The following is a 144,179-nucleotide window of genomic DNA, read 5'->3' as shown; positions in this document are numbered from 1 at the left end:
CGATTAGCTTAATTTGATTTTATTTTGTACTAGCAAGGCACGAACATAAAAAAAAACCAGCCCTTACCAGATCTAGAGCTGTGAAATTAGAAAACTTTGCCCTTTAAGGTATGCAATAAGAAGTCCAAGTAATTACTTTTACCTATAAAAATAAATTTTGAAATATTATGTGGATAAAATATAATCGTCAATGCAATTAATGTTTATAGATAATTTTCAAGTAAAAAGCTATAAATTTGTCAAAAGACCAAGAATACTTAAATAGGCAATGTTCCCCATTTCTGAGCACTAGATCCGGTTGTGAAATGGTCCAGATTTATGAGCTATCACTGTAAGAATTTTAAAATTCATTTAAATACTTGGAGTGACAATATTGTTTATGATATTTACTCTGCCCAGCGCATCAACAAATCACTTCTTGCTTCTCCAATTTAACTAGAAAAATGCCTTTACATAATTTTCTACGCTTAAATTTTGTAATTTTTGATTCATATTTTAACTTTTTGTTTTAATATTTTCTTCTTTAGATATTTTCTCATATAAAAACCTTTGTTTCGCATTATTTCTAGTAGAAATTTCTTATTGACAAAAAAAAGAAACAGAAATAATTTATATCAGTGACGAATAAGCCAAATATGTATAATAGGACCAATAAATCTTAGGAGCCAAGGAGATCAAAAACCTTTTTCAAGTCGTAAAATTTTCATTTTGATTCAAAACATTTGCACATATGTATATGTATTATTGCAGAAGTTAAGTTTTCTTCAGCGTATTATATTAAATACTGCAATTCGAAACCCATCTCCAATTACTAGGTATTCGCTGAGTTGTCTTTTTTTATAATATATGCATGTATGTATATACATATATGCCTCATAATCATATTGTTATACTTTACAGACACATTTGTATATTCAGTATATAGGGAAATGCAGAAACGTGATCTATTCCATGTGGGTCGTCTGTTTAGCCATAGCAAGTTTTCGTGGCTATCAGGCAAACAGTGTATGTCCCATATTGTTGTTGTTGTTATTATTATTATTGTTATTGTTATTTGTTTTTTTAGACATATTATTTATGGCAGCAAAAAAAAAAAAAACACACCAAAGCCAACCCCCCAAAAAAAAACCCTTCAAAAGAGTAAAAGTCAAAAACACAGGAACAATAAAATAGGTGTTGGTATTTAATTTATGCCCCATCAACTATAATATACAAATGTATCTATGTATATACATATATGTGTGATTATATGACATGTATACCATATATGAGTATATCTATCATTCAGTTAAATTCATTTATTTTTTTCCTTTTCATTAAAAGATCTTAACCCAAATTGCCTTCAATAAAATTGTATGGCAAGCAATTCCTCTTTAGACACAGCTCCAGTTCAAAGCGAGTAGTTGCCATTAATTGAGCTCACTTTCTGTCTGTCTGTGTGTCAGTCTGTCGCATGAGTCTGTGCAGGCCGGTTCTGAGCAGTTTCTACCGATTGTTCCGATTCGTAAAATTGGTTTGCGACCATCACATCACAATTGGGGCTTGTTAAGCGTTTAGAATCAGTCGCACTTTCATTGTCATTCCCTTACATCATCTTCATTATGAATGACCATGATCTTGTAAGCGAATATTGTAGGCAACTGTACTTCAGTGAGCTGACGAGCAACTGTTCGATAACACCAACCCTGATTACGTGTAGCAATCGATTAGCCAGATTTATGTATGATCTTCAATGCATTGGAGGCAACTGTACTCAGTTTATTGAACTGACGAGCGTTTGATCGATAACACACCAACTGGCTTCAAGAAAAATCGATAGTGTACGATTCATTATCGATCATTAGCCAAATGAATGGGAATCTCTAGATATTACCTTTAGATCATTGGCAAAAACATCGTAATATCTAACTATTACCTTTAGATTTATGTAATATTTATTTATATAAGATTGACATAGATAAATTGATATATCTATAAAGGGATCCAATCAAATATCGTTTTATTCTATATACATACTAAATAAAACCTTCAAACAGAATATGTTTTATATGCTAAAACTTGAAACAACTTTTGAAAGGAAGACGATATCAATAAACTAGCCGAATCCGAGTCTGTTTAAGTACTCTAATTACTAGGACTAGAGCGGGCGCCAAAATATATTATAAGTATTTTAATCGACTTTGTGACTTATGAATGGCTGAAGTCCGTTTTGTTTTGCTGTCTAAAGCACGGACGTAATTCATTATCAGGGCTAAAAGAAAACATATACATATATTGGCTAATTATTGTGTTCGTATATATATATTGATTAACCCATAATGATTGATAATAATGAATATGATGTGATAAACAAACAAAACAAACTATCTCATACTTAAAACACATTTTAGTAAAAATAATTCAAAAGATTACAATATTTTGCTATCTAGAAAAAAAAGTGAAAGAGAATGAGATTAAAACAAAATGAAGTAAGTAAGTCGTCTCGCCGACTTAGCTATACCATACACCAGTAAAGCAAATATTTCAAATTTATTAAACAAATGCATTTTCACATGAGCATATCTTAGTATCTCGCTCATATGAGCACACTAGCGCCCCCACCAGCCAACGGCCAACTCCGGCCTTGTGAAAAACGTTTATATGCATAACTCGACTGTTTTTTGTCCGATTTTGATTAAATTTGGTATTTTGCTGGATATTAGTGTCAAATTTAAGTGTGGGAGAGTGGGAGATAATCGAGTTTTTTCAATTGACGGGGGCTAAAAAGGGCGTGGCAAAATCATTACATTAACAAAATATGCGCATTTACTAAGCAAATATACATTCCAAATATGGTGTCTCTACCTAGAATAGTTTTTGAGATAAAAGCTTTTTTGCGGAGGCGGAAAGGGCGTGGTGAAAATTTGAAATAAACTTGATCAATTTACATACTACACGAGTCTACATACCAAATTTGGTGGCTCTAGGTCTTATAGTCTTCGAGATCTGCGTGTTCATACGGACAGACGGACAAACGGACGGACAGACAGACGGACAAGGCTAGATCGACTCGGCGGTTGATCCTGATCAAGAATATATATACTTTATGGGGTCGGAGAAGCTTCCTTTTGTTTGTTACATACATTTTGGCGACTTTAATATACGATTTCACCCTATGGGTGTATGGTATAAATAGTTTATTATAGTAAACGAAGGAAAAGGAAAGTTAAAACCAATCAGCTGACTTTATACGACGCAAAAAGGAGTCTTATGGAAAAATCATTCTTTCTCTCTCTCTCTCCCTCTAGAGGACCTTATTTTAAATAGTGAAATTCTACAATTTTAACAAATTAAACATCTTCTTTTTGCGAAGAAAAATTTCACCAATTCCACAAAAATTCATTTATTAAAAGCTAAAAAATCGTAAACTATATTAATTAGAGAATTGAGTATACTTTTTCAATTCAGTCTAATGGGGGGTTACCCAATTCTAGATTAAAAAAACAATATACATACGATCGCATGTTATTGTTTATATATATTATACATAATTATTTACTTTTTTTTTTAATTGTTCAAAATTAATTTTTCACATGACTAATTACAGTTAACTAACAAATGAATTATTATTATAGCAATTTGAGGAAAAAAACAAAAAAAGAAAAAAATACATTTGTTTTTATTACGACACCGAAAACAACAACAACACAAACAAACAAAAAGGGGAGAAAAAAAAAGCAACAAGTCAAGAATCCAATTTGTCAATAAAAAAAAAGAAACAGAGAGAGAGGGACAGACAAAGAGGGTTGAGCTACAGAGGGGGAGGAGAGGGGGAGACAGAAAAAAACTATAATATAATAATAACGGCAATCAAACGTTCAAAAATAAAGCAACAATACTAAACAAGTTTGGACGAGGAAACACAACCGAAACGACAAAAATAACAACGATCTGTAAGATTGTTTTAATTCACTTTTGCAGTAATTTTTTATTGTTTGTATACCCTGCAATTTGTGTGGAATAGAACGAGTATATACGGATTAGCACGAGGTTAGAAAATAATTCAAATAATAAATCAGTTTTTCCCCCATTGAAACGATCGATTGGAAAACTCGTTTAAGTTTAACAAGTTTTGGATTTTTTGTTATAAACAACTGTATGAAATTCCATCAATTTCTATATAGAGACTATATGGAGATATATAGCAACAACTAATTCTTGTTTGTTTGTTTTACTTTGATACACTTGAAAACAATCTTGAAAACTATTGTAAAGTTAAAACATTGTCAAGATGTGTAATTAAAATTAATTAGTATTTGATTATAAGCTTAACTAAGTAATTATTCTATGTAATTGTTTTTCCCATTTGCCAAATAATAATGTCTAACTGATAGATGCATGTAAATGGGTTAACTTTGCCCTCTAAAGTATGCAATGGTCAAAAAATTCATTGTTTTCAATAAATTTCAAATTTTTTCGTGAATCTTTTAACCTAAAATTTGTCTATAAGCAATGTTTGCTTCGACATCTTCAAATGATTCAAAATGATTCAGTTGGGCTGTCTATTACATACTTTAGGGGGCAAAGTTCCTTCATTTCACATACCTAGACCCGCCATTGCCATTCAAAAAGTCAGGATTATAGAATGCAAATTGTGAAGAATTCCACAAAAGTCAAAACCATTTGAAAATCTAAGATTGAAATCTTTGGGGCATGTTGAAAGAGAAAGGTTAACAAATTCACAATTGTTTAAAAACCGAGTTAAAATGAAAGGAGGGATAGATTTACAGGGTATCTTATGTGTGACTTTTCGATGTAATGTGAATGAAATTTTTCTTTTTGGCAAACCTAATGGAAAATTTACTATAATATTGTTGAGATGATTGTGTGATTTGTAGTCATGCTCCAATTTTCTTGGTGCTTTTCAATTTCAGAATGCATTTTCTTTTGTTTTAAGCGCTTTTTGCGCATTTAGCTTAGGAAATCAGCTCAGATCCCATGACCGCAACGTTCAATCTGTCTATCTATCGTCTTTCCCATCTCCCTCTCTCTGATCATAAGCATTTTGTATCTACGTCGTCGTAAAATCTCTAGTAAATTGTATGCCAGGTAGCCAGACCAGCTACATACAACGAGTAGCTAGTTAGTTAGTTAGTTAGTTAGTCAGTTGGAAAGAAATATATACATATACAGATATATGTATATGTAGTTTAGTTGTTCGGTTTTATTGTTTATTGATGGGGTCCAAACTTGGCTACTGGAAAAGAACAAAAGTTATATCACAAACTTGTTGATTAGATTTGATATCAGAGATTGCCCCTTGGCATACCAATAATATGGCTCTCATATCAGAGATTGTGATCGTTATCAAAACAAAAACAAAACAAAAAAAATTGCTTAACTTTTCCATGGAAATTTCTAAATAGGATCAAGTTATTATTTTTACTCAATTCTATGTACTCAGATAACGTCCAAGATGGTATTAAATATCTTTATAATCCTCAAAAGGGTCAATGTACAGTTGGACACTTGTGTTTATATCATAAATACAGTTATCAAATTGCATTTCTAATTACTATATATTGCTATAAATCACTTGAGTTCTGTCTTAAAAGTTTTTCATGGGTATAAAATCATTTGAATAGATCATGCGCCATTTTGCATATCGCCATTTTGATTGTCGCCATATTGACGATCGCTTATAAAGTTAGTTAGTGTCAAATTTGTCATTTGGTTCACTAAAGTATCTAGCTCAATTTTTTCGAGAATTTTATGGGGTAATTTGCCCCTCATTTTGTGCCCCTCCTGAGGATACGCCACTGTTTGGTCTGTACTTAACTGAAACCGAATTCAAACCAGATGTCTCTTTAACTTCTTCCTGTAAATTTTTGCTGTACAATTTACTTTTTTTTTGCAATTAACCAGAAATATTTGCAAATATTTTGTAATATTGTAAACAAGTTTGCTGCCGACTAGACATATATACATACATACATGCAAAGATTTATATATAGGTATGTTTGTGTGTGTTTCTTTCCGACCGATAACTAGTATTTAGAGTCGTCATTATTGCCACAGAGAAATCATAGACACAGCTGTTGAGGCACCTTTTTGGGTTTCTTTGTCAATTCCGCCAAGTTGTCTGACATTACAGAATTCAAACAAATGGCAACAGAAACTTGTTGGTTCTTTTGTGTGAGATCCAAATAAGAGTTACAGGGGCTTAGCTTTCAATAGGAGGGGAAAATTTAAAATGGGTGAATATCTTCACCCATCAGAATTAGTTAAAAAACTTGGCGATATTTTTTGAAAATTCACGTTAGTGTTTTTGCATTTCCGTGCGTGACACGTGACGATCGTCGCATTGATCCCTTTTTTAGAATTTGTCAATTCTTCTGGTACGCTTCTGTTTCAAGTAGAGAAGTTGTTTTTGCTTTTGTTAGTTTTCATGGCACACTCACATGATTTGCTTTTCGTTTTTGCCTTTTCTTTCTGTTTTTCTGTTTTTCTTGCCTTGCATTTCCACATTTCACACTTTCGAAAGTTGCAATTGCCGTTTAGCATTTGCATAACAACAAGAATGAGCAGATAAAAAGAGCGAGAGAGAGAGAGAGAGAGAGTGTAAGAAAGAGAACGACAAAGAGAAAGAGAGAGAGAGAAACAATTTGTTAACTGTCAACTGTCAAATTACAACGACAAGTTTATGAGTGGGTGTTCTAGGGGCTTCAGTTGTGGGTGGCAAAGCCATGGATGTAGGCAGGATTTTGTTTTAGAGGATTTGTTATACTTTTTCTAGATTCCATTTGGATCTCTCGTACATGTCTAAGCTCACATATTTATTATATTGCTCAGTTAAATTCCAAGTGATTCACTTAAGAATGCTTTCACTGGCTCACTTGTCGTATACGTTATTTGCATTACGCATACGACAGCTGCTACTTTAATTAAAAACGGTCAAACTGTGGAAATTTAGTAGGCAGAAAGAAGTAAACTTAATCTATTATAGAATTCCAAAACATTCAAAATATAGCTTAGATTTATCACATTTAGTTTCATCTTTTTTGTCTGGCTTTCTCTTTGACAATTCAGCCGTTTTTTTTGTTTCTAGCCTTTTCCGCTGATTTCTTTGGGATCACTAAGCATCCATTTAAAAGGGGGCTGTCGCTTTGTCGCCCTTCAAAGAGATGACGCGCTCTCTCTAACTGAGTTGCACTCTCTCTCAGCCTCTCTCTCTTTCTCGTTCAATCAACAACATCTACCTAACGCCCTCCCACCCACACAATTTCTCTTGATTTTAGTTTGGCAAATTTTTTTATTGCGTATTTTGTTTTCAATAACAACAATAAAAATAAAACTATTTTCTGTGTTTTTTTTTCGCTTTGGTCTTCATTTCATTTATTTTGTGTTTTTTGGTTTAGTATTTATGTTAAATTTAGATATTTATTTCGGCAACAACAACAAAAGCATATTTGTAAAATTGCCGCAAAATTAACGCAAAAATTCGGCATAAAAAATGTCAAAGCTCGACAAATGTTAAAAAGTATTTATTTTTATTTATTTCAGTGCTAGTGGCAAAAGGGGAAGAGAGAGAAGTGCTCTGGGGGCAGGATTAACAATAACAACCACTAAACACAAAAAGAAAAGAGAAAATAGTGTCATTTTCGTGGGTCTGACGCAGGTGGCCATCGCAGGAAAAAAAAAAAACATTATCATACGCCGTGTGGGCGATTTCTTGAATGGGACCAAAAAATATTAAGATTAATGGGATATTCGTTTAAAATTATGTGTAGCATTTAAGAAGAAGATGACTCTATGACTCTCTAATGGCATTAATCTTTACATTAATCTCGACTTTTTGATATTGGACCCCGACAAGAAAGGAAGAGTGGGCAAGGCGACAAATAGCAAGATGAATAAGAAATTCAGATCAGATTCCCAGATCTTTTAGCAGATGCTAATGCAACTCTATGTAGAATCCTCTTGCTTCAAGGGCATAGGTGTGGCGGATGGGAGGAATATTACACATTTTTTTGGGGATTCATTCAATTTAAGATAAAATTTTGTTAAATTTTTTGCACGAATAATTCATTTAAAGCTAAAGTTCTATTTGGCTTTTCTTTTGAAACTTAAATCATAGTTTTTTTTAACAAAAATTAAGTTTAAGAATTTCTGCACCTCCCCTGAATTGAATTTTTGGCTACGCCTTTGTAGGCTTTGTATCCTTTTTTACTACAAATTTCTCAATCCAATTAAATGCGATAACATTTATAGACATCTATCTATTCTTAATAGCTATGACAACATGCTTTTGAGGTACTTAAATAGTCTTTTAATCATTAAGTTTTCAACTTCTTTATCCTTGTATTTAGTTCCTTGGGTTTTTCTTTTTTTGGCTTGCAAAGTGTCGTAAATTATATAAACAAAAACATAAAAAGCTCATGAAGTATGCATATTAAGCCAGAACAAAAGATTCAATATGATTAAGCGGTAATTTTATAAAATCATTTAACAAATTGGGTGATCATTTTTTGAGAAATTCCCAGGCAATTTGTGTGAAGGGAGCTGAAATAAGAGTTTGGGTTTTGCCAAAAAAATTTGGAAAAGCCTTGAAATGAATTTCCAAATGATGTACATGCATAATATACATATGTACTTATACAGATAAAACGGGCAAAAGTTATACCCCTTACACTTTTATGATATACTTTACAGAAAATTTATTTGAGGTGAAATCAAATGTGTCATTTTTGATCAAAGGGTATTGAAAAGTCGAATTAGAGCTGAATGAAACTAAATAAAAAGGGGGTAAACCTTATGACTAAGTGACTGAGTGACTGATTGTCTGATGATGATGATGATGCAATTATCATAATCTAAAATCGTCCAACTTGACTTGAATTAATTTTTTATTTTCCCCCATTAAAGTTTGGTCAGTTTTATTATTATTATTATTTTTTTTTTTTTTGTGTGTACTTAGGGTAGGGATTTTTTTTTTCTGTGCTTTGTCCATTTGCATTTTATTGCATTTGATATTCAAATTGTTTGTCTGTCTCAATGGAAACGTGATCGGGCCATTTTGTATAAATTTATATATAGTATATAATGCATTCTATTTGTATAAACACAGACTTATACAATAACAACAACAACAACAATCAGCCGAAAGCCACAAAACGAGAATGAGAATGGGAATTTACATGTGGCCTGGCCTGGCTTTAGTATGAAATTCTAAAAACAACTTTCGCGGAACTTAAATCTCTCTCCCGATCGTTCCCCGATTCAAAACCCGATCGCCGTTTGATTGACTTTGCCATCTCAATTTTACTCGAACGTCTGCCGTGCAGTCTGTCCGACTGTCTGACAGTCTGTCTCTATGTCTAAATGAAACTTAATGGAAAAACAAATATCAATAAACTTTTTTTTTTGTTCAGCAGACAAATGCACGAGCGACAATTTAGTCCCCTTCCCCTTTTCCTCCCTTCCTTTCATATAATATCGTCTCTATAGAGAGTATGTATGTATATATATGTATGTATATAGCTCAATCAACAAATGATTCAATTTAAATAAATGGATGATTGCGATTGAGGAAGGGAGGGTAGGGTGGTGGAACAGGAAGGGGGGGATGAAGACACACACAAATTTCGATTGTATAGCTTTCATATAGGGAAAGAAAATTTAGTCTATAACAATTGATTGTCATTCGATTTTGAACTTTTCTTCACGAAAATAACTCAACGAAATTAATATGCCCTTACAATTTTAAGTTAATTAACCAATAAGTGAATATATAGAGGAAGATTTTAAAGATAAACTTTAATACTGAAATATTATTTTCAAAGTGAATTGAATTCCCCCCGTCGAACGATATGCATTAAAATCGGATAAATGAACTTCAGCTTCAGTATGTAATAATCAGGGACGGATCGAGAACCCCCTGAAACCATCCACCGGTAATGGTATATTTTTTTTAACGATCAAGCAGAAATTTTTAAAGACTTGTCGAATCCAAATCGGATCTAAGGATAAGAAAAATGTCTAGGAATATTTCACCCAAATGAAATTCAAAATTTTAAGAAGCTAATTAATTACAAATCTAGTTTGAGGTCGTATAGATATATAGAATCTATATAACATTTGCCATAGATTTCGGTATCGAACTCAGTAGTAACGGTAATTTTAGTTTAGAGTGTTCATATTTTATTTTACGTCTCATTTTAGGGTTACCAACATCTAGAAATAGTAGTAAGTAACGGTAATTTGGCTTTAGAGTGTTCCTTTTTTATTCAACGACTCATTTTAGGGTTACCAACATCTAGAAATAGATTCATAGATTTCTAAAAAAAGGAGAACTGTTCATTTCGGTATACCGAAACCAAAATACTTACCATAATGGTTAACCGTTATTAAAGTAAAGAGCCTTCCCATTAACTTTTTTTTCAGAAATATCTAACGAAAAACAAATGAACGCATACCAAAGTTTGAAATTTTTAGTTCTGCTTTTTTTTTGTCATTTTTATTTGTGGATTTCCTTTGACTAAATTCCATTTCATTATTCAGTTAGGTGTTTGTTTTTATTTTGTTTTCATTTGATTTTCATATCATTTCGTTTTTTTTTCTTTTTGATAACCAGAGTTTTCTTCATTTTGTTTTTTTTTTTCTTTATAGTAGTTGTTGTAACATTTTCTTTGAAAAATAGAAACACTTTTTTCGTCTTTTTTTGTTTGCTTTAAATATTTGTTTACTCTTTTTTTTCATAGGCTTTTGTTGGCTAAAAAATCGTTAATTTCTTTTTCGCTTTTTATATGCTTTGGGCCCGCCAAAAAAACTGCAATAAAATAATCGATAATAGTTGAAAAAAAAACTAAATAATTTCAGTTCAAATACAATCGAACGCTTTTTTTTTGTTTTGTATTTTTTTTTATAATGATCAATTAAGAACAAATTTTATTTGCTTTGATTTTGGGTTTCTTTCTTCTTCTTTCTCTTATACTCTCTTGTCTCTCTTTTTCGTGTCGTTTTTAAACAATAAGTAAGGTTTTTTTGTTGTTGTTTTTTATCTTCGTATAATTAAAAGGGAGGAGGGTAAGTTTTTTAACACATTTTCATTCTTATTTTTTGTTTTTTTCTCTTTTTCTGTGTTTTTTCATCTTAATTTTTTGTTTTTAGAAACTACAATAAAAACTAAACTCTATAAACTAGGCAAATATACAAATACATAAATAATAGCTCTTGGCCAGCTTAAATGTTAATAACAAAAAAAAATAATAATAATAATAATTAGAAGAAACTAATAAAAAGACATTAAAGAGCCAAAAATAAATGTGGGTGGGGTGGGACACAGGGGAAAAGGGGAATACAAAGGAAAATAAAAATAATTAGGCAAATATATTTATCATACATGTATGTGTATATATATATATATATAACTATAAACATTTACAATTACAAAAAAAAAGTGTATATATCCTGGCTGGTTTGCGCGCAGAATTATCCTAAAGTATATATATATATATATATAGGATTCTCTTTTTTGCTTTAACAATGTGTGCGATTTCCTGATGATATTGGAGGGTCGGGAACGGGTTTTTGGGGGGAGGCTGGGGAGGGACATTTTTTTGCTTGTAGCACAGTTTTTTTTTTTCTTCTTTCTTTCTTTCCTTTCCATTTCTTTTTTAGCAGTAGTAGTAGTAGTAGTAGTATAACAGTTTCTCTCCCTAGTGCGCTCTCTCAAAAAACGCAAAAAAAAAATTTATTTATACATATTTATATATATGTGAAAAATTAAATTACAAGAACCGAACAAAAAAAAATTTGTCTTAAATTTTGGTTTTTCTTTGTTTTTTTTTTTTGTTTTGTTTAATTTTCCTACATAATTTTGATATAGTGAGAGAGAGAGAGAGATTTGTATGTGTTTGTGTATATGTGTGTGTGTGTATGATATAACAAAATAGATAATTAAGAAATACTAAGAAGCGGGCGTAACATTTTGGAAACAATGCTTTCCATTCCATTCATTCCATTTTTCATACATTATTATGTTATCTCTCCATCATCATCATCATCATCATTAACATTCATTCATTCATCACTTCTTTCTTTCTATTTGCTATTGACTACATCCTCTCGACAGGCAACAGCGGCCACCAAGGCCGCCCCACGTCCGGAACCATCCTCTGATAACATCAGATCGAACGTAATGCCGGGCTTAATCAATTGCGTTATCTTCTCAACCATCAGATTATGGAATTTTGGATGAAAACGATATACACTACCATCTACACCGACTGTTGTATGGGGCTCATCCATTTTGTTGATCAATGTGGCGATGCCAGCTGATACCAAATGTGCGGCACGTTTCGATACGCATTCGCATATATAACGGACATTGGCACAATCACCATCGGTGGCATTATTGAGTCCCAGCTCCTCTAATACCAAACGGCAATTGGTAAAATTACCGGGCTCATCGGCCTCAATTTCGCTAACGTATTTGGTGAAGAACAGTCCGCGGGTGTTTAGGACTTCCGAATCCTGGCCATTGAACAGAATGCCGGCTTTTGTCATTTTAACAAGAACTAGACGTACCAATTCACCCATATACATGCCGGATATCATCTTCTCGAATGTCTGCTTGCCCGGATTGATGCTATGCATATCGATATCACGATCAAATTCGGTCCGTACAAAATCCAATGCTCCATTATCACCGAAAGCACCCCATTCCGTATTGATGAGAACATGGGGCTTATGATTATCTTGGACATCAAACAGTTCGGCATCCTCGACACGTTCAACGTAGCAGGCATTCGAACCGGTACCAACAATTAGACCAATTTTACAATTGTGATTCTTCCAGGCGCAACTCATTAGGGTTCCAGTGGTATCATTCAATATGGCGCACACATCGATTTGGACATCACCGCGTCGGGCAATGGCATCCTTTAGCAATTGGACAACATCCTCATTGACAACGCCGGCACAATTGAAGCCCTTGGTCCATGTTTCCAGTAGACCCTTGGTCAGGCCCAGCTGACGCAATGGAAACGAAAAGGTGAAACCCAATGGCAAACGTTCGGCATACACATTATGCTCGGCCATGAAATTCGATAGACATTCGGCAATATGATCGAATAGCTGTATACCCGATCCAATCATTATATGTTGCGGTATGGCATAGATGCGTGATTCCATTTGAAAATCATTGTTCTCTTGCAAATGGATAAGGAGCACCCGGAAATTGGTGCCACCCAAATCCAAGGCCAAAAATTTACCCCTCTCATTGCCATTGGGTAAATCCTGTACATACGTGACAAAGCATTTCACATTCGCCTTGGGATGCGTATCCTTGGCCAGGCCGCGTCTCACTTCATGCAATATGCGATAACAGAGCTCTTGGATCTGCTCATCCGTTAATAACAGCTGCTGACATAACTCGTAGACCATTTTCTTTTTCTCCGCTGCACTGGCTGATGATGTTTGGATGACTGTAGTTGATGCAGGAGATGCATTTGTCGTCGTCGGCGCTGTTGTCGTTGTAGCTTTACGTCGCACATTGTCCGTTTCGTCTTTACTGTTGTTGCTGCTGCTGTTGTTGTTGGTGCTAGTGCTAGTGTTGGTGTTGTTGTGGCCATTCAGATGTGGTTTTGTGGCTAGTCCATTGCTATTTATAGAGACACTGCTCATGGCGCCGTTCAGCTCCTGGTCCATGTCTATGTGTCTAGTCTTGAGTGGTTCTTCAATAGTTTCAAATGTGTTGAGTTTTTAGCGGTTCTTTTCTTTTCTTTTCGTTTCTTTCTTTCTTTCTTTTTCTTTTGATATTGTTTTTGGCAGTTAGTCCACAGCAAAAAAAAACAAAAACGTATAAGGAATAGATAACGTAGACGGCGGTTGCAGTATGAATGTGCTTGTAGTAGTATTTATTTTGTATGTGGATTTTTTTTTAGTCTCACTCGCGATTTCGGTATTTTTATTTTATTTTATATTATTGCACGCGTTTCGCTTTCCGTTTTGTATTTCTCTGTTTCTGTTTTCGGTTTCTGTTTTATTTTTGTCCGCTACGCGTCCGTCTCTGTGAAAAGTTTGTAACGGAATTATTTCCACTCACTGCGAAACGCTCGCTCGTTGACGTCGTCGCTTTGGAGAACGCTGGCGTTGGCGTTGTTTCATGTTAACGCTGGCGTCGCTCTGCTCTGCGCTGCTCTGGCCGTGTACTTTGAAGGAACCTTGAAGGTCAAAATTGACAATTAAATTTGGGGGGCTGGCTGGCTGGCTTTTGGTTCTGTATATTGCCGTTATGGCGCAAAGAGAGTCAAACCGGAGGGAGAAAAAGAGAGTGCAAAAAACCCAAAACCAAGAGAGACTGATAGAGAGAGAACCTATGCCATGAATGAGTTAAGTCCATGAACTTGTTTATGCGTAGTGGCTTATCGTAATTTTTTGTCTGTGTGTGCTGTGCTGAGAAATGTCACGAAAACTTTAACACAACGATAAACAATCAGTTAGACTTTGGCCTATGTACCATTGAATTTTATTTAATATGCACTATCATCCCAAAAAAACTAATCAAATGACATCTCTAACTTTACTAACAATTTTTTAGTTTTCTTTATCTTAAATTGTTCCCGCATAAACTCAACTGGAGTAGGCATAGCAGGCGTCATACACATACAGCTCTCTTGAGAGCGCAGGTGTGTGTGTGCGCGCCTTTGAATTTTGTTGTCGTCAGCAAAATTCATATTGTGCTTATACCCTTTATTAGAAGGTTCCCATGGAAATGTCAATGCTTGGCACACCAAAACTTAAAAAGATGCTAGAATTGTTTGTGCAATGCTAGTTAAAATAGTTAATAAATGTTTAAACAACAACAAATCATAGTGTCAACACTTTATTTTATATTGTTTTCCAATTGGATGAAGAGCATCTGTATGTCGGTTATAATAATGTTATTACACACATAATTTGCCTTTGGACTGTTTGGTTAGCCCAGCAGCTTCCTCTCTTTCTATTTCTCAATGCGTGTGTGTGCGTGTGTTGCTTCCATAGTTGGTAAAACGTATAACAGTTGTGAATACAGCTGTGTATGTATGTATGTATGCGCTGGCTTAGTTTACATAGAAACCACCCCCCGCCCCAACACAACACACCATTCCATTACTAAAAAGTCAGCTTCAATCTCTTTACCTCACCCGCTCTTTTGTTCCCTCTCTCTCTCTCTCTCTCTCTCTGACTTTTGTCTCTCTCTAAAGTCCTCGCCTTGGCGTTCGTGGGGCTCGTCTTGCCAACCGTTTTCAGGCCTCAATTTTTTGGCCTGCTACGTGCGACGTCGACGTGACGCTCTTTGCCTCTTCTTATATTTGTCTCTCACCCCGCCCGACACCAGGCCCCCCAATCCCCTCTATCACACGCGCTCAATTTGGTTCGTTCGTTCACCATTGCCCAGTTCAATGGAATTTTGTTTTTGTATAGGTGTTTATTGGATTTTTTTTTGTTCATTTCATTTCAGTTTTGAATTATTTCACAAAAGTTGTGGCAAAATTGGAATGCAGTTGTTTTTCTTCTGTTTAATGCATGTACATGTAGGGGCGAGCCTCTTGGAAAATGGATTTTGAAAATACTATACACAATACATATTCAAGAAACTATAAATTTTTAAATTATAATTTTCTCTCTCTCTCTCTCTCTTAAACATTAGCTATTTCTATTCACAGCGGAAATTGCTGAACAGTTTGTGTGTTTAAGTACATATGTATTGGTTTGTGGGCGTGGGCGGGCTCGTCTAGTCGTACAATATTAGTAAGAAGGGGGTGGAAAAGTCTTATCAATGTGATTAGGCCAGCAAGCGAGAGGGAGAGGGGATTCGATTTTTTTTTTTCGTAATTCGATTTCTGTAGTAGGTAGTTGCAATCGTATGATGAGTCAGCTTATACTGAATTTCAAGTGCATTACGGCAAATTTCAAATGAATGATGAAAAGAAAATGTATTTACAAATTACTAGCAATGGAGGGAAGAGCAAAACTGGTTCAGAACCACGCCTTTCATTTGCACACTCACACACACACATACACAGAGAGAAAACTGTGCTACCTTGAAGGCTTATCCTGTGTCACCTTCAACTGTTATACCAAAAACGGCACTTTTTCTCTTTTTTTTTCTTTTAGCTTGGCGCGTGTTTTTTTCTGCCTCCTCTACTTCTTCTTCTTCGTTTTGGGAAGCCAGTTTTGGGGGCTCGCCCCTGGTTTATATGTACATACATATGTATGTATGTATGTTGTTGTGAATGTATAGGTTAAGAGTGTCTACATACAAAATAATTGATTTTGTTTTGAGCTTTTATTGCACGTGTATGTTTGCGTGTGTGTGTACTTTTGTGTGTGGGTGTTCTTTGAGTGGGTGTTGCCACCTGGTGACGCTGTGACGTCAATAATGATGACGTCGAATGGTACCAAAACTTGTGAAACTCAGTCCAAGTCCAAGGGGTCAATAAAATATATAAGCAGCAGGAGCAGCAGCAGCAACAACGCAACAGCAATACCAGCACCACCGACGCCACCGACTAAATGGAAAATTTGTGGAAATTTCTCTTGTTTCCTATACGTTTTTAAATACATTTTTTTACCCCGATTTTTGGTTATTAGCGTGGGCAGGGGAAAAAAGCAAAGACCTTCAGCAGCTAAAGCCATTAATTATAATCATCATTTTGGCAACTGTGAATAACTTCACGTGATTCGTTGGCAAAGCAGAATTTCACACACACACATTTTTTGTTTAACAAAAAACGCAAAATAGAGAAAATATCATCAGAGAAATAAAATAAAAATAAAAACAAAGAAACGTGGTTCAGCCTTGACTGGTTGGTTAATTCGTTAGATTGGCTAGGAAGTGCTAATTTCCAAGGTCAAAAAGTTGGGGCGGCGTAAAGAGTATAACAGTTAAAAGATTGTATTGAGAGGCGAAACAAGTTTTATCTTTAAGTTTCTTCGGATACCCTATATATGTATATACATATATAAAGTATATAAGAATAGGCATTAACACTAATATTTTAATAAATAATTTAATAATATTTTAATAAAGGACCCTATGTAGATATATTAAAAGGGTACGACTATGTCGGTTATCAATTTTTGGTTTTGTTTTGCTGTATGTTTTTGGTTTTTTCCTATTTCTTCTGTTAAATTGTGAACTGGTTTGGTTTGACATTTCCCTTGCTCAATTTACTGATAAAAGCAACGTCTAGATACAGACATACATACATATACATATGTATATGTATGTATGTTGTTAAAATCTCGTCTGGTTTTTTTTTGCCTTGGAATTATTTCACGTTTCACAAACATGTGTTTGTGTTTGTATGCATGTCGGATTTAGGGCCCTGAACTCATACTCATCATAATTATTAAGTGAGATTAAAACCGATCACCCGACTTTACAAAGAAATCCCAAATTATGCTGATTAACTTGATCAATAGACGGCGAAGCTAATGAAGCATGCTTAGCACGTGTTTAATGTCCCATAATCAACAAGTCCGATTACTAAGCAGAATGATGTACATCAGTCGGGGCAATCGCTATACTTTACATATGTACATGCACATATCCATATACATATGTATGTATATAAGGGCAACAAACTATTTGTGACGCATGCATCTGCGTCTGACGTAGACAACTTTGAACTTGGCGCCTTGGAATGTAAAATTGATCGCACTGTTATCGATAACATAATGCATTTGACATTTGTATGTAGATAGCTGTTTTTGTATCATGAACCCAGTAACTGCGAGGGCGTATTATTTTTAAATATGTAGCAAAATACTAACTAAAGAATTACGCTGAGTAAGACAATTTCGAAAATAATGATAATTATTTTCAATAATACATGAGTTGTAAATGTTTTTGCATCGCACGAGACTATTTATTCGAATCCTAAAGGGTATCCGGTTGTCTTTATCTCTATTTCGTGTGCGTTATATTTACTATTTTGCTACTTTCTGGCAACACTGTGATACTTTTGTTGTTTGTTTGTTGTTTCTGCAAAAAGTTATTATGTTGGATCTCTGTTTGATTAAACCAAAACAGAATATTTTTTTTAGATGCAGCCAATAAGCAATGGTCGAAAGGCTGCTAACAGAGCTTCGCCGTGTTACCAATTATTGGTTTCAGGCCAAAAGTCAAGAGTGCTTCGAGCTGCTAGTACAAATTTGCACACAGATTCTCGAACATGGCCTGGTGAGTCTAATAAATTGGAATTCAATCCATTCCATATATAGAACACTATAATAGATATATGTATATGTATTTATGTAGGCGGAAAAAAACGAGGAAACGGATACGGACCATCTGATCAATGACTTTGAGTTTCTGTTGGCCTCACAGCTAAAAGTTTCCACTGGCCCCACCCTCGTCCATGGGAAATGTCAAAGTAGGCGAGACTTCTTCCACAGTTGGATCACACGTTGCCTTCAGGCACGCTGCCTGGTTGAATGTTTGCAGAATCTAGTGGCTGACAATGAACTAATGGAATGCTATTATCAAAGGGCAAATGCCTTCCTCCATCAGACAGGACCTAGCACGACTCTTTTTGTCTGTTTACTGGCCATTCAATTGAACCAGAAAAATCTTCTCAGCCAATTGGAGAGGAACAAACAATTGCGCCATCGACGCACAAGCTCACAACCGAATTTTAGCATATCGCCAAGATTGAAAGTGGTCTTTGAAGAAGAGCACCAACAGCCACAAGCAGTGCCAGAGCAGGCTCCAGTTCGTAATCAAAGATTTCTAAGACGTCTGAAAAGTTTGCCCAATCTGCTGCATGATGAAGAGGATCACAGGGCCAAATGTCGACGTTCTCAGACATTTAGTATAGCGCGAACAAAAGATACCATTGATAGCATCAAACCCTCAACATCAGCGGGTAGCTATCAGAGTAGCTCCACCACAAGATCCACTAGTTCCAGAGCCAGCTCCAGCAGCAGCTCGCCAACACGAATTGAGATAATCGATTGTGATGATATTAAAATATGGACAGATCAATCTACCACTCCACCCGCAGATATACCAGTTGAGGGCGAAAAAGATGCTATTTCATTGAAGCATTCATCGCCATTGAATAATTTTCTATCAAATCTCTTTGGGACACATAATAAATATACCACCTGGTTTCAACGTGGCCTTGGTGAGGATAATATTCAGCATCAAGGTTTGTATATAAAGAGTTGAACAAAGTTTGTGGTTTAATTACTCATTAGACAAAATGAATCGCCTCATTTGCATATATGTACTTGGATTAGAGATTTTGTGTGACTAATTCCTCTATTTATATGTGGTTTTTCCCCCTCAGGTGCAGGCGACAGTGTATTGGATACGTTTTTACCTGTAAATGGCAGAAAATTACATATGAAGCAAACACTTTTCGAGGGAGTTAGTATGCTTCATGAAGCCGCCGCCGCCGCCGCTGCTGCATCTCCTATCAGGCTCACAACAACAACTGCTACAAGTGAACCCTTGGATATATTGGGTCAGCCAAATCTTGTCCATTGTAGTGAAAGCAATTCCAGTTCTTATTGTAGTATGGCCAGTGGTAGTAATAATTCCAAAATGGATGAACAATCCTTGGCCACATTTCTACAATTCTCACAATATGCGCACAATAATACCGAATTGGAGAAAGAGAATAATCATTTTCGCATATCAGAAGCCTGCATTCAAGCCATTGAGCAAATGAAATGGACAAAAACATCAATTCCATTCGGTCATGGTATGGAGCCAAGGGCAACATCATCATTAGCATCATCATCATATTCCAATATCCGACAAAGCAGTGCCGAAGCTGTGGGCCTGCAGCTAATATCTCGTTTCAATGATCAGCATTTACCCAAAGTGGGTCATCTTAAATGGCTGGTATTGGATCAGGATACACCACAGCAATTGCTTCCGATGCCCGAGATCTCTAGTTGTAGTGGTGGTGCTAGCCTTCAACGAGGCACCAAAACCTGGGCACCGCCCCGTCAACAAATTATCTTCACCGAACATCCGCCCCTGAGTCGTAGCGAATTGCTGCAACTTCAGCACTATCGCTGTGCCGGATGTGGGATGAATGTGGAGCGACAATATCAACATCATTTCCGCTACTGCACCTATCTGGGCAAATATTTATGCACGGGCTGTCATCGCCAACAGATATCGGCAATTCCATCGAAAATTCTACAATCCTGGGACTTTCGTTGTTATCCAGTTTCAACATTTGCCTATCGTTTAATTGAGCAAATGTATACATTTCCCTTATTTAATGTTAGAGATCTAAATCCTCAATTATATGGGCATAGCCAATTGAGTTTAGCATTTCGTCGACGCGTTGAACTGAGACAAGTTAATGAATTTATAAAACAATGCCGTTTTGCAACCAGGTAAGAGTGTGACATAGAGCGAGATAGAAATAGAAAATTGTAACTTTGTTGGTTTTGTTTTATTTTGTTATCCACAGAGAGCAAACCTTTTTCAATGTGATACCAGAACATCTTACCCAAAATTGTGTCGATTTGTGGTCAATGTGCGATTTGGTTGATGTTCAAAATGGCAGTATGGCAAGATCTATTGAAGAACTGATCGAACTAAGCGAAAAGCATGTCTACAATTGTGTGGTAAGTAAGAGAAAAGAAAGAAAGAAAGAAGAATGAATTCGATATTTTTTTTACCTGAATTCAATCCTTATTCCTACTTTCAGCTCTGCACTGGTCGTGCTTTTGTCTGCGAGCATTGTAGAAGCAACAATCTCATTTATCCTTGGCATCGTAAAATTCGTCGATGCGGTGAATGTGGAATTTATTGGCATCAAAGTTGCTGGAAACTTCACAAACGACTACATCCGGATGTCCCTTGTACGCGTTGTTCTCGATGGGAATCCAAACACATGACATATATAGAATCTGTTTAGATTTTATTATGCAAAACCATGTAAATTACCAAAAACAAGAAAAAAAAGGAATCAAAAACTGTTATGAAATATTATCTTATGTACCTCTCAGGCTCATAATCAATGTGCATTGAGCAAAACTAACAAAAACGAGCAAAATAATGTTGATTTTATATTATTATTAATCAAATAAGACAAATATTTATTATCCATCTACATATACATCTACATATTTTACTATTGATAAATAAAACAATTTATTTTTTATATAAAAAAGAATGCAAAAGGCTTCAAAATTTCAATTTAAAAATTGGAAGACGCTTATTACTGAAACGGAGAAAAATAAATATCTTTATTCCTTTATATTCAATCAGAACAATGGAAATTCGAAAAAAATGGCAAAACTGTATAAAGTCACTTTGCATTTTAATGCTTGCCCTTACATTTCGCAATTTTTGTAATATCCGCTGAAGCGAACAAACCAGTTTCGCTATAATTTTTAAACTGTGCGTTTTTTGTTTTGTTGTTTGCAATGTTTGATGAAATTGCAATTGTGTAATGTTGCATCAGATTGCGTCAGCTGTTGCTGGTTGTTTGGCTATTGTTCATTTACTGTGGGTGGATGTTTATTTTGATATGTGTATTTAAGTGTTTTCTGCCATTTCACTATATATATACATATATCTACGGTGTGTTTAACACGGTCACAGAAACAATTTTGATGTGGCGGGCGCGCCAAGAAAAGCCCAGTAAACAAATTTTAATTGTTTTCATTTGATTGAGCGAGTTTGTTTTTTGTTTTTCTTCTTATCAAATTGTGTCCTTGCTAACTTGGTCTAAACACGTATTTAAGGTTCGTGTCTGCACTTACTGCATATCTCTAAAAATCCCTTTATTTTACTCGCACCCTTAGGACTATTACTCGCACCTTTAGAACTATTACTCGCACCCCTAGGACTATTACTCGCACCCTTAGCACTATTACTCGCACCTTTAGAACTATTACTCTCACCCTTAGGACTTTTACTCGCACCCTTAGCATTTTTTTTTAGTATTTTTTAGAGATCTTGATCTTGATCCTTTATAATAATGTATAGCAATTGGACTATTAGGATAATTCTTTGTATGTTATATTTTGTGTTTCTTTTTAGCAACTTTCTTGAACATTAAGATGAATGGAAAATGAATATATATAAATGAATATAATAAGCACAAAGTAATAAATTAAGCTTAAACCTACAAACGCTAGGTGGCGCCAACGTTTCGTTTGCAGTGCTCTCTGTCTGCAGGCTGATCCAAAGCTCTCTGTTAACTCATTAGAAGTTCACCGTTAACATCAGTATTAAAAATAATCTTTGTTGCTTTTAGCCGGCAATTCTAAAGGATAATTTTAATTTGACCAAATTGAAGAGTTTAGTTTAGTATATACGCTAGTCGATTTGAAGTACTGCGAACAGATACATACCTATCTAAGTATTGTGCCTTCTTCTGTCTACATAAAGTTGACCAGAAATTAAAATTAATTCTGATTAATTAATCTGTCGGGGAATGAGAAAATATTGGGCAATTACCATACCCTGGATTAAATTCTTCAATATTTCTGGCCCATTTTACTTTCATAATTTAGGAGGCAGTACTTAGGAAGGTATTAGTTAAAACTACAACTAAATATTTTATTGCAGTTAAAATATGCTACATAATATTTTAATGTTCCATTTTTCATACTAATTTTTTATAATAATTATTGGTTTGCCATCGATGCAAGTTTATTTGCCATAACCCAAATTATAATGTGGCAACTATCATCCACAATCGATTGTTGATAAAAAAAACTATCGCGGACTATCGATAGTTTGCCACGCGTATGGTGAATGTAAATAACTACAGCCACACTGGTTTTTTCGTATTTTGTGTTGCTTCATCCAGCATGTGCCCTTTGCATTTTAGTCACTCATTTACTTGACTCAGCAGCGTTAACATCTATTTTTCTGCTTCAAATTTCCCTCATCGAATTGAAATTTCAATTTAAAGCGCTTTATATTTTAAAGCGCTTTATATTTCAAATGCTTTATATTTTAAAGCGCTTTATATTTTAAAACGCTTTATATTCCAAATGCACAATTCGAAATCATTTAAACGGAATTTGTTTCTACGAATGGAAGTTCCCCGATTTAAAACGGGAAACCGGGAAAAATATTTAAAACGGGAGACCGGGAAAAATATTTAAGACGGGAAACCGGGAAAAATATTTAAATAGAGAAGTATTTCGTAAGCTTGCCGGTAAAGATATTTTAAAGATGGGCAACGGAAATAACATGCCGAAAATTTTATTTGTTATATCTTGAGAGTTTTAATAGAAGAAATCGAACTGCCATCAATGAGATGCAAAAGAGGATGATGATCCACATGGATTATATTGGGCGTTGTGCCGTGCACGTTAAGATTATTGGGCAGTAATCTTTGCACTTTTGTTTGGTATTGGTATTGATTTTGGATATTTGGACAGGTCACAGATAATAGTAACTGCGTATTCATTACCATTTATTGTTTTCGCATTATTTTTATTGTGCAAGCGCAAAAATCGCCTCTTGCCACAAAAGTGTCTGTATTAGCTTCCTGAAGCGGACCTGGTGGCCGCCTCGGCGCTTTGGCCTTAGAACTAGGGGCATGGCCGTTAGCGCTTCCTCCTCTCGCCACCTCCTTGCAAGATTGCTCGTTATTTTTGGTTATTTTTTTCATTATTTGGCCTCTTTTTATGGCAAGGATTTATTTATTTGTTATGCCTATTTAATTTTTGCCGATAGAAAAAAGCCGCTTTCTAGTCGTATGGCTAGTGTCCTTAACGGTACTTAGTTTTCCGATTTATAATGCGAAACCAATTAATCGGGGGTTTATGGAATCTGATGATAGTTTCTCGATTTATGCTGGGAAACCGTTTAAACGCTTGAACTTAACACTTGAGCAAATGCAAGTTTTCAGTTGTCAATTGATTTTCAACATAAAAGTGACCAGGTTAAATATGCGAATCAGGCATGCATTTTTTTTGGTCTGTCGTTTTTCGAACAACTACAGCCACACTTTTTTTACTTATTCATCGTTTTGGCTTTAACCCACGGGTGTATAAGGAGATCTTTTGCCTTTGTCTCATTCGTGTGCTTGGCTCAGCAGCGTTAACATCTATTTTTCTCCTTCAAATTTTCCTCATCGAATTAAAATTTTATTTTAAAACGCTTTATATTTTAAAGCGCTTTATATTTCAAATGCACATTTCGAAATCATTCAAACGGAATTTGTTTCTACGAATGGAACTTCCCCGTTTTAAAACGGGAATATTTTAAACGGGAGACCGGGAAAAATATTTTAGACGGGAAACCGGGAAAAATATTTAAATAGAGAAGTATTTCGTAAGCTTGCCGGTAAAGATATTTTAAAGATGGGCAACGGAAATAACATGCCGAAAATTTTATTTGTTATATCTTGAGAGTTTTAATAGAAGAAATCGAACTGCCATCAATGAAATGCAAAAGAGGATGATGATCCACATGGATTATATTGGGCGTTGTGCCGTGCACGTTAAGGTTATTGGGCAGTAATCTTTGCACTTTTGTTTGGTATTGGTATTGATTTTGGATATTTGGACAGGTCACAGATAATAGTAACTGCGTATTCATTACCATTTATTGTTTTCGCATTATTTTTATTGTGCAAGCGCAAAAATCGCCTCTTGCCACAAAAGTGTCTGTATTAGCTTCCTGAAGCGGACCTGGTGGCCGCCTCGGCGCTTTGGCCTTAGAACTAGGGGCATGGCCGTTAGCGCTTCCTCCTCTCGCCACCTCCTTGCAAGATTGCTCGTTATTTTTGGTTATTTTTTTCATTATTTGGCCTCTTTTTATGGCAAGGATTTATTTATTTGTTATGCCTATTTAATTTTTACCGATAGAAAAAAGCCGCTTTCTAGTCTTATGGCTAGTGTCCTTAACGGTACTTAGTTTTCCGATTTATAATGCGAAACCAATTAATCGGGGGTTTATGGAATCTGATGATAGTTTCTCGATTTATGCTGGGAAACCGTTTAAACGCTTGAACTTAACACTTGAGCAAATGCAAGTTTTCAGTTGTCAATTGATTTTCAACATAAAAGTGACCAGGTTAAATATGCGAATCAGGCATGCATTTTTTTTGGTCTGTCGTTTTTCGAACAACTACAGCCACACTTTTTTTACTTATTCATCGTTTTGGCTTTAACCCACGGGTGTATAAGGAGATCTTTTGCCTTTGTCTCATTCGTGTGCTTGGCTCAGCAGCGTTAACATCTATTTTTCTCCTTCAAATTTTCCTCATCGAATTAAAATTTTATTTTAAAGCGCTTTATATTTCAAATGCACATTTCGAAATCATTTAAACGGAATTTGTTTCTACGAATGGATGTATCACATACATATGTATATGCCTACAGCATACATACATAGGCTTCAGAGCCTAATTCCGGGAATTCTGGCTCACGCCAGCTTCTACCCGTTCCCACTTGCCCAAATAAAATTTGTACACTCATATGTATTTATTTTTATATATGTACTAGCTGACCCGGCAAACGTTGTTTTGCCTTTTTCAAATATCTAATATCTAAGTTACTATAAGTGTATGGGGATGAAGTTATAGTCGAAAACGTTATAAACAACTGAAGTACGATTTATTTATTGTTAAAAATGACAGTTAATAAAAATACAGATTATTCGCTAAGCGCAATAGAGTGCACAATATTTTTTGTTAGGCCATCTTTAGCCAATATAAACAAACTTGATGGTTTCCCGACGCGAGAACATGCCACATATAGTTGTCCGTGGGAAAAGCATGGTGTTTCCAAATCTAAACCACATACAGACAACGTTTGGCCTTGCGACTTATTGATTGTCATCGCGAATGCCAATCTAATTGGGAATTGAATGCGTTTGAATTCAATTGGCACATCTGTAGGAATCATGGGGATTCGTGGCAACAATATATTTTCACCTTGAAACTTGCCATTTAAAATGGTGGCCTCAATCACGTTCTTCATTAATTTTTTAATAACCAATCGTGTGCCATTGCACAGCCGTGGTGGGTTCAAGTTACGGAGCAAAATCACCGGAGATCCTACTTTCAATTGTAAGTGGTGCGGTGGCATGCCTGGCAAATCCAAGGAATTTAAAAATTCTACTGGGTAATTTACAGTATTGCAAACTGTATCAACAGATTTGTATGACACAGAGTCTGTTGGCAACAATTGTTGTATCTTGAAATTTAATCCATGAACGTCCACATTTTTCGCTGCTAAAATGGCTCTTTCTGCCAGCCACTCAAGATTTATATATTGTGTGTGTACATCGCGAAATATACAGTCGATGAGAACATCTTGCGAGTGGACGATTGTGCAAAAACCGGTTGGTAATTTTATTGATCCAGTATTTTCATGTACGGCAACTTTCCCATTGCCAATATCTAATAGCTGTTTCGAAAAAGTTTCGGCGGATGGATCCTGAAGCGTTTGAACGCGCACGTTCACCGTCAGTTGTATTCGTTCAACATTACGCCACAGTCGGGACGATTTGAGGCAAGCATTAATTTCATCAGCGTATGTTGATCGTGGAATAACGGGAAGTGTTTGTCTGAAATCACCTGAAGCATAATTACATGTGATTTCCAATAGTTTTGCGCCATACTTGTCGAAGTTCGCCTTGGTCACGTGCGGAATGGAGCACATGTCCTGCTCGGTGAGGGGCAATTGCTCGGACATGGCCTTGAGAGCCTGCATATTCATGATACTGGCCATGGTGACGTTTCGTTGGGCAGCAATGGTACGGCAAAGATCCAGAAGATCTGTGTAACAGCGCTCATGGACTTCACTCAACTGCGATTTGCCATCATTCTTGCCAGATAATGCGCCATCCGAAACGGTGGCCAGAGCCTTTGGACCGCTCTGCTTCTTCATTAGCGCAAATCGATATTTAGGAGTTCCCTCCATAAGCCCTCAAACAAAGTGCCTCCAAATAGTTTGTCGTTGTTTTTTATATCTTTTATTGTCCTATCCAATGCCTCCAGCGAATGCTTATGTGCCATGGTGCATTCATCCCAGATAATAATTTTACACTGTTTCAGCACAGTGGCCATGGATGATTGTTTTTTAATGTTACAAACTGCATCTGGGTTATTTTGAATATTCAGTGGCAGCTTAAATGCCGAATGAGCTGTTCTGCCTCCATCTAATAAAGTAGCTGCAATGCCAGATGATGCAACAGCTAATGCGATGCCTTTTTTTGCTCGTATCTTGGCAAGAAGTAACGAAATAAGGAATGTTCTGGTGCATCCAAAAAAAAGAGTCCCCCTTGTCCTGCCGAAACTCCCTCCATAATGCGGTCGTAAATTACTTTTTGTGCATCATTTAATAGTGGAACATTGCGAGTAACAATCGCTGCCATTTCAATAGAATTGTACTGCAGTTCACGATTCATATCTGTGTCAATTAAATGAGATGCACTTCGATTTGGTGAGCTCATACCGAAATGACTGATTGGTAAATTCGCAATGACAATGCAAAGATCCTCAATAGCAATCAATGCTTCATTGTACATTTCGTCACTGAATGATATCGTAAGGTCGTTCCGTCTTGTACGATGTTGATACAATATATCATCAGTCATTGAATCTTTGTGATTATCCCACAAAATTTGTTTCGGTCTGCCTTGGATGGACTGTATATACACGACCCAAATTATTTGACTTAAATAAGCCGGGGCACGCCTCAACTGGTGTGCCTTGCTTGCGGGGCATCCATTTTTTCGATTGAGCCCATGTAAAATATTGAGGTATTTCTGAATACTTCAGTGTTTGTGCGAAGGCACCAAAAGCATCTGCACGATTACACAATGCAAAAAATTCGGTGAGCGTAGTTTTTGGTGGATAAAAAAATACGCGCTGACCGTTTTCAAGATGGACAGCTAAATGCATAACTGCTGGATCTCGTTCATGAATCGGGAAACCGAAGATACGCCAGACAGCTTCATTGGAGCTGATATACCGGCCAGTTTGGTAATTCGTTATTTCGTCATTTTGATTTAACGGAGGAGCACTGTTATAAGTATTTTCAATTCTAAATACAGCCATATCACGTCCTTTATTTACATACTTGCAAATATACTTAATGCTCTTCACCGAACTGCAGAACTCAACATTTATATGAGCACTGTATGTTTTGCTCAGTAGAGGTGAATATGGCACCACCCACCGATTATCAATATCAATATCTACGTTGTTGATAGTTTTAATGAATGATTGTCCGCCATTTTCGGTACTCCTTCGACGATATATTGGATATCCGTCTACATTTGTAACCGTATCGTTGATGAAATCTTTAGGAAAACGCTTTGTACATTTTCCGTCTACCATGCAAGGCGATGAACGATTCAGATCTCCGCAAGGGCCATGAATCATGTTTGCAGTAACAATATCAAACAGTATTTGATCAGTGGATGGATCTGGAATCTCTGCAGAAATTAAACTATCGATGTCATCAGGGCGTATTTTATGGATAAACCAAATCAAGATGTGAGCATGAGGTAATCCTCGCTTTTGCAACTCAACCGAATACATCCAACAACGTGTAGGGCCAAATACATGCAATTTTGTAATGAAGCTTATTAGAGACTTTAATTTTTGTTTGAACACACGTGCTGTAATGTCATGACGATGTATTGCACTTTGTCCAGGTAATAGTAACGATGTAATTTCCTGCCATTTTGGATTACATGTAAAAGTAATAAAAAAGCACGGTCGTCCATATTCACGTACGAAGGTCATAGCATCCTGTATGTATTCTTGTGACGTGGACTACCTATGTACGATGATGGTAGGATGACAGAGTTAACGATTTCGGCAGTATCAGCGTTGCTGGCAATAGCATCTCGCAAGTGAATGTATTCTTCCGCACGCAGCTTCTGTTGGTTAAATCGCAAGTATCGTAGTCGTTCACTCTCTATCTTGACGTACATATCGACCATAAATTGTTGGCAAAGCTCACGACATCGTAGAATGATATTATCCTGACCACGTATAATCATCAACCGAAACGAATAGAAATCCTTTGAGCTAATATTCTTGTTTGTTTCGGTTCCTATAATAGTATATCCATGTATTAATTGAAGAGTTTTCATATTCTTAATGAATGAATTACCTGTTACCGGATCTCGTTGCTTAAGGTTTATGCAATATCCGTCTTGTCCCTTCCAAAAAATGAGTGGATATTGGAGAGCATCATATAAACGATGGGTATCAGGAATGGACTGAAGAGAATTATTTCTTCTTCGAATCACGATTTGTCGCGTAGCTGTATGGTCGCCAACCATGATTCCAGCCACGTCGTCAACAACAGGTGCGTTGAATCGACGTATATGCCCTCCAGCTGGTGTTCTATCAGGATTGATGAAAATAGCGTGATTGTCACTTTGTAGCTTATGCATATGTGATTTGAATAATTTCAACAATTCGTTGTGCTCATTTAACAGAGCGTCCAGCTCGCTGACAGTGCGCGTTGCAAATGGTGAATTGAGGTGATTATAGTTGCAACGTGTATTCACGCGATTGGCGAGTGCCCGTTCGGAGTCCTCGCCACCCATAAAGTAAATTTGTAAAAATTTATAAGGTTCGTTTGGCATTGGTAGTAATGAGCCGACTTTGTGGTAAATTTGGCCTTTGATTTTGAATGTGGAATTAAATTGTTGACCATTTGCAGCAGTATTTTTAACTATTTCCGTTGCTCCGAACGATGTCATTTGAAAACATGAATTGAATTGCCGAATTGAACGCAAGAACAGCGAAGAATTTGGATCAGTACCAATAAGGAGGCCGTGCAATGGTTCCGGCGGTGTTTCAATTTCTGGAAGTTTCACTTTTCCTGATGAGCAACACATCCCAATTGGCTCATTTTTAAATTTAAGGGCTTGACAGTGCGGGCATTCCTTGTCCAATGTACCAATTACCACTTTGGAATGAGCGTAATATTCAACATCAGGCTCATACTGAAATGCTAGTCGAAGAAATGAATGTGATGTAAATGCTCGAAGTACTTGTTGATGTTGGTCAATCCCTCTACGTCTGTTGGCTACGAATCTGCGCGCTTCTCTTCGTTCCAATTGTCTTTGTTGGTTTCGCTCATCTCGTACCTCTTGTAATTGTGATGCACGTAACTGCGCCATTCTTACACGGACATCTGCATTACTTTGTTGCTGTTGGTGTTTAGATTATATAAAATAAGCTAACATTAAGCCAATTATAATATAGAACGAATGGAAATGTATGTCAATGTTAAGTATGTAACCCGATTATAGATATCGATGGCTCATCAGTCATAAGTAGATCTGATATGGTCAGCAGTAAACAATAAAGACCTAGTTAATCAATAAAAACGTACTTTGCTGACCTAACACTATGCACTGGTGAGCTCGCTATTTTGTACTATAAAAGAAATGCATTATTCTTAGTAAGATCAGATACCAATTGTAGCTACATCGGGTGTGCATCGCTGTGTCTTTGGCCCCCATCTCTACCTTTGTAATCTCACTCCGAGGTCCACCCAATTTATGTGTTGGTTGCGACAACCTTTAGTCACTGGTTTATGTGCTAGTGCCTAGATATATATATAAATAAATAAACATTTAATAACTTCAAGAAACACTAACGTCTTTCATTGAACATTTTGGTGACCCCGACATTGGCGGCTCCAAGTTAAAAGAATAACAGACTTGGTGAAACCGTCATCAAGCGAGAACATTTGGTCAACTCAGGCGACCAATCTCTCAACAAAAAGGAAACTGGTCAACTAGGCGACTACTTTCTTTGCACGCTTTGGACACGACAATCCTAAGCGAGGGCACAAATTGATGAACATCTCACATCAATCTGGGGTCCCGACTAAAAACATCGCAATTGATTAACTTGGCAATCATTGCGTAGCCACCTTGGCGAATAAAAAAGATTTATTGGAAAACTAGGAGTTGGTTTTCCGCAACGGGGTAGCAGTGCATACCCATTGAATAAAAGTTGATCAACTAGGCGATCACTTTATAAAAAACATTTAACAACGATTTGTGTCAACGAGGCGACCAAATCATAAAAAGTTATTTTTATATAAAAAATAAAGTTTGATCAACTCAACTCTGTTGCATTCCCTGGCGTCAGCAATATCTGACCTAGTTAACTCGGTCAGTAACCCAGGTAGTACGCACGAGTATAGATTTTGGCATTGATCAGCAATTTTTTAAACAAAGAAAAGAAACTCAAAAAATTGGTTTCACTGTCGTGGCAGTTATCAGTGTAAAAGAATAGGTATATTGGAAATAAAAATAAAACTATTGTTAAAACACTAATCAAAAGGCAACTTCGATTTATTTCTTATTCTTATTTGTGCTACACTTGACCAATTTTAGGAACGAGTCGGAGCGTTCCCTGTCTTTGACAAAATAAATAAACTCCCATCGGGTCAAGTACTAGTACAGATAAGCAATTACATAAGAATATAAAAGAACATGGAGGAGTTTTATAAACAGCAGACAGAACGAGGAGAGGCAATCCAGGCCTTTATTCGGAATACCAAAAAAGATTCTTTCGCCAGGAAAACGAAGCCATCTTATTTCGAGGAGAAACTTGAGCTCCTGGAATACATGTGGGAGAACTTCGAGAAAAGTCATCAGGAGTTGATGGACAAATTAAATAACGTGCCAACTGAAGATGACTACTTTGTAACGGACTATTTCAGCAAAATGAAGACGGTTGTATCTAATATAGTGGAAGATTGGAAGGACCATTTGGCAAAAATAAAGCTAGAGAGGCAAGCTCGCCAACGAGAGGAAGAGCGAGTCATGATCAAACCACTGGTTCGTAAGCAAAGTGCTCTGCTGGAGTCATTGTCCAGGACATTAAGACAAATTGTGCCTGAAGATAAAATGACTTACAAATCGGTAGTCGACAAATTATGGATACAAATTGAAGAAATCCATTATGAGATTCATCGGCTAGCTGAAAATCCAGCCGAAGCCGGATACAATATAGCTACTTTTGTGGCCGCAGAAAATACAATGCTGAAATTCTGTGTGGCACCAGCAGAAAATGTAGTGATACAATCACCACCTGTATTGCAATCGATACAATCATTGCAACTACCCAAAATTCCCATTCCAAAATTTGATGGGGATTATCTGAAATGGCAACAATTTCATGACATCTATAAAAAGGTGGTTCATGAGTCAAATGCATCCACGATAGAGAAAATGTGGTACTTAAAATCAAACCTTTCTGGAGAAGCAGAAAGATTGATACGGCACCTGGAATTAACAGAAGCCAATTACAACACTGCTTGGTCAGTGTTGCAGGAACGTTTTAATAACAAACGAGTTCTAGTAACAGCCATACTGGCAAAGCTGTTTGATCACCCAAATGTGGGAAATGACGCAGCTTCTATAAAGAATTTGCATGATAACATTTTTGAATCATTGCAAGCCTTAAAAAATGTAGGCGTCAATTTGGAATCGTCAGATGCTGTCATAATGTTTCATATGACAAGAAAATTGGATAGATTCAACCACGCACTATATGAGCAATCTCTTTCCAACACAAGGGATCTGCAGGAAGTAAAGGACTTCCTATCCTTCTTGGAACAGCGCTTCCTAACATTAGAGGCGATTGGGAAACCAAGAAACGAAAATCGCAGCATTGAAAAACCAAGTCCAAGGAAGACATGCGCAACAGCATCTGGGACAAACAGTACCCTGTGTGCTTTCTGCGAAAGAGCAAAGCACAAACTCTTCCAATGTGAAAAGTTCAAAATCAAATCCGCAGCAGAGCGGCTTAATTGGGTGCAGAGACACAAATTGTGTGTCAATTGCTTCAAGCCGGACCATATGGCAAAAAATTGCTCTTGGAGGGGATGCTTTAAATGCGATAAAAAACATAACACAATGTTGCATTTAGAAACAGGCAACCAAATTGCTACATCTGCTTCTGCAGCTTCTGCGTATGGAATTGGCAGAAAATACACCCTGTTGGCAACGGCCAAGATAGTGGTAAAAGGGATCAATGAAAGGAAAGGAGAATTTCGAGCACTCCTGGATAGCGGCTCTCAAGTAAATCTCGTCTCAGAGAGACTGGTAAAGAAGTTATCGTTAAAAATTAGCGAGACTCATGTGCATATAAATGGAGTGGGTGGTCAACCACAGATAAGCAAGCCGCGAGTAAGCTTGGTTGTAAGGTCAAGATACAACAAGTTCGCAATGCTAGTTGAGGCATTTGTATTGCCACACATAATAGGTGACCAACCCACAGAACAAATAACGCAGAAAGTCACATTACCAGACAACATTCAATTAGCGGACCCAACATTTGATAAACCCGGAAAAATTGATATGCTGTTGGGAGCTGATGATCACTATGCTATACTGCTACCAGAAAGGAGACGGGGCAATCGAAACCGTCCAACATTACAAAACTCAGAGTTTGGATGGATTGTTGCTGGCAGAATTAATATGTCAACGTCAGCTTCAATCACATGTATGGTAGGCATGACGAATCCAGAGGAATCACTGGAAAGATTCTGGCAGCTAGACACACTAGAGCCAATAAAAAGGTACAGGAGTCCGGAGGAAGAGTATTGTGAAAAATTCTTCCTCGATAACCTACACACGGCGGCGGACAATCGACTAATTGTAAAGCTTCCATTTGCTGAAGAGGCGTCATCTCTTGGAGAATCTCGGGAAGTAGCCATAAGAAGATTCATGTCATTAGAGAGGCGAATGAACCCTGACATAAAAAAGGAGTATGTAAAATTTATGTCAGAATATGAACAGCTTGGACATATGAAGCAAGTAATGGTAGAACAAATTCCCAAGAACCATTACTTTATACCGCATCATTGTGTACTAAAACCAGAAAGTACCACCACCAAGCTTAGAGTGGTATTTGATGCATCATGCAAAACGTCATCAGGAAAATCACTGAACGACATTTTATATCCTGGACCAGTACAGAGTCAACTCTTCTCAATTCTTCTGCGGTTCAGGACCCACAAATATGTGTTTACGGCAGATATTGAAAAAATGTATCGTCAAGTTTGGATAAACCCTGCCGATCAATTCAATCAGATGATTGTGTGGAGAGAGGATCCAAGTCAAGAACTAAAGTTTTATCGTTTAAAAACGGTGACTTATGGAACCACGTCAGCCCCATATTTAGCGACGAAGTGTCTGGAATATTTGGCACTGAAAAACATTGAAAAATTGTCGTCTGGAGCATCAGCATTAAAAAATGACTTTTATGTTGATGATTGTCTCACAGGAGCAGACAGTTTACCAGAAGCCCTGCAAATAAGACAAGAGCTTCTAGAAATCTTGAAACCTAAGGGTTTCAACTTACGAAAATGGTGTTCAAATAGCAGTCAACTTCTAAAGGAAGTTCCAAAGGAAGATACGATTGCTGACATCAATCTCGGTGACACACTGGAACAAACAAGTGTCAAAACATTGGGAATCATATGGGCACCCAAAGAAGACCAATTATGTGGAAAGGCTCAAAGACATACAAAAGGAATAACCAGACGAGTGGTGCTATCCGAAGTCGGTCAAATCTTTGATCCTCTAGGACTGTTTGCACCGGTAGTGGTAAGAGCGAAAATGTTTCTTCAACATGTTGCTACCGAACGAATTGAGATGGATGGTGACCTACCGCCGTATTTGGAGAAGCAATGGGAAGCTTACCGAGAGGATGTACAGGCACTAAACCACATGAAAATTCCAAGGCATATTTTTGATGGCAAGGTCCCCACTACAAAGGAATTGCATACATTTGTTGATGCATCAGAAAAGGCGTATGGTGCGGCAGTTTATGTCCGATCAACCTATAAAAATGGCCAAATTTCGGTCAGATTGTTGTGCGCCAAGTCGAGAGTGGCTCCCCTGGAAAAACAGACACTGCCCCGGCTGGAACTATGTGCAGCTGTACTTGGAGCTGAACTCACGGATAGAGTTCGACAGGATCTCCAATTCGGATCAGAAAGTGTGGAATCATTCCTCTGGTCAGATTCAACAGTAGTACTCTCGTGGATTAATTCACGGGCATCACATTTCCACACGTTTGTGGCTAATCGGTTGACAAAAATACACGCAGTATCACATCCAAGGCAATGGCGGCATGTGTCATCAGCGCTCAACGCAGCTGATGTTCTGTCTCGAGGCATATCAGCAGCTCAGCTTAGCACACATACATTATGGTTGTATGGACCACTATTTCTGCATGGACCACAACGTGGCTGGCCAGCACCATTTAAGCCTACAGAGCACACGATGGATACCGCTGAGAAGAAAACCAAGGTATTCAGCATGGTGACTGCCACGGCAAACAAGAAGAGTGAATGGATATATACGGTAAATCACAGAAATTCGTTTTACCGGCTACAGCGAATAGTGGCGTATGTGCTACGGTTTTGTCACAAGCAGAACAGGAAACCAACGGCTCAGTTAGAGTTGGAAGAGTTGGACCAAGCACGGAGAGTGATCATTAAGCAAATTCAAGAAACAGGATTTACATATGAATTACGGCACTTAAAGAAACGACCTGATCAACCGCTAGATCGCAAAAGCACGGTGGCAACGTTGCCACTAATACTGGATGAAGATTCAATCATACGAGTAGCAACTAGGCTACAACAAGCACCAGTATCAACGGAAACAAGGAATCCATATCTCTTGCCGTATAATGATCCGGTGGTAAAAATGATGCTACGGAAACTTCATGAAGAGAATCTTCATTGTGGACATGAGGCACTACGCGGAATAGCTCGGCAACAGTACCACATCATTAAGGTGAAACCGATGGTCCGGAATGTGATCCAGGGCTGCGTAGTATGCACCAAGTACCGGCCGCAGTTCTTTAAACAAGTCATGGGTGACTTACCTGAGCATCGGGTATCTCAGAATAGACCCTTTCTCAATGCCGGAGTAGACTATTGTGGACCATTCTGGATCCACCATAAGGTTCGAGGAAAACGTCCCGACAAAGCCTACATTGCAGTATTTGTATGCTTTGCAACCAAGGCAGTACACTTGGAGTTGGTCGGAGACCTGTCCACCTCCTCATTTGTGGGCGCGCTTTAGCGCTTTATTGGGCGCAGAGGAAGATGCCAGACATTATACTGCGATAATGCAACAAACTTTGTTGGAGCAAACAACCAACTTAAGGAACTGACCGATACAATACACTCAGAAACGGCAGCAGGTAGTATCAAGGAATTTTGCAATCAAAAAGGAGTGCAATTTAAGTTCATACCACCACGGTCTCCACATTTCGGAGGATTATGGGAAGCTGCGGTAAAGTCCGCTAAGCATTTACTGTTGAAAAACGTATCGACAGCAAACTTAACGTTCGAACAACTGTCTACCATCATTGTCAATGTTGAAGCAGTGCTGAACTCTCGTCCGTTAACGCCAAACTCAGACGATCCCAACGACTTAACAGCTCTAACCCCAGGCCACCTATTGATCGGAGAACCATTAGTAGCCCAACCAGATGCAGAGCCAATAACACAGCGATCGATTCCAGAGCAATGGGAATTAGTGCAACGGCTTAAGCATACATTCTGGACACAATGGTCTCAAGAGTACCTACAAGAACTGCAGGGTACATCCAAGTGGAAAAAACCATATAACAATGTCAAAGAAGGCATGATGGTAATTCTAAAGGAGGATAATGTGCCAATTTTGCAGTGGCCAATTGGACGAATTGTTAAACTATATCCAGGCCTGGATGGATACGTCCGCGTGGTAGACGTTAAAACAGCCAGAGGCACCTACAAGCGGGCTATCCATAAATTGGCCCCCTTGCTTAGAGAGACGGCGACAAAACGTAAAATCGAGGCAGATGACACAGAATCGAATTCCCAAAAAGACCCTGGTACCGAGGACAACGCAGAACCAAAAACAAAAAGACGCTTATCGATCGATCTGCCACCGTTGGCAATGACGATCTGCCTAATGCTGTTATTATTGCCTATAGCATTTGCTCAAAGAACTAATATAACTCGATTCAACCCCAAACCAGGCATATACTATGAAAGTATTGGCACAGGAAGGATGGCAACGTCTGACTGGACTATTGTGGCATTCTACGATCTCGAACCATATTGGGCCGACCTGAAGACATTTTCAGACGGAGTAGTAAAGGTTGGAGAAATATGCGTGTTAATGAAGGTTCCAGAGGCATGCACCGCAATGCAGAGGCACTTCGAGCATGTCAACTCAGAGCTACGGACAGGAAATGATCTCCTTCACATAGAACGCCAACGACGATCGCCCTTAGATATAATTGGGAACATTGCGAACGGCTTATTTGGTGTGCTGGACTCAAAGTATGCAACAGAGATGTCAGGCACCATACGAAAGGTTAAATCAAATGAAGATTACTTATTGAACTTGCTGCAAAATCAGACATCTGTAATTGATTCAACGATAAATATCATTAAGCGAGATGAAGCCACAATTGAAAATCAGATGAAACTAATGGAACAACAAATGAACGACATGACCAAGGTCCAGGACAATGCAGTAAAGGCATTGCAATGGTATATCACGCTAACTACTCAGATGACAGTTATTGCAGGGAATTTGCAACGAATTCAAACCGAAATTTCCCGAGTATTTACAGATGCCCATCATAGCAAAATAAGCCCGTTACTACTATCACCAGGCCAGCTTCGGGAACATCTGAACCAACTGAAGAGACATCTTCCGTTTGGTTTGGATTTGCCAGTTCCAGATAACGACGTCTTGCAATTATATGGCTTAATGAAGGCACAAGGCACAATCGCAAACAATCATGTGATATTTAAGGTCACATTTCCATTAGTGGCAACGCAGGCAGTGCAACTGTATAACCTGGTACCCATTCCAGCAATTGGAACTCATGGGATTGTAATCATGAACATTAAAATTCCCATCATTGCTGTCAACAAGGAACAGAATCAATACATTGGGCTCTCAAGAGCCGATTTGGAACAATGCCATCAGCTCAACAACGAGCAATATATTTGTTTTGATAAACAAACGACGTTTTCGGCTAATAGCAACTGTGAGTTCCAGCTATTCAAAAACACAAAATCATCAACTTGCCAAATACAACACACAAACAGATCATTCGTGTGGTACGACATGTATCACAAAAATCAGTGGATTTTTGCCACCACTAGACCAATTGAACTCGCAGTGACCTGTGACGATAATATACAAGATGTCACTATTAAGAAGACTGGATTGTTAACTCTAGACCCGACGTGTACAGCTAGGAGTTCTGCTATACGAATAACAGGTCACCGTATAACTACGACAGACACAATGAAATTGTCATATGTCCGATTTGGCAACTTCAGCATTGGCCCAACAAAAGTAGCGCCAACAACAACACAATTCACAAAGATGCAGCTAAGCTACGACGAACTAAGCAACATTCAAGGAAAACTGGAAACTAAGCAAAACTGGAAATTGCCAGAAGACCCCAGCCAGCCGGCTCACCATGTTATAGTCTCCTACGTAGCGCTAACAATACCATTGGTTCTTGTGATGGTATATGGAATAAAAAGATGCTCACAACCCCCAAGACACAATGGTCCAGAGCAGACAACCGTGAGGATCGTCAATCCCATACCGACTCCTGCTGCAGTAAGCCCAGCCCCCAGCAATTTTGCGGTCAACGTTGGATAACGTTGAACAGGTGTTCAACGGCCGGGAGTATGTTGGTGTTTAGATTATATAAAATAAGCTAACATTAAGCCAATTATAATATAGAACGAATGGAAATGTATGTCAATGTTAAGTATGTAACCCGATTATAGATATCGATGGCTCATCAGTCATAAGTAGATCTGATATGGTCAGCAGTAAACAATAAAGACCTAGTTAATCAATAAAAACGTACTTTGCTGACCTAACACTATGCACTGGTGAGCTCGCTATTTTGTACTATAAAAGAAATGCATTATTCTTAGTAAGATCAGATACCAATTGTAGCTACATCGGGTGTGCATCGCTGTGTCTTTGGCCCCCATCTCTACCTTTGTAATCTCACTCCGAGGTCCACCCAATTTATGTGTTGGTTGCGACAACCTTTAGTCACTGGTTTATGTGCTAGTGCCTAGATATATATATAAATAAATAAACATTTAATAACTTCAAGAAACACTAACGTCTTTCATTGAACAGTTGCCTTTCTGCATCTGATCTTATTGCTCTTCTATCTTGCATGCCTCTAGATCTGTTTGTTTGACGACTCAAATTAGCCCCCCTGCGTGTTCGTGGCATTGTTGTAATAAATCAAGTTGGAAAACTGATTGGTGTATAACGTGTATTATTTTCTTGATCAATAATTAGCGCAGCGAGTTCGGACAATTCTTGTGCGCGCCTTCCACCGAACCACACTCGGCGACAGCGACAGAACGCTGGCGCCCCGCTAAAACGGTTCTTCTTAAACCACAAATGCGCCGCCATAATGATGAAATTACTATTATTGTGAAATACCCGAAAACACAAACACACACTCTCACACTCACGCACCGACATATATGTATTTTGGTCATAACATGAGAACACTGAAAGCTGAGTGAAAAATTGTGAGAGGACAACGCATGCGACAGAAGCCGATTTTTGCATTCTTCTTTCTGTCGCATCCGCAAACGTTTCTTGCTTGTATGCAAGTATTAGTGTGTTAAACAAATAAACATTTATTAAAATTATTTAATTATTTATTATTTGGGTATAAAAAATAGATGTTGGCCGATTCTCAGTCCTACACGATCTGCATAAAAAATTTCGTGAGAATCGGTCGAGCCGTTTCGGAGTAGTTTGGTAACAAACACCACACTCGAGAATTTTATATATATAGATGTATTTGTATTTGTATGTATTTGTATTTGTAGCTAAACAATATTTTATTTTTGTTGAATTTTCCCCTCAACTCCTCCATTGGAGATTTTGGGGATGGTGATGAGGGTGGTGGTGTTGGTGGTGTTGGTGGCAGTGGTGGCGGTGGTGGTGGTGCTGCCTCAGCCAGGGCGGCCTCCTTGGTCACAGGGACGCGCTTCGCGTTCGGCTTAAAGGCCCTCGGCTTCCAGGCCTTCGGCTTCCCTTGGCCCTTGGCGACACCGCGCCAGGGGAATTTCACCGGTTTTTTTGGCCGGCTTTGGCCCTGGCCACCAGGTGCATTCAAGGTGACGTTCTGAAAATAAATAATCACAAAAATTAGTCAAATTTTGATAGAAAAACAATAAAAAAAAACCAAAAATACAATTATTGAAAACGAAGTTCATTGCCGGTGATCGTGCTTAGAAATGTGCTTAGAGCTGGCACACTCTATGCTTGCAATTTATCGCAAGCTATTTATTATCGATACTTTGGATATCGATATTTTGATTGGTCGCCGAACTTTTTGAGTCGAATTGGAATATTTAATTGAAAATAATCTTGAATGTTGTCCAAATATTTTGCCATGATCTTCTTAGTGAACCAGTCCCATAATCTCTTGCTTTTGATTTTATTTGAATTTTGTATGGCGCCAAATAGTTTTCGCTCATTTTGTGGGGTGGGCGAAATGACATGTGATGAGTGGCAAATTGAAAAGATGGCTGAGTGAATTGACATTGAACAAAATTTGTCGGAAAAAGGATAACATAATAGAAACAGGTCAAATTATATATATATGTATGCATTTACAAATAAATTTTAAAGAAAGCAAAAAATTTTGTTAACATGTATACATGTATATGATTTTTTATATAAAATATGTCGAGGCTCGAACCCTAGCGAAGGATAAATTTTTTTTGGTATAAGAATTTCTTTTTTTTTGCTTCTAATTTCTTTCTCGTATTAGAGAAAGCCTTTTTTTGTAATAGTGTAAACGAATGTGTCTAAATAATAAAAGAAATAAACTACGTAAAAACAATAGTGATAGAAATGGTCATACATTGGTCCAAGCCATATTTGTTTGCAACAAATTTGTTTGCAATTGCAAGACTATATGTACATACATACATATATACATATGTATACATAAAACCAGATTTAACAATTATCCATTTCATTAACTTTATTCAAATTTTCAAGGAAAGTCTACATAAGTATATATTATATCTTGAATCTTATTTCTCAAAAATTCTTATTAACGAAAATCACAATTTATTGGTGCAGTCGTACCACTATACCAAACCCCCTATTTAAGCGAACCTGTATTTGACTAATCCCCCTATCACAGCGATGCTTGAGCGGCGAAATGTTGGAAACATATTATTCCGCAAAAGGTACCCCCACATTTATGCATTTTTCTCGAAAACGTTACGAGGAATTTCAAATAAAATTGGCTAAACACATTCCAGAAAGTCATACCTAAATTCTGGCATTCAATCAATTCATTGAGCCGTTACTATATGGGCGAGTTTTTGCCCAACAAAGTCAACCCATTTTTTCACTCATTTTGTAAGGGGCGAATTAAAGGACGAAGAAGAAGAACATTGGCGAATTGCATTTGCTGAAAAAATTATTGTTTTCTGAAGGTACTCCCACATTTATGCATTTTTCTCGAAAACGTTACGAGGAATTTTGCTGAAACTCTCTGAACATATTCCAGAAAGTCATACCTAAATTCTGGCATTCAATCTTCATTGAGCCGTTACTATATAGGCGAGTTTTTGCCCAACAAATTCAACCCATTTTTTCGCACATTTTGTATGGGGAAAATCATGGTTGGTTCACAAAAATGCAATTCTCTCGAAAACCGTGTGAGGAATTAACCAAACTTGGTGGGGACTTAGATAAATAATTGGGGACAAATCTGGCATTCAATCTTCATTGAGCCGTTGCAATTTTTTGGAGCTATACGAAAACGAAAAGAGGACATTTTTGTGAAGAAATTGTCAATACAAAATTTCATCTATTCTTAATAATTTAAGGCTTTATTTGTTTCAAAAAAGTTAATAAATTGCTCAAAAATTAAAAAAATAAAAATGCAAAAAACTTAACAGAGGGTTAACAGAGGACCGTCGCTAACTCGAGTTTAGCAGTGTCGGTAACTTGACGGACATAAATAATCTTTGTTGCTTTTAGCCGGCAATTCTAAAGGCTAATTTTAATTTTACCAAATTTAAGAGTTTAGTTTAGTATATACGCTAGTCGATTTGAAGTACTGCGAACAGATACATACCTATCTAAGTATTGTGCCTTCTTCTGTTTACATAAAGTTGACCAGAAATTAAAATTAATTCTGATTAATTAATCTGTCGGGGAATGAGAAAATATTGGGCAATTACCATACCCTGGATTAAATTCTCCAATAGTTCTGGCCCATTTTACTTTCATAATTTAGGAGGCAGTACTTAGGAAGGTATTAGTTAAAACTACAAGTAAATATTTTATTGCAGTTAAAATATGCTACATAATATTTTAATGTTCCATTTTTCATACTAATTTTTTATAATAATTATTGGTTGGCCATCGATGCAAGTTTATTTGCCATAACCCAAATTATAATGTGGTAACTATCATCCACAATCGATTGTTGATAAAAAAAAACTATCGCGGACTATCGATAGTTTGCCACGCGTATGGTGAATGTAAATAACTACAGCCACACTGGTTTTTTCGTATTTTGTGTTGCTTCATCCAGCATGTGCCCTTTGCATTTTAGTCACTCATTTACTTGACTCAGCAGCGTTAACATCTATTTTTCTGCTTCAAATTTCCCTCATCGAATTGAAATTTCAATTTAAAGCGCTTTATATTTTAAAGCGCTTTATATTTCAAATGCTTTATATTTTAAAGCGCTTTATATTTTAAAACGCTTTATATTCCAAATGCACAATTCGAAATCATTTAAACGGAATTTGTTTCTACGAATGGAAGTTCCCCGATTTAAAACGTTAAAGCATTTAAACGCTTTAACTTAACACTTGAGCAAATGCAAGTTCATCCTTCATTTTAGAGTTCATCTCTTCTGATGATAGTTTCTCTGTGGTGGGAAACCGTTTAAACTTTAAACGCTTGAACTTAACACTTGAGCAAATGCAAGTTTTCAGTTGTCAATTGATTTTCAACATAAAAGTGACCAGGTTAAATATGCGAATCAGGCATGCATTTTTTTGGTCTGTCGTTTTTCGAACAACTACAGCCACACTTTTTTTACTTATTCATCGTTTTGGCTTTAACCCACGGGTGTATAAGGAGATCTTTTGCCTTTGTCTCATTCGTGTGCTTGGCTCAGCAGCGTTAACATCTATTTTTCTCCTTCAAATTTTCCTCATCGAATTGAAATTTTATTTTAAAGCGCTTTATATTTTAATTTCTTCCATTTCTTTGAATGGAAGTTCCCCGATTTAAAATGGGGAACCGGGAAAAATATTTAAAACAGGAGACCGGGAAAAATATTTAAAACGGAAAACCGGGAAAAATTTTTAAGACGGGAAACCGGGAAAAATATTTAATTAGAGAATCACTATGGATTATATTGGGCGTTGTGCCGTGCACATGTAGTCTTATGGCTAGTGTCCTTAACGGTACTTAGTTTTCCGATTTATAATGCGAAACCAATTAATCGGGGGTTTATGGAATCTGATGATAGTTTCTCGATTTATGCTGGGAAACCGTTTAAACGCTTGAACTTAACACTTGAGCAAATGCAAGTTCATCCTTCATTTAGAGTTCATCGCTCGAATCGGTTTTCAGATGTCAATTGATTTTGCTGTTCATTGTTTTGGCTTTAACCCACGGGTGTATAAAGAGATCTTTTGCCTTTGTCTCATTCGTGTGCTTGGCTCAGCAGCGTTAACATCTATTTTTCTCCTTCAAATTTTCCTCATCGAATTAAAATTTTATTTTAAAGCGCTTAAATTTTAAAACGCCTTATATTTCAAATGCGCATTTCGAAATCATTCAAACGGAATTTGTTTCTACGAATGGAACTTCCCGGATTTAAAACGGGAAACCGGGAAAAATATTTAAAACGGGAAACCGGAAAAAATTTGTTTTCCCGGGAAACCGGGAAAAATATTTAAGTAGAGAAGTATTTCGTAAGCTTGCCGGTAAAGATATTTTAAAGATGGGCAACGGAAATAACATGCCGAAAATTTTATTTGTTATATCCCGAGAGTTTTAATAGATGAAATCGAACTGCCATCAATGAAATGCAAAAGAGGATGATGATCCACATGGATTATATTGGGCGTTGTGCCGTGCACGTTAAGATTATTGGGCAGTAATCTTTGCACTTTTGTTTGGTATTGGTATTGATTTTGGATATTTGGACAGGTCACAGATAATAGTAACTGCGTATTCATTACCATTTATTGTTTTCGCATTATTTTTATTGTGCAAGCGCAAAAATCGCCTCTTGCCACAAAAGTGCCTGTATTAGCTTCCTGACAGTGCGGGCATTCCTTGTCCAATGTACCAATTACCACTTTGGAATGAGCGTAATATTCAACATCAGGCTCATACTGAAATGCTAGTCGAAGAAATGAATGTGATGTAAATGCTCGAAGTACTTGTTGATGTTGGTCAATCCCTCTACGTCTGTTGGCTACGAATCTGCGCGCTTCTCTTCGTTCCAATTGTCTTTGTTGGTTTCGCTCATCTCGTACCTCTTGTAATTGTGATGCACGTAACTGCGCCATTCTTACACGGACATCTGCATTACTTTGTTGCCTTTCTGCATCTGATCTTATTGCTCTTCTATCTTGCATGCCTCTAGATCTGTTTGTTTGACGACTCAAATTAGCCCCCCTGCGTGTTCGTGGCATTGTTGTAATAAATCAAGTTGGAAAACTGATTGGTGTATAACGTGTATTATTTTCTTGATCAATAACTAGCGCAGCGAGTTCGGTCGCACTCGAGTTGTAACAACGAAACTCGAGACGCACAATTCTTGTGCGCGCCTTCCACCGAACCACACTCGGCGACAGCGACAGAACGCTGGCGCCCCGCTAAAACGGTTCTTCTTAAACCACAAATGCGCCGCCATAATGATGAAATTACTATTATTGTGAAATACCCGAAAACACAAACACACACTCTCACACTCACGCACCGACATATATGTATTTTGGTCATAACATGAGAACACTGAAAGCTGAGTGAAAAATTGTGAGAGGACAACGCATGCGACAGAAGCCGATTTTTGCATTCTTCTTTCTGTCGCATCCGCAAACGTTTCTTGCTTGTATGCAAGTATTAGTGTGTTAAACAAATAAACATTTATTAAAATTATTTAATTATTTATTATTTGGGTATAAAAAATAGATGTTGGCCGATTCTCAGTCCTACACGATCTGCATAAAAAATTTCGTGAGAATCGGTCGAGCCGTTTCGGAGTAGTTTGGTAACAAACACCACACTCGAGAATTTTATATATGTATTTGTATTTGTATGTATTTGTATTTGTAGCTAAACAATATTTTATTTTTGTTGAATTTTCCCCTCAACTCCTCCATTGGAGATTTTGGGGATGGTGATGAGGGTGGTGGTGTTGGTGGTGTTGGTGGCAGTGGTGGCGGTGGTGGTGGTGCTGCCTCAGCCAGGGCGGCCTCCTTGGTCACAGGGACGCGCTTCGCGTTCGGCTTAAAGGCCCTCGGCTTCCAGGCCTTCGGCTTCCCTTGGCCCTTGGCGACACCGCGCCAGGGGAATTTCACCGGTTTTTTTGGCCGGCTTTGGCCCTGGCCACCAGGTGCATTCAAGGTGACGTTCTGAAAATAAATAATCACAAAAATTAGTCAAATTTTGATAGAAAAACAATAAAAAAAAAACCAAAAATACAATTATTGAAAACGAAGTTCATTGCCGGTGATCGTGCTTAGAAATGTGCTTAGAGCTGGCACACTCTATGCTTGCAATTTATCGCAAGCTATTTATTATCGATACTTTGGATATCGATATTTTGATTGGTCGCCGAACTTTTTGAGTCGAATTGGAATATTTAATTGAAAATAATCTTGAATGTTGTCCAAATATTTTGCCATGATCTTCTTAGTGAACCAGTCCCATAATCTCTTGCTTTTGATTTTATTTGAATTTTGTATGGCGCCAAATAGTTTTCGCTCATTTTGTGGGGTGGGCGAAATGACATGTGATGAGTGGCAAATTGAAAAGATGGCTGAGCGAATTGACATTGAACAAAATTTGTCGGAAAAAGGATAACATAATAGAAACAGGTCAAATTATATATATATGTATGCATTTACAAATAAATTTTAAAGAAAGCAAAAAATTTTGTTGTTAACATGTATACATGTATATGATTTTTTATATAAAATATGTCGAGGCTCGAACCCTAGCGAAGGATAAATTTTTTTTGGTATAAGAATTTCTTTTTTTTTGCTTCTAATTTCTTTCTCGTATTAGAGAAAGCCTTTTTTTGTAATAGTGTAAACGAATGTGTCTAAATAATAAAAGAAATAAACTACGTAAAAACAATAGTGATAGAAATGGTCATACATTGGTCCAAGCCATATTTGTTTGCAACAAATTTGTTTGCAATTGCAAGACTATATGTACATACATACATATATACATATGTATACATAAAACCAGATTTAACAATTATCTATTTCATTAACTTTATTCAAATTTTCAAGGAAATTCTACATAAGTATATATTATATCTTGAATCTTATTTCTCAAAAATTCTTATTAACGAAAATCACAATTTATTGGTGCAGTCGTACCACTATACCAAACCCCCTATTTAAGCGAACCTGTATTTGACTAATCCCCCTATCACAGCGATGCTTGAGCGGCGAAATGTTGGAAACATATTATTCCGCAAAAGGTACCCCCACATTTATGCATTTTTCTCGAAAACGTTACGAGGAATTTCAAATAAAATTAGCTAAACACATTCCAGAAAGTCATACCTAAATTCTGGCATTCAATCAATTCATTGAGCCGTTACTATATGGGCGAGTTTTTGCCCAACAAAGTCAACCCATTTTTTCACTCATTTTGTAAGGGGCGAATTAAAGGACGAAGAAGAAGAACATTGGCGAATTGCATTTGCTGAAAAAATTATTGTTTTCTGAAGGTACTCCCACATTTATGCATTTTTCTCGAAAACGTTACGAGGAATTTTGCTGAAACTCTCTGAACATATTCCAGAAAGTCATACCTAAATTCTGGCATTCAATCTTCATTGAGCCGTTACTATATAGGCGAGTTTTTGCCCAACAAATTCAACCCATTTTTTCGCACATTTTGTATGGGGAAAATCATTGTTGGTTCACAAAAATGCAATTCTCTCGAAAACCGTGTGAGGAATTAACCAAACTTGGTGGGGATTTAGATAAATAATTGGGGACAAATCTGGCATTCAATCTTCATTGAGCCGTTGCAATTTTTTGGAGCTATACGAAAACGAAAAGAGGACATTTTTGTGAAGAAATTGTCAATACATGGAATGTCCAAAAACCCCCAAAACTGAATTAAAACACAAATTTCATCTATTCTTAATAATTTAAGGCTTTATTTGTTTCAAAAAAGTTAATAAATTGCTCAAAAATTAAAAAAATAAAAATGCAAAAAACTTAACAGAGGGTTAACAGAGGACCGTCGCTAACTCGAGTTTAACAGTGTCGGTAACTTGACGGACATAAATAATCTTTGTTGCTTTTAGCCGGCAATTCTAAAGGCTAATTTTAATTTGACCAAATTTAAGAGTTTAGTTTAGTATATACGCTAGTCGATTTGAAGTACTGCGAACAGATACATACCTATCTAAGTATTGTGCCTTCTTCTGTTTACATAAAGTTGACCAGAAATTAAAATTAATTCTGATTAATTAATCTGTCGGGGAATGAGAAAATATTGGGCAATTACCATACCCTGGATTAAATTCTCCAATAGTTCTGGCCCATTTTACTTTCATAATTTAGGAGGCAGTACTTAGGAAGGTATTAGTTAAAACTACAACTAAATATTTTATTGCAGTTAAAATATGCTACATAATATTTTAATGTTCCATTTTTCATACTAATTTTTTATAATAATTATTGGTTGGCCATCGATGCAAGTTTATTTGCCATAACCCAAATTATAATGTGGTAACTATCATCCACAATCGATTGTTGATAAAAAAAACTATCGCGGACTATCGATAGTTTGCCACGCGTATGGTGAATGTAAATAACTACAGCCACACTGGTTTTTTCGTATTTTGTGTTGCTTCATCCAGCATGTGCCCTTTGCATTTTAGTCACTCATTTACTTGACTCAGCAGCGTTAACATCTATTTTTCTGCTTCAAATTTCCCTCATCGAATTGAAATTTCAATTTAAAGCGCTTTATATTTTAAAGCGCTTTATATTTCAAATGCTTTATATTTTAAAGCGCTTTATATTTTAAAACGCTTTATATTCCAAATGCACAATTCGAAATCATTTAAACGGAATTTGTTTCTACGAATGGAAGTTCCCCGATTTAAAACGTTAAAGCATTTAAACGCTTTAACTTAACACTTGAGCAAATGCAAGTTCATCCTTCATTTTAGAGTTCATCTCTTCTGATGATAGTTTCTCTGTGGTGGGAAACCCTCGAGAATTTTATATATGTATTTGTATTTGTATGTATTTGTATTTGTAGCTAAACAATATTTTATTTTTGTTGAATTTTCCCCTCAACTCCTCCATTGGAGATTTTGGGGATGGTGATGAGGGTGGTGGTGTTGGTGGCAGTGGTGGCGGTGGTGGTGGTGCTGCCTCAGCCAGGGCGGCCTCCTTGGTCACAGGGACGCGCTTCGCGTTCGGCTTAAAGGCCCTCGGCTTCCAGGCCTTCGGCTTCCAGGCCTTCGGCTTCCCTTGGCCCTTGGCGACACCGCGCCAGGGGAATTTCACCGGTTTTTTGGCCCTGGCCACCAGGTGCATTCAAGGTGACGTTCTGAAAATAAATAATCACAAAAATTAGTCAAATTTTGATAGAAAAACAATAAAAAAAAAACCAAAAATACAATTATTGAAAACGAAGTTCATTGCCGGTGATCGTGCTTAGAAATGTGCTTAGAGCTGGCACACTCTATGCTTGCAATTTATCGCAAGCTATTTATTATCGATACTTTGGATATCGATATTTTGATTGGTCGCCGAACTTTTTGAGTCGAATTGGAATATTTAATTGAAAATAATCTTGAATGTTGTCCAAATATTTTGCCATGATCTTCTTAGTGAACCAGTCCCATAATCTCTTGCTTTTGATTTTATTTGAATTTTGTATGGCGCCAAATAGTTTTCGCTCATTTTGTGGGGTGGGCGAAATGACATGTGATGAGTGGCAAATTGAAAAGATGGCTGAGCGAATTGACATTGAACAAAATTTGTCGGAAAAAGGATAACATAATAGAAACAGGTCAAATTATATATATATGTATGCATTTACAAATAAATTTTAAAGAAAGCAAAAAATTTTGTTAACATGTATACATGTATATGATTCTTTATATAAAATATGTCGAGGCTCGAACCCTAGCGAAGGATAAATTTTTTTTGGTATAAGAATTTCTTTTTTTTTGCTTCTAATTTCTTTCTCGTATTAGAGAAAGCCTTTTTTTGTAATAGTGTAAACGAATGTGTCTAAATAATAAAAGAAATAAACTACGTAAAAACAATAGTAATAGAAATGGTCATACATTGGTCCAAGCCATATTTGTTTGCAACAAATTTGTTTGCAATTGCAAGACTATATGTACATACATACATATATACATATGTATACATAAAACCAGATTTAACAATTATCTATTTCATTAACTTTATTCAAATTTTCAAGGAAAGTCTACATAAGTATATATTATATCTTGAATCTTATTTCTCAAAAATTCTTATTAACGAAAATCACAATTTATTGGTGCAGTCGTACCACTATACCAAACCCCCTATTTAAGCGAACCTGTATTTGACTAATCCCCCTATCACAGCGATGCTTGAGCGGCGAAATGTTGGAAACATATTATTCCGCAAAAGGTACCCCCACATTTATTATAATAATTTATTATTTTAATTTCTTCCATTTCTTTGAATGGAAGTTCCCCGATTTAAAATGGGAAACCGGGAAAAATATTTAAAACAGGAGACCGGGAAAAATATTTAAAACGGAAAACCGGGAAAAATTTTTAAGACGGGAAACCGGGAAAAATATTTAATTAGAGAATCACTATGGATTATATTGGGCGTTGTGCCGTGCACATGTAGTCTTATGGCTAGTGTCCTTAACGGTACTTAGTTTTCCGATTTATAATGCGAAACCAATTAATCGGGGGTTTATGGAATCTGATGATAGTTTCTCGATTTATGCTGGGAAACCGTTTAAACGCTTGAACTTAACACTTGAGCAAATGCAAGTTCATCCTTCATTTAGAGTTCATCGCTCGAATCGGTTTTCAGATGTCAATTGATTTTGCTGTTCATTGTTTTGGCTTTAACCCACGGGTGTATAAAGAGATCTTTTGCCTTTGTCTCATTCGTGTGCTTGGCTCAGCAGCGTTAACATCTATTTTTCTCCTTCAAATTTTCCTCATCGAATTAAAATTTTATTTTAAAGCGCTTAAATTTTAAAACGCTTTATATTTCAAATGCACATTTCGAAATCATTTAAACGGAATTTGTTTCTACGAATGGAACTTCCCGGATTTAAAACGGGAAACCGGAAAAAAAATTTTTAAAACGGGAAACCGGAAAAAATTTTTTTTCCCGGGAAACCGGGAAAAATATTTAAATAGAGAAGTATTTCGTAAGCTTGCCGGTAAAGATATTTTAAAGATGGGCAACGGAAATAACATGCCGACAATTTTATTTGTTATATCCCGAGAGTTTTAATAGATGAAATCGAACTGCCATCAATGAAATGCAAAAGAGGATGATGATCCACATGGATTATATTGGGCGTTGTGCCGTGCACGTTAAGATTATTGGGCAGTAATCTTTGCACTTTTGTTTGGTATTGGTATTGATTTTGGATATTTGGACAGGTCACAGATAATAGTAACTGCGTATTCATTACCATTTATTGTTTTCGCATTATTTTTATTGTGCAAGCGCAAAAATCGCCTCTTGCCACAAAAGTGCCTGTATTAGCTTCCTGACAGTGCGGGCATTCCTTGTCCAATGTACCAATTACCACTTTGGAATGAGCGTAATATTCAACATCAGGCTCATACTGAAATGCTAGTCGAAGAAATGAATGTGATGTAAATGCTCGAAGTACTTGTTGATGTTGGTCAATCCCTCTACGTCTGTTGGCTACGAATCTGCGCGCTTCTCTTCGTTCCAATTGTCTTTGTTGGTTTCGCTCATCTCGTACCTCTTGTAATTGTGATGCACGTAACTGCGCCATTCTTACACGGACATCTGCATTACTTTGTTGCCTTTCTGCATCTGATCTTATTGCTCTTCTATCTTGCATGCCTCTAGATCTGTTTGTTTGACGACTCAAATTAGCCCCCCTGCGTGTTCGTGGCATTGTTGTAATAAATCAAGTTGGAAAACTGATTGGTGTATAACGTGTATTATTTTCTTGATCAATAACTAGCGCAGCGAGTTCGGTCGCACTCGAGTTGTAACAACGAAACTCGAGACGCACAATTCTTGTGCGCGCCTTCCACCGAACCACACTCGGCGACAGCGACAGAACGCTGGCGCCCCGCTAAAACGGTTCTTCTTAAACCACAAATGCGCCGCCATAATGATGAAATTACTATTATTGTGAAATACCCGAAAACACAAACACACACTCTCACACTCACGCACCGACATATATGTATTTTGGTCATAACATGAGAACACTGAAAGCTGAGTGAAAAATTGTGAGAGGACAACGCATGCGACAGAGCCGATTTTTGCATTCTTCTTTCTGTCGCATCCGCAAACGTTTCTTGCTTGTATGCAAGTATTAGTGTGTTAAACAAATAAACATTTATTAAAATTATTTAATTATTTATTATTTGGGTATAAAAAATAGATGTTGGCCGATTCTCAGTCCTACACGATCTGCATAAAAAATTTCGTGAGAATCGGTCGAGCCGTTTCGGAGTAGTTTGGTAACAAACACCACACTCGAGAATTTTATATATGTATTTGTATTTGTATGTATTTGTATTTGTAGCTAAACAATATTTTATTTTTGTTGAATTTTCCCCTCAACTCCTCCATTGGAGATTTTGGGGATGGTGATGAGGGTGGTGGTGCTGCCTCAGCCAGGGCGGCCTCCTTGGTCACAGGGACGCGCTTCGCGTTCGGCTTAAAGGCCCTCGGCTTCCAGGCCTTCGGCTTCCAGGCCTTCGGCTTCCCTTGGCCCTTGGCGACACCGCGCCGGCTTTGGCCCTGGCCACCAGGTGCATTCAAGGTGACGTTCTGAAAATAAATAATCACAAAAATTAGTCAAATTTTGATAGAAAAACAATAAAAAAAAAACCAAAAATACAATTATTGAAAACGAAGTTCATTGCCGGTGATCGTGCTTAGAAATGTGCTTAGAGCTGGCACACTCTATGCTTGCAATTTATCGCAAGCTATTTATTATCGATACTTTGGATATCAATATTTTGATTGGTCGCCGAACTTTTTGAGTCGAATTAGAATATTTAATTGAAAATAATCTTGAATGTTGTCCAAATATTTTGCCATGATCTTCTTAGTGAACCAGTCCCATAATCTCTTGCTTTTGATTTTATTTGAATTTTGTATGGCGCCAAATAGTTTTCGCTCATTTTGTGGGGTGGGCGAAATGACATGTGATGAGTGGCAAATTGAAAAGATGGCTGAGCGAATTGACATTGAACAAAATTTGTCGGAAAAAGGATAACATAATAGAAACAGGTCAAATTATATATATATGTATGCATTTACAAATAAATTTTAAAGAAAGCAAAAAATTTTGTTAACATGTATACATGTATATGATTCTTTATATAAAATATGTCGAGGCTCGAACCCTAGCGAAGGATAAATTTTTTTTGGTATAAGAATTTCTTTTTTTTTGCTTCTAATTTCTTTCTCGTATTAGAGAAAGCCTTTTTTTTGTAATAGTGTAAACGAATGTGTCTAAATAATAAAAGAAATAAACTACGTAAAAACAATAGTGATAGAAATGGTCATACATTGGTCCAAGCCATATTTGTTTGCAACAAATTTGTTTGCAATTGCAAGACTATATGTACATACATACATATATACATATGTATACATAAAACCAGATTTAACAATTATCTATTTCATTAACTTTATTCAAATTTTCAAGGAAAGTCTACATAAGTATATATTATATCTTGAATCTTATTTCTCAAAAATTCTTATTAACGAAAATCACAATTTATTGGTGCAGTCGTACCACTATACCAAACCCCCTATTTAAGCGAACCTGTATTTGACTAATCCCCCTATCACAGCGATGCTTGAGGGGCGAAATGTTGGAAACATATTATTCCGCAAAAGGTACCCCCACATTTATGCATTTTTCTCGAAAACGTTACGAGGAATTTCAAATAAAATTGGCTAAACACATTCCAGAAAGTCATACCTAAATTCTTGCATTCAGTCAATTCATTGAGCCGTTACTATATGGGCGAGTTTTTGCCCAACAAAGTCAACCCATTTTTTCACTCATTTTGTAAGGGGCTAATTAAAGGACGAAGAAGAAGAACATTGGCGAATTGCATTTGCTGAAAAATTGTTTGTTGTTGTTTTCTGAAGGTTCCAGAAAGTCATACCTAAATTCTGGCATTCAATCTTCATTGAGCCGTTACTATATAGGCGAGTTTTTGCCCAACAAATTCAACCCATTTTTTCGCACATTTTGTATATGGAAAATCATGGTTGGTTCACAAAAATGCAATTCTCTCGAAAACCGTGTGAGGAATTAACCAAACTTGGTGGGGATTTAGATAAATAATTGGGGACAAATCTGGCATTCAATCTTCATTGAGCCGTTGCAATTTTTTGGAGCTATACGAAAACGAAAAGAGGACATTTTTGTGAAGAAATTGTCAATACATGGAATGTCCAAAAACCCCCAAAACTGAATTAAAACACAAATTTCATCTATTCTTAATAATTTAAGGCTTTATTTGTTTCAAAAAAGTTAATAAATTGCTCAAAAATTAAAAAAATAAAAATGCAAAAAACTTAACAGAGGGTTAACAGAGGACCGTCGCTAACTCGAGTTTAACAGTGTCGGTAACTTGACGGACATAAATAATCTTTTTGCTTTTAGCCGGCAATTCTAAAGGCTAATTTTAATTTGACCAAATTTAAGAGTTTAGTTTAGTATATACGCTAGTCGATTTGAAGTACTGCGAACAGATACATACCTATCTAAGTATTGTGCCTTCTTCTGTTTACATAAAGTTGACCAGAAATTAAAATTAATTCTGATTAATTAATCTGTCGGGGAATGAGAAAATATTGGGCAATTACCATACCCTGGATTAAATTCTCCAATAGTTCTGGCCCATTTTACTTTCATAATTTAGGAGGCAGTACTTAGGAAGGTATTAGTTAAAACTACAACTAAATATTTTATTGCAGTTAAAATATGCTACATAATATTTTAATGTTCCATTTTTCATACTAATTTTTTATAATAATTATTGGTTGGCCATCGATGCAAGTTTATTTGCCATAACCCAAATTATAATGTGGTAACTATCATCCACAATCGATTGTTGATAAAAAAAAACTATCGCGGACTATCGATAGTTTGCCACGCGTATGGTGAATGTAACTACAGCCACACTGGTTTTTTCGTATTTTGTGTTGCTTCATCCAGCATGTGCCCTTTGCATTTTAGTCACTCATTTACTTGACTCAGCAGCGTTAACATCTATTTTTCTGCTTCAAATTTCCCTCATCGAATTGAAATTTTATTTTAAAGCGCTTAAATTTTAAAACGCTTTATATTTCAAATGCACATTTCGAAATCATTCAAACGGAATTTGTTTCTACGAATGGAACTTCCCGGATTTAAAACGGGAAACCGGGAAAAATATTTAAAACGGGAAACCGGAAAAAATTTTTAAATAGAGAAGTATTTCGTAAGCTTGCCGGTAAAGATATTTTAAAGATGGGCAACGGAAATAACATGCCGAAAATTTTATTTGTTATATCTTGAGAGTTTTAATAGAAGAAATCGAACTGCCATCAATGAAATGCAAAAGAGGATGATGATCCACATGGATTATATTGGGCGTTGTGCCGTGCACGTTAAGGTTATTGGGCAGTAATCTTTGCACTTTTGTTTGGTATTGGTATTGATTTTGGATATTTGGACAGGTCACAGATAATAGTAACTGCGTATTCATTACCATTTATTGTTTTCGCATTATTTTTATTGTGCAAGCGCAAAAATCGCCTCTTGCCACAAAAGTGCCTGTATTAGCTTCCTGAAGCGGACCTGGTGGCCGCCTCGGCGCTTTGGCCTTAGAACTAGGGGCATGGCCGTTAGCGCTTCCTCCTCTCGCCACCTCCTTGCAAGATTGCTCGTTATTTTTGGTTATTTTTTTCATTATTTGGCCTCTTTTTATGGCAAGGATTTATTTATTTGTTATGCCTATTTAATTTTTGCCGATAGAAAAAAGCCGCTTTCTAGTCGTATGGCTAGTGTCCTTAACGGTACTTAGTTTTCCGATTTATAATGCGAAACCAATTAATCGGGGGTTTATGGAATCTGATGATAGTTTCTCGATTTATGCTGGGAAACCGTTTAAACGCTTGAACTTAACACTTGAGCAAATGCAAGTTTTCAGTTGTCAATTGATTTTCAACATAAAAGTGACCAGGTTAAATATGCGAATCAGGCATGCATTTTTTTTGGTCTGTCGTTTTTCGAACAACTACAGCCACACTTTTTTTACTTATTCATCGTTTTGGCTTTAACCCACGGGTGTATAAGGAGATCTTTTGCCTTTGTCTCATTCGTGTGCTTGGCTCAGCAGCGTTAACATCTATTTTTCTCCTTCAAATTTTCCTCATCGAATTAAAATTTTATTTTAAAACGCTTTATATTTTAAAGCGCTTTATATTTCAAATGCACATTTCGAAATCATTCAAACGGAATTTGTTTCTACGAATGGAACTTCCCCGTTTTAAAACGGGAATATTTTAAACGGGAGACCGGGAAAAATATTTTAGACGGGAAACCGGGAAAAATATTTAAATAGAGAAGTATTTCGTAAGCTTGCCGGTAAAGATATTTTAAAGATGGGCAACGGAAATAACATGCCGAAAATTTTATTTGTTATATCTTGAGAGTTTTAATAGAAGAAATCGAACTGCCATCAATGAAATGCAAAAGAGGATGATGATCCACATGGATTATATTGGGCGTTGTGCCGTGCACGTTAAGGTTATTGGGCAGTAATCTTTGCACTTTTGTTTGGTATTGGTATTGATTTTGGATATTTGGACAGGTCACAGATAATAGTAACTGCGTATTCATTACCATTTATTGTTTTCGCATTATTTTTATTGTGCAAGCGCAAAAATCGCCTCTTGCCACAAAAGTGCCTGTATTAGCTTCCTGAAGCGGACCTGGTGGCCGCTTGGGCGCTTTGGCCTTAGAACTAGGGGCATGGCCGTTAGCGCTTCCTCCTCTCGCCACCTCCTTGCAAGATTGCTCGTTATTTTTGGTTATTTTTTTCATTATTTGGCCTCTTTTTATGGCAAGGATTTATTTATTTGTTATGCCTATTTAATTTTTGCCGAGAGAAAAAAGCCGCTTTCTAGTCTTATGGCTAGTGTCCTTAATGGTACTTAGTTTTCCGATTTATAATGCGAAACCAATTAATCGGGGGTTTATGGAATCTGATGATAGTTTCTCGATTTATACTGGGAAACCGTTTGAACGCTTGAACTTAACACTTGAGCAAATGCAAGTTTTCAGTTGTCAATTGATTTTCAACATAAAAGTGACCAGGTTAAATATGCAAATCAGGCATGCGTCAATTCATTGTTTTGGCTTTAACCCACGGGTGTATAAAGAGATATTTTGCCTTTTTCAGCAGCGTTAGCATTTAGTTTCTTCCTAGCATACTGAAATTTATTTCCAAAGCGCTTTACTTTTCCAATGTATTATTTGAAATCATTTAAAGGGTCCAAAGCTCTTCATTTTGGAACTTATATCATGATACTTCCTCGATTAACCCTTTCGACCCCAAGTTTTTCCCTATGGAATGAACATTTTTTTTTTTCACTCTTAATCTTTTTATATTAATTTTAAAAGAATGTCAAAATGCTAAGTCGCCACGCCCACCGGTTTGGGGGCTACAGAAAGTTGCTTGTGAGCAACATTAAACATTAAAAATTACTCACCTAATTATTTATTTATGATTTATGATCAAATCTAACTTCAGATCCGTGCATTAAAGTCTGTACCTAAATCTATTGCAAATATACTTTGTATATAATACATGTTTTAGATATGTAAAGCCGCAGGCCCGGACTGGGACCCTAAGGGCCCACCGGGCATACAAGTTGAAAATATATACTATATGCTTGAAAAATTATTTCCGAGAAAAATGAAAGGTACACATTTTTAGGTTTTACATCAAGTATGATCGGTTATGTCAATAAACTTCTACCATATATATTTGTTGAGGTTCATCGATTGGTTCATCACGGTTTTTCTCACCCGATAACATTTTCTTTTTGTGCGGCGTATTTTACTAGGAACCTTGTTTATTAGAACCTAGTAATAATAAACCAGAGGGCCGGGGCTAACTTCGACCGCGTCAAAGTTTGTATACCCTTGCAACTTTTTTGGTAACTCTTTCCTTACCTATAGCTATTAAAGTAGAAAAACGTTTTATCTAAAAAGGCTAATATTGCGAAAGAACGGCCTACAATCTTAGCGTAGGAAAGAACAAAGATATTGATCAAAGTCACTGTTTTCCTCCGATCGTTCCTATGGGAGCTATATGATATAGTTAGCCGATCTTTATCAAATTTGGCACAGTCATTAATAGATATATTAAACTGACAAATGTTAAATTTGAAAGCAATCGCGTCAAAAGTGTCGAAGTTATTGACAAAAGTCACTGTTTTCGAAAGATCGTTCCTATGGGAGCTATATGATATAGTCACCCGATCTTGATCAAACTTGGCATAGTCGTTTATATCTATAATTAACTCACCAATATTAAATTTCACGACAATAGCTAAGAAAATAACGAAGTTATTGAGAAAAGTCACTGTTCGTGACTTTGCCATTTGTATGGGAGCTATATGATATAGTGATCCGATCCGACTGAATCCGAGACGCCTGCAGTATATACAAGCCTACATGCAAAATTTCAACTCTGTAGCTTTTACGGTCTAGGAGGAGTTTGCGTTGATCCAGACGGACGGACGGACGGACGGACATGGCTATTTGAACTCGTCTCGTCGTGCTGATCAAGAATATATATACTTTATACGGTCGGAGATGCTTCTTTCTATGCGTTGCACACTTTTGACCAAAATTAATATACCCTTTTTGCAAGGGTATAATTAAGTCCTCTGCTACAAAATACTTCTGCGCTTTGGAACACAATGCCTGAAATTCGAGTGTCTTACAGAGCAGTTGAACGACAGCGCCCATTGATTTATTATGGTACAAAAATGATTCTTAGTGGGAACCACGTACGAAGGGCCCTAGCATGATGAAATAACATAAGGTGGTCTCGTCGGAAGCCAAAGCTTACCGAAGTATACACTTAACTTCAGTGCATCATGAAATAAGTATAAGGTGGTCCCATCGGCAGCAGCGCTGCTCACGACGAAGTCTTATTTCAGTTGTCGTTCGACTTCGTGGTTAGTTATCAGTTGTCGGTTTACTTTTTTTTCATGCATAGGACCGTACGATTTGCCGACGGGACCACCTTGTACTTATTTCACCATGCTTCAGTGCACGTTTGCTCACTCACATCACCGTCTCGCTCACCCTCGACACTCAAAATACTATTCCTTTCACTCGCACTTATTGTAAGCATACGTTAAGTGTATGTCTCTTGCCGACGGGACCACCTTATGTTATTTCATCATGGGCCCTAGTGACTTAAAACTGCTACTTTACTGCATGAAATTTCATCAAAAGGGGCCCCCTACCTTGAGGGCCCACCGGGCATTTGCTCTTCGATGCACGTGCAGCTTTTTGAACATAACTTTGCCAAATGATCTTCAAATGTATTTATTTTTTCACCTATTTTGGATACATACTTAAAAGCACCGTTATCACTGCGAAAGAGCAGACAAAAACAAAAGAAGAGCAAACCGTACGCTCTTAAATAGCTGATGTTGCTCACAGGTAACGCTGGGGTCGAAAGGTTTAATATTTAAGAAATAATTTGAGCGCTCGAAACTAACACTCTAAGCCTCTATTATTTAAAGTGACTATCCTTCAAATCAGGCGTCACTTAAGCCTATATAAACCGTATTTTTCCATATACATTCCGATATTTCTATTTGCAACGAAACTTGAAGCTATGTATCCGATTGCATTTGCTGGAGGGGCGATTTCATTTATACTTCAGTACAACAAAAAAGGTTTTAAACGAGTTTCTTGTTCGTTTTCCACTTTTGTCCAATATTTTTCGAGTAACCGGCGCAAACCGCCTTAAATGAGGTCGTTCTCACCAATTTTCTTCCAATTGTTGTTGCAGCTTGTGAAATAGCCTACAAAATAAGAGCAATTTTTTGTTTTTGGATTAAATTGCCATATGTAGATTGTATTTTCTAAATTCAGTTTCGGCTGCGGCTGTGGTCAAATTGTGACTAACCACACCAAGACTTCAATGCCTTAGCATTTTACACGGCCCATTTACTCGACAATAGTTAGTGCCGGGTACATTGCCGAGTCATTCTGTCTGCCTCTTATGTCAGTTGTCACTTTAAACTCATTCGAGTTTGTTTTTATACCATACACCCATAGGGTTAAATGGTATATTAAAGTCTCCAAAATGTATGTAACAGGCAGAAGGAAGCTTTTCCTACCCCATAAAGTATATATATTCTTGATCAGGATCAACAGCCGAGTCGATCTAGCCATGTCCGTCCGTCCGCCTGTCCGTATGAACACCTAGATCTCGGAGGCTATAAGAGCTACAGCCATCAAAATTGGTATGTATACTCGTGTGGTATGTAAATGTATAGAGTTAATTGGAATTTCGGCCACGCCCTCTTACCCCTCCAGAATTTACATAAAACTGATTTTCTTAAAAAGTATACCAGATAGAGACATCAAATTTGGTTTATATACTCGTTTAGTTAGCGCGCAGAAATTGATTGTTCAAACTTTTTACCTCCCCTCCTTCCGCACCCGGAATTTACATAAAACTGATTTTCTTAATTACTATGACAGCTACCGACATTAAATTTAGTATAAAAACTAGCTTAATAGATGCGCAGATATTGACTATTTAAAAATTTTGGCACGCCCATTTCCGCCTCCAAAAATGAAAAAAGACTGATTTTCTCGAAAACTAACAAAGCTAAAGTCACCAAAATTAAAATGTAGATGGTTTTAGTATGCGTGCAGGATTTTTATACCTTTATGGAGCCTCCTCCGCCATTGTTGCCAAAGCCGGCTCCCCCGTTGCCAGATCCGCCGCCGCCGCCTCCATTGCGGTTATTGCCGCGCTGACTGGGACGAGTGCTGCCACTTCCAGTTCCATAGCCACCATATTCATCGGCATAGACGCGATCAAAGTTCATGGGATCATAATTGTGAATCGCCCCCTTAATGGGCGTATCCCGTGTTAGGGTAATAACCTCACGCACCGCTTCAATGACTTGACTCTGCTTGCCGACAGTCTGGACAACGCGATCTGTACTCTGTGGAGCCAAGTTAGCCCCGGCCCTCTAGTTTTTTTTACGTAGCTCATATTAGATGCATTCGTTCAGAAAACGAAATTCAAAAATGGCTAAATAACCAAACCAGGCAAGCAGGTGGATTTCGAGAGCCGATAAGACTTTTGAACTCAAGTCTTAAGAGTAAGGGGGGAGGAAGTTGAGGGTTGCTGGAGTTGGAATATTTCGATTGACAATTCTACTATTCTTGCCAAGTACTTTTCGAACTGAATTTAATCTTTTCTTTCAATTTTCATAGACTGCAATTGATTGGAAATCATCATACTATTACCCAACGATATTTATCTACGTTAGGACTAAATCAAATGTGTATCCTGTCCAATCTATAATAAAGTGCTAGAAACAGTGCCAACCTACACCACGAATCCATTGAATAACTTTTCATAAACGACTCATCTCAACATCGACAGATTGAGTCGAACAATTATCAGACAAAAACCAACATATCGTAATGAATCCATATATATTTCGAAGTTTTAGCTACTTGTAGAATTTTTAAAATTTCATTACAAATTTACAAATATCTAAAGGAGTTCCAAATTATAAATTGTTCGTGCCAAAATCTATAGTTCATTTTGCATTTTGCTCCCTTTTTTTCACTTCCTCCAGCATATCTTTATACTTCTTGATAAGCTCTTTAGTCAAGGGTTCCTTCGACTCCATTTCGTCTTTCAAGTTCACCAACTCGCAGACCAACTGCTCTTTAACATACTTCAAAGCCTTCTTATTCCGGGCTTGTCCAAACTTTCCTATCTTAAATTTCGTCGGTTGGGTTACAGGCGATTCCACCTCCTCGACGCCATTCCGGGTGGCGGCGGAGACCCGCTTGGCATCGACGAGACGGTAAGCGGCAGATAATTTCTTCGACGACGAGTTCCTGGTCATCGAGCCCAGGAGTTGACGTGTGCCAAGAAACTTTGGGGTAGACATTTTTCCCGACTTCAGACTTCGTGGAGGATCTAGCGGAGAAGAGTGTCCCAGTTCAGTCCCGAGAATAAAATATCCTTGGAAGTAGTTCTGAAATAGGAATTGTTTGTTATCCTGAATTTACCTTTTTCTTTCGACCCAGTCACTTACGGAAAACTTTTTATTTGAAGAGTTTACAAAATGTAAGACTTTTATATGTTACTGCCTGAAGTCCTAAAACAAACTGAATAATGATTGAGTCGGCATTTGGTACGTTGATTTTTTGGGGAAAAGTTTCGATGTCAAGGCCAACTCCGATGGATTTGCCCAAAAAACCCGCTTGCTATGATCATGTGAGATTTGTTCGATTCGGAGCGGGATTTTTGGGCACATGTTTTCCCATGGTCCAAGCTAATTAGCTAGAAAACCTCAAAATGAGCATAAAATTTGTAATTCTTTCATTTCTATTTTCTATTTCCATTTTTCCTTTAGTTATGTTTTATTTTTATACCCTTGCAAAATACCTTCCGTCCGTCCGTCCGTCCGTCTGGGTCAGCGCAAAATCTCCTAGACCGTAAGAGCTACAGTGCTGAAATTGCATGTACGCTTATATATACTGCAGGGGTTGTATATCTCGGATTCAGCTGGATCGGACCTCTATATCATATAGCTCCCATAAAAACGGCAAAGTCACGACAGTGACTTTTCTCAATAACTTCGTTTTTTTTTTTAGCTATTGTCGTGAAATTTAATATTAAAGAGTTTATTACCTGTAAACGACTGTGCCAAATCAAGATCGGGTGACTATATCATATAGCTCCCATTGGAACGATCGGTCGAAAACTGGGACTTTGTTCAATATCTTCGTTATTTCCTATGCTAAGATTGTTGGCCGTTCTTTCGCCTTTTTCGATAAAACGTTTTTCCACTTTGATTGGCTATGGCTAAGTAAAGAGTTACCCAAAAAAAGTTGCAAGGGTATACAAACTTTGACTCGGTCAAAGTTAGCCCCGACCTTCTGGTTTTTCGAATAACCAACTGAAATGAAAGGGATATTTGGTGAGACATTTGAATGCAAGTAAATTCTTGATTTGGAATACAGTAGATTCGTCTTTATTGAATTTGATTTCTCTGTTCAGTTTTACATGCTATATAAACTATTTATTTATTCGTATATTATTCATATTTGCATTATTTTTCGTTTCGTTTTTCTGTTTTGCCTTTAATAAATGTTTCTTTCCATTATTTTCATTTTCATTTTTTTTTTTCTGTTTTTAATTCTGTCAATGTCAAAAATCGTAATTTACAAATCAACGCAGATGGAAGGAGGAATGAATGATAGCAAAAACCAAAAGCAAACACCAAAATCGAATAACAAATTGAGGCATCACCAAAACAAAGAAACCAAAAAAATGCATTAAAAACTATTATAATTTAGATTAAGTTAACAAAAAAAAAAAAAAATATATATATATATATATTTATTTTATAAATTTTTATTTTATTTTGCTTGGTTTCTTTTCATATTCCATTTAATCGAGTAAATGCCTTAAGCTTAAAAAATTGTTGCCGAAAATTGTTAAAGTGCTTAAGATTAGGCCACTATTTTATATATATATATACTATATAGATATATATATATATATATATTTAAATATTTGTTGTTGGTTTCTTTTGATATTTCTGCTGTTTTTTTGTTTTTTTCAATAATTTCATTCATTTTTTTAGTAAATTTTGGATTTTTCGTTTATTGGGCGGATTTGAAACTGAAAAAATCGTTTTTGTTTTTTTTTTCCTTTTTGTTATTGTTTATGCTTGTTAAAGTGATAAATGTTTTTCGTTTTGTTTTTGGTATTTTCTGCATGTGTTTTTTTTAAAGGGTCAACTGAGGGTTTTTTTTGTTTGTCTGGGTTTTTTATTTTTGGTTGTTAACTTCTACTTTCATTTTGGTTTTTTTTTTTTCATTTTTGTTGTTGTTAATTATACTTGAGTTGTAAGTATATATATATATATATATATATATATATATATATATATTTATCTTTAATGTAGATGACTTGTATGTATATTAATATAATATTTTTTTTTTAAATTAATATTGATATGGTCTGGTTTTTGAATGTTTTCGACTTGCAACTTTTCCATTTGTTAAGTTAAGTTTTTATGCCATATTTGTTTGAAAATTTTGCAATTTTTCTCTATTTTTTTTGCTTTTTTTTTGTTTTTCAATATTTACAAACATTTTTAATTATTTATTTATTTTTTTTTGCTCTTTTTTTTTTTTTTGCTTTATTTAAAGCATTAAAACAAAATGTCTTGTTTTTGTTTCGTTTCTTTTTTTTTATACTTGGCAAATTCGAAAACTTTTTTTTTTTTTTTTGGAGTCTGAGTTTTCTTCGGTTTATCGTTATGTGTGTGTGTGTGTGCGTGTGTGTGAGTGTTTATCACTTTTTTTTCTTTTTTTTTGGGAGGGGGAGGGGACTGGGCTCTTAAATTCAATTTTTATTTATCTTCATTTTCTACAGCCCAAAAAAAAAAAACGTACAACAAAAATCATATCATTGTTTGATTTAGTTATTAGTTTTATGTAATTTTTTTTTTGTTTTTTAGTTTTTTAGTAGGTAATTTATGTATAAAAAGTCAAGTGAACTGCTTTGGATTTGCCTTGCGTTTGTTTTTGGAATTGGAAGGATATTTCATTTAGCTTAGACTTTGAGTTTTTTTTATTGTTAAATTTGTATATACAGATTTTTTTTTTTGTTTTTTTGCTTGTGATTTTAAAATTAATTACGTATGCTTATTCGTCTTCTTTCTTTTCATTCTCCATTTGCTTCTCTTCACCTCTTCCTCTTCGTCGTCGTCGTCGTGTTATGTGTTTCTCTCTCTACAGATTCTATGCAAAAAATTTCATTGTCTACTTTTTGGGATTTTCATATATATATTTATCTTTTAATGTGGGGAGTTTCGATTATAAACTTGGCTAGCACCGCATATTGTTAATAATTTCTTATATACTTAGATTTCTAGCATATTCAAATGTGTGTGTGTGGTGTGTATGTGGTGTGTGTGTGTGTGTGTGTGTGGAGTTTAAAAGGAATTGGCTGTGCGAGTACTTGACGGTTCCTCAGCGGCAACAAAAAAATTATGAAATTCTTTTTATGCCTTTTTAAAAAAACAAAATGTTTGGTTCGTTGGGTTTTCTTTTTTTTTTTGTTGGTAATTGGTTTTTCCATTTCTCTTTGTTCTACGATTTGATGTTTAATTGATAAATTGGTATATAGAAGAGCATTTTTTTCTTGGATCTTCTGTTCATGAATGAAAATGTTGAAAAACCAATTTGATAATTGTAAACAAAATTATTTGAGTAAAAGTTCAAAGTCGAATTATATCACAATTCTGGAAGAAAATTTTCTAAATAGCAAATTAAACTCAATTTGAAAGATCAAACAAAACTAACGATAATAAGACCAAATCGGTTAACCAATATATATATATATATATATATATATGTATTTGCGTTTAGAGATAATGCCATAAGTTGTCCATCTGACAGATTGTAGAAAGAAATCGAATTATATATATTTTTTTATGGGAGTCTCAACTAATCAAATCGATTCTGAATCGACTTACGATTAATATATATATATATATATATTTTATCTCGTCTCGTTTTATATTCAGAATTAATAATAAAAAGAAAAGAAACTAAAATTTAAACATATTTTCATGTTGTTTATTTATTTATAATAATAATTATTGTATATATTGTATATATGCATATATTTTCTTCTTCTTCACATGAACTTTACTTTCGTATGTTTTTTGTTTTTTTTTGTATAATGATTTTATATTTATTTAGATTGTAATTGTAATTTTTATTATATATATAGATTTTTGTTTTTGTTTTTTTTAGCTAAAGCGTATGAAAATGCAAAGTTTTTTTTTTTGTTTTTTGTTATTCATTATTATTATTACGTTTTAACATTTTTTTAAAGACAAATTAAAAAATTAAATTTAATTTAAAAAAAAAAAAAAAAAAACCTTTCAAAATTGATTTGTTTGCATATGTTTTGGTATATGTGTAATATAATAATAATAATAATAATAATAATCGTAATAATCGTAATATATTATAATAATAATAATAATATAATAATAATAACGCGGCAAAAATGTTCTTTTTGGGATTTACTTTTCGTTTTTTTTGAAAGTGTTTTGGATTTTTTATCTTTCTCGTTCTTATGCTAAGAAAAAATATGTGTAATTAAATATATCTATGAAGATTTTGTAATTTTCTGGGTTCCATTTTTTGTTTTTTTGTTTTTTTTTTTGTATATTTTTTTTCGTGAGTTTTTCTTATGTATTCTGGTTTTGTTTTTTTTACTTTTATTTTTTAACTTACTTGCTACAGATACTCAAAAAAAAAAAATTGGCTTTGCTTACAGTTAATTCTTTTTGCTTCTTCTTCGTGTTCATTCTCTCTGCGTCTCGTTGCGTCCTCGTCCTTTACTATTTCATCTTTATCTTTATGTCCTTCTACTACATTCTGAATAATTATTTGATTTTGTTTTGTTTTGAGTTCGATATGCGGTTTAGTTTCTCCGAGAAAAAAAAATTATGCTAAATTTATCATCATAAGTAATAATGCTTAATGTCTAGGCATAATTTTCATATTGAATTTTATAAGTTATTATTTGTTTTTTTTGTTTGTTTATTATATAAATATTAAGATTAGTGCAAATTTTGCAAATTTAGTTGTTGGTTTTTTTGTTTTTTATTTGCTAATTATTTTTCGTTTATTGTAAATTCAAAATTTACAACTATTTATTGTGTGTGTGTGTGTGTGTGTGTGCGTATGTTTGTCTGTGTGTGTGTGGAAACGAAATTTTTCAAAAAATGTTTCATTCTTCATTCAAATTTTTTATTTGTTTTGTTTTTGTTTTTGTTTTTGGCTTTTAACTATCTTTTACTTTGGGGTAATATGGTTTTTTTTTTGCTTTTTGTTTTTTGTTTTTTCTGTGTTGTTGTTGTGTTTTTTGTTTGTTTGTTGTGTTGTGTTTTTATTTTTCTTGAGATCAAAAGATAGTTAAAGAAAAAGCAAAAGGTTTTTTTTTGGGATCTCTGTCTCTATATATATATATATACAGTAAGGGTTTTTTTTTATTATTTACAAGAAAAAAAAAAAAACAGTCTTTAAGTAGAAACAATAAAAAAAAAAATTACCTCGATTTTTTCTTTTGTTTTTTTTTTTTTTTGGATTTTTGGGGGGTCTTTTAATACTTTTCGCTTTGCTGCTGCTTCTTGCTTACTTTTTCTCTTCTCCATTTCCGTTTCTCTTCGTCGTCTTCTTCTCTTCTTTGTTAGCTTCTCTAAACTTTTCTTTTTCTTTTGTTGTTTTTGTGTGTGGTTGTTTTTTTAACTATAACTATGACAACTTCTAGCCTAGAAAAAAATCTGTCAACTTTAATGCTAAGTGCCCTTTAAACACAAATCAAAAAAAAAAAAAAAAAAAAAACGAATTTTTATATATATATATATAAGTATATAGAACATACGATTAATCACACTTAAATATGCTGCTTCACATTGCACTGTTTCGTTTACGAATCTTTATCTTTAGTAGTTCCAGGCGGGGGCTGCTGGCGTGGGCGTGGCACCACCAGCGGAGGCGGCAGCGGCAGCGGCAGCAGCCGTTGTACAAGTCTCCTCGGACTGATCGGCTCGACTGTTGCTGGTGCTGCTCAATCGACGGACACGGACCATACGCAGTTTCTCCTCATTGATGACCTTCAGTTGCTGCTCGGCCGCCTCGGCGGCTGCCAATGCTGCTGCTGCCACCTCTGAATGGATCTGCTGCTGCTGCGGCTGCTGCTGTGGGTGGTCATCGTCCTCGTCGTCCTCTTGCTTGATGTGCACTTCGGGCTCCATGAAACGATGATCGATTTCGGGCTCTGCCTCACCTTGATTGGATCCTTCGATCGATTTGCTCTCAGATTCACCATCGTTGCGATTGTAGTCGGATGGCTGCATTACACAAACCCCATTGATGATCCTCTCGTTGTCGCTGGCTCCTCCGACCACTGGAGTGGAGTTGGGCGTAGTGCCGGCTGGGTTGACCCATTGCGGGGCGGCTGGCTTGCGTCTGGAGCTGCGTACCACATTGCTCATGTAGGCGGCTGCCGCTGCCGAGACCATGGCCGATTTGGCCAGGGCCTTCTCATAGTCGGAGGCAAGGGATTTGCCATCGTTGCCGCCCTCATGATCGTTTGGGCCACCTTCGACAGATTCGTTATCACTCATATTATGACGACTTCCGGCCTCCATCAATTCCATGTCATCTTGATAGTCGTCGCTGCGCTCTCGCTTCAGTGTGGGCATCGAGAGATCCAGTCCGCTCATTTGCTCCTTGAATGCCTGATTCAGGGCCTGCAATTCATCGCCGCCGGCGGAGCCGACAGCGGCAGCAGCTGCGGCTGCTACACCAGCAGCGGCAGCAGCTCCCGGAATGCCGGCCAAACTGCGTCCCAGAAGGGCGGCTGCAGCGAAATACGGCGGATACGGAATGGGCGCACCGCCCAGGCCCATGCGCTCTTTGTGCAACTCGACGAGTCGCTGCTGCAGCAAGATGCGGAACTGGACGGGATCAAAGGGTGTGGCATTGGTGTTCTCACGACTCGGTATCGGATTATCCTGCTGACCCGGCTGGCCGTGCGGCACTTGCTGCTTGAGACGCATGCGATGATTGTGGAACCAATTGGTTATGGTTCTGGTGGCCAAGTTAAGCTCATTGGCCAGGAATTCAATGGTGCCAACATTGGGATACGGATCCAAGGCGAATGCCAATCGCAGTGCCTCCTTCTGCTCCTCGGAGAAGAGAACGCGCTGCTTCTTGCTGGGCGGAGCCCCGCCCACCGACGAACCAACCGAACCGGGTCCCGGTGAGCTTGTATAGAAGTCATTGGTGTCATTGCTGGAGGTATCGCTGCTATTGTCCTGCTGATTGGGTCCCGTGCTACGGCGCCGTTTGCTGGCCTCGCGTCGCTCGTTCTTCAGCAGCTGCAGTCGCTCCACATTGTTGGCATCGCTCAGCCACAGTTGCATGCGGATGAAGGGTTCGCGTCCCTTGATCGAAAGCATATGCCAGGGCTTCGGTTTGCTTAGCAATTCTGATACTGAGCCCTGGGACAGGCCCAGAACGGCCTCGCCAAAGATCTTCTGGCCAATGTTGTTGGCAAGCAGAGCCTCCTTGATCTTGGTGGTTATGTCGTGAGTGTCCAGATCTTGGGTCAGAGCAGCCATCTCATATACGGTGGGCGACATATGCTGATGCAGGCTACGCATGGCATTGGGCGGATGGGCCCCACCATGGACGGGCATCAGCATCGGTTTCTTCTCCTCGGCCGTCGATGAGGAATTCGGTGTGCTGCCGGCACTCACCTGGCCGGGATTGGCGGGCAAACTGATGGCATGTTGCGGCGGCAAGCCAGGCGAGGTGAGCAGCATATTCTGATGATGCTGCTGCAGCGCCGCCTGGGCAGCTTGGGCCACCTGGTGCTGATGTTGCTGGTGCTGCTGATGGGACTGATGCTGCTGCTGCTGGGCCACAGCAACGGCCTGTTGCTGCTGCATGGCCGCCGACATGGCAGCCGCCTGCATTTGCTGCATTATATGCTGGGCCTGGGCCGGCTCCTGCAGCTTCAGTTCGTTCATCATCTTCTGCATGGGCAGGGCGGCTGCTTGCATTTTGCTGGCCAATCCGGGAGTGATCTGAGGACTGCCACTGTAGCTGCCGGTGCGCATTAGTTTCTCGGGGGCAATCTTGTATTGGCTGGCCACCAGCTTGTGGACAGCATTCTCGTCCTCCAAGAACATTTTCATGCGTATGAAGGGCTCACGACCCTTCTGGGTCAGCATGTGCCAGGGCTTGGGTCGGGCCAACAGATCCGAAACGGATCCCTGCGACAGACCCAACACGGACTCACCGAACAGACGCTGCGAGATGCTATACTGGGACAGAGCCTCCTTCACGCGACGCACTATATCCTCGGTATTGAGATTGTTGAACATATCGAATTGCTGTTGGGTTATGGGCGGCAGCACCGCCTTGGTGGGTCGTTGGGGTTGACTGTGATGCGGTGTGACCGGCGGTTGGGTGATCAACGAGTTCGTTATCGATGCCATTCTCTGCAATGGACTGGCCGTGGCCGCAAACTCCTCATTCTGACTGCTCAGGGCGGGTGGCAATATGGAATTGCTCAATGGACTGGGGGCTGATGAGTTGCTGGCATTGCCGCTGGTTGCCCCACCTGGTCCTGCTGGTCCTGGTCCTTGGGGGCCGACACCAGCACCAGATGAATTGCCCGATGTTGGTGCTGCAGCTAATGGGGCTGGGGTTGAGCCACCTTCAGATTTGCGACCATGCATCGACTGGAAGCTTTCATCACGATCACCGTCTTTGGAGCTGCTGCTGCTGCTGTGATCCAGTGAGCGTTGTCCATTCAATTTGATCTCCTTGCCGGCCAATGACAAGTCCTGGGCGCCATTTAATACCTGCAGAGCCATCAGGCTGGAGAATGTGGGAAAACCGGCTGCTGCCTGTTGTTGTTGCTGCTGCTGTTGTTGCTGTTGCTGTTGATATTGTTGCTGCAATTTGGCTATTTCACGCTCGAAAGCATGTCGCATATTCTCATCGGCTGCCATGGCCGATGGGAAAGCATTGGCTCCCGGAAAGGCATTCGCTGCACCGGGCATATTGGCAGCACTGCCAAATAATGATGGTACCAGAAAGCTAAGAGAGAGAGATACAGAAAGAGATTAATTAAGGATGTTTGTTTGGGGCTGTTGCTGCTTACCCTGGAAATGCGGCCTCACGTGGAGTTCGTGCAATTAACTCTTGATATAGACGCGCCACCTTGTCTTGGGTCAAGTCATCGTGACGCAAACGTTGCTGCTGTTCCCTTTGGGCAGCGGCTTCACGTTGCTGTTCACGTTGCTGTTGCTGGGCTGCTGCAACTGCAGCGGCCGCCTCACGTGGATCACGATGATCCAAATGCTGAGCCTGTGGCTGTTGCTGCTGTTGTTGCTGCTGCTGCTTCAATTGCTGCTCAACTTTGAAGAATGGTGAAGTACAACTCTGAGGTGGAGATTTGCTATCCTCATTGCTGATTTGTGTATCATCATGACGACGTTGTTGCTGTTCCTGGTGCTGGTGCTGCTGTTGCTGCTGGGCAGCTGCCGCACTATTCTTGAACATTGATGAGGCTTCGCTAAGTATGTGAACGATACGTTCATCGGTCATCGAATCATCACCGCCCGAACCGCCAGCTCCGCGTCCAGCATATTGAGGGAGACCAGAATCTAAAACGAGAACAATCGAGATGAGATGAGAGTGAGAGAGGTTAATGATCATTAAATATCGTTAGCCATTAAACGTTGTAAATGTTTATAAGCGCGCGCATTGGTCAACTCATTGATAGTGCACCCCCCTTCCCTTCTACCCCAACCACAACAACTTCTTCCTCCCATTTCACGTTTTTTGTTCTTTCTCGTTTTGTGTTTTTTGGGGGCCGCGGTCTTCCAATTAAGCCATAAAGCGTTCAAAAAGCCAGCGCAAATTTGTGGCCATAAAGCGCGGCGGCATAACATAACATGGCATGGCATGGCATGGCATGGCATGAAAAGAGCCAATGCATCCATCCCAACCCAAAACCATTCCATCAGAAAGCGTCTCCTTTTATGCAAGGCAGCTAAATAATCGACAATTTACACTGCGAGAATGCGAAAAAGGAATTTCTGAATTCAAAATAATTTTTATTCCAATGAATCTTAAATAGTTGAATTCGCCATACCCTTCCAATTTTCCAATTCAAAGAGCTATTTTTTTTTTGGGGCAGGAAGAAAGGAAGGAGGAAAAGTGCTCATCGAAGCGGTGTGGCCGGGTGAATTCAATTGCATATGCAAAAAAAAAAAAAAGTGGAAAAAACTGCAAAGTAAAAAAATATGGAAAATTTGTTTGCACAAATTCAATTGAAATGAATTGAGGGGGAGAGTGAGGAGAAGGAGAAGGAGGAGCCACTGTGTGATGGATGGATGGATGCATGGATGATGGCTTTTGATTTCACTGTGTTTGTTTTGTTTTGTTTTTTTGCACTTCCCATTCGTTAAATGTCGCTGGATCGACTGTTAAATTGCAAAATAATCACACAAGTGGTTAGTCCTTACCCCCCCCCTCCCCACACTCTTTTTGTGTGTGTGTGTCCTGTGGCATGTTTTGCGGCTGGCCAGAGAGTTGGTTGGCCCAAACATCAATCAGTCGCTGAAAATAACTGAAAATCGTTTTACAATTGCCCAAGCATAATCGATGCCCCAAAGGAGCAAACACTTGACGAACCAAACCAACCAGCCAACTTGTCCAACAAACCAAAAAAAAGATACAAACGGAAACGGGAATCAACACATGAATGACAAATGTTTGTTGCCACACACATACACACACACACACACACACACACACACCTGAGAGAATTGAAAATACACAATATAGATAGATAGATAGATAGCTAGTAAGATAGATAGAGTCCTATATAGCTGAAGCAAGGATAGATTGACAAAAAAAAAATCACATTCAGGTGGATAAAAGAAAGAAATTGGCTAAAGGGGCTGATGGGGCTAAGGGGGGTAGGTAGGGGGAGGCAAATGCCATTTGGATTTACGTTCACTTCATCTTTTTTGTTCGTTTTCTGTTGTCTGTTATTTGGTTTGGTTACCCATCCATCGCTTCATTTGGGGATTACAAAGTGTTTTTGTGTTATAAAGTCGAAGATGACATCGATGACACCTGGAATGACCCTCAGTGGTCGGACCAGACAGCTTAAGCTTGTAACCAAGGCCAATGGACTTTAGACCAAGTTTTTTGTCTTCATTTTCATATTGAATTATGTGTTTAAGGAGAGAATAAAAGTCACTCTTAAATGGAGTAAAGTTTGGCTATAGAAAATGTTTGTTTAATTTTTTAAATTATAAATTTCAAGCAATAAAGAGTTTTTTATTCATGGACCTCAAAGGATGGAGAAAGGATTCGCACACACACACAGAGCCAATGATTGTGAAAGAGTTTCGTTTTTATTTGTCTATCTATCTATATATAAAGAGGAAACGAAGCGAGAGATAGAGAGAGAGAGTGAGGAGAGAGGGGTGAAAAATGTCCGCATAAATATATTTGTCATAACCGTTGGCCACTTTTTTGTCTGCGATTTGTGTGTGTGTGTGTGTGTGCTCATTCCAATTTGTTTTGTAATTTATTAGAGGAGAAACAGAACATGTTGACCAAATTGTCATTCAAAAGGAAGTTTCCATTTTTTTGTTTCACTTTTTTTTCTCCTCGTTGTTGTTTGTTTCTGTTTTACGCCATTCTCCAATTTGGAGTCGTTAAAATAAAAAAAATATATATATATTTATATATTTTTGTGTGTGTGATAGATATAGATATGATATGTATATGTATATATATGTATATATATTTGTGGCCCCCCCCCCCCGCCAGACCAGTTCTCATGACAATTTGCTTGATGAATATTTGCCTTTTTCTAACAAATCAGACGAAACGAACCCAAAACCCATCCAACTTGGATGAGGGGAAGGGAAGGTTCTAGTACCATCTTTTGTTTGATGGAAGGGCACAGTGATCAGAAGAGTGAGCCGAAGGAGTGCCTGGAGTGAATTGGAAGAAGGTTTACCTTCTGTTTTTTTTTTTAGCTCTAATACAATAAATATTTGCCAGCAGACAAACACAGAGAAATATGTAATCATACTTCAACATGTCGCGCCAAAAGGGTTTGCTTCCCCCTTAAGGGAGGGGTAGTTGTAGCCAAAGAGATTGAATTGAACGGAGGGGGGGCGGGGCACCACACATTGAAATTGGCACACGCACGCAATTTGCATTAATTGCAAGAAAAATTTTCTAATTAAAATGCCAGTCATTTGTTTTTTTCTGTTTCACTTTTTTTACTTCTCTGTTTTTCTAAGTGTGTGTGTGTGTGTGCTCTCTTTCCTTGTTTGTCTGTCTGCCTGTCTGTCAGTTATGCCATTTGCATTGGTACAGATAGATATATGTATATATATATGTATATATAGAAGTGTCAATTATGGATATCACTTCTTTGCTTCTAAGTGAACTGAGTCTAAACGTAGCATGGCAAATTGAAGGAGCTTTTTTGGTGGGTCGATGAGCCACGACAACACCTTGATATATCTCCCTCTCTCACTCTCTCTCTCACTCAGTGGGTATGTGTGTGTGTGTGTGTGTGTGTATATCATATTATCATAAAAGACAACAACATCAAACAGTGTTAATTTGTTGTTGTTGCTCAAAGGGTTTCAGTCGGTTGCTGTTGTTGCTGCTGTTTCTGTTGCTGCTGCTGTTGGTGGTTGCAACAACTTTGTCTTGCATATTTTAATTTGTTTTCGTCATGATTTTCTGTATACACCTGACTTTTCCCCTCCCTCCCCGCCTCTCCCTCCCTCCCTCAGTATTCATTGTCGAAGTTCATTACAAAGTAATTAGCTGCCTTATATGCAAAAATAATCAAAAACCAAAATATATAAAAGGGGAACACAACAACAGCAACAACAACAACGAAAAGAAGAAACAAATTCGTTAGCCAAAAAAACTCTGAACACGACACAGAACCAACAACCAACATGTGCAACATTTTGCGGTAAAAATTTTCGCCAAAGACAAAGTTTTTAGTTTTTTTTGCTTATTTAAAAAAAAACGAAAAAAAATAATAAAAAAAAAAAAAACAGCGAGTAAGAGTGAGAGAGAGAGAGAGAGAGAGACAGTTAAAACAATTAACTAAAAACTAAAGTCGTTTTTTTGTTTATGTCACATGGAAAAAGTGCCCAAAATTATGCTACAGTAATTCGGCAGGCAAAATATCTTTCCTAAAACTCATTTAGAAATAAGAGCTGCCTTCTCTCACCGCCCCCCTAAAGTAGGTGTAGATTCTTTACCTCTCCCTCTTGCTTCCGCCCTTCCTCTTGCCACCTCCCCTGCCCTTGCTTTGGAGTTGTTCTATTCTTGGATTTTCATCTTTCATCTTTATAGTTTATGAGGAATGTGCGGCAGATGCTCGATATTTGCCTTTTGCTTGATGCATTACAAATAATGTGACAACAACAAAAGAACACAAAATTCGGAATACCTTTGGGCAAGGGTATTGTTTTTTTTTTTTTGTTTTTTTTTTTTGTTTTGAAAATGTTATAAAATTAAATAAAATTTCATTTTATATTCATTTATTTATGAAAATTGTTGAGTGAGCTTTATGCTAATTTATGTGTATTGTTTCGATTGTGTGTCTGTTTTTTTCTTCTGGTTTTTTTTTTTTGGCAGCCCACACATACAATATCTCCCATCCCATCCCATCAGCCATCATTTGAAATCGTCGCACCCCCCATTCTCACCCCCCCACCCTGGTTTAAAATGTTTGCCGCGCTTGCCCATCTCATCCATATAAAATACCATAAATATGAGGCCAAAAATCGCGTAAAGGCGCAAGAATTGATACGGCCCGTTGCCCACTTAGTCAGAGAGAAAAGAGTCGCGTGTGTGTGCGTGTATGAGTGTGTGTGTGTGTGTGTGTGTGTGTGACAAATAATTTGTGAAACGGCCACAAAAAAGATATAAAAATGTGGCAGGCAGCAGGCATTTGGAATGCTTTTGTTTTCTACTTTCTGTCTTCGTGTGTTGTGTTGTGTTTCTTGTCGTTTCGATATATTTTTAGCCCCGTCCCGGCCTGGCCTGTTGTTCTCTGGCCTCTTCTGGCCTATTCTTCTGGCCTGGTCAAATAGACAAAAGTCTGCTAAAAATTATGTGTTAATATGCTAGTATTATTAGCTGGCCATTAGCTATATTTTCGGGCCACATTTCACACATTTTTGTTTAGCCATCTCAAGTTAACTATAATTTCTAGAATCGTAGAAAGTTATATCCCCATTTCATTTCATTCCGTTTCTCTTTTTTTTTTTACTCGAATGAAACTAAACCTTTAGCTTTGAGCAAGTTTTTCAATTGAGCACTTGACTCCTTCCTTGTTGGCCCTTTCTCTCCCTCTCTCACTCTCTGCTTTCTCTGTCTCTCTACCTATTCAGTGGCAAGTACTATTGCTACTCGTACAAGTATTTATTTATGCCCAAAGCCATTCCATTCCTGTGTCAACTTGTTTTTAAAACTACTAAAATTCCAGAATACCTCTGGCTTAGGGTCAACTACACTAAGAGAAAAAATAGGTGACTTTGACTTGGGTTAATACAGATCTTAAAGCAAGTAAAGGACTTTTCAAAGTCTAACTAGAAAACTAGAAAGAAGCTTTTTTTAAAATTGACTTTCATTTAGTTCCAGATATAAACATTTCCTTTATTTTTCCAAAACTATCGATAATTTTCATGAATTAGAATGTTTATATGGATGTATGTATGTATGTATGTATGTATGTATGTATGTATTGTATATATGTATGTATGTTTCGCAAAACAAAATTTATTTATGTATTTGCTGTTTAAAATGCAACAAAATGTTGTTGTAACAAAACTTTTCAGTCAAAAACCATCCACCTGCCCCCCTCAGTCCGAGTCCAGTCACAGTTTATGCCCCACCTAGCTAAGCCTTGCCCCCCAGCCCCTACGCCCGCCATCCCTTGGCCACTCTCTCTCTCTCTCTCTCTCTCTCTCTCTCTCTGTTACACCCTTCTCACCCATACCACAAAGATGACGACTTCAAACGTCAACGTTTTGCATGCCTCGTTGAAGGCAGGCAGCAAGTAGCATGCGGCATGAGGCAGTTGCATTTGTCGTCAATGTTGTTGTAGTTGTTGGCCGTTGTTATAGTCGTTGTTGTTGTTGTTATTTACATTTAATTCTACCTCCAATTGTTGTTGTTGTTGTTGTTGTTATTGCTGTTGTTTTTTGCAAAAAAAAAAATTTTATATTTTGTTTCAAGCCTTTCACAGACCAATTGTCACGGCAGTCGTCAGAGTCGTACCACCCCCATCCACCCACCCATACATACATAGGTAAGGTACATACCTCCCTCCCTCCATCCCGCCCATCGACAACTTCATAACGCGCCTTAAACAATTACAATTCAAAAATCATTGACGCGACGATTGCTTGTGGGGTTAATTTTTCTCCAACAATGACTTCAAAGTATTGTTAAGCCTTCTATACAAAAATATATACATATATATATATATACACCCATATATACGCATGTCTCTCTGTATGTGTGTGTGTGTATATATTTTTTCTATCTATGTAACTTCCAAGTCCAGGTCATTTATCCTAGCATACTTCTCGGCTTTATTTGCTTATAATTAGCAGAAAACCACAAAAACAAAAAAGAATGGAAAACAGTTAGTACCAGAAGTATTCCAACAACTCAATACTGTCCTGGCAAATTGTTTGCATTTAGCAGCTAACTAAGTGCAGTATATGTTTTAACAATCTTTTTTAAATAGATCTCTGCCACTTTGGATAGATAACTGCATTTAGCTAGTGTATTTTATTGGAGGGAAAGATGGAAATTAAATAAAATGCTGCAATAAAACGAGTGAACCTTTTCTCTCTCTCTCTCTCTGCCCCGTTCTGGTTCTTGATAAACAGTTACAGTTACAGTTAGTTTAGCTGCCATGAGTAATCGTCATAAATTAATTGTCAACATTTGCATGCACTTAGACACACACACACACACACACACACACACACACACACACACGCATCCCCTTCCTTTAACCTATATGGTTCAGTTCAGCTGAGGTCAGGGTATGCGTGTCTAGCTGACAGACTGAATGACTAGTGTGCATGTGTGTGTGTGTGTCCCTGCTCCTGTCTCCGCCCCCCTCCCAACTCTTTGGTAAATACTTTTCGCATTGACATATCTTTGCTTTTACTTTGCATAGTTTATTTAATTGATGACTAATCAATAAAAAAGTAAACAGAACTAACTTTTCCATAACCATAACTCAATTGAATCTAATCGATAACAGTTACCTATGCCCCCTGCTCCTTACCTGCCCCTTCCCCATCCCCCTGCTTTTGCCTTTGCCTTGTCTGTCTCCAAAAACAAACATGAAAATACGAATTCACGCCTAATGTGCCAATTTGCCAGAATGCAATGCTAAGCAACGAAAAAAAAAATGTCATTTTGTGTTGCCTCCTCCCCCCTACCCTCTTCCACCTACACAACCTCTGCTCTAGTCTCTCTCTCTGTCTCGTTGTTGCTGCTGTTGTTGTTGTTGTTGTGGTCGTCATCTTTGTCGTCGACTGTGTTGGCACGTTGATTATACGCAAAAATCAAAAATAATTAAAATTTCACAATTTAATGTTTTGGCCGCCAGCCAAATGAAATGAAATGACAAAAAAAAAACAACAAAAAAAAAAAACAAATACTGCAGCAGCAGCAGCAACAACAACAACAACAGCAACAGAAAAAGTAAAAGAAGCAAACCAGGAATAAATCGTGGAAATGTATATAGACTCTTGAGTTCAGAGAAAAACATTATAACTGGAGACATGGAGCAAAAACTAAGGAAAGTAAATTGGGAATTTTGCTATTTCATAGCATACTTTCAGGGAAGGGATGGGGAGGTAGGTAGGTAAACACATTTTTCGTTCGTTTCATTGCAATTAATTATTATCGTTAAATTGTTTACTTTATTTTTTTCACACTTACCTTTCTTGGGTATCAGCGACTTAAGCAACATAACCGCATTGTCATCACAGGCCCAGGCATGCATTTTGCGATAACTGTCTCTGCCCTTTTCGGTTAGCTTATCCCAGGGTTTCGGTTTGCTCAGCAATTCCGATACGGTGCCCTGCGACAAGCCCAATATGTATTTGGCAAACAGACGCTGACCGATATTATGCACCGACAGCAATTCGCGCACTCGCCGCGATATATGCAATGTGTCCAATGCCTGATTGGCATATTTGTCCATATTATAGCGTAGCATCTCCTGCAATTTGGCCTCCATGGGATCACCCTTGGGTATCAGGGATTCGCCCAAACGGCCGGCCATCGATGCACCTGGCGGCAACTGCAATTCCGAGTCGGCGAACCGATAATGCCCCCGACCATCCTGTCCGGCGGCGGCGGCAAATTGGAAAGGCAAAAATGATGGGGCCCCCAAGGCCGCTGCTGCAGCATGTTGCGCTGCCATTGCGGCAGCAGCAGCCGCTGCATTTGCATTTGGTGTTAGACTATTGTTGTTATCCTCGGCGGCAGCAGCGGCGGCGGCTGCCTGCAGCAGGGACTTGCTGCCATTGGCTATATTGGCTATGCTGGCGGCCAATTGGGCGGTGCTGCTGTTCGGTGTGCTGGTGGAGCTGGATGAATTCGAATCGAATTGATGGGCAGCGGCGGCGACAGCTGCAGCCTGATGCAACAGCTGAGCGGAATGGCCGTGATGGCCAACATGTCCGACATGTCCAACATGACCGACATGATGGGCCACCGAGAGGCCATGGTGATCGATGTTGTTGTTGCTTGTGCTGTTGCTGCTGTTGTTGTTGGTGGTGTTGCTGGTGGTGTTGCTGCTTGGCTGTGGTGTGGTGCTGTTGCTGGCTGGATTGCTGCTGTTGCTGTTCTGTTGGTGATGCTGATGGAGCTGCAGTTGATGATGCTGCTGCTGCTGCTGCTGCTGATGGTGAGGATGGTGGGGATGATGGGGATGTTGGTTACCGGCAGCATCTAGGCGAGAATTTGAGAAAGTTGAGTTAACCAATTGACTAAGCAATGCTGTGGACGAGGGTCCATGTTGTTGCTGTTGTTGTTGTTGTTGTTGTTGCTGCTGTAGCTGACTATGAAGAGGAGAAGTAGTAGAAGAAGAAGGTGGTGGTAGTGGTGGTGGTGGTGGTGGTGGTAGTGGTAGTTGGGGAGGTGGCAACTCCTGGCCCTGTTTCTGAATTGGTGCATTGACATTTTGATAAATTGTTGGCGTTTTGCTTCCATTTAAACAACTCAAAGCTGCCGAAGCAGCATTGGCAGTGACATTTGCGGATGCGGATGCTGATTCAAAGCCACGCCTCCAATAGCTATTAACCAGACGTTCTTCCAATGTGGCCGTTGGCGTTGATTGTTCTTGTCGTTGTTCTTTCACTGCATCATCATCATCATCGTTGTCGTCGTCATCATTATCATCATTATTATCAATATTGTCATTGTTATCGATAACACCGTTGTCGTTATCGTTATCGTTATCATTGGAGATCATTTCCTGTTTTGTTTCATTTTTGCTCGTTTCGACTTCAGATGCATCTTGCGGCATTTCTATAGGGAAAAACAACAACAACAAAATAACATTTGTTGTTTGTTTGCTGTGTTTGTTTCTATGTATTTTATTTTGTTTTTTGAGTATTTTTTAAAATATTTTTTTGTATATTTCAACAACATCCATGGAGAACAAAACGCCAAAAATTAATCAAAATTTTTTTGAATTTCTTTTCCATATTTTTCTTTTCTTTTTTTTTTTGTGCACTTTCCTTTTTGGTTTAAACATTCTTTTCTTTTCTTTTATTTCTTTTTATTTTTTGTCATTGCCAATTTATTGAAATGAAACAAAGAAGAAGACTAGAGTGGAGAGCATAGAGTGGAGAGTGGAGACTGGAGACTGGAGAGTCTGGTAAGGTGGTTTGGATGTTGGTTGGGTGTTTTTGGGTGGTTTGTTTGGTAATGGGTTTTAGTGTTGTTAATGTTTGTCTTAATGGTATTTCTTATGGCTGTTGGCATGATTGTTGACTTTTGATTCTTCAATGTTGACTGTTTTCTCTCTCTCGCTCTCTCACTCACTCTCTGCCTCTCTCTCTCTCTCTCTCTCACTCATTCTCTTCTCTGTAGGTGTGTGAGTGTTTGCTTTTCTTGTATCATCGATAAGCATGCAGAGTAAAACTCAAATATATATGTATATATGTACAGTGAAACCTCGATATAACGAACTTCGTTATAACGAAAAACCCAATATAACGAATTTTTTGTTAAGTCCCTTGAAAGGACTAAGGTTTTACATTTCAGTACCTATAGCGAATCAATAGATATAACGAATAATTTTGCGATCCCCCTCAGATTCGTTATATCGAGGTTTCACTGTATATAACAACAACAACGACAATGATAATAACAACAGCAACAACAACAACAACAACAATATGAATAAGATTTAACAAGAAGAATGGGGAAATAAAAGTTAATTCGTCTGTTCGGCCGCTGTTTGCCTTAGATGATGGCTCGAGCAGAGTCAGTCGGTCGGTCGGTTGGTCGCTTGGTCGATGGGGTGCCATAAAAATTGGCGCCTTCTTCTTCGAATGTGTCGGTGTCGGTGTCGGTGTCGGTGTCGGTGTCGAAGTCAAAGTCGGCGGCAGGCACAAGGAGAAGTAAATCATAAAATAATAATGATGATGACGATGATAATGATGAAAAGAGTCCCTTCACGATAGCAACCGGTCAAAAGTAAACCGAAGCAAATCAAACCATTTCAATTCAATTCACTTTCAATCAAACATTGCCAAAACCGGAAGTACAGTCCACACAAAACATAAAAGCAAACAACACAACGAACTGGGAGTGGGGTGGGGTGGAGGGGTGGACGGGGGGGTTGTTGTTTCACCACTTACCTTCGTTTGTGGCATTCACTGAATCAGATGCCACAGCGGCTGCAACAGCCACAGCGCCATTCTTAAGGGCGGCCAGTGCTTTGGTGCGTTCCAAAAGCAGAGCCTGGAATTTGTTTGGATCATTGGCGCAGGCAGCGGCTGCTGCTGCAATTGCCGATTGTGGACTGAGCACATTGAGATCCAGTGGACTGCTGCAAGGAGAATGCAATGAAATCGATCAAAATTTAGTCAACTGCAGAAGATCAAGTGTAGGGGGGAGGGGGGTGGGAACAAAATGGAAGTGGAACAAAAAAGTAGGACTATGATTACTTAATCGATGTTAGTATTTAGTATATAGAGTTAACTAAATTTAGGTTTTTACTACTACTCACTGCTGTTCCTTTTTGATTTTCAACTCATTGCCATTGTCTGAATTGGTCGAGGAGAGAGCCGCAGCAGTGGCATCGGCAGCAACATTAGCCATCTCAATGTCCTGATCATGCTCATCCTCATTCTCGTGCTCGTTCTCATCCTCATTTTGATCACGATGATGATGATGATGACGCTCATTATTATCATCATCGTCGTCGTCATCGTTGTCGTTGTCGTTGTCGTTGTCAATGTCGTCGTTGACCCGTTCGTCATCATTATCATCGGCATCGTCATTATCATCGATTACCATGCTGCTGCTGTCCGTTGGCGCTGCTTGCAGATGTTGTTGTTGTTGTTGTTGTTGATGTTGATGATGTGAATGTGAAAGATTGCTGGCTGCTGCTTCTGCTTCTTCTGGCAGGACTTCGCTGGTTGTTGCTGCTGTTGTTCTGGTTGTTGTTGTTGTCATTGCGGTTGCGTTTACATTATTGTTGTCACTGCTCTGACTATTATTGTTGTTGACAGCAGCTGCAGCGAGTGCTGTGGCCTCGGCCAAAGCCTCATTGATCTGTTGCTTATCGAGACGAACCTCCAAACGCATAATATGCTGACGTTTCACTTCCAAATGTTCCTCGAGCCGTTGGATTTGTACAAGATGAGTTTGTTCCAAGGCACGCAAACGTTGCAACTCATCCAAAAGTGCTTTAATCTGCAAAGGATAGAGAGAAAGAAAGAGAGAGAATATTGTGGTTAGTGAATGGAGTTTCATGGTTTTATGGCAAACGATCGATTTGCCATGTTTTCCCGAAAGTATTTTGCAAACTTATAACACAATTTTTTGTTTAATCAAATTAACAAAAACATCAGCAGGAACAACAATGTCGAAGTTGGTTGGCCCTGATTGCTAACGACGCTCTGACGCTAATGCTGAAGCTGAGATGCTGATGTGAAGAGTAGACAAGCAACAAAATTGCCGCCAGGTACAGTCACCACCCACCATCAACAACATCACGAGACCGAACACCGTTCGTTGCCGCCATTTTTGGGGAACTTTGTTTGTTTGATGAAAATATGATAATTGGCAAATTTGACAAGGGAATTTTTCTTAAGTGCGTTATATGTGTGTGTGTGTGTGTGTGTGTGTGTATGTGCGCGTTCCACAAGCTTCTTCACCCCACCAACAGTCACTTCTTTGAAAAGTTGCCAAGATAAAGTTTTTGCCAACGCCGTGTGGTATGCAACGAAATTTTTTAATGACAACCAGGTGGGTTGTGTGAATATGTGTGTGTGTGTGTGTGTGTGTGTGTGTTTGTGAGTGTATTTCTTATTATGTGATTAAAATTAATTTGATGGCGCGGTTTCTAATTGAAGCATGTGCGCTGTAATAAGGCAATCGACAAATATTTTGTACAGACTGTACCCAAACAAAAATGATTCAAAAATGATATTCGTTTTCGTTCAACTTGGAGTTTCGTTCAGTTCAATAAATTGCGCATAACAAACCGAAACTAATCAACATAATTCTAACTACAAATTTGCGTGTCATTGTGTTATTTGTGTCATAAACAATAATTTTTGTGTTTTTTGTTGATCATATGGGAACACAAACACACTCACACACACTCACACACACAGGAATGTGACAAAGTTTTGCCTATTTTATCAATAAAAAGCCATGTCCTATGGGGGGGCAGGGGAGAGTCACCTTGATTATGATTATTGGCCATAAACAATGGCATGGAATGCATTCCATTTCATTTCCCCCATATCCATAATTGGCATTAAAAACGCATAAACAACATGCAAAACAGTTTCGTCAGTTAATTCTATTATCAATCAAAGAGAAGAACCACGACGACGACGAGGACGAGGACGACGATGACGGCCGGGACAATGAGGACATGTGAAGGGTTAGTCCAAGTCAAGCATAAAAGGTAGACAAGCAGTCGCTATTCCGAGGGAGAAGTCTCACATGCGTGTTTGATTTTTCATTAGCATATAAGCAAGCAGCCCCAACTCGCCCCCCCACCCACTCACACACACACTCACACACACACACCCAAATACACACACGAAAAAAGTAAAGAAAAGACATGACAAGATGACGACGACGACGACGACGACGACGATGAGGACTCAAATTAATTGCATAAAAATCTTCTTTTTGGATGGGAGGGAGGTAACAAAAGGTGGGGTAGACAACATGGATGGTGGATGGTGGGACAGGTGGCTGGGGGAGTGGGTTGAGTTGGGTGGGGCCCGCTCTAATTGCCAACTCGATTCAAAGAAAATGTTAAAAAATTTGTTTTGTTAAATAAACGCAATTAGCGTACCTCCTTGGCAAAGACAAAGACATTGACAAAGACAACCCTATACGAAAAATGGGAATGGAAAGGGTTATCATGTGTGTGTGTGGGTGTGTGGGTGTGTGGGTGTATGTGTATGGGTACATTTTTGTGAAATTTGGCAACATTGCCGGAGATGAAAACTGTCATTTCGATTTGTAGAAATATTAAAACGATAAATCAAAAAAGCATTTTCAACCCTTGTCTTTGTATTTTTGTCTTTATACAAAGAACTTTGGCAAAATGTTGATTGAGTTTTTTTGGGTGAGAGGGAGAGAGAGAGAGAGAGAGAGGATTGGAGAAAGACACACTGTGGTTTTTCTATTTTCCAAAAAACTATTTAAACCAAGAAGGAATTATGAAAATTTATACAGAAACTGAGAGAAAGAGATAGAGAGAGAGACAGTTGGTTAATTGGTCAGGACGAAACGATTTGTAATTAACAAAATTGCCAACAATTGACACAGACACACAAATACACATAAACAAACGCACATATGTATAGATACATATACATATAACAATAACAAAAGGTTGAAACAACAACAACAATGAACGAATTTCTCCTAAGGCTAAGCAAAAGATGATGAAGACGAAGACGAAGAAGAAGAAGGAGCAGTAAGAAAAGCATAAAATGCCAAAAGGTATTAAGATCTGTGGGTGGTAATGGAGGCAAAATAAAAAGAAGGGTTTAATCAGCGCCCACACACACACACACACACACACACACATGCACACAAGCAATCTACAAATACAAATTAACAATAAGCAATCAAAGATACACACACAGACACACACACACAGACACAGACATACATGTGTGTAGGTCTTGGCACAAAAGGGTGCAGACTTTTTCCATAGCAGACTTTTAGGCCGTCAGCTGCCAATGCAAATGGGCAAAAGTAAAAACCCGTCAAAGGAATTAAAATTCATTCGGGCATAAAAATTTTTAAATATATATATACATATATATATATATGTATAGACAAAGAGAGATAGAACAAGTCAAAGAGTGATAAAGAGCAAGAGAGATAGAATGTTAGCTGGAGATGGCAATAATCAAAAGGGGTTACTTTTATAGCTTAGCAGCAAAAGGAGTTGTCAAGGGGGCGGAGGAGAGGATAGAAGGAAGGGGGGGGGCTGGTGTGGAGGTTAGTATTACCGGAGTGTGTTGTTAATTTTCAAAAAGCCAAAAGACAAATGAGTAAAGAGCAACAGCAGCAGCAGTTACAGGAGACGCAAACGTCGACGTCAACGTCAACGTTAACTGCGCCGTTCTACGTCTCCGTCTCCATCTCCGTCTCCATTCTCCGTCTCAATGTCGTCGACAGTTTTCTTTTTTTTTGTCATTGATTTTTGATTGTTTCAAGTGTTCAACATGGCAATGGTAGGTAGGAGTGTGGTGTGGAGTGGAGTGGAGTGGAGGAGTTTGCCGGGAGTCTGGAGTCTGCCAAGTGCACCCCAGAGCTTTGACGCCAAGGCGCGTATTGTTTGTATTGTTGTTGGTTGTTGCTCTTGCATTTTGCATCTGGCAATGCCCAAGTTGGCAATTTTAAACAAAAGATAACAGCGAAACCAGAAAGAGACAGCGACACAGCGAGAGAGAGGGAGCAAAGGAGAAGCGAACTAAAAGAGGTCACATATGTATGCTTAAAGTGGAATATAACTTAAAGTGTGAATACTTCCTAGTGAGTGTGTGAGTGTGTGTGTGTGTGTGTGATGTGTGTAAATATAGTAATAAACTAATCTAGAAGCCAAACTGGAAACGATTTGATTATTTAAAGACTCAACATTTGTTAAAGAAGGCGAAAAATCGGATAATTTTCGAGTATTTTTCATTATTTGTCAATTGCTTGAGGGACCCAGGTGAGTCAAGCAACAGAGAGACGACGACGACGAGGGGGACGGAGGACGAAAAAAGAGGTAAATGAGTTGCGTTTGGATTGAATTGGATGGAATTGGGGGCAATTTACAACAATTCAAAGGCATAAATCAAACATTTTGCAAGTTGAAGTTGGCACGAAATGCGGCCATCCCCCCCAAACCCCATACCCCCCGGACAACAACCTTAGGCGCTCCTGCCAATCCACTCTCAATCTATCTCTCTCTCTCTCTCTCTCTTTGTATGTCCTGTTTAAGTGAGACTGATTCTCCAGTTGAGACTTTCAGTTGGCGCGAATCCTTTCCACGTTCTCTGTTCGTTTGTCAGTTATTCAGTCAGTCATTCCTTCATTTATTTACGCACACACGCACATGGGGCTAGCGTAAGTGTGAGTGAGCGAGAACGAGATAGTGTGCTTCAGTTTACAGTTATTGAATTGATTTGGCAACCAATGGTAAGGATAAAACATTGCCCCAATTCCACCCATTCCAATCAAAAGTCTCGTGTTCCTCGTCTTTTGTGCGTTGCCGTCGCGTCTTCTTCTGCTTCTGCTTCTTGTTCTTGCTGTTGCTGTTGTTGCTATTTTTTGGATTATAAAGTTTTGTAATTAAAATTTGACAGCTTTACAATTCCCAGGCAGTTCAGTTCAGTTCGGTTCCCGCCCACCCGTCGCTCCTCCTCCTCCTCCTCCTCAATCCACACACACATTGATGCCTCGCATTTATCCCTTTCCCTTGTGTATTGTACAATTTTCGATTTATGTTTCGATTTTATTATTGTCTACAATTTTGTGCGTACTTTTAACCCTTTTTTCTTGTCATCGCTGTTTGCTGGGTAAGGGGAAAGGGGGAAGGGCCCCTGGTGGAGTTATGTTAATGCTAGTTGAATCAAAGTGCTTTCCTTTAGCCACTCAGCTTACTCTAACTTGTATGCAAAAGATCTAGAACTATATATATTTTTCGTCGATTAAGAACGTTGGAAATGGAACAGAATTGAATCATTTTAATGCTTTATCTAATAATAGGTTTGGGGCATAATAAAGGGTATAACAAAAATCGTTGAAATCCATGGATTTCACTTTTATTATTTATATACATACAATTCCTTTTTTTTGGGTTTGGTTGGGTTTGTTTGTTTCATTTCTCTGTTTCTAATTCGTTAAACTTTTGCTTAATAATTGTCTGTCTGCCTTCTCCCACTTGTATGTTAACCAACTTGACTTTTATTCATATTTTCCCCCCCAAAAAAAAAAATATATATATATACATATAGATTCTCTCTCATTCTCTAGCCAAATTTTTAGATGACGACCCAAAATGTGGGCACAATATGAAGCCCAGTCACATGTCTAATCCTTTTGCTTATTGATATGATATCTACATAGGCAACAAACATGAAAAAGACAGCCAGGGAGACTGAGACTGAGGGAGACAGAGAGGAGAGTACAAAAAATATGAAAGGACAAAAAAACAAAAATAAAAAAAGGATTTTTATTTTATACAAAAATATGGTCAACTTGTGTGGGTTGGAGGCGGTTGATGGAGTGGAATGGGCTTGAGAGATTTTGGGTGTGAGTTGGCTTGGCTTTGGCTTTGGCTTTTTTGGCTTTCATAATCAAAAAACGTTAAAATCATAGTCTAGACAATAATTTATGAGAACACACGGGGCTGCTGCTCTTCTGACCGGTTATTTGGACTTGTCTCTGTGTTTTTTTTTTGTCTCTCACTCTCTCTCGATGTGCCCCGCCCGCATAGTCAGTGGTTTTTTGGAGGGCGACGGCGGCAGACATCCTCAATCCCACGCAATGCCAATCAACAGCATCTCTAGCAAACAGTCGTAAGGAGAGCAACAGAGCAGTTTGGGACGGAACAGAACGGAACGGGACGGGACGGGACGTTTTGAGAGCTCGTCCTCGTTTCTGTCATTGTTGTTGTTGTTGTTGGTTATACTCGTCGTATATATAAAAATATGAACGGATGTCGGGGGCAATGGATGCCAAAAATAAAAAAAAAAAAAACGCAGTAGAAGAACAAGGATGGTTAAAAGAAGTGGAGGGCAATGGAAGAAAAAATGACTACCACAACACCTTAATATCCACATCCACAACCCTTTTCTTTACCCCTCTGCCCCCCACACCTCCCTCCAGTGTCTATTATTAAGGACTTTTTGAGGGCAGTCAGGCGTAGCAACTCGAATACGTAGCCAAAGCCGAGTCCAACTCATTCCCGCTTCAGTTTTGAGCTCATGTGGTTTATATTTGTCGACGCTCGATGTCGTTGGCATTTTCTAATGGTTTCAACTTCCTTCCTATTGTAGTTGTCCTTTTTTACGCTTTCTCTCAATCTCTCTCTCTCTCTCTCTCTCTCTCTCTCTATCTCTCTCTGTGTTGTCTCTTTATTTTTTATTTGTTGAATTTTGGAGTGAAATATGAAAAGCTACTTATACATTGTCATTGGGTTGAGTCGTCGGGTTCTGGTCTGGGTTTTTGGGGTTAAGCGGTATTGCAAATATTGCAAAGTCCTTTTGGGACTCCTCTAGAAATGCAGCAAATCGATGGAATAGTGGAATGGAATGGAACGGAATGGAATGGTCGAATTGATGGGGCTACTGTACTCTAATTTGATTTCAAGCGTCAGCGTCAACTTCTAATTGAATTTGGCCTCATCTCGTCATCGTCAGGAGTCTCTATCTTGCTGTCGTCGTCGTTGACGTCGTTGTCTGTGCATCGATTAACTCAACTCAACTTGACTCATCCCCTCCCCCCCACCACTGCAGCAATGTCATACCGCCCTCTCTCTCTCATCTTCATTTGAATGACAATTTCATTTCTATTAATGACAAACGTAATGCTGCATTAAAAAAGGCATCAGTAGATGGAGTAGAAACTGGATTTCAAGCTGGAGGTGGACAACTAAAAAAAAAGAAAGAAGGAAAGAAGGAAACCCCAGCTATAAAGAGGAGAGGGAAGAAAAAATTATAGCTCAAGCTTATTTTAATTGCCCCGGCTGGTTGGATTTGAATTTGAAGATGAGTTTGGCGGTGGAATACAGTGGTTGAGATTTGCCAATAACTGGAAATTCATCCGATCAAAACATATGACTAAAAAGGACTTTTCTCTCATTGCTTCTAAACTATTAATCTTCTCTGTAAATGCTAAAAAATGGGATAGTTTTTTAGTCTCTACATGTCCTTGGTGACAAATACATATTGCCCACCGTGACTTGCCCTTCCCCTCTCTGTACATCTCTCTCTCTGTCGACCCACGGCAATTATTTTGACGATGCGTAATTTGCGTTGCGGATGATGGAGATGAGTAGATGATGATGATGAGATGATGATGATTTTGGGGCTAAAAAGATGTCGCGGTTCTTCTTCTACATTTCCTTCTGTTCAAAAATTGAAACGACGAAGAGCATCGTGGCAAACTAATTAAAGTCAAGGCGGCGGCGGCGGAGAAGGCCCCAAAATGAACGATTTTTATGCTTAGCCTTTTTTAATTGTTCAATTGGAATTGTTTTGGCCAGTCGAGGGGAATTTGGTATTGGTAAAAGACCTGCGTTTGATGGCCAAAACTGTTAAATGCATGAAGGCGTTAATAATGATTGCTTCTCTTCTCTTATTTTGGGCCCAAATGAAATTGGTTTTGTGCCATCGTTTACCATCCTTCAACTCAATTTGATGGTAAATTAATAAATGCAATTTGATTTATTGACAGCCACCAAAGACGTTAGTCGTGAGGGGAAGAAAATCATCTTTGAGATGAGCAAAAGTGTTGGAAAATTTGTTGTATGTATGTAAATTTTCTCAGTTTCATTGGACAGGCGGCTGCTAATTGAAATGTTAAATTTCCGTTCATGCTTGTAATTGACTTGATAGTACGAGAGAGAGAGAGAGAGTACGAGAGAGACAGAGATAGCAACAAATGGAATAGATGCTTGGATGCCAAAATCGAAATTGACAATTTTACATGCCCAAGCAGAGACACACACAGACATACACACACACACACACAGAGAGAGTAGATGTATGTGTAATTGATGGCCAGCAAGTTTTGGCCAAGTCTAAGAGATTTTTCATTTTCATTTTCACTCTCACCCACCCAAGGCAAAATGTTAGATTTCTTGCCCATAAATCAGGCGTACAAATTCGATTGCAGTTTTTGCTTGTCACAATTTTAATGGCCTTTAATTAGACATAGGGATAATTTTTTATTTGGTGTGTTTGTGTGTTGCAATTTATGAAGTGGCAAATGGTTTTTTAAGCAGCTAATGAATGGTCTAAGGCCTAGAGTGGAGACTGCCAACTTGTTGTAACATTTGTTGCCCTGTCATGATCGTAGCTAAATGATATATAGATAGATGGATGGATGGATGGATGTCTGTGTATATAAATGTTAAATAAAATGCTTGTACTTACACCTGAGAGTTTTTCAAGCCAGGTGATGGCATCGGATGGAATGCTTACCTGCAAGAATACAGAACAGAACAGAGAAGAGAAATTGTGAGGGCAACAACATACATAATAACAATATAATCATAATTCATAAGTGAAAGTTATCTAACAATCCATGAAGAGAGTAGAGAGTTTTGTCGTCAACAATTTCTAAATTCAAACAATTGAATTGACATGGAAAAATCAAAAGCAAATTGCATGGAACTGAACTGAACTGAACTAGCAAGCATCATCATCACGATGATTCTGATCATCATCATGATGATGATGATGATGATGGCAACTAGTACACGAAAATAAGGAAATAATCAATTTAAAAAAATCAAAATCGCAAACAAAACTATACTAAGTAATAGTAATAATAATAATAATACTTGTCAGGCAATCAACAATCAGTCAATGTGCCCAGGCCCAGACACAAATACAACACTAAATCAGGGGGTGAGAGTGAGAAAGAATGAGAGGAAGAGAGTGAGATAGTCAGTGACTATGTGTGTGTGTGTGTGTATAGATGGAAAGCCCACTCAGTCATTTGGTCGTTGTTCATTCAGTCAGCTTGATCAGAATCCATATGCGATAAATAAATTGAATTTTATCCGCAATTGGCGGATCGTGTCTGTGTATATGCCCATACCGACACACACACACACACACACACTCATCTACATATGTATGTATATGAGTCTTTACGATAATGACTGTTTTAATACCCTAACATAAATTTGCAGTCTTTGAAAGAGTGTATTCAGTAAGCCAGACAACTTCTTTTTGAAGATTTCAAACTATTCGAGAACTTTCTCTTCAATTTTTCAAACAACTTCAGCTAAAACTAGTTGAGAATTACAACTAAATGTGAATCATAAATATATGAATATATAATGAATATATTATGAATATATTATGAATATATAATGAATATAAAAAGAAACAAGTAATGAATATATAATGAATATAAAAAGAAACAAGTAATGAATATATAATGAATATTACTTGTTTCTTTCGTCTTTTAAACGTTTTTTATGATTCACATTTAGTTGTAATTCTCAAATAGTTTTAGCTAAAGGCATATTGCTCATCTTAAGATTAGGTTGAGCCGCCTAAACTTTGAGGACTTGTAAAACTCTTAGTAATTAGATTCCACATGACATTCTTATAGATATTTTCACTATTTTTAGAACTTAATTATCTCTAAATTCTCAAGTTTTGAATTAAAAATTGAGTAAAGGTTGGAAAAGGTTGAGATCCTAAAAGGGAATGCTTATTTGTGGGCCAATTTTACAGGGTAACATCAAGTGCGTTGCCTTGTCTTAGTTTACCGAATTTTGATTTGTTGTTATTGCTCTGTGGTTGTTGCATTTGTTGTTGTTGTTGTTGTTGTTCTTGTTTTATTTTTTTTGTTTGTTCGTTTATTCTGTGTGTGTGTGTGTGTGTGTGTTCAGTTTAATCAGCAACGACAATAACGACGACCGGCAACAACTTAAATCGTTGTTGCCTGGGCAATGCCTAAACTAAGCTCAATGTCTCCAACAATAATAATACAAAATGTTGATTGATTTGAATTGAATAATTGCAATTTCTCTGTATTTTGTATTTGTTTATTGTTGTTGTTGTGGACTCAAACAGAAAACAAAAAGGAACAAAAAAGAAAGTTAAAAAAGAAAAACACTTGACCCCAAAAAAAAAATTGAGGCATTTTGGTAATAAGTTTATAAATTCTGCTAACTCTCTCGCTCTCTTTCTCTTTCTCTCTCTCTCTCTTTCTCTATCTCTATCTATCTCTCTCTATCTCTTTCTCTGCTTCTGTTTCACTTGTTCGTATATCTTACCCTTTTCATAATATATACTCAAGTTTTGTCTTTAAAATATTCTTGCTTAACTTTTTGACTTTCGATTGGAAAAAATCATACTAAAATGACATGGAAAAATGTAAATCAAAAATATATATTTGGTTTTTTTTGGCTTCTCGGTTTTGCGATTAATTCAATTGAATGAATATAAATCTAATTAATTATATTTCGCCTTGAGTTTCTAATCTAATATAGAAAGAAAGAAATAATAAACGCAAATGACAAAATTTTGTATTATTGATCTTGGCTTCTCTCTCTCTCTCTGTCTCTCTCTCTCTCACTATCTATCTCTCATTCTCTTTAATTGTTGATTCTCGAATCGATTGATTACTTAAAAAATATAATGTTTAAACAGTTGCCAAAACAAATTCAGCTCAGTTAAAAATTCTTGAGTTTAATTTTAGATCAACTTGCGTTAGAATTTTTGATGGATTTTCCGTTTGATTTTCAGCTTATTTTAAAAATAAATTTCTTTATTTGTTGAGCGTGTTTACAAATATTTGAACTTGTCAATGAATGGTTCAAATATACAATATATATATATAGAATATATCTCATTTCGGAGGCCTCCAAAAAACTCTGTTATATGGGGTTTTGCCTCTGACGTATGGGCAAAATATGGCAAATATCATTTCAAGGTAATTGAGAAAGAGAGACTCACAAAGAGAGAGAGAGACAGGAGGAGGAGGAGAGAAAGAGCCTCAATTTTAATTAGTTAAAAGACCATCCGTCAACACAAATGACACCACAAAGATAGATCATCATCATCATCATCATCATCATGATGATTGAATGGATTCCCAAATTGTTTTTCTTTTCTCAATCTTCGATCTCTCAGAGGGCAGTCACGCGATGATAAGCTCAAAAATCGAATTTGTGCATGAAATAATTATAATTATTGTTTTTCGTTTTTGATTATGATTATCTATCTACATATTTTTTGTGTTTTGGACAGACACTTTATGCTGGCTGCTGGACAATGGGGGAGAGAGAAGTGAAAAAATATGCGGGGCAATTTTTATTTTTTTCTATCTTATCGTTTTGCCAAATGACAACTAAAATCACTCGACCTTAAGTTACCTTCTAAACAAGTTCTAAATTCTAATGAAAAGCTTGAAAACTCATTAAATTTGGCTTTCAATTGAATTACTTTACTTACTTTATAAAAAATTGGGAATAATGCTTTATAATTATATAAGTAGTTAGGTATTACCATCAAGAATTTGAAGGGGCTAACAAAATGATAACCATTTACAATTTATCTAAAGAAATTCCTTTGCAAAAAAAAAAAAAACGCTCAAATGGCTATCATTAGGCACGCATTTCCGCATAGTTTGTGGTAAAAACACACAAACACACACACACACACACACAACAAAACAAAAAAGGTTCCCAACGAAATGTTATATATTATTTGGAATATATATATATATATATATTGTATATATATATTTACAGAAACAAGTGTTAAAATCAACAAACTAACCGCAAAAGCCATAAAAAAGGCAGCAAATTGATTTCATATTTCGCGTTTCATTTTTAATAGTTTATAAAAAACAAAAAAAAAAAAAACAAAATATATATATATATATATATATATATATATATGTATATACATATATATGAAATTCAATAAAGAGTTTGGTGTGTGTGTGTGTGTGTGTTTTGTCGGTTTCCCACTTCTTTGTCGATTGATAACGAACAAATTATTAAAATGCTTTAATCACAGTTTTTGCGGTTCTATACACATTTTGTTTTTTCTTGTTTTTGTTGTTGTGCTTTAGTTTAGTTTGTGTTGTTGTTGTTTTTTGTTTGTTTTAGAAACCAACTAAACATAAAACGTGTTATTATGCCATTGAAATAATAATATAATATCTACATAAATGCCAAACTAAATTAACTAACAATAAGATGTGTATTGAGATTCAAGAAGTAATGAAAATTGTTAAGCGGAAGTACTTTTGGCTTTCTCTCACTATCTCTCACTATCTCTCTCTCTCTCTCTCTCTCACTCTCTCTTGTTTGTTGTGCCAATAATTTGTTCTTTTGTTTTGGTTTTCCTGCTTTATTTTTAAACACTTCGAAATGCACTTTCTGCGAAAACTAAGAAAAACTAAGAAACTGCAAAAAAATAAACAAAATAACCGAAGACGAAGGAGCCGCCGCAGACGCACACAGAAGTAGTCAGTGATGATGGTTCACGGATTGGGCCTTTTGGTGGGTGGCAAGGGGGTGGAGGGGGGTAACTCAACTCAACTCTAACAACAAACAACTGTTGCAATTCCATTTAACACAAAATTGCAGTAGTTGTTGCTGCTGTTGTTGCTGTTGTTTTTTCTTCGCCTGTCGATCATCTTTCGCATTTTGCCATCCGAAAAGCAAATATTGTCGCATATTTATGAGAACATGTGTAAAATATAAATCTGAATGATATTTTCTTGTTGTTTTGATACCCTGCTATCCAATTGACAAGTGGAGTATATATGGTGAACCATTTGCTATGAAAATTTTGATGAATTCTGATACAATTGATATGGAGAAATAGTTAAATTCTAAATGCCAATTCCAAAATTCTGATAATTTTAATCACAAAGTTAGCAAATTCATCAGTTCGAATAGTTGGGAGAGAATTTTCTGGTTTTTGGTAGTTTTTGTTGGTTGCATATAAGTGATTTAGTTGTCAGACGAGTGCATTTATCACAGCAGCTGTGTATAAGGGTAAGGGGATGGGAGGGTGTGGATGTGGGGGGGCGCCAGTAATCAAACTAATGAGCTTGGCCCACCAGCAGGCATGGTCCATAAGGAGAAGGAGGCCCAGTCTGGGCAAAGGCAAAAATAGCTTTTAATGGATTTCAAAAACAAAAAAAAACAAGAGAGAGAGAGGGCAAAGTGAGAGAGTGAGAAAGAAAGATGGCTAAAAGAAAATATGCAACGGCAACTGGTGACATTCAGCGAAAAGCTGAGTGGCAAGTGGGCGAAAGAGAAAGAGAGAGGGAGGCTGGAGGTGGAGGCGATTCCAAGTGAAGTGATAAAACATTAAAAAACACACAGAAAACGCAAAGAAAAGAAATTCAACGAGTTGCCAAGGCTTAGACATTTCACACGTGCAGCAGGTTGCACGGTCTGTGGGAGGTGGAGTGGGGGGCATGCAACACACCTCTGCCAAAAGAAAGAGAGAGAGAGAGAATCGACTTGGTTTTTAAGGGTTGTCTGCTAATGGAAATGATGCACAAAGATGGCTCTGCATGTGAAAGATGTTGCACTTAATGGCAAATGATAATGATTGATGCACACAACACACACACACCCCCCATTAGGGAGCTACGGGGGAGGGGTGGGGCGGGGACGGGGGCTGAGGCGATAAGCAATCATTCAATGCGGTAAAAGCACAATAAGAAAACCTCAAAGAAAGAGTGAGAAGGCTTTTGCATTAGAGAAATTAGAAAGAAATCCTTCTAAGGGTCCTCTTAGAAGTCTAAGGAAAAGCCTTATTTAAGTTAAGCCAAAAGGAGTTTTAAAGTCCTGTCCAACCAACCAAACAATATGGCCAATCAAGTGGTCCCCCTCCCCAACCCCTTCAACCTTCTGTCGACGAGTATAAATGAAACATAGGAAAATGTCTATGCAAACAGAAACCAAAACAAATTGTAGGCGTAAAAATTGTCTTGTCAATATTTTAATGATATCACTTTACACCCCAAAACCAATCTGCCACACCCCCCCGCCGCCCAACGGTCTCGACAACCCCAACTAAAACTCCCAAAGTGTTTTGCAAAGTTTCGTTTTAACTTTTCCTTTTTTTTTTGCTTTCCTTTTTCTCTCTGTTGTCTTCGGGCGCGTGTAAAAAAAAAGTCAAAAGTCCTTTTTTTACCCTGTTTTTTTCTTTGCTTGGGGGACGCTCATTTGTTTGCCTTTCTGTGTTTGGCTAGAAAATTACAAGAAAAGTGCGCTACAGCGAAAAAAAAACCAAGCGAAAAAAAAGATGGAAAGCAAGAAAAGTGTGTGTGTGGGAGGGAGGGGAGGGGATGGAAAATGGCAAGGGGTTTGTTTATTTGTGCAAGTGTTTTCTCAATTGTGCGTGTGGACAGGCGGTGGGAGAGGGGGAAGGGGGTGTGGGGGAGTGGTTGGCCAATAGGCGGAACAGACGCACGGACGGGACGGCCCTGGACATTGTTGATGGCGTCTGCGGTTGGAATTTCTCTTTCGGTCTTTCGCATTTTTCGTCCTTTTTTTTTTTTTGTTCTTTGGTCTAATCTTAACGGTTTTACATTTCATTGCGCTGGGCAATTTGAAGTGTAGCAGGGGGTGGGGGGGGGGGGGGGGGACAAGGTGGCAAGGGGGCACGGGTTGAGGGCTGGCTTACAGTTTATTAAATTACCAAAGTTAAACAGTTTCCTATAGAGAGAACATTTTTGTGTTGTTGTTTTTGTTGCTTTTTGGTGACTTACCTCTTTGTCTTTGGCAGCTAATAAAACAGCTGGCTGATTGTTGTTGTTGTTGTTGCTGCTGCTATTACTGTTGCTGTTGCGCTTCTTGTTGCGCTTCTCATTGCTGTTGCTGTTGCTGTTGTTGTTATTGTTATTTGTGTTTGTATTATTATTGGTACAGTCATCGTCGTCAGCTGTTAAGCTAACACCATGTTGTTGTTGTTGTTGTTGTTGCTGTTGCTGTTCATTATCACGCTGTGGTGCAACATTGTTGCCGATGTTGCTGTTGCTGCTGCTGCTACTGCTCTTGTTCCGTCGACTACTACTATTATTGCTATCATTATTATGATTATTGCTAACATTTAAACTAGCTTCCACATGATCATTATCATCATTATCATCATCCTCATCCTCATCGGCATCATCATTGTGCTCATCTGGTGCTGTTGCATTGGCATCCAAAATGCCATCGGCAACATCTTTGCTAGCAGCAACATTGCCCTCAGCAACATCTGTGGCATTGGCAACATTCAGTTCAGTTCTTGCCAGCTCTTGTTTCGTTGGTGTTTGTGTTGTTGTTGGTGGTAGATCCAATTCCATATCATCCGCATTTGATTGCATTGAAGCATTCTCCTCCTCCTCCTCCTCATCGTCATCAGCATCATCATCATCGTCTTCAGCATCATCTTCATTATTATTATTATTATTATTGTGGGTGTTGCTGCTGTTGTGTGAAGTTTTTGTTTCTCCACCAATCGATCGTGCATCATCTGTTGCTGATGTTGCTGTTGCTGTTGCTGGTGCTGTTGCTGATGATGTTGTTGTTGTTGTTGCTGCTGTTGTTGTTGCTGTTGGTGTAATGCTAGATACACCAGCTGCTGCTGTTGTGGCATCCGCTGCCGGTGAATGTAACGGCGATTGCTGTTGCTGTTGGACAGCCGCCGCCGCTGCTGCTGCTGCTGCGGCAGCCGCTGCCGCTTCCATCATCATTTGTTGGGCGTGATTGAAAAACAACTTTGGATTTAGACAAGCACCGCCGCCACCCGCTGCCACTGCCGCCGCCGCCGCACCGTTCTGTAGAGTGCTCTGCAACTGTTGCTGCTGCTCGGCGCTCAGCAACGGCGGCGATGGCGATGGTGTGTTGGTATTGGCCAGCAGATTGCCGCCGTTCTGTTGTTGCAGCGTTATGGCCGCTGCAACAATTGAATCGCTAATATTGATTTGATCCTCCTCAAGGGGAATGCCGCCTGCTCCGCTGCCGGCTGCTGCTGTTGTTTCGATATTTGTGTTGCTGCTAGTAATTAAATTGCTGCTATCGTTATTGCTGCTGCTGTTGTCGCTGTTGCTGCCGGGTGTATTTGTGGATAGTTGCTCTTTGAGTGTGTTCACTTCCTTCTCGGCTAGAGTAGCGCGCTGCAAATAAAAAGAAGAAAAATGTAAATTTAATTTCGATATTTTTTGTGCCCCCCCCCCCCCCCCCCAAAAACACTTTCTTCTGTCAGACGCATATGTTGAGAATACTTAGAAGGAGGAGGGAGGATGAGGGAGAAGGATGGCCCAAAACGAAACGAAACGAAAAGTTTGTCCCTCACAACTATCGACCCTCATTAATTTTACTTTTAAAGTCATTACGGGTTAAATTTAGCCAAATTAATACGTTGCAAAAACTTTTGCTCTGCAGACAGGGGCTTAAAAAACCAGAAAACGCCCCTTATGCCAAAAGACCACATACACACCCACCACCTCCTCCACCTCGTCCACCTCATCCACCGCACCACAGTCCTTAGCAAACCACCCGCAAAGCTCTAACTCTTTATATATATATATATATATATATATAAATTTTATAGTTTATCGCTTGGTTATCGATAAGTTTAGCCTGCACAATTTGCTGCTTTTGACCTTAGACAGAGAGAGAGAGGGGAGAGGAGAGAAGTGGTTGGGGAGTGTGCTACTTAGTCCCCAGACTTTACACTACTTCCGAATCAAATGCCAAATGAGAAATTAAAACAACAAAACGACAAACAACTACAGCAACAGCAAAAGCAACAGCAATAAAAAAAAAAAACGTAACCCAAAGGAAAAAAGGTTACAAAAATATGCGGTGCAAACTTTTTTGGCAAATTAGTCTGGAAACCCAATCCAGATGCCTTTGGGCTCACAGGGCCGACAGCCCAAAAACCCAACTTAAGTAAAGGCCCAAGCCAAGGCAAAGGCAAAGGCAAAGGCAATGCAAAGCAATGGCAATGACTTTTACGGCTCTTTGGCTTCGATTTTCTGTTGATTTGCTTGCTTTTTGTGGGGTTTTTGTGCAATTTTATTTGTATAAATACCGGAAGCTCTCCCTCTCTCCCACTCTCTCTCTCTCTCTGAAGAGGCAGGGGTGTGGGGAACGGGAGATGGTGGGTGGGTTGGTATTTTTTGGGGCGTTGCAGGCAATAAAGAACTTTGGAAATTAGTCGATGGGCTAAAAAAAAGTAACAACAAGTAAAAGAAAATATCGAGTTTTGAGCTTTGCAGTTCTTAGGCAAGTTTTTCTTTACCATATCGATGAGACGACGGCGACGGCGACGACGACGACGACGCCATCGTCGACAAAAGTTAAGCAGGAAGTCGTTATAGAGAAGGGTTATACAGGAATGTTATAGACAGCCAGCAACAGGGAGAGACAGAGGAGGAGGAAGGAGAGGGAGACGGAGAGGGAGATAGTGCAATCTGGATGGCTGGCTAGTTGTTGGGCAATGTCTGGAGGTTTTTGGTTTAGATTTCTAATCGGTATCATACTAGATAAAAGTGCAATAAAAAATTACACAAATTCTTACATTCAAGTCGTCACATGGAATACTCTATCTGAAATTGAGTTGAGAATTATCCATTTTACTTCATATTGAAATGATTATTCAGATCAGTATACATAAGTCCATCACATCTTTGTACTCCTTTCTGGGGGGGGGGGGGGGAGGTGAAGGGTTTTTCTTTATTCTGTTCTGTTTAACGTTTATCTTTTGTTATTCTTTTCGTTACTCTTCTTTTATTTTTTTGTCGATGGATGGATGAATGACCCTTCGGGCATATTTGTCAACATCATCAAGCGCCACAACAGTCAGGCAACCTTCCCCATTCCCCCAACCAACTACCACAACATCCTCCAACCTCCTCCCGTCCTCCCCTCCCTCCCACCATCTAAACCAAACAGTGACTCTCATTCATTGCATAGATATATATTTATGATATTTAAAAGCTCTTAAGTACAAACAACAGACAAGGAACGACGACGACGACGACGACGGCGACGAGGCAAACCACTTTTTGGTGGAAAGGAAGCTGCAGTTTTGTCCTTCCTTGAAAATGACGGGAGGAAAGTCGGACGTGGGGGAGGACTTAAAATGCCAGACGGACAGGACGGAAAGAACGCCGAGGATGTGGGTTGGGTGTATGACGTTTGGGAGCGGGTTCGAGGAGGAGTTGCCATACCATGAGCTGCTTAAGCTTGAAAATTGTTTTCATAATGCTCCAGTCATTGGTTTGATGACGATGACGATGACGATGATGATGATACTTTTTGTGCCTTGTGTTTTTTGTTTTTGACTTTTTGCTGGAAAATCGATCAGCAACAACCGAACAACCGAAATGCGAGAATTGAAACGCAAAAGAGATACCATAGAGCGAGAGGTGAGAGGTGAGAGGTAAGAGAGAAAAGGTAGATAGGGAAAAACTGCGGGTTCTGGCGGCTTCTTGAAATGCAATCCCCGTGAGAGTTGCGACACTTGTTGTCCAGTAACCCCCAACTTTCCGCACCCCCCTTGAGAAACTAGTGGAGAAGTCTGGCACACACACACACACACACACACGCAGGGAGTTTCTTTTTTTCTTTTTTTTTTTGGCAAATCAATTAAATGTGAGCAATCCAAGTTGAGGAAGCATTTGGTGGAGGTGGGCGGCGGGGGGGGGAGGGATCTGTGAGAGTTGTGAGTCCTTTTTTTGTGGCCCAGTTCGACCGGCTTAGCAGCAGTTGCCAACCAAATGAGTTAATTAACTAAAATGCGGGCGGCTTTGCCTTCAATTTTCATTTTTGTGTGTTGTTTTTTTTGCCCACTTCAATGGGCTGGTCGTGTGTGTGTGTGTATGTGTGTGTGGTCAGCTTATGGGCAGAAAAGGCTTTAGTATTGAGCACCCTTTCAGCGTTATTTTTTTTTTTTCTCCATATAGTAATTCTGGTTTTTTTTTTTCGTTTTGGGTTTCATTTAATATTTTTGTGTGCCACTTCAAAGGAGCTAACCGAAAAAAAAAACCAAACCAAAAAAAACGTGTAGAGGAGGCCGCGCCAAAAATGTTAAGTGAAATGTTAACAGCGGGGCCAATGTTCTCGGCTGTTAACATTTCTATTAGCCAAAAACGAGTCTATCTATGGAGGGGGGGGAGAGAGGGAAGAGCAAAGGTGGTTAGCCTTTTAACTTTAGGAGTTTTTTTCCTATGAGTTTGGAGTTATATGTGAATAGAATTTCATCATGAGATGATAATGAAACCATTGACTTGTGGAGAAGATTGATTCTTTGTGAAACTCATCTGAGGGAGAGAAAGAGAGAGAGAGTGAGAGAGAGAGAGTCGCTCTAGTCATTCATGTAACTGCTGCGCCTAAAGTCAGGCAACAGTTTTTTTACTTTTACTGTCTGTGTGTGTTTGTTGCCCGCTCCCCGTGGCCTTGTCCTTTGTCCTTTGTCCCAAGTGCCAAAGAGTTGGGGGAGGCATTGGTTGCCCTAAAGCTAACTAAATGTCAACCAAGAGATGGAAAAGAAACCGCCCCTAAATCAAAGGCAAATGTACTGTTCCCACTCATGAGATGGCATTGATTTGCTTTGATTTATTGTATTCATCGTTGTTGGCGGCGCGCCGCAACCATCACACAATGCAACCCAAGCTCAATGTTGCCCCTTCATCTCAATCCTTTCCACCCTCAACAACAACACTCGAGAGCCTGAACTTGAAGCACAATTCATAACGTTGCTTTCGTACTAATTACAAAAAGTGCTCCTGCTACACACACACACACACACACACACAAAGGGAGTTTCTCGCTAAGAATCTGCCTTCCTCTGCCTCTCCTTATCCTCTGAGCGCCTTCTGACAGCTGCTGCTGCTGCTGCCATGCGACAAACGTTCGACTCACTTGAGAAAACAGCTTGAGACAATGCAACAAACAAGAAAAAAAAGAACCCACCAGAAATATGAAAAACTCGTGGTAAGAATCTTTTTTGACATGTGCCGAGCACACGAGCCACAAGAGCTGCCTGAAGATTTGCAACAAAAAAAACAAAAAGGGGTCGATTTTAGGTATTGTTACTGGCTGACTGACTGGCATGCGAATAGTAGTTGCTACAATTGTTTGTTGAGTGTGTCTGTGTGTGTGTGTGTGTGTGTGGCAAATGCAAAAGCAAGTAAGTATAGGTAACAGATCAGATGCCAAAAGTCCCTCAAAATTTCAGTTTTGAGGGTTTTTGCACTCAATTAAATGTGATTTGTTTTACTTTAAGCTAGAGGAAAAAACCGAAACTATAGTGGAATGCCTAATGAATGAATGAATGAATGAATAAATGCATGGGTACATTTGACTCTCTCCCTCTCTCCCACGCTCTCTTTCTCTCTCCCTCTCGCTCTCTCCCCCTTTGAGGCTGCAGCAGTTTTGGCAACACATTCACATGCCATCAGAAAAGTAACCCGGTGAAACAGCATTTAAGCTGCTCAACCAGCTATCCATTAATTTGCCAACGCTTTTAGCTAGCCGAAAAAATCTCATACCCGTGCCACGCCCATAAATCCCTTGCCCTTCTCTTTCGTCCCGTATTTGCTGCGTTTCTCATTTTTTTTGTTTTATTTCTCCTCTTTTTGGAGCATGCCTTTGCATTTGCTTTACAATTTCAAACATCATTAGCAACGCACACATACACAACACACACACACACACACACAGAGAGGGGAGGGGAGGGGAGGGCCAGTTTAAACACACACACACGCACATATCCCTTTTTGCTAATTATTTATTTAAATATTAAACAAAAAATACACAAAGAGAAAAAAAGGAAAATCCTCACACCCAAAAAAGAAACCGAAAAAATACCGAAACGAAATGCAACAAAAAACCAAAAATACACACACACACACACCAACACACACACCAACACACACTTAGTTGGAAGACGAAAATGATGTATTGATGCTTGGGGGTGGGGCTGGAGGGGGGAGTTGGGTAATTTCTGTCTGCAACTCAAAGATGGGAGAGTTAAAAAAAAAAAAAAAGGATATATGGTATAAAAAATAAAATAAAAATAAAACAAACAACAACCAAAAAGAAGATGTAGAACCAGAACCAAACGAAGAAGAAGTAGAAGAAGAAGAAGCTGAACAAGTAACATATGGACAGTGTGCACGAGTGAGATGGACATATGCATATGCAAATACATAACTGTACATGATTGGCTTTTGGGGAAAGGGAACATAGAGAGACACACACATCAAGCAAGCGATAGAGAGAGAGTGAGAAAGAGAGAGGGAGAGGGAGAGCGACAGACAGAGAGTGTGAGTGGGTGGAGAGAGAAAGAGAGAATGAGAGAATGATTTCTCATTCTCTGTCCTGCTTGCTAACTAATATTTTCTAATTTAAAATTCTGTTTCTTTTTTATTGCCATCAGGACGACACGAAACCCTTAGCCCCCCTTCCGCCATCCCCACACCCACACACACCCACACACACACACACTCACACACACATATGTAAATTTATAAATTTCTATTTACTTATCAAAAATCAGGCAAAAGCAGAGCACAGACATTTACATTTATATACACATTGAAAAAACAAAGAGTTGTATTTATTATTACCCTCGAAACGCCCCCCCCCCCCACACACACTCCACGCACCACACCCATTCACCTAACCCTTTGCCATATCTCTTTTTACTCCTTCCCAAAACGAATACTAATAAAAAAAACACTGAAAACTGCGTGCACGCCCAAATGTATGCTATACAAAATATAAATTAGCTTTGATATGCGAAGCTGCTGACGAAGAAGATGATGAAGGATGAAGGATGAAGCAAGAAGAGAAGCGAGTCAAAATGTGAGTAGGCGGAACATGATGCGGGGCTGGGGGCTGGAAAAAAAGGATTATATACACGCGTGCCTTGCATATGTGTCTCTCTGTCTCCCCTCCCCCTCTCATCAGACTCACTCTTTGTCTCTTTGTGTGTGTGTGTGTGTGTGTGAAAAGATGCTGAAAAAAGGATTAATGCGTATGCCAAAGCAACGAGAAGAAGCCAAAGAGACACAGAGAAACACAAGGCATAATGAGTACGAAGAGTTAGAGAGAGAGAGAGTGATAGAGAGAGGGAGAGAGAGAGCGTTAGAGAGTTGGAGTGGGTTGAGAAGTTTGACGTGGGGGTTTGAGTTTGCTTCGATTTTTAATGCGTCATATGACAAGAAGTCTCATCTGTAGGCATGCATTTGTATGCTGTGTGTGTGTGGGTGTGTGTGTGTGTGTGTGAATTTAAGCTTGGGGACTGAAAAGTGTCAAAGAAAAATGTGTGATGCTTCCCTCTAGTCACAAGTTTTCACTCTTTTTTTTCTGCTCTCAAAAGATACAGTTACATATTCATACAGTTTCTCCATCTCTCTTTCCTTATCCTGGCTCTGTGTGTGTGTGTGTGTGTGTGCATTAAATTAGACGATTTCTAATTGGGGAGTAAAGCTTTTTTACAAGGGTTGATAAACCAGAGAAGAAATCAGCAAAAAGGGGACAAGTTCTTTTAAGAGTTGAGCGAAAAAAATCAAATTATGAAAAAACTAAAAACTCAGTCTAAAGTTTTTTATACTGAAACTTGGCCTGAGGCTTGAAATATATTTCCACAAAATGTTTATATATCAAAAATAGTTGATTTCACTTACTATAAATCCCTCCTCCCACCCAATCACTCCACTTCCCTCCCCACTCCTCTCATTAAGAGCATTCTTCGACAAAGCATTTGAATGGTCAACCCTCTAAAACCAGCTCAGCCCCCCTTCCCCCCTCACACACACACACACCTTCGAGTACACACACACACATTGACCAAAAGTAATAATAATTTTTTGGCTTATCCTTATTATTATATAACGTATGCATACCTTTTTTTTTTTTTGCCAGACCCACCCAGCTCCAATTCAAAAACCCTTGGACCAATCGTACATCAAAAATTAACGTACATGTGGATGACCCTTTTTTTTTGGCTGTATTGGTGTGTGTGTGTGTGTTTGGACCCATTGTTCTCTCTGTTGTGTTTGTGTGTGAGTGGATCACCCGTCTTTTGGTCACTTTGTTGGTAGGCCTTTTTTTTTTGTGTATCCCGAAAAAAAAGTAAATAATTAAGCATTACACTGACCAAATAGCACTAATGGGGAGGGAATGAGGGGGGAGTGGGGCGGGGGCAGGCAGACAAATACAAATAAATATAACTCATATATGTGGGCAGTATATGTATTGTGTGTTTTGGGGGCGGGGGGAGACAGGGATTTAAGTAAAGGAAGTAAGGCCATACAAATAATGATTAGAAGTCCCTTCTCACTCGTCCCCCCCATCCACTTTTTCTCTCTCTCTATCTGTGTGTGTGTGTGTGTGTGTTGGCTTTTACTTTGTTTTTTCGTGTATGTGTAATTTTTGACATTTTTATGCGGGCCTCAAAAACAAAAACAGAAAGAAAAAAGCCAAAAAAGAAGGGCTTTCCAGGGTATGGGGGGGGGAAGTGAGTGAGTGGCATAAGGGTTGTGTGTGTGTGTGTGTGTGTGTGTGTGTGTGTGTGTGTGTGTGCCCGTTATATAAATTTGACATTTTAAAATCTAACCGAAATTAATGATTTTTGTTTAGAATTGCAAAAAAGAGAGCGAGCGAGACAGAGACAGAGACAGCTAAGGTAATACAAGTGGTTAATGTTGTTGATACAGTTGTGTACAAAAGGTTTTACATATGGTAAATATGCTTTATCCCTTTTGTTGTCCCAGTGTTCTTTATGTTGTTCTTGTTGTCATTTTTAATCAGGCATTAATATAAATGAAGGCATTAATGTTTAAGCAATTTCGAATTTGGCTTTATCCCTTTTGCCGCCCCCCCCCCACCATCTCTCTCACTCTCAGTGACGCTTTGATGCCTTGGTCCTTGGTCCTTGCTTGGTTCTTGGTGTCTTGCTTAATTAAGATGCCTCGCAAAATTGAAGTAAAGTTTTCAATCAAAATTTCCAATCAATGTCAATTCATTATGCCAAAGCCTGGAAGCCTCACCCACTCACTTCATATCAAAAAAAACAACAACATCGCACCAAGGCAACCCTGATGAAGAACTTGAATGATTCAAGTTGAAAGCAACCCTAAGCATTAGCCCATTGAGCTGAGCCCAGCAGAGCCAAAATTCAGCTCGCATTTTTAATGAAAGCCACGACAACAACAAAGTTGCCTGTCAAGTTTTTGGCCTAATCAAAATCGACAACATTTTATAGTTTACCAAGGAGATACAAGGATGTGGGAGGAAAGGGGGGGGGGGGAGGTGAGGATGACAGACAGTCAGTCAGTCAGTCAGGCAATCGGTTAAAGTAGATGATTTTCTTGTGGATGGAGTTGAGATTTTGTTAGATACTCTTGTACCTTACGACGTTTCTAGAGATGGCGAGGTAAATGTTTAGGTGAGCGACAATTTGGGGGGGGGGGGTGTGTAAAGAGGGGAGGTGAGGTATGTGTGTGTGTGTGTGTGACAAACAAATATTTGAAAACGTAAATCAGAAATCTTTCACTTTCATTTGGCAATCCTTTTGTCCTCGTCCCAGGACTATGCAAATCCTCCACACCCCGCCCCAAACCCACCCAAGACGATTCTGAAGGAAATCGAAAAACATTTCGTGTATTAAAACCGAAACGAATTAATTTAATTAATTACAATCATGTCTTATTAGAGACGTATGAAGAAGATGGCAACACACAACGATCCAAGACAACGACGACGACGAGAAGGAGACGTGGAGGACGATGTCTTTGGGGTTCCTGCCTTCTTCTTCTTCTTCTTCTTTAGCGGTTGGCCTTGGCTTGGGGTTGGGTTGTGGGTGATGGAGACACTTTTGTTGCTCGTGTCAGCTGCCAAAGAGTTGTGAGAGATTCTATGCCTTTTGTTTCCCCTGCAAAATGTTTCTTTCGATGTGGGTGTTGGGCGGTCGGGCGGGCGGTTGGTCGGGCGGGTGTTCTCTCTCTTTTGGGGGTTGCTTGGGTTTGGGTGGTTGAGTTTTGGGTTCCAATGTTTCGTTAATAGCGCAAAATTTTATGCTCACATCATTTATAAATGCCTGATTTGTTATTTACAAAACGAGACAAGTTGCGGCATTACTGGATTGGGAAAGGGTTTTTTGGCTTTGAAAACTCTTTGGTGTGTGTTGGTGTGTGTGTGTGAGTGTGTTGGTGTGTGTTTTTGCGTGTGTGAGTTGCCACTTAATTTGAATTTGAGTAATTGCCAACATGCCAACTGTGAGAGGGTTTGGAGGGGGGGGGGGGGGGGGGGGGGGATGCTATTTAAGATTTTGTGTTCTACTTAAATTCAGAAATTGGCCAACAGCAACAAATTTTGGTCGATAACTATTGAAACGTTTCAAGCCAAATGGAATATGTTTCATTTGCTTTTTGGACATTTTGTTCGCTAATTGCTTCTATCACCCACGCTTTATTTGCATCCAGTAGGCCCAATCATATATAGAAAATATATATATCTATGTACATAGATATATATCCCCAACCCAAACACACACAAACACACACACACACACACACACACATTGCCAACGAGCAGACTTCTTTTGTGGCTGTTAATTAATTTCTGTAAAAATATTTATTATTATTAGAAAAACGAAGCAAAAATGCACTTTTGCAGATAGACAGAGAGAGGGAGCGAGAGAGAGGCCAGACTATACTAATTTCCTTACTCCTCTACCCAGCCAAAAGCACTATCTCTCTTTCTCTCTCTCTCTTTCTCTTGACTGTCACTAAACGGCTCATCTAACTGCAATGCTTCATAAAAATTTTCTGTGTTTTTCTGCAGTCTACTTTCTTCCCTCTCACTCTCTCTCTCTCTCACTCTCAGTCCTTTTTTTTTTTTTTGGTCTGGCTGGCAACTTATTTTTACAACAACAATAAACACAAATCACACAAAATGAAAATCGAAAAGTGCACGGCTTTTCTTATGTAAAGAGAGAGATAGAATATCGTGCAAAATATGCATACACTCATTTCTGTGTGTATATATGTATATATAAAGATATCGAAGGCTAACTTGCATGCGCCGATCTTTTTATACCCTTGTCTTATATCTTTCCCTCTTTATGAGTATATATGTATGTATGTATACCCAGTAATCATCGTATCTAAGAGTAAATAAAGTATCTCAATATAAGATGGGAGTGTATACTTAGGATCCGACTTTGATCCAATTGATCTGAAGATGGGAAGTGTTTTACCCTATCACAGGGTGATCAGAGAAAGAAACGAAAAACGTCGCAAATATATAACTTTGTATGCCAACAGCAACAAATGCAACACTCCAACAGACGATGTCGTCGTCGTCGTGGTCGTCGTCGTGCCAGTCACTCAGTCAGCCGCGGCGGCTCTACCACCCCTCCCCTTCTCCCTCCCGAGTTTCCTGGCCGCGCTATCATCACCCCTTGTGTCGTTGTACTATAAAAATAGGCAAATAATTATTTAAGAATTTCTTGATTAATTGGCAGTGTTGTTTTTGTTGTTGTTGTTGCTTTTGTTGGGGCATGCAAATTTTCGACGCTACCGACAACAAGACAGCCATTTTGGCCAACACTTGATTGCATTTTCAATTGTTTGCCGTTATGCATTTTTGCCAATAATTTACATAAATAAGCCAAGTAGACGGCAAAGGGATGAACGATGATGAACAGGAGCAGAGGGAGCAGACCTCCAACTTTGTATGTGAATCATGTTGATTTTGGATGGTTTCCAATTCAAAATTGATGAAGAATGAAGAACAATGTAATACCAATAGACAAGAAGTCTTTTGGTGACCCCAACGCCCAGTGTTTCAATTCTATTTCATTTCATAAAATGGTGACCCCGATGCCCATAATCTTCTGCGAGTGCAGTCAACTCAACCCGACATGTCTAGGCCATATACATATATTACCCGATGAACTCTTTTGCAGTGACTTGCTGCTGCTCCATTCCCGAGTTCTTATTTCTGTTCTAGTCAGCAATTAGCATATTTTATATCAATTCTTGTCATACATTCCACACCTTGTCACACACTTTTCCCGACCCTCCATCCGTTTACTTAGATCCACACAGAACAATTCAAGTGAATGTCACCGCCCTAGCCATTGACAAAGAACAGATTTTGCTCTCATCGTCATCATCATCATCATCATCATCATCTTAATCGTCATCATCGTCATTCTCGTCATCTTTCTCGCTCTCTGCTCTGTCTGTGGTTCCCGTCTCTGTATTGGATCTCTTCGTGTTATTTTTATCAACTTTAGTTGATTTGCTTTTTGGGCACTTTTTTGCACACACAGAGAGAAAGAGAGAGAGAGAGAGAGAGAGAGGAGAGATTCATCTTGTGTCTCCTCGTTCCGCATAAATAACTGTCGCCTGTCGCCGTGCAGTCCCCAGTTCTCTACTCTAAACCATGTGTGTGTGTGTGTGTGTGTGTGTCTGTCTGTCTGTGTGTGCGTCTGCCATGCATGCATTATTTCATTAAAGTATTACAATATTAATTCGATTTTCACTAATTGACAGAGAGCGACGAGCGACAGACAAACTCAAGGAACAAAGGAGTAGAGAACAGAACAGAGCAGAGAAACCAATTAATCTTTTTCTTTTGCATCCAACTTATGATAATCAGAATATCTGTAAGATTATGTCTACGGAAATGAGAGCAAAATTGTTAACCAGCTAAAATTGATTAGCCCTTTTTGTGCATCTCTCAATTGGCCTTAAATCCTTTGTCTCTTAGTCACAATTGACCTAAATATTGTTGCGAATTTAAGGCTTAGTCCTAGAACAAACAACAGAAAAAAAGGACACACACACAAAAGGAGGGGAGGCATTTGTCATAATGCATATGAGAGAGAAGGAGAGACAAATCCACATAAAAAGAGGGCGAAAAATTCGCGAAAATTCACCAAGTATGTGTGTGTGTGTGTGTGTGCGTGTGGTGGAAGGGAGGGGGGAACAATAGGGTGGTACAAATGGTTGTAAGAGGGGGTGGAGAACTGGGTGGGGGGGGGAGGCTTGGTGCGGAGGCAGTTTACTTGATTGTGTCTGTGTGCAAATGTTGCGGTTTTCATGTTGTGCGTAGCCAACACTCAATTCTCTGGCAAACTGTTGATACCTCCTTCTGTCTGTCTCTCTCTCTCTGTCTGTCTGTCTGTCTTTCTGTCTGGTTGGTTGGCTGGCTGCCTCGGCATTTGTGTTGGCATGTTTGGCATGTTGTTGCTGTTGCTGTTGCTGCTGCTGCTGCTGGGGCTGACCCCAAAGTACAAATCAATTGCATATGTATGTTGCTGGTGGGCGAACAGAATGGAGTAAGAGTGGAGTAAGAGTGGAGTGGAGTGGAGTACAGTGGAGTGGAGTGTATCATCTGCACTCATCTGGCTCACGAAATGAAAACACCAAACCCGGCCACGTGCTGCGTTTTGCGTTGGTCAATGCCGGCCGGCTCGGCCTTGTCTGGTTGCGAAATTGTGTCAATTGCAGAGAGTTTCCCCATTCTCCACCCAACCCCCCCAGAAAGTGAGACAGAAAGGGACAGACATACAGAGAGAAAGTGAGAGATAAGAAGGAGAAAATCCTCACCCACACACACACCGAGTCAATGTCAACAACATGCGCAGGTCGCGTTGAAAATTGTTGGACACGGAAATTTCCACCTCTTTACCTAACCATCATCTTGACCCATCATCTCCGCCTCCCCCCCTCCCCCCACTGTCACATCTACCTCTTGCTAGGCTTTTTCGGGTTCTGCATTTGATTTTCAATGTCACACAGAAAAAAAACCGCAAAAAAAATAAAACAAACAAACAAACAAAAATACAAAACATAATACAAAGAAAAGTAAAAGTTTACATATCTGACCCGGAAATTTCAGAACCTCGATCCAAAAGTTTTCTTCTCACTTCTGAAATTTTGTTATCAAATGAAATTAAACGATTCTCAATACATACCAAGCACTTGTGTGTGTGTGTGTGTGTGTGTGTGTGTGTATGATTTAATCATATGCTGGTATACTCAAAACTCAAATCTCTGACCTTCACCATGGAGCAAATGAAGCCCAAAAACTGAAATCGATGATCCCACGCATTCATTCAACGAGAGGTCTCTCCCCTTGCCTCTCTCTCTCTCTCTCTCTCTCTCTCTTTCTCTCTCTTACTCTTTCTGTTTTTGTTAATTTAATTTCCTCCCCCGTTTGAAATTCGATCGAAATAAGAATTATTATATGCCCAGCTAACCGAACAATACAACAAATCAGTCAATGCTAAAGCTTCTCGCCCCCTCACACCCTCCTCAGCCTCCTCCTCCTCATCGTCGTCGTCGTCGACCGTTTCTCCTTTTGCATACAGGAAACTCATGTTTATGTTTAAATTAATAATAAAAAAAAACGAAAACAATAATGAAATATATATAAATGAGTAGAGGAAAACAAAAACTGTTGTTGGGTATTTCTTTTCATTTCTTTTTGATACTCTTTGATGCCAGAAATGTGAAAGAGTATATAAGAATTGCTAGAACTTATGCAAATATTGGCCCAGAAGTGTTGAGAAAAGATTCAAACTGTTAATTATAGGGTAATTCCAAGACGTTCCATACAAATATATATATATATATATATGTATTTCTTGTTTCTTTCGTTCGTTCGTTCAGTGTGTGTGTTTTTTTTCATTTTTTTTCTGGTATTTTTGGGTATCAATGAAATGATGTTGAAGCGTTGACGATGTTGTCGTCTGATGGCGATGCCAAGATGCCAAGATGCTAAGCTGAACAACCGAACGAACATTAATACAAATAAATGATATTATATGTAGTCTCTTCCTGTTTTGTGGCCCGATAAACTCTAAAGTCTTGTCGCCGGGGCTCGAATTGATCGTGAAACTTGAAGTCGATGAGAAGAAGAGAAGAGAAGAGATGAGAAGATCTTGTGCGTCTGATTTGTGCAAATAATTGAAATTTGCATATAATGAAGGAGACATACACGGGGGCGTTAAATGCCAAAGAGAAGAAGAAGATGATGATGATGGAGACGAAGGGCCCAAAACCCAAAACGAAAAGGAGAATTGTGAATGAACCTCAAGTGCACAGTAGCTGCAATCAGGACACAGACTGTGTGTGTGTGTCTCCACCAAAAAAAAGTCTTTAACTCTATTGTAAGCTTGTACATAAATTACATTTAAGGCGACTCTTGTTGCAATATAACGAAAGAGCCTTGAAAAACGAAAAAAAAAAACCAAAAGAAGAGAAAAGAAAAACGGGTCTGGAATTGGAGGTTTTTCAATCTCTGTTCTTGGTTACTAATGACGATGAGGATGATGTTGAGGATGATGATGTTGCGCCTACTTTGTGTGGGCGAGATATTGTCTGCCGAGGGCTGGCCCTGATGCTGCCGCTGCTGTTGCTGCTGCTGCTAATGGCAGGCGCAGAGGCAGTCGAGACAAGTTTTGACATATTTTTTTGTGTGTTGGAGGACCGACAACGACAACAACAACGAATGAATGAATGAATGAAAGCCAAATGAATGAAAACAGGACGTGTGACTGTCTCAATCTCTCTCTCTCTCTCTCTCTCTCTCTCTCTCTCTCTCTCTCTATCTCTCTCTATCTCACTCTGTGTGTAGATATCATTAAAATATAATCAGCTCAGCTTGAAGACGCCACAAACATCATTAAATAAAATTTGGAGCAAAGCGTCTGCAAATCCATCCAAACTTACTTATGAATTAAAATAGTTGTTTTGCAATATTACCTGAAAATAGACAAGAAAAAGGTAAAAAATAAATATATTAGTTATATTTCAGACATTCAAAAGTAAAATACTAAAGTTTTTAGATAAAAATTGACGATAAAAGTTAAAGAAATTTCACATTTTGTAGTCTCTGATGAAGATAGAGATAGAAAAAGCTCTATGGAAAACCTTTTGACAAGCTTTTTGCACATATAAACTACTTTAGAAGATCTCGAATCGATCAAAAACAATCGATAAATAGCTTATTAATCGATATATTGTCAATAAATTGCATGTAAATACAATTGATACGAATTGAATTTGGAATTGTAGTAAACTTACTTGGAAATTGGCAACATGTCTACTATGGACACTTTAAGCACACTAAACACTTTGTTTGTCAAGTGTTGCAAAGGGCACTTCAATTCAACTTTTCATATGCAATGCAAAGTTATCGAATTGTGGTTTGCCTTGTGGTTTCTTTTCTTATAATTTCTGCCGTTTTCTGCTTTTTTTATTCTTTTGAGGTTTTTATTAATTGAGTTGTGTGATACGTCGGTAGCCGATATAACGCGTCAAATAGCAATTAACAACTGATGTAGATAATCACTGGACGAAAAAATTGTGAGCGCGCAAAACTTTTACACACACAACCAGATTTATATACTATATAATCACACACACACACACACACACACAACGAATACATATTAATTTATATATATAATTGTATATATATATATATATATTATGTGTACATACTAATACCCGCAATGGGAGCAACATTTTGTGATAAACGACTAAATAAAATCAAATCTAAAGCTCCAAAAAAAAATGGAGAAAAAAACAAAAAAAAAAAACACCAACCCAAATAAAACAAATAACAGGCAGTTGCTACTGAAGCATTTTACCTTCTCTTTCTCACTCAGAGAGAGAGGGAGAGAGAGAGAGGGACTGACAGAGAGAATGAAATTAGTTGGAAAACAACAACAACAAATATCAAATGAAGCAACAATTTTTGAAAAACAAATACATACATCATCATCATCATAAAAATAATAATAATAATTATAAGAAAAGGCAATTTTTGTCCCGCCCCAAAACTGAAGGGCGGGGGGCAGAGGCGTCACAGCGAGTTGGTCAGGTGTTATAAGGGCCATAAATTCTTTTTTCTTTCTCTCTCTGTCTCTCTCTCTCTCTCTCTCTCTTTCTCGAGACGAAGCTGCATATTTTTCTTTTGTCGTAGTGAAGCAATCAACGTCGTTTAAATATTGCCACAGATATCAAGAGGGAGGGAGAGGGAGGATAGTACAGTTACACATACAAGTCGAAATGTTTGATTAAGATATCTACCGCCACATACTATAGCTGCCATATTTATATAGAGACGTAATCAAGTCAAGCAAAATGAATACCAAACCAGAAAACCGAAAACCTCGACAAAAGCTCCTTTCCAAGTGATTACTGTCTATTGGTCACACACACACACACACACACACAGGGAAAGAGAGATAAGATTCGGTGTTATCGTTGTGTGTGTGTGTGTGTGTGTGTGTGTGTGTGCCTCCTCAACGCGCTTAGGTCGCCTCGCAATGCAAACAAATAGGTGTATAAATAAACGGTGGGGACTCTGATAAGACTCTGATAGTCGTCGTACTCAATTGTAGCCCCCAAAAAGTATTCAAGAAATGGTAGTCATATCACGTAGATATATACATATATATATATATATATATCCACAAATAGGTTGCTATATACGCAGATATCAACGAGTTATATGACTGACGGCTGACGAGCCACAGATACAGATACGAATACAAATACAAATACAAATACAGTTACAGTTACAGATATCAGATAGATATAGAGTTATTGTATAGCTTTAGCTCGCGATATCAGTTAATATACGCACACAATTCTCATAAATTGTTTAGAGTTGTCTTGGCTAAACATGTTGAAAGATTTATTAAGGGGGTCTTAGTCTAAATGAAAATGGCGCACTCATATAATGATTTGTAAGAAATCGGCTACGTCGTATGGCTATATACATACATACATATGAGTGATTAGGTAAGGCCCCATGAGCTTATTTTTTGAATGGTGTGAACAAAACCTTGGTCTACATTCATTTTAGCATGACCATCTAAAAAGATCATCAAGATAATTTGTTTAACTATTCTAGATTCTAGAAATTATTCTTTGATGATGGTTCGGATCATGAATCATATGACTCATATATCTACCTAGAAGATAATAATCATCATATATCTAGCTAGAAGATCATAATAATCATATAAGTATCTAGCTAGAAGCTCATAATCAAAGACAATGGGCCAAGTTAATCATCTGAATTTCATGATTTACCAAAAAACTTTTGATAGTTGAAATAATTTTTAAAGCTATATCTAAATTTTGAAGCTATAACTAAATTTTGAAGCTATAAATAAAGTTTCAAAGCTACTTTTTACATTGTTAATTATAAAATCTAATTGATATAATTTTAATTTATTGCAGTTTTTGGACGATTTTCAAGGGATAACTTTGGCAATTTATCAAATGAAATGTGGGGAAAAACTTTAAACCAATACGAAAATGGCAGCACTCGATATCACACACACACACACACACAGACACACAGACTTTACCCCCAACTCCAGTGAGGCATGAACGAGCTCATCGAGAGCTCTAATCCTCCTTCCCCTCACCACCCCTTCCATTTTCGGGCAGTGGCCAGCGCCCAATACTATAACAAACAAAACGAAACGAAAAAAAAGAAAACCCCCAAAAGAAATGGAAAAAAAAAAGAATGTTACCTATACATACATACAATATAAGTATATATATATGTATCTATACACATTCACACACATATAAACACAATTTATATATATATATATATTTATCTATATATACACATATATATAAAGCAAAAATCCCTACAATAAAACGGGGCGGAGCACAAGTGGCAAAAAAAAAAAAAAGGAAAATGAAATAAAATAAAGAAAAAATACGAGAAATGTGAAAAAGCAAAAGAAAAATCTGCCAAGTGAAAAGAAATCGGAGTCGCAGCAGCAGCAGCAGTCGGAAGCAGCAGCCGGAGCTTAAAAAAGGGGGGAGGGGGCAGAGGGGGGCGGCATACAGTTGGACCTACAGTTGGAGGAGCAAGTCGAGTGAAGTGAGTGGAAATGGAAATGGAAGGAAACTCAGCCAAGCAGGCAACAACAAATCCTGATGCTGAGCGAAAGCAAATGTATCTGTATCTCTCTATATCTATGTCTTTGTGTGTTTGTGTCTCCCTCTGCGTATGTGTGTGTGTGTGTGTGTGTGTGTATGAAATCGAATAAGCATAAAAACGCATGTATGTTATCTATATATGTATATGTGACAAGCTAGGATGCTGCTGAGCTTCTATGTGTGTCTGTGTGTGTGCCTCTTAACACTCGCACACACACGAACACACACACACACACACTACCCACTAAGCTGAGTGGATTTGGGTTGGCTGTGTGGCAGCGCCTCGAACGCATATTCAATAATGACATAAAGACCCTGGGTAAAGGCTCTTCTTCGAGTGCTCGCTGCTTAGCACCTAAAAGTATGCTAGTATTTTTTTTTCGTCCTCCCATACACATATTTTTTATGCTCTCTTCGTATGTGTGTGTGTGTGTGTGCACTTGATTACATTTCGTTCGTTCGTTCTTTCGTTCGTTCGTTGGGTTTCCTTTACTTTCCTTTCCATTTTTTCTGCGTTTTTTTTTTGTTTTTTGTTGCCTTCCCTACACATGTATGTATATAATACATATATATCGACGTCCTCCACCTTCCTTTCTTATTTTCGGTGGGGGGGGAGGGAGGGGACGCTCGTTGTCATCCTTCTCTCTGAACGCTGGTTGGGCGCCTTTGGCATAAAACTTGTCAACCTTCCACACCCCAAGCAGACCCATCATTTGCCCCCCATTCCCGTCCTCATCGGTCCATCCCCCTATCCCTCCCCCCCCTGTACAATTCAATGCCCCAAAACGCACGAACCGACAAAACAGAAAAAAAAATATAACTGAAAAGAAAAGGAATAAAAAAAAAAAGAAAACCCGAAGCTTAAAGGGCGCTGAGAGAGCGCGCGATTTTGCCGAACACGCACACGAAGCGTTCAGTGAGGGACTTGCCGAAGGGGCGACGAAGCGGGGGGGCTTTCTTTGTTGGGGCTTGGTGTTGATGGCTTCCCAATCGAAATCGATGTCGGGTATATACATATAATATATATATGTATAAGTGTATATATATATATGTGTGTCTTTTTTTTTATTTCTTTTCACCCCAAAAAATAAAAAAAGGAAGAAATTTTTCACTCGCTTTCTTTCTCTCTCTCTCTCTCTCTCTCTCTGTCTCTCTATTGCTACTCTCTCCAGCTTTCGGTTGTTGAATTCTATGCGACTCTGGTGGCTGGGGGCTGGGGGCGAGGGCGAGGTGGATGATGATGAGTATTCGGTGTTCGGGGGTTGGGGATTTAACGTTCCTTTAGCTTAGCTTTAAGGCTTTAAGTATCTGGGGGTCCCTTTCTCTCCCTCTCTCTCTCTCTCTCGCACTCTCTCTCTCTCTCTCTGTCTATCTTTCTACGTTTGAGTGAAAGTGCGGTTGGTGTTTTTTTTTTCCAATATTTCTTCTTTTTTTCTACATATTGATAGAAAAGGACAAAAAAAAACCCAACAAAACAAACGAAATAAAAGAAATGGGAAAAAGAGAGATGGAGAGTGTGAGTGAGAGCGAGAGAGAGATGGAGAGAGAGAGAGCATAAGGGAGAGGACAGCTTACATAAAAAAGAAAACTTTGTGGAAAAAATATCAAATTGGATTGGATTGGTTTGATTTTTTTTCCTTGGTGTCGGTTTTTTTTTTTTTATGCCGCTTATGTTGAGTTGGTGGGGTTGAGTTTTTATTTTTAGGGTGGTTTTGGTGATTGGGTGTTGCTCCCCAATGGGGGCCGAGTGCCGCACTTAACTGAACTGGACATAACACATATTGGCAGCAGCAGCAGTTGAGTGAAATTCTTGAAAGTTAAGAGTTGTGGAAAGCTCTACCTTCATTTTTCTATATGTATGTACATATGCGTATATATATATATATATATATATAATATATATAAGAAAAAAACAATTTTCTTCCTTTATTTTTCTTTCCTTTTTTTTTGGTTTTTTGGTTTTTTGGTCGTACTTTCTCTGCTGTACATAAAAATTGAGCGTCAATTGAATTCGATTGGACGACGAAGCGACGCACGAGTGAGCCGGCTTGCTGGCTGCTGCTCCCCAAAGTACATGTGTGTGTGTGTGTGTGTGTGTGTGTGTGTAGGGAGCGAAAAAAAATATACGGCAGCGCAGCCACGAGACGAGCACGAAAAGCTGTTAACCTTTTGCTTATACATACATACATACATCCTGTATATATATACATTGCATCTATGTGTGTGTGTGTGTGTGTGTGTGTGTGTGTGGGTAAGTGCGAGTGCTTTATATGGATGATTTTCAATATTATTGGCAACGCCTTTCTCTGCCCATTTCTCTTTATATACCCCCAGCAAAAGAGAATGTGAGCTTGGGCATCGACTTGTGATTGGTGTCCAAATGGTTTCTTATATACACACTCGAATCCTTAATCCCTATACAAAACATATATAGTAATAGACTTTAATTTTAAGTAGTTAACTAAACTAGAGTTAATCTATTGACTTATTGTTAGACTTTAACTTGACTGTAACTTTAATTTCTAAGTTAGAAGTTGGCTTAAATGTTTTCTGTTTTGTGAGTGATCAACCAAAAATTAAGTTTAAAGGAACTTACAAGCCTCTCATTAAGTCCTTGAAACAAGCTAAGAATTTCAAATTTTGCTAACACTTTTAACTAAACTAACTTTTGTGGTCTTTAAATTGTTAACTTCTTCTACTACTTCTTGATATAAACGTATCCTTTTTGCTATATATGTATAATTCTCATATGAAGGATGATTATAAATGAGTTTTCAATGAATCAGTTAACTCATATGAACATTTTTTTGGTGTGAATCAGTTTTAAGGTAAGCAAATTTCGTGATTCATTCAGTAAATGAAATAAATTGTCGTTACCGTTACCTCTAGAATGTATGAAAAGAACTACCCGATACAGTGTGTACGGAGGTGTGTGTGTGTGTGTGTACATACATGTTGCCATTGGCGCGCATCTCCCCCAACCCCTATAGAAACTCCTATTCGGTAAGGGGGCAACAGCAGCAGCCCCCATTCCTGGTCGAAACCGAACCCACTTGTCAATATTCAACATTATATGTACATATACATACATATATGTACATGCACACGACGACGCACACTTGTATGGGTGTGTGTGTGTGTGTGTGTGTAAGCCAGTCAGGGCAGGCGAACGAATCATCGCTATCGGGGTGGTGTGTATGTGTGTTGCCAGTCAATAACATCCAATCAGGTTTGTTAAAAATCTATCTATATATGATGTTCATGATGACGACGACGACGACGGCGACGCAGTCGTTGTCCGCACACACACACACACACACACATGAGTCAGTTGCTCTCTGCGACGACCAAAAAACGGACTCAACTCAATGTGCAAGGCGAATAGTGACTGTTTGCTTTGCTCCGCCCTTCCCCCGCTAACGTTTCAATTTCTTCTTCTTTTTTTTTTTTTTTGGTATCGAACATACATTGAACACACACACACACGCATACACGGCGAGTCGACGACGCGCACTCACGAGTTGCTGTGTGTGTGTGTCTTATCAGCTGCAACCGGGCCCGCAGCTCTCTCTCACTCTCTTACACACAAACACTCTCGCACTCTCTCTCTCTCGCTCCACGCTGTTGTTTACTGCCTTTCTCTCTTGCTCTCACTGGTTTTGTGACTTTGGTTCTCTTCCACTCAATGGCTCGTTTGGATATTGAGCATTATTTCGAGTGGTTTTAGGTTTGGTAACGTTCTTTTATTTTTTTTATTCTAGCTGCTGCTGCTGCTGCACTTCTTGCAGTCTGCAGAAAGTGAGCGAAAAAAAACAAAGTATGAGAGAGAGATAGAGAGCGAGAGCCGTTGTCGCTGCGGTGAGAGCACTTGAGTTACTTTTTTTTCCCCCTATTTCATTTTCATTTCTATCCATGTGTTTGTGTTTTGTTGTTGTTGTTTTTTTTTTGTTTTGCCCCTCTGCTCTGTTGCCGCTGATTGATTTTCCATAATAAAGCTGAGCGCCATCTCTGCGTAAGTGTTTGTGTGTGTGCGAGTGAGTGAATGAGTTTCTCTGTGAGAGTGAGTGTGTGTGTGTGTGTCGTTGTGTGTGTGCGTATCGAACGTTTAGCCAATAGCAAAAATTTCCAATTGCGTACGATTTTCCAATCAAAATGACACAGGCAAAAGCAAAAAAAAGAAAACCAAAAAAACAAAATGGGGCGTGTGCGGTGAACGAGGGATGGATAAAATGAATGGAAATGGAAATGGATGCTGGGTGCCACACACACACACACAGACTCATGGGTGAGGATATGTGGGAGGGAAGGGTGGGGTAAACGTTAAGGCTCCTCCATGTGTCCCTAACCTCTCAATGGTTTGGCTATTTGCTGCTCCTTCTTACTTCCTATACTTCACATACTACCACGAGGACACAACCCAAACGAACCGAAGCGCAACTCGCCCGGGCTGGCTCCTTCCTTGTGCGCATCTCTGACATATTTCCAATATCATTGGTCGATAAATACCGGAGCAAAACGAATCGAAACGAAACGTACGAAAATGGCAGGACCCCCCTAACCCACCACCCTCCCTCCCTACACACACCGACAAGGACATTGGGGCGCGACAGCAAAAAAAAACGAAAAACACACACAAAAAAAAAAATGAAAATAGAAAAAGGGAAAAGGAAAAAGAACTACGCGTCGTTTGTCGTCGTTAGTTATATACAACTTGTTGGTGTTGGTGTAAAAGCCGAGAGCTGCCAGCCAAAGGAGCCGTGTCTAGGTGGCTAAGGAGGTGGTTAGGTTAGGTGGTGGGTTAGGAGCCAGGAACCACCAAGAAAAAAGATATGAAAAGGGCATTGCATAGAGCTTAATTGATTTTTGCATGCGAGTGAATCCTTCAAGAAACGATATGTTATCGAAATTTGCGATTATTGTCGACAAATATCGAAGAAATCGGCATTTGAAGCGTTTTAAGGTTAGGGAGAGGAGTTCAGTGTCGACGCACTCCTCCGCACTCACAATGGACATGGACCCAAACCCAAACTACCCACACACACACACTTAGAGAGATAGAAAAAAAAGAAGACATGATTGTAACAGCAGCCATCGTTGGTCGTGGTAATAACGAGCAACGAACAGCAAGAACGAGAACGAGTGACTACAACGAGGACCAGGACCAGGACGAGGACGAGGACGACGACAATGTCCTTTCACATTTGTCGCTTTGGCCGAGACGAGGCAAAAGCAACTCAGGAGGAGCACCAACACCAACACAAGCAGCCTCAGCCTCAATGGTTCCTCCTGTCTAGAGTCTGTGTCTATGTCTGTGTCGGTGTCTCTGTCTCTCTGTATGTGTGTGTGTGTTTGTGTGTGTTGGGAGAGAAAAGTTTGCTTGTCTGCGATGTTGTCTGCCCCAAACTGCTGCCAATTTTTATGCGCTCCCTATTTTTATCTGACTTTTTTTTTTCGCCGCCCCAATCCACCCCACCCCACCCCTCCGCCCTCCTACTCCCCTCCACGTCTCTCTTTGCCACTCTTTTCAGCTGCTGCTGCTGCTGCTGCTGCTTGTGGATGGCTGCTTTATTTCATTTCATCTTCACTTTCGGGTTTCGTTTTCTTTCCTCCTTTTCTTTCTTTACTTCTTTTTTTTTTGTTTTTTTGCTGTTTCTTTCTGACGCTCGTCGAATGTGTATAGATTTTCATGGTGGGGGCGGGGAGGGGGGGGGGCTTGCTTTTGGGGGTTGTGACTGAAAAGGAGGAGCCGTATATTTCGATTCAAGGATATTTCCCGATATGTGTAAAAGAAGTAGAAGAAGAAAAAACGACCAAAAACAGAAGATAAAATAAATGGAAATGAAAGAAAAAGACGAGAAAAATGGCGAAAAAAAAAACAACAACAACAACAAACACCACCTTCTCGTAGGGGGTGTCTATATCTGTGTGTGTGTGTGTATGGGGGGGGGGGGGGGGAAGGACCCTCCTCTATAGCTCCTGTTCTTGATTGCGCGCGTTAGCAGAAATAAAAATCAGGCAAAAAGAAAGAAAAATGAAAGAGCAAAAAAGAATCCCGCGGCATATAAGAAAAATTTATTTCTTTTTTGAGCGCGCGCAGGATTTTCTGCACGATTTTCTATATATATAGAGTGGAGAATACATACGATACGATACGATACGAATGCAATAGGTAGAGTACTATGTATTATATATATACATATATATGTATTGTATATATCTCCATGAAGGAGCAGGAGCAACTATGCCAAGGAATAGCAAATAGCTGGTGAATAGCTTTTGGCGTACATGGCGCATAGAGGGCAAGCAATAAATTGCCTTTTTGCCCCCTTACTCCCATCTTCACCTCCCCCTTCCATCACCCTCTTCCTCACCCCACATTTCTCTATACATATTCTAGAAGCATAATGATAAAGTTTCTAGCAAGTTGTTGGCCAAAATGTTCCTTCTAAAGCATATGGATGGATAGATGGATGAATGGATAGATGGGTAGATGGATAGTTGGATGAATGGATAAATGGATGGCCTTCGGTCCACCAAAAACAAAAAACCGATTACCTATTTGCTAATATAGTTTTGCCATAAGCCATGAGGCAATCTCAACCGTGTGTAGATATCAAGAAATTAGCAAAATCTTCTTGGAAATATTATATATTTAGGCATGTCTATCTATCTATCTATCTGTCGATCTTTTTTTCAGCTTCTGTCGTGGTTTTTGCTGTTCAGATTTAAAACATCCGGTGATTTTACACAATCTTTACAATAAGCTCAGCTCAGCTAAGTTGACTTAAATCATTAACTGAGGCAAAAGTTGATTCGTTCATTTGATCGGTCGTTCGGTCTCTCTGTCTGTCTGTCTGCCTGTCGTCCGGCAATGTCTAGATAATAATCATTAGTTTGATCAATTGCCTCTGACTCTCTGTGTCTTGGTCCGAAAACAGGCAGAAAAAGTGTTGCGTTTAACTGGTAAATCAGTTCGGATAGTTGGGATAGAGATAGTCAGAGAGAGAGAGAGAGGGAGAGACGGGGCGAGCGGGTGAGCGGACGTGGCGGCGGAAAGCCACTTAATTGAATTCGATTTGACGATGACGATGACGATGATGGCGATGATGTCGACTCTTCTCACACACACACACACAGAGCATGTCAATGTAGAACAAACGGAAGTCTAAAATAAATTGAAAGCCAAAAAAAAGAAACCCAAACCAAATCAAAGCAATCATCAACGCGACGAAACAAAAGGCAGAAGAGGAGAGAGGAAGAGAGCGAAACACAGTAGCTAACTAACTAACTAATAGATCTCTCTACCTCTCTCTTTCTCTCTCTCTCTCTCTCTCTCTCTCTCTCTCTCTCTCTCTCTCTCTCTCGCTCTCTCTCTCTGAACGTTTCAGTTACAGCTATAGATACAGATACTTTTTATTGTTATTCTTAAATTCCTCAACTATTCTGTGTGTCTATGCGTGTGTGTGTGTGTGTGTGTGTGTGGGTAGATCTCCGAGTCGTCTTCTCGACTCTGGCTTTTCGTCTCGCTTCCTGTCTTCATCATAAAAAATCAAAGTAATAATGCGTGTACTTGCGTTTGCCACTTTATAGATTTATTAGGCACAGTCGCAATGATCCCCCGCTCCCCCAGGTCCCCCCACCCCTCTCACACACATGAGACTTTTTATGTTGAACGGAAATTCAAATTAAAATTGAATGCCATAAGGGCTGCTGCTGCTGCTGCTGCTGCTGCTAGTCGTCATCGTCGTCGTCGTCGTCGTCGACAATTCTGACAATGAAATGATGCATTCGCTGGCTTTTAATTTGATTTTCAGTCAGCCAGCCCTTTTTTTTTTTTTTCTTTTTTGCATCTGGAGTTATATATGTGGCAAAAATCGAAGAGAGCGCAGGCGGAAAGTGAAAATGCAAAGTAAAAGAAATATTATTAAGAATGAAAAAAGAGAAGAAGAAAAAAAAAAACAGAACAAATGTATTTTTTTAATGCGCGGGCGTGCATATAAATCAAAATGTGGACTTATGTTTCCAACCAACCAACCAACCAACAACAACAACAATTACAATGAAATATGTAGCTCAATGACTTCCTTTTTCCTCGCCCTGTGATCTGGTCTCTTCCTTGTCGTTTCATTTCCCTGATCTTCCATCCAATTCGAGGGGTGCCCCGACGCACAACCTAATTAAAGGCGCGCACACACACACTATCTCTCTCTCTCTCTCTCTTTCTCTCAGCTCTTAGGCCCGTCTTTCTGTTTCGTTTTCTACAATATATTGTGACAGAATCGACAACTTCACACGATTCTATTTTCGGTGTGGATCCCCCTCTCTCTGTGTGTGTGTGTGTGTGTTAAAGGTGTAAGGCCTCATACATCATCTAAGGGTACTTCTCGAGGGATGTCGAATTTGAAATGGGATACACAACTTTAACAGTTCACAACAACAACAGATGTTAAACTTATGAGCTAGTTAGGAATTTAGCCAAGTTGATGTCCACTGTTATCGATAACGAATCTATCTCTCGAATATCAATAGCAAATCCTTAGGAAATCGTCAGTTTGCTAGAGACGAGAAGAGACTTAGTTCTATTGCATATTATATTATTCATTTTGCCAAGTTGATGTCTACTTTTATCGATTACGAATCTATCTCTCGAATATCGATAGCAAATTATCAAGAAATCGTCAGTTTGCTAGAGACTTGTGTCTGCCTACACAACAGTTTCAGAGAGTTAGCTGATATAGCATATTATATTATGCATTTTGTCAAGTTGATATCTACTGTTATCGATAGCGAATGTTCGTTGAGGTCTACTGTTATCGATAACTAACATATCGATAGCAAATGTTTAAGAAATCGTCAGTTTGATAGAGACGAGAAGAGAGTTAGCTGATATAGCATATTATATTATGCGTTTAGACAAGTTGATATCTTTTATCGATAACAAACATTCATTGACGTCTACTGTTATCGATATAAAAAATCCTTAAGAAATCGTCAGTTTGCTAGAGACTTATGTCTGCCTACGCAACAATTCCAATGAGTTTTTGACTCTGTGTTAATCAACCTTACAACTTTAATCGTACATTTTATTTAACTTACTGATTTTGATCTTAGCACTTTAGAGTTTACATACCTGGAAATAGAAAGAAATTAAATATTGATTAAATTGCTAGATTATATAGAGTGTATATATACGTTTCTAACTAGACGAAAGGTATTCGAAGTATGCCGCTTGACCGACCGAACGACCCACCGACCGACCAGCTTAGCCCCAAAATGGCTCAAGTTGTTTAAATATTTTGTGGCAACATTTTGTTGGGCATTCCCAAGCACAACATTTTCTGGTTGGTGTGTTTTTCTATTTGTTTTTTTTTTTTCACATCCCCTAGACCAAGGCGCAAAAGTGAACTTAGAAGGGTTATTTTGCTGCTGATAACCCGTCGCGACGACGACGACGACGACGACGACAAAGTGTTGCCAGCGACTTTGCTTCAATTTCAATGCGATTAAAAAAAAAAAGAAGCCAAAAACACGAAAAGGGGCATTGAGTCTGGCAGGCAGCTAGCCTGACTCTTGCCTGGCTTGTGGCTGTCTAAACTTAAAGCCGCCCAACTGTTGCCCCAGCAAAAAAAAGCAGCAACAACAACAACTACAAGGCACAAGGCAAAGAGTGAAATGTTCTAATTAAAGCCAACAGTAAAAAGGCGCGCAGAGAAAATGTGCCAAGAGGCGACGACGACGACGACGACGGCGACGACGACGACTACGATGATGTTGTTGTTGTTGTTGTTGTTGCTGCTGCTGTTCATGATGATGATGATGACGATGACGACGGCAGTGAAAACTAACCTCAGACAACAAACAATAACGAAAATTCTAAGCAAAAGCCGACCGACGACCAATGTCGACACACACACACAACTAGCAAAAGAAATTAAATTTAAAGAAAAGTATATGTATACGTGCCTTTCTCTCTCTCTGTGTGTGTGTGTGACTATAGCATAGTGTAAGGCGCAGGCAATTTCTATGTGTGTGTGTGTGTGTGTGTTTTAGCATATTTTTAAAGGCTCCTTTGTTGACGTTGTTGTTGGTTGCCGCACGTCCTTGAGCAACTTCAACACAAAATGGCAGCCTAATACTTTGCTCACTACTTTTGGCTGCTGCTTTAAAAACAACAACAACAACGACAACAACAACAAGCAACAGTTTTGCACACACACACACACACTTTTAATTACGCACGTTTTGCGGTGGCGAATGAACAAAAATCAGGCAGCCAAAAAGAGCGAGAGAGTGAGAATGAGACTGAGACTAACAGAGAGATAGAGCGAGTGAGAGAAACGAGTGCATACATATGTGGTGTATGGGTGTGTGTGTGTGTGCAGTGGGCATGTCCTTGAAAGTTTTTGGCATAGTTTTGTATGTGGCAAGATGGCAAAGGAAGTGTGGGCGGAGGGGACTGACTGGGGCAACTTAAACAGTTAATGTCTGTGTGCGCCTATAACTATGCAATACTATACACTCTACGCACACGCACACACACACACACACACACACGCTCGCATCTATTTACATTTGAGTATAGTATTTTTGTCAAGGGGTTAATGACTTTAGCTATGTCGCATGTCCTTCGACATAAACAACTATCAAATGTAAGTTATCGATAACAATCGGCGTAAAGAAATCGATTTAGTGTAATCTCTATGAAGTCCTAGTTATTGTAATTGCCTCTCCACAAATTCTAAACTATTCTAACGAACTTTAAACCTCATTTGGCATGTCCTTCGATATAATAAACTAGAAATTTAACACGATGTAATTTATCGATAACAATCGGCGTATAGAAATCGATTTAGTGTAATCTCTATGAAGTCCCAGTTATTGTAATTGTCTCTCTATAGATTCTAAACTATTCCAATGAACTTACTACCTCGTTTTGGTTTCCCATTCGAGATTCTCTCCGGTCATCTGGCATTTCACATTGCACAATTACATTGAATGCTCTTTTTTATTTGCCTTTCTTTTAAATTAAACACTTGAATTTGTATAAACAACCAAAATCAAACAACAACAGATGAGAAGCAAAATAGAAAACCACAAACAACAGCAACAACAACAACATTTGACAGGCCACTTAAGTATGTACGCCGAATGGCCTATCGCTTGGCTCCTTTATTTTGGCTTCCTGGTAAAGAGACTCGATTTATCAGCTGAAACCGATCTTGGTCGTCCTCAATGATGATGATATGACAGAAAAATTATGACTTCATAAATGTGGGGAGGATAGAAATTCAATAGAAATTTACTATCTATATTCATATATCTAACTAAGCTTGCCCTCACCCCCCTCCCCACCCACCATCTTTCGTATGGCAAAAATACATCGATTTTTTTGGAGGCAATTAAAAGTGCGGCAAAAGTTTTCCTAGACAAGAAATGGAGACATTATTTCATAATTAGGGGAGTGTGTGGGAGGGGGAGGGGGGTTTGGGCACTATCAGTGCTTTGCCAATTATGAGCTAGAGGTGGAGTGTGTGTGTATGTGTGTGTGTGTGTGGGTGTGGGTAGGCTGGAGGTCTCTGATAGTAAATGCTACTCATTTTACCCTCAACAACAACGATGAATTTTATGACCTATTAAACGTTTATGTGATAAACTAAAGCTATAATGAAGTTGCTAAACTTCCGATCAGATTGTTTCTATTCTCCAACACACACACACACACACAAACACACACACTTACACACACACACACAAAGTTATGTATGTAGGTGTGTTTTTCTTTTCTTTCTTTTCTTTGTCAGCAAGGTCAATTGAAATGTTATGCAAAGAAAAATTTATGTTTAAAATTAGTGGAAATAAATTTTCAACAAATTAACTAAAAGAGGTGGCTTAACACACACACACTCAAACACACACACGCACAACTTGGTGTGTAGACAATGGAAAAACGCCCACACACAAAAGAAAATCACGTCTATTGGCAATCGAGAAAAATTGTCACAAATTTTCAGCAACTGATACCACTACAAAAGACTTAAATATAAACATATGTATATCCGATTTGTATATATACATATACCTAATAGATATATATATATATATAGGATCTATATCTGTATCTATGCTAAGTGGATATACAAATTTGATGGCAACTTTGCTTTCTTTTGTTTCTTGTTTAATCACCTTCTTTTTGGGTTTTTTTTTTTTTTCTTTGAGAAAAATTTGTGAAAATTTATTTTCTCGGTCGATCGAAATATTGTGAAATCAAAAAAACAAATAAATTAAAAGCCAGAAAATATCATCGTCATTATCATCAACGTTGATCATGATGATGGCTCTATATAGACATGTGTGTGTGTGTGTGTGTGTGTGTTGGTGTGTCATGTGAAAAAGTGTCTATAAGAATCTTTTTGTTGAACAAAGGCCCCCCAAAAAAAAAAAAAAAAAAGCCGCAGCAATGCGCGCCCGCCGTTTGCTTGTTCGCTCGCTCTAGTTCCCATCCAAAGAAACAATGGGACACAACAACCAACACCAGCAACAACAACAACAACAAACCGAAACTATGCCAAAGCTGAAAAATCAAATTCAAATTCTATCGATGTGTGATATTTTTATCGAACTCGCTTCACCTCTCGCATTTCCTCTGCTTCTTCATCTTGTTGCTGCTGCTGTCCCCCAACGTCTATTATAGATATAGATGGATCTATATGTATATATATATGTACATACATATATAGATTTAGTACAATATAATACCTTTTAATTTAATATGCAGCTGACGTGCGCTGCTGCTGGTCGATCGAATCGACTCAGGCCACTTTCCTGCCTGCGTTTCTTTTGTCTCCCCGCCGAGAGTGAGCGACTGAGTGTGTGTGTGTTTGTGTGTTTGTATCTCGCGGGTTGTTTTCGAAAATAAAATAAATCGAAATGACAGATCATTAAAATTTACAACAACACCAGCCAGGCCAGGCCAGGCCAGCCAGAAGAGTAGCATACAGAGAACCAGAGACAGTTGTGGACATTATTTGTGCCGCCCAAAAAGAATGAAAATGAAACAAAACCAAAAACAAAAAAAACGAAGCAAAATATCGCCAACCCGCCGCACAAAGTTTATATTTGTCGTTGTCGATCAGTTTTTATGTCGTTCGATATGGCAGCAGCGAAAATTTTTATTAGCCTGTTCCACACACACACACACACACACACACACACACACAGACAAACTCTGGGTTCCCGGGATGGGATCCGGGTCCGTCCCCCAAGTGGGAATACGGTGACGAACACTGAACGCTGACGACAACGATGGCTGCCAACAAGTGCAATTTGATTTTATGGCATGACAAAAACGACAAAATACAAAAAAAAAACACAGAAATAATAATAAAGAAACCCCCCAAATGAAAGAAACAACCAACACTACTTGCATGTGGCACATTCTTTTTTGGCTTGTGGAGAGACTTCTTTCTGTAGACTAGTCTAGGCCAATTGCCAACAAAACACTTACAACAAACCAAGTTAAAGCTAGCAAAAATCATTCACAACATTCTCGAGGCTTGAGAATGCAAAGAGTGTTTTCTTTTGCTTGTAATTCTCAACTGGTTTAGGCTTAAAAACTCCTTTTTGTAGACTAGTATAAGCCAATTGCTAAGAAACAAACTTACAAACCAAGTCAAAGCTGGCAAAAATCATTCACAACATTCTCAAGTTTTTGTTTGAGGCTTGAGAATGCAAAGAGTGTTTCCTTTCGCTTGTAATTCTCAACTGGTTGAGGCATATAAATCAAATTTGTTATAAATTTTGGTTTAGGTTGCAATTAGCGAATTGCATACAAAGAGTTTTTGGTTGAATTTCAAAAAAATACTCGTTGAAAATATCATAAATATCAGATATATATATATAAATGTGGACCGCCCAACTCATAAATTTAATAACGAATGCGTTCCGACCCCCCCACCCCATCCCACTCCAACCCAAGCAGCTCCCCCTCCTAGCAAACATTAAACAAAAAAAAAAAACACAAAAAAAAAAAACGAAGGAGAAGAAAATATGAGGGAAATATCTACTTTACATACATACATCCCGCGAGTGTGTGTGCTTCCCCTCCTGCTACTCCTCCCCCTACCCCTCCTCCTCCTCTTTCTCTTAAAATGCATGCATAATATTTACGCCTATAATTTTTTTCTAATATTTTCAACAGCTGACATCAAGTAACACCAAAAAAAAAAACACACAGAGTGTGTGTGTGTGTATAATTGACACTCAATTATTTCCATGGTGTGGAGGAGGAGGGATGGGTAGGCGAGGGGAAGCTATGCTCTGCTCTGCTTTGCTTTGCTCTGTTGCCCATTATCTTTGTGAGCTACTTAGCGGCATTCAACTGCCACTTGTTGGTAGCTATGATCGACGCCCGCAACAACAAAAAATTGAACTAGCTAATAATACAGGCACTTGAAACTGCCCCCGCCACACACACACACACCAACACACACATACACAGAGTTGGCTCTTCCCCCACCCACACACACAGACAGACAAAAGATTTCCGCTGAGCAAATGAGAAACAAAAAAAAGACTTACTACTACTACAAGACAAAGTCTTGTGTTAGAGAGACATAAGAAAAATTGAAGCACGATTGATCACATTGATCGTTTGCTTGCCAGTTGTCTGTCTCAGTCTGTTCCATCCATCCATCCATCCGACCGTCCTCCGTCCCTTGAGAGGGGCTAAACAGCCAAGTATTTAGTGAATACACAAAAAAAAAAAACAGAAACCCAACATCGAAGAAGCTCAAGTAGTTGTCGTTGTCCCCCTTTTGTTGTTGCCTGATCTATATAATAATTCATATGTTTAAGCATTATTTTGTTGTATTTGTTGTTGTTGTTGGTGTTGTTGTTGTTGAGGCAACAGCAGTGCCAGGCTACGTCACAAGAACTTGTCGTTCATACTTCAAAAAGCAGCGTCAGCACAATGAACAAATTCGATGGATAGCACAATATAGAAAGGGAATGGGAAAGAAGATGAGGATGGGGACGGGGATGGGGGATGAGGATAGGGTAGACTTTTTCTGTGAGAATTTCAATTTTATTGTGTTCGTGTAGGCGTAAGTATTATCTAAACTGTCTCATCAAAGAAGATCTTCTTTAAAAAATCGAACTCTTGAAGAAGAAAACTTGAGATGCCCGATGCCTGATGCCCCCCGATCGGAATCTCTATAGACTATAGCTGAGAATGTCTGAAGTGGTGTAGACTGTTGATGATGATTACAAAATTCCCAAAAAAACACAAAAAAAATAGTTTGACAAAAGATATATATTTTTGCATATGAAGTTTACTTATTGATGGATTGATTTCAATTGCGGGCGCCTCCGATTCTAAAAAAGAATTTTAAGGGGAAGTCTTTCTAGTGCATTTTTCCAAATGGATCGTCAAAGTTTTTTGATAGATTTTTGGAATTCTCATTGTCGCCTTTTTCGCGCTGAAAACGAGTGAGATGCAGCAACGTGCCGCATGCCCCATGCCCCATGCCCCATGCCGGGGGGAAACGCGACGCTGTCTGAACAGGATCGTTTCGAGATGTGTAGAGGAGACTTTTCACACAGACACAAAGTTAAAGGCGAATATATACGGTAATAATTAAAAACATAAAAAGGGGTGGAGAGGGGGAATGAGAATAGAGGGAGACAGAGTGTGATAGAGAGAGAGAGAGGGTGAGTGAAAAGGGAGAAAGAAGAGCTGCGCGGCGCACAAAGTAACGTTGAGTATTTTGCCTACTTAATCATTGTCTGAGCGTAGCCGTCGCATAATCGTCTTGCAGTCTTCTTGATATTTTCTTCTTCTTCTTCATCATCATCATCATCATCATGTTCTTCTTCTTCTTCTTCATTGTTGTTGTTGTGGTTCTTAGTTGCTGTTGCCGTTTGCGGTGCGTGCAACATGCAGTCGGGGAGACGTTGCTACTTGATTTGATTTACGCCTGCCAATGCTTTATGATTGAGTGGGGCACACACACAAACAAAGATAGAGAGAGAGAGGGAGAGAGATGGAACATATGTACATAAATATGTTTTTATTTTACATACACTCCTCCTTCCCCCTCCCCCCACACTCCTGTGCCTGCCGCATATGCCGCAGAATATATTTTAGTTTTGTTTCATTTTTATTTTTCCTGTTTTTCCTCTCTCATTTTCAGTTTTTTACGTCTGTTGCCTTGCAATGAGCCGCAGCGTTGATTTGCTTTGTAGCATGCAACAGCAGCGGCAGCGATAGCGACTGAGGCAGAGGCAGCAGCAAAACTGGGAGCCTAAACCAGATTTATCCCAGCTGTCCACCAAATCAAATAAAAAAAAATTATAAAAAAGGGTCGCACATCAAATATATAAATTTTTTTTTTTATAATTTCCCAAAAATACATAGCAAAAAAAAGAAATACAAAATACTGAAATTGTGCTCAGCTCATTGAATAAATCAAACTCATTTGCATACCAACTGATAAATTATAGCGAACAGGCGCGCCCCGGCTGACAATTGACAAACTGGCTGGGCAATAAGAGAGAGAGAGAGAGGTAGAAACATCAATAGAAAGAGAGAGAGAGATAGAGATGTATGGAAGGGAGATGATCATACAATAGATACACATAACTAAAAACTAAAGCCATTGCCGTAATCAAAACCCAATGCCCAACCCCGACTGAACCCTTTTTGCAACCACCCAAAAAAACCGAAAAACCAAACCCGAACAGGATTTCTTTTTTTTTTTCTCTTCCTCTAGAAAGGGGACAGGACAGGACAAGCTACGGTCAAACCGACAAAAAATCTTGTGACGCAGTGAATTAATCGAGTTCAAAATCGAATATCCCTTTTCGAAAATCATTTACACTCGTTCAAGGTAGATTGCCGCTTCAAGATATAAACAAGTTTCCAGGATTATGTAAAACGATGATATGGATAGCTGCGCAGCTGTCTTATCAGGGTTTCATTTTGGGCGAAAAGTGACCAGAGATGAATTCCGGACGGGGTCAGCTCTAGAGTAGATCGAATAGCCAAGCCAAAAAGCAGAAATACTTCCTGTTTCTCAGTAATTAAGTAGACTAAATTAACAAAGGGGGAAAGGAACCCCCCCGCAAATGATTCAAATTAACCCCCTCTCCCCCTCACTCTCTCGCTCTCTTTTGATTTTGATTACAAATCCCCGAAAAATCCATAAAATGTTTCAATAACAACAAATTGAACATAAACCGCAAATATGGGCAACAACAACAACAAAAAACAGAAATCGACAAATAACAAAAAATCAAAACGGAAAAACCATCAGAAGAAAAAGAAAGAAAAACAACAACAACAACAACAAAAGCAGCAGCAAATCGTAACAAGCACTCAAAGTCAAAGCGAATTATATTCTAAACTAATTTTCATGTCGTGCCAAAAATAATAAAAACAACAACCAGACAGACAGACGAACGGTGAGCCAGTCAGTCGGACAGACATCTAGTCAGTCAGAGAGAGAGAGAGAGAGAGAGAGAGAGAGAGAGAGGGAGATAGAGACAGAGACACACAGCGAGTGGCAATATGAAAGAGAAAATGTTGTAGCAGAAAATGGGCAAGAAGGAAGGGTTAATCGCTGTGTTAGAGGAGAGGGGAGAGGAGGGTCGGCAAGGGGCGGGGATGCTTAGTCTAGTGGGCGTGTGTCTAAATGAAAAAGCAAAAAAAGAAACAAAAAAAAAACCTAATTCAAACATCAATGAAAATCAAATATTTTGAAGAAATCCAAAGAAAAACGTTTTTGATTTTGATCAAATTTAGTTGGTGTGATATTTATCGTCATGCGATTTGTATTTGTGGCATGTTATCGAAGATCGATTAGACGCGTTATCTTTTGGTAAGTGAGAAACTTCTTCTACTAGCTCATATAATCAAATTGCGATGTTTTCCATATCAAACTTGGCATTTATCGTTTTATCGATGACAACTGAAATTCAACGATTTGTGTTTGTGGCATGTTATCGAAGATCGATTAGACGAGTTAACCTCTGGGAACTGATAAACTTCTTCTCTTAGCTCATATAATTAAATTGCGATATTTTCTACATCAAACTTGGCATTTATCGATTAATCGAATTAAACTTGTGTGTAAGTCTTCTTCTTCTATTTCATTTTAAAGGCAATTAATGAAGCTATCGCAGCTAATCGCATCACCAAAAGTTTGTATAGCTTTCGATTTGATGTGCGTGTGTGTGTGTGTGTGCCTCTTAATGGAGACTCTCAGGCAAGAGGCATATCAAATCCCTAGGTAGGTATGCAACTTCTCTTCTCCTGCCAATAATGATGATTCCTTTTTAATGTGCACTACTCCTCGGGCGTTGGTCATTACTCAAAAGGCAGGAGAGGATTGTGAAGGAGCAGGAGGGGACCCAAGCAGCTTAAGCTTTTGCATTTATGCGTATCGATCACACAAAAATGTTTCGCTTTTGCCAATAAAAACCAAAAAAATAAAAAAAGAAACTAAAGAAAAAAAAACGTCAAGAAAGAACTCATCATCATCATCATCAGAGAAGTGGAAGAAGGAGAGGGGGGCAAGGGTCCGGTTTTGATCTCGCTCTCTCTCTCTCTCTCTCTCTCACACACACAGAGAAAAGGGGCGTGCCTAAAATGATATTTTATTCAATATCCTCCTTGTGTAGTTGTAGTTGTTGTTGTTGTCTTGAACGATTTGTCCTTTTCAGTATGCCGGCTGGAAAAACTCTCAACAATCAAATTGATGGCCAAAAGACAGAGAGACATGGTAGAGGCGGACAGAGAGGAGAGCGGAGAGAGGAGAGTTATACAAATGGTAGAAACCTGAAATTAAAAACTCATAAGATATCGACTGATATATTGAGCTGCACAAATTACTGACAACTGAAGATGAAAGACCGACACGACCAAAGTCAAAGAGATGGAGACAAGAGAAGAGGCAAATGATGCCGGGTGAACGAGAAGGAAGACAGGTACACACACACACACAAAACACAAGACGATCATCAACATCATCATGATGATGAAGAAGAAGAAGAGCACACAAAAGTGCATATAAAAAGACAATTAGTTGTTATTAAGACACAAAAAAAAAAAAAAAAGAGCCCGTTACCAACACAACTTCTTTACGTTATTTTGGCAGATGTAAAATTAATGATGCAATGACAATTGAAAACCCCACCACCCAATCCCACTCCCCTCCCCACCCCTCACCCTCTCCCTTCTTCTTCTCTTCTCAAATCCCCAAAGCTCAAAGACTAATTATCTATCTATGGAAATTTGGTCATGACAATTCAACTAATTAATGAATGAATGAATGACCGAATGAATGGTTATGATGCATACATACATACATACAAACTATATATATATCTATCATAATAAAAATTGATCAACATATGCTTGTATATATATAGTATAGTATAGACTTTGTATATACAGTTCATGAACTCAATTTTTAATAATAATTTTCAAATGATCATCGCTCCCACACAATTACAATTTCAATGTTTATACCCTATAATCATATATTGGTCACACGGCATATAGATTCATGATCCTAACTTGAGCCATACATATAGTCCAGTAGCGGATCTATGGGAGGGGTGAAAAGGGGGAGAAAAGGTTCAGTCAGAGTTTGTTTCAGAAATTTTTCGACTTTGTGTGAATCTTTTGTCTTAGAATCGACAGAGGGAAATTATGGGGAAAATGAGGCTGAAAGAGTTAATATTATATTATAGGGTATCACTTTGGTCTTTACTTTTCAACATCAAAATCTTTGACAAAAATTGTTTTCTGGTTTTCTTGTTTTTGTGCTGTTCGATTTTCATTTCGTTTCGAGTTCGGTTCGTTTGGCCCGCGTGGTTTTAATTTCCGTGCTGACAAATTAATTTAATTATATTAACATACATATCTTTAGACGATCGAACATTCAATGACTGAACTATATATGTTTGCTCTGAATACTAATATGTGTGAGTGCGTGTGTGTGAGTGTTTGTGGGTGGTTTAGTTGGTTGGTTGCTTGCTTGATTTTTGATTTTTAACCCTTAAAATTTTCAGTCATTAGCTTGCACTTAAAAATTATATCTGATCTGTATCTGTATCTGGCGTGTGAGCTCTTCTCTCTCTCTCTCGCCCTCTGGTCTATGTGTTAGTGTGTGTGTGTGTGTGTGTGTGTGTGTGTGTGTGTGTGTATCTAACAGCTTAAAGGACATTTCTGGCAACCCCTTCGGACACAAATTTTCAAACTGGCTGCTGCTCATTTCGGCATATGCAAATGGTTTTTTTTTGAGACACATTGCCGCCATATTTGAAATAAAAACTTTTTTTTTGTTTTTTTTTTGCATTTTCAAACTATCAATGTTGTTGTTGTTGCTGCTGCTGCTGCTGGTGGTTGGTTAGAGAAGCTTAGAAACCGGTTTTGTTTTTTTTTTTGTGCCTCAACCGCTTAAAACCACCAAAAAAACCAAAAAAAAAGGAGATAAGACTAAAAACTGAAACTGAAGCGTAAAGGAAACAACAAAAAAAACAACAACAACCATATATGTATATATATATATTCCTATATATCTCATTAAATTGGTCGTTGCAATCGTTATCGATATCAAATATTTCAATGAAAATCGCATGACTATATCAATATATATCATGTTTTTATACCCTTGCAAAAAGGGTATATTTATTTTGGTCAGAAGTGTGCAACGCATAGAAGGAAGCATCTCCGACCAAAGAAAGTATATATATTCTTGATCGGCATGAGACAAGTTGAAATAGCCGTGTACGTCCGTCCGTCCGTCTGAATCAGCGCAAACTCCTCCTAGACCGTAAGAGCTACAGAGCTGACAGTGACTTTCATCAATAACTTGGTTACTTTTCAAGCAATTGCTTTCAAAATAAGTATTTGCTAGTTTAATATATCTGTTAATGACTGTGTCAAGTTTTATAAAGATCGGGTGACTATATCATATAGTTCCCATAGGAACGATCGTTGGAAAACAGTGACTTTGATCTATATCTTCCTTATTTCCTATGCTAAGATTGTAGGCCGTTCTTTCGCCTATTTAGATTTTCCACTTTGATGGCTATGGGTAAGGAAAGAGACCCAAAAAGTTAGCCCCGATCCTCTGTTTTTTTTTTTTTTGCTTAATTAGCTTCATAAAAATTCATTTGATTGTTGATTGGAATCATTTCTATATAGTATATATATATTTATCTATATCGAAATGTCATGAGTGCATTAATTTTTTTTTTCAATTGTCTTGACTTTTTGTTGTTGTTGTTGTCTTTTGTCTTCTTCTTCTTCTTTGTAGTTTTTCTAGTTCTCTTAGTTTTTCTTTTTCTTTTGTTTTTGTTTTTTTTTTTAAATATTTTTTAGCTAATTCAGCATTAAAATCAATTCCGTTGTCATGATGTGTTAATGGGTCAAGTTTATAGATTGCATTACACACACACACACACACATAGACACTCACACACACACACACATAGACAGACACATACATATACGGATATGGATATATTATGGAAATGAAAATGGTCAGCAGTGTTTCGTGTTCTACTTAACTGTTAATTGTTAAGTTAAGCAAAAATTTATATTTTTGTATTCTGATCATATTCTTATAAATAATTTTATTGGGGTTTTCTGTTCTTTTTTTTTTTTTGCTTTTCTTTGGCTTCGATTTTTTGGAGTTTCTGTGTCAGTTTTTCGTACTTGAAATTAAGTACAAATAATTGATAATGATCATCATCATCATCATGCTAATTAACCAAAATAATAACGAATGATGATTATAATAAGTACGAAAAAAAAAACACAGAAAAAAAAAAAGAGTCAAGCCCCATTTGGACAGCTGCTAGACGTAGAGATCTCAACTCAACTGAACTTTTCCCCTCTCCACCTCTCTCCCTGTCTCTCCCTCTCCCTCTTTCTCTTCTTTGGAGACTCTTGTCTCACAATAATTTCAGTATTTCTGTCTGTTTTTTTTTTTTTTTTGTTTTTTGTGTTTAATTGTATAATAAAGTTCTATTTTTGGTTAATCAAATTGATATGTTTAATTTAGCTGTTGTTTTTTTTTTGGCACCACTCCTTCCATCCCTCTTCCACTCTCCCTCTCTCTCTCTCACTCTCTCTCTCTCGTGTTTATATAGAAATTGAGTTATTTTCATTTAAGTTACAACTGGTTCCTGTGTCCCTTTTCCCTTTTTAAAAATTAAAGATTTTTGTTGTACTTAGTTAGAATTACTTACTTTACTTTAGTTAGAATAGTTAGTTTGATAGTTTACAACTATATCCTACACTTTAATTATAATAATAATTATAAACTTTAGTTAGAATTTCGAAATTTGGTTTACAATTTGTCTTGATTATTGTTTAGTTTCCTATTTTTAAGCGATTGCTTTCAAAATAAGTATTTGCTAAGTTAATATATCTGTTAATGACTGTGTCAAGTTTCATAAAGATCGGGTGACTATATTATATAGCTCCCCCATAGGAACGATTGGTCGAAAACAGTGACAGTGTTTTTATCATCTCATCGTTGATTTTTGGTCTTTTTTTTTTGCGTATACATATAATATATAATCTAACGTCGAAAAAGTTAAATTTTAAGGGGTGTACCTATTATTTTGATCATGAGTGTATATCTTTTACCATTAATAACAAATCAAATGCTCGTTAAGACAGAAAAAAAAATGATCTTAAAGTATTAACGAGTTCTTCTATCTATCTATCTACTACCCACATCACTCTCTGTCTCTGTCTATATCTCTCTATCTTCCTCTCTCCCTCCCTCTCTATATGTGGTATTTGTTTGCGCCTTTTTTCTAATACCCTTTCCTTTAGTCAAAGTTTTGACAAATAATTGGAATGATTGGATTCTATCCATCTTCTCACATCTCTCTCTCTATCTCGCTCTCTCTCTCTCTCTATCTACTCTCCATCTCTCTCTCTATATATATATATACATATGTTTCTTTCTTTTAGTCAAAGTTTGAAAAAATGATTGGAAAATGCAAAGCGAAAAGCATTTTCTTCCACTTATTTAGCGTTTTTTTTTCAGTTTGATTTTTCAAAAGTTGTTTAGTTTTCCATTTTCTTAGAGTATTGCAAATTTTCGTCTATGATTTTAGTTTCTCATTGTTGTTGTTGTTGTTGTTTTAGTGTTAAAAATTTATGTTGTTGCACTTTCAGTTTGTTGGTTTGTGTTTTGCTTATTTAAGTTTTATTGATTGCACTTTGCACTAATTGTGTCTGCTGCTGCTCCTCACATCACATCAGTCATTCATTCAGTTAGTCAGTCAGTCATTCATTCATTTAGTCAGTTAGTCAGTCAATCATTTGGACTGCATCTTGTACATAAATATTTGCATTTGTATTGAATTTCATGCCAAGCATGCAAAACCAAAACGAACAAAAAAATCTTAAGCCGACGGCAAAAACAAATCGCCCGAGTTCCTGCAAAATCAATCGCTCTATATATATGTATATATATATATGTCTGTATATATATGATTTTCTGGGAACTTTTGTTTCTATTCCTATTCCTATTGCTAATTCTTGTTGTTGTTATTGTCGTTCGACTTGGCTTGAAGTCTCTTTATAGAGTTTTTCGTTTTTCTTTTTCTATGATAAGTCTGCAAGAGTTTTCCAATTAAACGTTTGTTGTTGCTGTTGTTGTTGTTGTTGCAGCAGCTGTCAGCAGAGAAGAGAGAAAGAAACTCAACTTCAACTTCTTCAACCTAATTAACTTGCCAAAACTATATAGAAAGATATGTATATGGGAATAGATATGCAAAAATCATATTTTTTCCATGTCTGCTAGGTCTGGCACTTTTTTTTCTCTGTCATACACTCAAAAAAATGAAGAAATAAGGACTCTAAATGACAATCGATCACTCTGAAATGCAATTCAATTTGAATTTTATTCAAAATTGTCTTCAACCAAATCTCAAAAAAAAGAAGTTTCTTTTCTTAAGAATGCCTCACGGCACATACATATATCGTTACTTAATGAAATCATGAATTCTGATCATTTTCTAAAACATTTAGGGAAATTATTTAATGTAGAAAAAGTTGAATTTGTTTATTCCTTAACTTCGTGTTCATTGTTTGTTATTGTTTCAAAAACTCAGAAGTCTTAGAGGGTTAAATAAGATTCAGGAGAAATAATGATAAAATTTTCTCATAAGAAATTTGTTAAAAATGTTGAATAATTTGGATTAAAGTTCAACTTCTTCTGATGGATGGATCGTCTGTTGTTGTTGTTGTTGTTGTTTCTTTTTGCAAGTGTATGCATTATATAGATATGGATATATATATATATACCGATTTGTATGTATATGTATGTATTATTTTGCCGCCTTATTTGTTCAGAGTTTGGCATTGGGCCAAATTGTCGTCTCGTCTGGGCTTTGACGACTGCCAAAGCAAAAAAAAAAAAAAAAAGGGGGAAAAAGAAAGGAAAAGAAGACCAGGCTGAAGAGGTCTGTCTGTCTCCCCCTCTCCCACTCTCCCACTCTCTCTGTCTGTCTGTCGATCTGTCTGGCCATGTTGATCTTGTGTCTGTCATTAACTTTCAGTTCAATGCGATCACCCAACAAAACTTGGACAAATTGTTGCAATGCAATGCAGTAAGGGGGAGAGGCGGAGCGGGGGAGTAGGCACACTTAAACTTAGTCAACCAATAAATCGGACTCACTTAATGCATATTTTGTAAACAAATTTTGTCTAATGTTTGTCAGAAATCAATAACAAACAATAAAACAACAAAAAAACAAAACAAAAAAATTAAATAAAAAATAAGCGACTAGCAAATCAAAACACGCAAACTCAATTAGCTTTAGTTAAGTAGTCGGAAAATGTGTGAGAGAGAGAGAGATAGAATGAGGCGAAATGTAGATTTTCATTTACATTTTCTCAAGTTTTTTTTGTCGATATCAATAATTATGCAGAGGAAGAAGAAACAGAAAAACAACATAAAAAATGCTGATAAAAACAAAAGAAATGACGACAAAAATTGATAAGAACAATAATAGAGCGAAAGAGAGAGAGAGAAGCGAAGGAAATTGAAAAGGAAACCAGTAACAAGAAAAAAAAATATATATATATATATGTATATATAATAAGCGATAAAGCCTTGCATCGATTTATTGTTATATAACAATTTATTAAACTAAACAAAATTCATTTTATGTTTTCTGTTGAATGTGACTAAATTTAGTTAAAAGTGAAAAATATCGAATAGTTTCTTAAACTAAACAATGAACAATGACTAAGATTAGTTAAAAGTTTAATATCATCTAATAGTTTATTAGATGAAAAAGAGTAAATTTACCCCCCTCCCCCCCTAAAACTTCGAGTCGGGTGGACAATCAGAGTTTGGTTAAGAAATTTTACTTGGTCAAACCAATTTTTGACTTCAATTTCCCCCGCCCCCCAAAATCGAGCGCACGATCCGCCACTGTGATATGACTAAGATTAGTTAAAAGTGGAAAATATCGAATAGTTTAGTCTGATCTAAATCTATGTTAAAGGCACTTAGTTTAGTCTAATCCAAATCTACATATATTAATGGCACTTCTGTTTAGAAATTTTTTAGTTTGAGATATGGTTTTCGATATGAATTGCATTCCATTTTGAAACTAAAACGCAACTTAAAGAAAGCCACTAAAACACACACACACCCACACACACACAGACAGTTTGATAAGCCAAGTTGAAGTTCTCTAATCTAGTCTCAACTCAATCAAATGGAAACACTTTCACGTTCATATCGAGTCAAATAGGAAATGAAATTTTCCAAGTGACATATTTTTGGTCGTTGATCGTTCTTTGCAACACTTTCCAACACTGCTTAAGACTATGACTCTTACCTGTTGCCAAAATTGTGCCAATAAATAAATTTGCTCCTTTTTGAAAAACCAATCGTTGATTGATTGAACAGCCGTCAGATCCATATCGGCTGTCCCAGCGGCTTGTGGCAATGTTGGCTGCATTCGTGGGCTTTTTCCGTTATAAGAGTTTTTTGATTATTGTAAATTCGACAATCCAACCAAAAACAAAAAACAAAAATTATGCGTTCAAATTTGATTCGTTTCTTTGTTGTTGTTGTCTACTTGAGTTTTCTTAGTTGTTTTTGTTTTGTGTTTTGATTTTTGTTAGTTGTGTAATTTGAAATATTTCCAGTTGCACTTTTGAGAGATAAATTTAAACTTTAAACTGGGCAATAAACACTTTTTGGTTGTTGTTGTTGTTTGTTGTTATTGATTGTGCATGTTGTTGTTGTTGTTAATATATAGTTGTTGTTGTTGTTGTTTTACGTGCCCAAAAAAATTCATAAAATTTGTAAAATTAGCCAATTTGATTTGAATTGCAATTTATTTTCTTTTTTTTGTTTTATTAAATAATTTTTCTTTTCTCTCTCTCTTTCTCTTTCTCTCAATCTCTTTTGCTTGTTATTATTAACACAGATTAAACACTAAGTTGTTGCAGTTGTTGTTGTTGTTGTTTGTTGTTGTTTGTTATTGTTGTTATCGTTGTTGTTGCTGCTGCTGCTGATGTTGCAATTGTTGTTGTTGTTGCTGCTGCTGTTGTTGTTGTTGTTGTTGTTGTTGCTGCTGATGATGCGACGGCTTCCTTAATGCTTTTACGATGGCCATGATCATAATCAAAATCAGATCAGATCACTTTAGATCGAATCAAGTATATATAACCGATTTTAGGGACAACCAAAAAAACTAATTGACAATTAAATGAAATTTTGTTTTGTTTTCGGTTTTGATTTTATATGATGGCCAGAGAAATATACATATGCATATATGTATATGTATATATATGCACACACACACACATACATATGTTATATAGATACATATGAGGGCGGGCTTTAGGGGGGGGTTTTAAGCCATATTGTTGCAGTTGCTCTTGTTGTTGTTGTTGTTGTTGTTAGTTGTTTCGCACATGTTTCATCTTTACACTTTACACACTTGGCACACACACACACACAACATTTTTTTTTATCATCATCTGTTTCATTTGCACTTGAAAAAAAAAACTAATTGTTATTATTTACTTCTTGTTGCTGTTGTTGTTGTTGGTACACCACTTCTCTATATATATTTCTTGTTTAATTTTGTAAAAAATAAATTAATTAATAATTAAAATTTAATTTGATTTTCGTTTTATAACTGATTATTCTCAATTTTGGGTGTTCAGCTCGTCTCGTCTTCATCAACTACCTAAACTGCTTTACTTTAGCAACTTCTTGTTTAGCTTGGCTTTTGGTTTTGCCTTTGCCTTTGCTGCTTTTAGCTGGCTGCGTGTCTTCTTCGTTCGTTCGTTCTTTGGGGTTAGACGACGTTGTTAGTTGTCGTCGACGTAGACCAACCAACAACCTAGCAAATACGGCAAATACGATGTTGCCAGTCACGAATTCAGTTGATGACTGAAAAATTTTTGAAAAATTTGGAAAAATTTCCTCTCATCGTTTGAACAAAGTGAATAATATTATTGCCTCTCTCTCTCGGGAGAGCGTTGGTGAGAGAGAGACAGGGAGTGAGCGAGCCATCGAAGCCGAATTGCACTTCGTGTCGCAGTCGTTCGTTTTTCACTCACGCACACACACACTCTCGCATACGCAGAGATAAAACCAGAGACAACATTGAGTAAACGCGTCGCAGTCAACGTCAACGCTGCCAATGCCCCGCTTACACACACTCAAGAGAGAGAGAGTCACACTCATGCTGCCGGCGAGGGAGCAAGCAAGCGAGCCAAAGCAAGTGATATGAGTGTGTGAGAGAGAGCACCAATTGCACTCACACTCAATTGCTCGTACCCATCGCTTTTGATTTCTTTCAATAGGTTTTTGATTTTTGTGTTTGCGTCTGGTTTTTTGTTTTTTTTCTTTTTGTGTATGTTGTTTTTTTTGGATTTTTCTGCGCCGTCGCTGTCGCTGCTGCTGCTGCTGCTGCCGCTGCTGCTTCTTTCTTTCTTTCTTTCCTTCTTTCTTTGATAACTGCTGTCAGTTGCATGTATTGAAATTCATTCATTCAAACTCTTGTTCCATGTGCTTCTCTCTCTCGCTCGCTCCCGCAAACACTTTGCCGACTGACTGTGTCCATCTATCTCACTCGTGTGCGCGCTGAAGCTGTAGCTGGGAGACTTTTTTCCTATTGGGAAAAACTTATAGGAAAATGCTGCTGCTGCTGCTACTGCTACTGCTGTTGCCGTTGCCGT

General features: G+C 38.2%; 7 protein-coding genes and 1 long non-coding RNA gene across 8 annotated transcripts; 1 reads left to right on the top strand and 7 right to left on the bottom strand.

The window, feature by feature from the left end:
* Positions 1 to 11,961: 11,961 nt before the first annotated feature.
* On the bottom strand, positions 11,962 to 14,081 carry LOC6644599 (hexokinase type 2). The gene has a single exon (XM_002067464.4). It carries the CDS (start codon positions 13,687 to 13,689, stop codon positions 12,082 to 12,084), a length of 1,608 nt encoding a protein of 535 aa, XP_002067500.1. The 5' UTR covers positions 13,690 to 14,081; the 3' UTR covers positions 11,962 to 12,081.
* A 3,915-nt stretch (positions 14,082 to 17,996) lies between these two features.
* LOC6644600 (run domain Beclin-1-interacting and cysteine-rich domain-containing protein) lies at positions 17,997 to 21,173 on the top strand. Its single transcript, XM_002067465.4, has 5 exons — positions 17,997 to 18,211; positions 18,290 to 19,181; positions 19,323 to 20,388; positions 20,466 to 20,622; positions 20,706 to 21,173. The coding sequence occupies exons 1-5, from the start codon at positions 18,092 to 18,094 to the stop codon at positions 20,913 to 20,915; spliced, it is 2,445 nt and encodes an 814-aa protein (XP_002067501.2). The 5' UTR covers positions 17,997 to 18,091; the 3' UTR covers positions 20,916 to 21,173.
* On the bottom strand, positions 20,556 to 21,670 carry LOC124460516. Its single transcript, XR_006954429.1, has 3 exons — positions 21,338 to 21,670; positions 20,677 to 20,907; positions 20,556 to 20,609 (listed from the first exon to the last, which is right to left on the bottom strand). It is a non-coding gene; the product is annotated as an uncharacterized LOC124460516 (long non-coding RNA).
* Positions 21,671 to 25,795: 4,125 nt separating this feature from the next.
* On the bottom strand, positions 25,796 to 26,895 carry LOC124460558 (Bloom syndrome protein homolog). Its single transcript, XM_047011596.1, has 2 exons — positions 26,350 to 26,895; positions 25,796 to 25,822 (listed from the first exon to the last, which is right to left on the bottom strand). Exons 1-2 carry the CDS (start codon positions 26,893 to 26,895, stop codon positions 25,796 to 25,798), a joined length of 573 nt encoding a protein of 190 aa, XP_046867552.1.
* A 1,828-nt stretch (positions 26,896 to 28,723) lies between these two features.
* Positions 28,724 to 29,542, bottom strand: LOC124460557. Its single transcript, XM_047011595.1, has 2 exons — positions 29,101 to 29,542; positions 28,724 to 29,040 (listed from the first exon to the last, which is right to left on the bottom strand). The coding sequence occupies exons 1-2, from the start codon at positions 29,540 to 29,542 to the stop codon at positions 28,724 to 28,726; spliced, it is 759 nt and encodes a 252-aa protein (XP_046867551.1).
* A 581-nt stretch (positions 29,543 to 30,123) lies between these two features.
* Positions 30,124 to 60,657, bottom strand: LOC124460556 (basic salivary proline-rich protein 2-like). Its single transcript, XM_047011594.1, has 4 exons — positions 60,493 to 60,657; positions 52,118 to 52,326; positions 48,608 to 48,832; positions 30,124 to 30,151 (listed from the first exon to the last, which is right to left on the bottom strand). Exons 1-4 carry the CDS (start codon positions 60,655 to 60,657, stop codon positions 30,124 to 30,126), a joined length of 627 nt encoding a protein of 208 aa, XP_046867550.1.
* Positions 60,658 to 61,257: 600 nt separating this feature from the next.
* On the bottom strand, positions 61,258 to 61,976 carry LOC6644507. The gene is made up of 2 exons (XM_015177905.3): positions 61,891 to 61,976; positions 61,258 to 61,830 (listed from the first exon to the last, which is right to left on the bottom strand). The coding sequence occupies exon 2, from the start codon at positions 61,741 to 61,743 to the stop codon at positions 61,384 to 61,386; it is 360 nt and encodes a 119-aa protein (XP_015033391.1). The 5' UTR covers positions 61,744 to 61,830; positions 61,891 to 61,976; the 3' UTR covers positions 61,258 to 61,383.
* Positions 61,977 to 67,254: 5,278 nt separating this feature from the next.
* LOC6644508 (homeobox protein cut) lies at positions 67,255 to 141,995 on the bottom strand. Its single transcript, XM_047011593.1, is given in 10 exon segments — positions 67,255 to 70,507; positions 70,572 to 71,076; positions 78,446 to 79,269; positions 79,271 to 79,336; positions 79,372 to 79,412; positions 81,401 to 81,572; positions 81,753 to 81,955; positions 82,040 to 82,441; positions 96,707 to 98,098; positions 141,818 to 141,995. Coding segments are annotated over 10 exon segments (6,900 nt in total). The 5' UTR covers positions 141,941 to 141,995; the 3' UTR covers positions 67,255 to 67,335.
* Positions 141,996 to 144,179: the final 2,184 nt, after the last annotated feature.

The sequence above is a fragment of the Drosophila willistoni genome (genome assembly GCF_018902025.1).
Source record: "Drosophila willistoni isolate 14030-0811.24 chromosome XL unlocalized genomic scaffold, UCI_dwil_1.1 Seg142, whole genome shotgun sequence".
In the NCBI taxonomy this organism is placed as follows: Eukaryota; Metazoa; Arthropoda; class Insecta; order Diptera; family Drosophilidae; genus Drosophila; species Drosophila willistoni.
This window is presented reverse-complemented; position numbering and strand designations above follow the sequence as displayed.

Excerpts from the sequence above, each read along its gene's own strand:
- LOC6644599 (XM_002067464.4), bottom strand. The coding sequence starts at position 13,689 with ATGGACCAGGAGCTGAACGGCGCCATGAGCAGTGTCTCTATAAATAGC.
- LOC6644600 (XM_002067465.4), top strand. The coding sequence starts at position 18,092 with ATGGTCGAAAGGCTGCTAACAGAGCTTCGCCGTGTTACCAATTATTGG. Across the intron at positions 18,212-18,289 it reads AGATTCTCGAACATGGCCTG|GCGGAAAAAAACGAGGAAAC; the intron begins GTGAGTCTAATA and ends GTATTTATGTAG. Across the intron at positions 20,623-20,705 it reads AGCATGTCTACAATTGTGTG|CTCTGCACTGGTCGTGCTTT; the intron begins GTAAGTAAGAGA and ends TCCTACTTTCAG.
- LOC124460558 (XM_047011596.1), bottom strand. The coding sequence starts at position 26,895 with ATGGAGGGAACTCCTAAATATCGATTTGCGCTAATGAAGAAGCAGAGC. Across the intron at positions 25,823-26,349 it reads TTGGCAATGGGAAAGTTGCC|ATTGGCATTCGCGATGACAA; the intron begins GTACATGAAAAT and ends ATTCCCAATTAG.
- LOC124460557 (XM_047011595.1), bottom strand. The coding sequence starts at position 29,542 with ATGGGTGGCGAGGACTCCGAACGGGCACTCGCCAATCGCGTGAATACA. Across the intron at positions 29,041-29,100 it reads GCAACGAGATCCGGTAACAG|GAACCGAAACAAACAAGAAT; the intron begins GTAATTCATTCA and ends ATACTATTATAG.
- LOC124460556 (XM_047011594.1), bottom strand. The coding sequence starts at position 60,657 with ATGAACTTTGATCGCGTCTATGCCGATGAATATGGTGGCTATGGAACT. Across the intron at positions 48,833-52,117 it reads CCAAAATCTCCAATGGAGGA|GGCCAAAAAACCGGTGAAAT; the intron begins GTTGAGGGGAAA and ends CCTGGTGGCCAG. Across the intron at positions 30,152-48,607 it reads CCAAAATCTCCAATGGAGGA|CAACAAAGTAATGCAGATGT; the intron begins GTTGAGGGGAAA and ends AAACACCAACAG.
- LOC6644507 (XM_015177905.3), bottom strand. The coding sequence starts at position 61,743 with ATGTCTACCCCAAAGTTTCTTGGCACACGTCAACTCCTGGGCTCGATG.